General features: G+C 49.4%; 1 protein-coding gene, 1 long non-coding RNA gene and 2 pseudogenes across 4 annotated transcripts; 1 reads left to right on the top strand and 3 right to left on the bottom strand.

Annotated features, from left to right (window-relative positions):
* The first annotated feature begins 3,764 nt into the window (after positions 1-3,764).
* LOC109946079 (BTB/POZ domain and ankyrin repeat-containing protein NH5.2) lies at positions 3,765-6,882 on the top strand. The gene is made up of 2 exons (NM_001398822.1): positions 3,765-4,517; positions 5,855-6,882. Exons 1-2 carry the CDS (start codon positions 4,071-4,073, stop codon positions 6,821-6,823), a joined length of 1,416 nt encoding a protein of 471 aa, NP_001385751.1. The 5' UTR covers positions 3,765-4,070; the 3' UTR covers positions 6,824-6,882.
* Positions 6,883-48,472: 41,590 nt separating this feature from the next.
* Positions 48,473-51,368, bottom strand: LOC118476997 (uncharacterized). The gene is made up of 2 exons (XR_004857895.1): positions 51,010-51,368; positions 48,473-48,763 (listed from the first exon to the last, which is right to left on the bottom strand). It is a non-coding gene; the product is annotated as an uncharacterized lncRNA (long non-coding RNA).
* A 23,823-nt stretch (positions 51,369-75,191) lies between these two features.
* Positions 75,192-75,424, bottom strand: LOC103654331 (uncharacterized; annotated as a pseudogene). The gene is made up of 2 exons (NR_161220.1): positions 75,338-75,424; positions 75,192-75,258 (listed from the first exon to the last, which is right to left on the bottom strand). The product of NR_161220.1 is annotated as an uncharacterized protein (transcript).
* Positions 75,425-75,471: 47 nt separating this feature from the next.
* LOC103654330 (uncharacterized) lies at positions 75,472-75,861 on the bottom strand (annotated as a pseudogene). Its single transcript, NR_161219.1, has 2 exons — positions 75,630-75,861; positions 75,472-75,547 (listed from the first exon to the last, which is right to left on the bottom strand). The product of NR_161219.1 is annotated as an uncharacterized protein (transcript).
* Between the last annotated feature and the right edge of the window lie 68,318 nt (positions 75,862-144,179).

Here is a 144,179-nt window from a genome sequence, read left to right as displayed (position 1 = left end):
CGCTACCTTCGGGAAAATGGGAGGCCGCTCCGCTATAATTCACCGGACTGTCCGGTGAAGCACCGGGCAGTGTTCGATGTCACACCGGACTGTCCGGTGTGCCAGTGGAGCAACGGCTACTTCGCGCTAACGGTCGACTGCAACCGCATTAAATGCGCTACAGTGCGCGCCAGAGTCAGAGCACGTGCAGAAGGGGCACCGGACAGTCTACAGGACCTGTCCGGTGCACCACCGGACAGCCCAGAGGCCCCACCAGTCAGAGCTCCAACGGTCAGAACCCAATGGCCGACTGACGTGGCTGGCGCACCGGACAGTGTCCGGTGCGCCATGCGACAGACAGCCTCCCAACAACCACTTTTGGTGGTTGGGGCTATAAATACCCCAACCACCACACCATTCATTGCATCCAAGTTTTCCAACTTCCTACACCTTACAAGAGCTATAGCATTCAATACAAGACACACCAAAGTGATCAAATCCTCTCCCAAGTCCATAGTTCATTCCAAATCAAATAGTGACTAGTGAGAGAGTGACTTGTGTTCATTTGAGCTCTTGCACTTGGATTGCTTCTTTTTCTCATTCTTTCTTATGATCAACTCAATTGTAACCGAGGCAAGAGACACCAATTATGTGGTGGTCCTTGCGGGGACTTTGTGTCCCGTTTGATTGAGAAAAGAAGCTCACTCGGTCTAAGTGACCGTTTGAGAGAGGGAAAGGGTTGAAAGAGACCCGGTCTTTGTGACCACCTCAACGGGGAGTAGGTTTGCAAGAACCGAACCTCGGCAAAACAAATCCTTGTGTCTCACTCTTTATTTGCTTGCGATTTATTTTTCACCCTCCCTCTCGGACTTGTTTATATTTCTAACGCTAACCCGGCTTGTAGTTGTGCTTAAGTTTATAAATTTCAGATTCGCCCTATTCACCCCCCCTCTAGGCGACTTTCAGTGGCTCTCCTCCATAGTGTCATCAGGAATTAGCCGTTGGGCTACTGTTCCCTGGTGCACCAGACAGTCCTGCGATATGGCACCGGACAGTCTGGTGTGCAACCGAACAATCTGGTGCTCTCAACCGGACGGTCCGCCAGTGCCAATACTTTCTTCATGTCTTGGACTTTGCTTGATAGTTGTTGATCTTCACATATGGTATTCTTAATGTCTTCTTTTGATGTGTTGTCTTTTAATGCCTTAGTCCAAGTCACTTTAGCATCCTGTAAACTATAAATGCAAACACTAAAAAACACATTAGTCAATAGGTTATGTTGCTCATCAAACACCAAAATCATTTAGACAAATGGGCCGAGGTCCATTTTCCTTACACCCCTTTGTGTTACTATTGAAGCATATTTCTTTTGTTAAAAATACATACTAAATAAATATTCGAAATCATACATCATGCTGGAGTTTATTTATTTGTGCAGTATTCGGGAGATGTAATTTTGAAGTTGGACATTAGTTGGATTTTAATTTGGAACTTGAAATCTAGGAAGGAAACTCCGATTAAGTAAGTTATCCCTCCCATAAGTAAACAATACGAAGTAAAATAAATAATATTAAAGTAACAGTGAGAGTTACATTCATATGAGAATTTTATGGGGGCATTATAGATCTGAAATTCAAAACTAAAATTCGAATTTAGTTGAATTCTAGAAATTGGAAAAAAAGAAAAGAAAAATGAAGAGACTTAGATGGCCCTGGGCCGAATAAGCCAGGCCGACCCAACTCGCCGCGCTGTACAACGCTTCGGCGCCGACCGACCGGGCTCGCGTGCAAGTGTCATCGAGGTGCGCTCTGTCTCGTTTAATCACCACTGCCTGGGTCCCACGGGTCAGACTGACCTCCTTCTATGTTGGCAGGTGACTGTTGGCGCTGTCAGCCTTGCACCGGACGGATGTCACACCGGACAGTCTGGTGCCTCTCCTCCATAGTGTCATCAGGAACTAGCCGTTGGGCTACTATTCCCTGGTGCACCAGACAGTCCTGCGATGTGGCACCGGACAGTCTGGTGTGCAACCGAACAGTCTGGTGCTCTCAGCCGGACGGTCCGCCAGTGCCAATACTTTCTTCATGTATTGGACTTTGCTTGATAGTTGTTGATCTTCACATATGATCTTCTTAATGTCTTCTTTTGAGGTGTTGCTTCCCCAATGCCTTAGTCCGAGTCACTTTAGGATCCTGTGAACTACAAATTCAAACACTAGAAACACATTAGTCAACAGATTATGTTGCTCATCAGACACCAAAATCATTTAGACAAATGGACCGAGGTACATTTTCCTTACACCCCTTCACCGAGAACATCTTGCATAAGAGTCCCTAACTTTACTCCAAATCAACCTACCGTCCATTCCAGTTGAAGTAATACATATAGGTCCTCGGGTTTTGCAAAACAGACCTCGAATTCTAGAAAAATAGTTGCAGTCGTCCATTAAATTCAAAATATTGATAAACTTAATTAATTTGGAAACGATTTATATCTATAAAAATAATTCTAGAAACTTAGTAAAATCAAATCTAATTTATTTTAACTCCGATTTTAGTGGTTCTTGAACCTGCGGATCTTAGCGATGCGTAGAATATTATTACGTGGTTTGTTTTCATGTTTGGTGTAATGTTATTTTATGTACTCCTTGTCTATCTATATGTATTGCTATGAATAGAAGCGAGGTGACGAAAACCTGAGGCTCCAATTGGAAAATTACCTGGAGTTGCACTGAAAAGGCAAGTTGTGTACTTAATCACTTTCTTTTACCTAATAATGATTCTGTTAATCACCATGACACAGTCAAGTTAAGCTGATGGGACCTAATAGATTACCCATTTTTGTTTACACTACACCTTGCAAACAAATGAATTATTGGGTAGTATTGATATTGCTCTACTTAGTTTTGGGATTAAAGCTATATATGAAATATGATCATGCTCTATTATTATTGTCAAATGGATTCTTTATGGTTAATGATAAGATTATCGTGTTAATTGGAATATGAAGCTTAACCTGAGAAAATAGTACTACCATAAGGGTGGAATGGGACGCCCTTGGCCAAATAATTAGGCAAGCTAGGGAGAGATTACCTTATCCGAAAGGGGCGAGCGGATGATCGCATAGTAGTGGTAACCCTAGGGCTAGACGATAATAAATCGAGTGGACGATCGCATAGTAATGTAGACTAGACGATAGCAAATTGAGTGGACGATCGCACTCCAACCGACCTAATAACCCACTTTAACTTGAAGTCTCTAAGGGCGTGTCTAGGAGCACGAGGATTAGAGTGGATTGAAGAGGACGAGAAATTAGAGATACTCTCGGCCAAGCACAGTAGTGGTAACCCCAGGGCAAATGCAACGCCGGCCACAGTGGCGGTCGTACACCACCACCACGCTAACTTGTCTCATTGGCACGCAGCTGGGCCAATGGCTGCATGCCCCAGACCAGGCTCCTCCCCAACACTGATGCATCGTCGCGCGCGCAGGGTGCATTGCATACATAGATGGAACTGTAGACAAAGACTGTAGAGCGAGCGGCGTCCCCATCCCCCACCCAGACCCACACCCACCCAGGCCAAAGAGGAGTGAGCGAGGAGTAGGGACCGACGAGTGAAGGAGGAGCTAGCAGGCCGGCTAGCTATAGCTAGCAGCACGCCTCTCGTCTGCTGGCTCGATCCATCTCCGTCTCCGGCCGTCCCTTTCACAGCGCCTTGCCTTCTTCACTTCACCCTAGCTACCAGCCTGTCTGCCTTTTCCATCGTCTTCCTCTCCCCTCCACACAAACACAGACACAGTTGCGTCGTCGCCCGGCCGCTGTGCGTGCGTGCGTGCGTGCTGTGCTGCCTTTCTTTCTCGCTTTAATTTCTTTCCATCCATCCGCTTTCCCCCCCTCCCAATCCCAATCCCTCCAAAAATCCGCTCCGCGCGCGCAAGCGCGGCCGGCCTTTATCGATCCCTCCCGGCCTCTAGCGCTGCTCCGGCGGCGGAGTCCGGCCCCAGGAAACAAAGGCCGCGCGCGCCGACCGGACCGACCGGGGGGCCGTCCAGTTCCAGTTCCAGTTCCAGGCCGCACAAGCACATGAGATCATGAGCTCGGAGGACTCGCTCAAGTCGCTGTCGCTGGACTACCTGAACCTGCTCATCAACGGGCAGGCCTTCAGCGACGTGGCCTTCAGCGTGGAGGGCCGGCTGGTGCACGCGCACCGCTGCGTGCTGGCCGCGCGCAGCCTCTTCTTCCGCAAGCTCTTCTGCGGCCTGGACCCGAGCCACCAGCCGCCCCCACCCACCGCCGGCGGGCGCGCGCCGGACCTCGTCATCCCCGTCAGCTCCATCCGCTACGAGGTGCTGGTGCTGGTGCTCCAGTTCCTCTACAGCGGCCAGGCCTCCGTCGCCGCTCCCAAGAGCGGCCCGCTCCCGGGCTGCGGCGCCAGGGGCTGCTGGCACACCCGCTGCGGCGCCGCCGTCGACCTCGCCCTCGACACCCTCGCCGCTGCGCGCTCCTTCGGCGTCGAGCAGCTCGCGCTCCTCGTCCAGGTGGGGATGGGGATTCTTTCCCTTCCCTTCCCTTCCTTTCCTTGGTGCTATTAGTTACTACATATCACTCCAAATTCTTGGGATCTGCAGTGCAGACAGGCAGGCAGGCAGTGACAGCTACTACTAATAACTCATGAGCCCTGATTCAGATTGGGACGATTCGTCATGGTTGAAGCTGAAGCTCTCACCCATCGATAAAGCACGCATCTTTTGTACGCCGACCTGCGGCGCGCGGCATCATATGAATTCTCTTTTCTTCAGGAGAACGAGGGTCAGTCAGGGTTCGGTCGGGAACTAACTCCTGGCTGCTGAGCATCACCTGCTCCAGCCGCTAGCTCGAGCATGGCCATGGCCGTTGGAGGAGGACTTTCCTTCCGATTCATGCATGGTCATGGAGGAGGACTGCCAGACCAGCAGACTCCATCCCTTCAATTTTTTCTCTCCTTTTTTTTTCTCGATCCGTCTTCCTTCCCAATCGATCGAATTTTGCTCGAATTTTTAATTGCGCGGAAGAAGGAATCTGAGATGGATGGATAGGATAGATGGGGGGAGAGGGGTGTACTGACAGGCACAGGCAGGCAGGCAGGCAGGCTGCAGCAGGAGGCGGGGTCGTCGTCGTCTCTAGCCTCTCACAGTCTCCCTTGCTTTTTTGCCGCTTCGCTACTGCACCTGTCATCACTTGTCATGGATGGATCGCTTCCACCACCCAGCCTGTGGCCTGTGCGGCTGTGGCCTGTGCCTTGCTTTTCTGACTCATCTTTACTAGGAAGGGTCTTGTCACTCACGCCCTGCTTGCTAGCTCATGTCTCTCCTGTCCCTTCCTTCCATCCATCACATCACATCACATCCCATTGCACGCGCTGCATTTCATTTCACAGCAATTGCAAGTGCAGGCAGGAGTAGTATGCATATATTGCTAGGGTTTCTCGGAGATCGGTCCGGTCCAGTCCAAGGGCGCCAGGTCCAGGCCCCTTCCGAATCCCAAGTCCCAACAACAAACGCAGCCGCCGTGCATCATTTCCGAAACACCTTGTGTCTTGCTGCCTTGCTGCTGCTGCTGTACAAATACAACTGCCACCGATGGAAGTCAAGCGGCGCCATGCATGCTGCGCGCCTGCGTATCGATCGATCCAAGCAGCAGCAGAAGCAGCAGGAGCCGGTGAAAGTGGAAGAACGAAGCATGCCTGCGTGCAGTGCCCAGTGCGTGCGCCGGAGCCGCCAGGGGATTTTCGATCGATCGGCCGCCGCAGCCGCTACATTTCATGCTGCTAAAATCGCCTGCCTATAACGATTAACGACCGTGTGGTTCACTGTTCCGTCCCGTTGTTGCGTTGCAGAAGCAGCTGGAGGCCATGGTGAAGGAGGCGTCCGTGGACGACGTGATGAAGGTGCTGATGGCGTCGCGCAAGTTCGAGATGCAGGAGCTCTGGGCCGCCTGCTCCCACCTGGTGGCGCGCTCGGGCCTCTCCGCCGACCTCCTCGCCAAGCACCTCCCCATCGACGTGGTCGCCAAGATCGAGGAGATCCGCGCCAAGTCCCCCGGCGGCGCCGCCGCCGCGGGCGGCGCCGGGCCGCGCTCGCCGTTCCTCACCCACCACTACCTCCCCATCAACGCGGCGTCGTCGGCGGCCGACCGCGAGCACCGGATCCGGCGCATGCGGCGCGCGCTGGACGCCGCCGACATCGAGCTCGTCAAGCTGATGGTGATGGGCGAGGGGCTGGACCTGGACGACGCGCTGGCCGTGCACTACGCCGTCCAGCACTGCGGCCGCGACGTCGTCAAGGCGCTGCTGGAGCTGGGCGCCGCCGACGTCAACTCCCGCGCCGGGCCCGCGGGCAAGACGGCGCTGCACCTGGCGGCCGAGATGGTGTCCCCCGACATGGTCTCCGTGCTCCTGGACCACCACGCCGACCCCAACGCCCGCACGCTCGACGGCGTCACCCCGCTCGACGTGCTCCGCAGCCTCACCTCCGAGTTCCTCTTCAAGGGCGCCGTGCCGGGGCTCACGCACATCGAGCCCAACAAGCTCAGGCTCTGCCTCGAGCTCGTGCAGTCCGCGGTCATGGTGGCCACGCGCGACGACGGCGGCGCGCACGGCGACGCCGGGGGAGGTGGGAGCGACGGCGGGAGCTTCCCGAGGGGCGGCGACGCCGCCGACGACAGCTTGGTGAGCCTCACCATGAACTCCACGCTCATGTACCAGGGCCAGGAGATGGCGGCGGCGCTGGCCGGCGACGCCAGGAAAGGGAGCGGCGGCGGCCGAGGGAGTCCGTCCAGCTTGTACTTCCCCAATGGCTTCGCATGAGTATTTAATCTCCTTCATCAAGCAAGAGCAATGCATTTTCGTTTCTCTCTACATATATCCATCCAAAGATGATCCTTTTCTCTACCTCGCGCTAGCTCTTTCAACACTCTCCGTTGGATTGGATCTTTAATTTGCATTGTGATGTGAGGACGATGGTCGTGTAGCTAGCTATAGCTTGCTACTGTTCAACGAGCTAGGAGAGAGAGATGAGCTAGCAGTAGTAGCACTGCAAGGATTTCATGATATTTTATGTGGATTAATTGTTCGATGCACATCTTACAAGTAATGATTGATCGATTGGGCATCATCAACTGCTTTGCTTTATTACTTTGTTCAAATTCTCCACTGTGATCTGATCAACAACCCCATCTTGTAATGGCGCTTTATTTTGCTACACTGCATCCACTCCAGACTCCAGAGCTTGCTATAGCTAGCTCCAGTAGCAGTGTACAGCGGATGCATGAGGGATTTAGCTGCTAGCTGGTGTTTTTTTACATGTCTTTATGCAGTGCAGCTTTTGGATACTGTAGTAGCCTTTGGACGGTAGGAAAGCGAGGTGTGTGCAACCTGATAGATATGAGCCATTACACTGGGGAGCCAGCACCAGCAGTGAATCTAAGTTGGATTTGAAATGGTACAGGCAATGCACACACAGACACACACACATAGGAGTATTTCTCCTGTTACCATTTATTATCTATAATATATATCCACGAGCTTTTATTTTACTGGACATATATAATTATATATATGGATTAACCTGCGATTAATTGTGTCCATCATCCTAGGGGAGGATTGATGCACACACAAATTCATCGTTATGTGTTTTATTTAGCTGAAGTGTTCTTTTATTTGGTCAGGATTTTAATTTATTTTTAGCAAACTATTACTTCATCCATTATAAATTATAGGATATTTTGAGTTTTCTAGGTAAATCAGCTGACTAGAAGTGACTAGGTAATGCAAAAGAACAGAGAAAACATATGCGTGCATGTAGTAGTCAAATACTACATGAGAATTAGTTTGCACTTTTACTATTTCGTGCTACCTTCTCTCTTTCATTCAGTCCACTGGCTTGTTCTAAAACTCTTTGCTGCTGCTTGCTTGTGCCAAAAGACCAAGACTTCTCATTGGTACTAACTCCGTATATATATAGCACAGTTAATTGGAACTATTCAGTACTGATAAAATACTGTTCATCAATAATCCCTAAGTGCTATGTGAAACTATTTCCCCCCATTAATTACCTAGCTACTGAAATTGCCAACATATATTATCGACACACCTCATGGTTTTAGTGTTACGTTTTTGCATAGATTATCTTCATACTGCTAGAGACAAAAAAAAAAACAATGGGATGCCAATGCCATGCATGCATGCTTTATTACTTTCTATAATTTATTTTCTGGAGATATCACTTGCATGAAAAATTATGAAAACCTCGTCTTAGTAAGTCGTCCTTATCTACCATGTGCATGCATTACTTCGATTTATTGCTCCACAAACCAGATACTCATTATGGCTAACGAAAACCGCTGTCATCAGCAACAATAAATATGTATAGGGATCGTTAGGGGACAAATTAATCGAACCTGCAGCATCTTTAAAAGAAATTTGATATATAGCACATACCCATGCTTAAGTGCTAAAAGGGTACAGTAGATTAAATTAATGTTCATTGTTTGATATTGTGAGTTAGGTTTCTCCTAATAATTAAATTGCATGACCTTGCACCTTCCATTCACAAATATATGATATATATGTTTAGTGACATTGCTATCTTTAATATATGTACTTCAATCTTAATTTTTTTGTTATATATAATAGCTATATAAAAAAACATATTCCCTTTTTTATATATGTATTTCAAAATATGATTTACAATCTCCTAAATTATATTTTGAATATATATTTATTTTTTGTCATATTGTTTGTTGTGCTTATAATTAAACTTATGATAATTGGTAGTATATTTACTTAAAAATCTAAATATATCAAGTTTTTATTATAATAATTAAGATTTGCTAGTTAAATTATTGACCGAGTTTGAAAGTTTCAATCTTGATATATGCATGTGTGTGCCTTATAATAAGAGACAAGTGGAGGGAGTATTTGTGTTGTTTAGGATGTCTCAAAAAAAAACTATCAGTGTGACGATAAAATGGCGTGGATTATGAAATGCCTTTTGAACTCTATTACTTCAGCTTCATTAATAATATACAAGTTGTTCTCACATGTAAACAAGTTTAACGTCCTAGTTGTAGACACATGCTAGCTCAAAGAGACAAAGAGTATGCTATACTGGACCAACATCATATCGCCATGTGTGTGTATATATATATATGTGGAAAATAGATGTGCCACCCAAAAATACATGAGAGGTGCAAGAAGCCCAATGCATGCATGGAGTTTGTCTTAATCCAAAGAACTCTTCACAGCTAGTAATAAAACAGGAACAAGATGCAGTGAAATTCAAATAGAGTTTTATAGCATACTACCTTTTTATGCTTTCCTCAGGATATTTACTACACAACTGTAGTGGACATATATTTTTTTAAGAATATTGTAAAGAACAATAAAGTAATCAAGGTGCCTTTGTTTATGGCACCCCACAACAACAACAACAAAAATAGGCAAGTCTATCAGCAATGCTCGCATATCTCTAGTCTATCAGTTCATGAAAATATGCTTAATAAAGTGCATGCCTGGGCTTTTTCTTTTCTTTTTATTCCCAGATAACTAGTATGGAAGCTAGCACACATTCCATATCTTGAATTGTGGTTGCAACTTGTCCATGCATGCATCTCATGGTCTGTGGATGATATGAATGTGCCATGCACACGCATAGTTCTGTAGATGACTAGCATCATTCAGCACAGGTACACTCATACAATTATGTGGGCCACTCAGGAGCTGTGTTCATCATGTTTTTACACGCTCTACTGCTTGTTGTTGTTGAGAGAGAAACCCTGTAACAGTATATATAGGTCCAACTCCAAGCACCAAGCAGATACGATCGATCGATGGAGCTAGAGAGAAATACGGCACGGAACCTAGCTTTTAGCATGGCACAGTGCTCTCTACATCCTTATGTCAGCAGTACGTACCAGTACCCACCCGGCCCTTTCCCCTCCGTCTCTGCAGCTTGTCACTGCAGTAGATTCCTACGATCGAGTCGGATCCTCGGCATGACCAACACGCCCCCACGGCAACGCTTGTGCATGGCTTCCGTACACGCTACCCTCCTACACAGATGTTTTGTTGAGTGTTTCAGCCACTTAGCAAAAACTAGAAAACACTCAGTAAATTTTTTGCCGAGTGTAACTCACGACAAAAAAATCTCGGTGAATTATACATCGGCAACAACTTCTTTGTCGGATATTTTTTGTTGGATACTCAGCAAATAAAAGTCGTCGTCATGGCGCCAAGTGACGGTGACGGGACCTTTGTCGAGTGTTCTCTCCCTGGCACTCGGCAAAGGCTTCCTTTTTTCGCCGAGTGTCTGCTGGACTAGTGCTCGTAAAAGAAGGCTCCAGTGAACCCTTTTGGCATTCCCTTTGTCGAGTGCTCTAGGAGGCATTCGTCAAAGACTCACACTTTGCTGGTGCCTTTGGGCTAGCGCTCGACAAAGAAGGCCCCAATGGCCCCTTTGCCACAGTCCCTTTGTCGAGTGCAATAGGAGGAATTAGGCAAAGGGTGCTTCTTTTCTAAGCGTTAGAACCACAGCACTCGCCAAAGAAGCTTTACCGGTTCCCATATGTGCCTTCTTTGTCAAGTGATATGGTCATGGCACTCGACAAAGTACCTATTTGCCGAGTGTAATACTCGACAAAGTAACCTGAAAACCCCTTTTTATTTGTTTTTATTATTACTTCCAAACAAATAAAAGATATATATCATTGACATCACATATATCACAGAATCAACACATGTATCACCAACACCATATTTCTCACAAATATCACCACATCAAACAAGTTTCACAAACATAAGTCTCCAACACTCACAAACATAAGTCTCAAGTATCTCACAAGTATTACCAACATCAACAAGTTTAGATCAAGTTTCACAGACATAAGATCATCAGCGAGGTGGGCGGCTGGACTGGTTCAGCGATGGGCTGAACGATCCATGAGGGTTGTTTGACGCCGTCGATTGTCCCTGTATAGAGAAGAGATTGCATGTGTGAGATCAAATGAATATATATCATGCAGGACTAAAATTTTGATACTCACAAGAGTATGGAACTGAGCAGGGTAAGCCAGAGGGAACAACAGCTCTGCATATACTGGAACATCTTTGCCATGCTCTGCTGATCCACCAAGCGAGCCGCTCACTCCGCCTCATGATACGTGGACAATTCTAAACAAATACATTTATAGATATATAAAGATCTGCATATCTACACCGTACCTCTTTCGAACGGGAGACGCCTAATTAGGTTACGTGATCTACGATCATGATACGAAAATCGAGGTTATACCTAGGGTGACGGTGAAATCACTACAGCAAGGTTGTGGTGGGTTGGTGCAGTGGCGACATGGTGCAGGCAGACCTGTAGTGGCTAGAAAGACCTCTGCAAAAAAAACAAGCCTATCAACAAAAGATTTCGATAGCACCCCCTGCACGGGGAGGTTTTCAAAACCTGGAAATAAAAATAACAACACGATAGCTGACACACACATATACAAACGACACGATGAACACCAATCACATCTAATCGATATCCAAATCCACCATGCACTACCGGAATCTGAGGCTTTGCCGAGTGTCGGCCTCTTTGCCGAGTGCCTTTTGTCGGGCACTCGGCAAAGAAGGCTTTGCCGAGTGCCGCACTCGGTAAAGTTAGGCTCTCGGCAAAGATCCTCTTTACCGAGTGCTGGACACTTGGCACAGGGCGTCACTCGGCAAAGACACATTTGCCGAGTGTTAAACACTCGGCAAAGGAGGCGCTCGGCAAAGGGCCGTCAGCGGCCGTCCCAAAGCTGACGGCCGTCAGTCTTTGCCGAGTGCCGGGGTTGGCACTCGGCAAAGAAGACTCTTTATCGAGTGCCATATATATGGCACTCGGCAAAGGACCCTTTGCCGAGTGTCTTATAAAGACACTCGGCAAAGTATACTTTTATTTTTTAGATTTTGTCTCCCAAACTTTTTGTGGTATATTCCTACACTATGTATACCTACATGTATCATTTGTGGAAAATTATAACAGAGTTTTGAATCGTTAGTAGATTTAGTTCGTTTATTTGAATTTCTTCGGAAAATTCAGATTTGAACTGCAGGTCACTCGAAACTTGGGAAACCGTGCATGCAAAAATGATACCTGTCCTATTTAGCACAAGTTACGACCGATTTCAGGAGCGGACCGGAAACTTCGAGCACCATACTCACTCAACATGGCCGTGAACTTGCTATCCAGCTGTTTAAAAATTGTATAAAACACAAACAAAGTCAGAAAATCATGAAACTTGTCCACGTGTCATGATATCATATGTAGAGGCTGTGATAAAAATTTGAAAAAGTTTCGAGAAAATTGTGACGCACTATGTGTAGAAACCTAAGAGAACCACATTGAAACTTTATGATTTCATGTGTGGTTCTCTTAGGTTTCTACACATAGTGTCTCACAACTTTCTCCAAACATTCTCAATTTTTTATCACAGCCTCTACATATGATATCATAACACGTGGACAAGTTTTATGATTTTCTGACTTTGTTTGTGTTTTATAAAATTTTTAAACAGCTGGATGGCAAGTTCACGGTCATGTTGAGTGAGCATGGTGCTCGAAGTTTCCGGTACGCTCCTGAAGTCGGTCGTAACTTGTGCTAAATAGCATGTATATTATGTTTGCACGCATGGTTTTTCAAGTTTCGAGTGACTTGCAGTTCAAATGTGAATTTTCCGAAGAAATTCAAATAAACGAACTAAATCTACTAGCTATAGAAAACACTTTTTTAATTGTCCCAAAATGGTATATGTAGGTCTACATAGTGTAGGAACATACCACAAAAAGTTTGGTTGGGAAAATAAAAAAAATAAAAATGTACTTTGCCGAGTGCCCACAGAAGACACTCGACAAAGAATTCTTTGCCGAGTGTGAACTGGGTGGCACTCGGCAAAGTATAAGGAAATAATCTTTGCCGAGTGTCCCCAGGGCGACACTCGGCAAAGAGGACTTTGCCGAGTGCCGGATCGTTGGCACTCGACAAAGTATATTTTTAAATTTTAAAAAAATCTTTGCCGAGTGCGGGATCGCGGGCACTCGGCAAAGAAGCGACACTTTACCGTCCGCAGCCTCTCCTTCTCCTATTTCACTCTCACTCACCACACTCACCGCCGCCGCCTCCCCATCCGGTCTCACCCGCCGCCGGCGACACGCCTCTCCGCGCCCGTTGCCGCTGCCGCCGCGCCTCCCTGCGCCCGGCCACCGCCGCGCCCACCACCGCCCGGCCTCCCCGCGCCCGTTGCCGCAGCCGCCGCGCCTCCCCGCGCCCACCACCCACGCGCCCACCACCACCGCGCCCGCCTCCCCACGCCCCGCCTCCCCGTCCGGCCACCACCGCCTCCCTGTCGGAACTGCCACGCACACCACCGCCGGGACCACCCCGACCCGCGCGGCCCAACTGCCGCCCCCACGCGACCCACGCCCGACCCCGACGATCTCCCGACGATCTCCACTAGGTATGAATTTGTTCATGATTTAGTTTTGTATTTATTACGTGTCACTTTGTATTTATTATTGATTAGATGTAGGATGTAAATAATGTAAATCATGTAAATTTGTTGTGTTATCTCTGATAGATTGAATATATATAGATGTGATTATATTATGTGTTTATAATGAATTTCGTGTGTTTATTGAATTTAGTATGTGTGTTTATCAAATTTATAGTACATGTTTATTGAATTTAGAGAGTTTATACTATGTGTGTCAATTATATATATTTTGTGGATGTCGGCCATCGTGCTGCTAGTTTTATTTGTAGGTTTTGTAAACATCCCGTACAGGGGAGGTGCTGCCGAATTTTTTACATGTTATATTAAACTATAGTCGGTTATATATGTTATAGGATGGAGGACCGTGAGTGGATGTACACGGGTCGTAGAGGAAGGAACGATGTCACCACTGAATGGATTAGAAAGACCGATGATTTTGTGGAACGGGCATATGGCGAAGCTGCTAAAGGAGCGAGTCTAGTCCCATGCCCGTGCAGCAAATGTGACAACCGGAAAAGAAAACCAAAGAAGACCATGGTAGAACATATTTGGAAGAATGGATTTACGCCGGGCTATACTCGGTGGATATTTCATGGTGAAGCGCATCGTACGAGAGAGGAGGTGCTGAGACAACGTGTCGAGGATTATGACGCGGATGCGAGGGTAGCGGATATGTTGGACGACTATCAGGAGGCACAGTACACGGGAGGATGTATGGATGACGAGCCAGAGCCGACTGCAAAGGCGTTCTACGACATGTTCGACGCGGCACAGAAGCCCCTTCACGGCCAGACAAAGGTTTCTCAACTGGATGCCATTGGGCGTGTAATGGCGTTCAAGTCGCAGTACAGCATGAGTAGAGACGCATTCGATGGCTTGTTGACGGTTATTGGGAGTCTGCTTCCGGATGATCACATTCTGCCAAAGAGCATGTACGAGGCACAGAAACTACTTCGTGCACTCAAAATGACGTATGAGCAGATTCATGCTTGTCCGAAGGGCTGCGTGCTATTTAGGAAAGAATACGCGGAGGCAAAGTACTGTCCCAAGTGTAATTTGTCTAGGTTTATGGAGGTAGACTCTGGTGATGGACGGAAGAGGCAGCTCGACATCCCCTTGACAATCCTACGACACCTTCCGTTCATACCGAGGATCCAACGTCTTTACATGACAGAGGAATCCGCGAAACAGATGACATAGCACAAAAATGGAAAACGATACAATCCTGACAAGATGGTGCACACATCAGATGGTGAAGCATGGAAACACTTTGATGACATTCACCGTGAGAAAGCCAAAGAGGCTCGTATTGTACGTGTTGCGTTTGCCACAGATGGGTCCAATCCCTATGGAATGAGCGCTGCCCCGTTGAGAGCACCTAGAGGGGGGGTGAATAGGTGATCCTGTAAAAGTTCAAAACTTAAGCCACAAAAACTTGTTAAGGGTTAGCACAAGTATGGCCAAGTGGCTAGAGAGAACTCAAAACATGATAACCACAAGAAAGCAATCACAGAGTTGACACGGTGGTTATCCCGTGGTTCGGCCAAGTACAAAACTTGCCTACTCCACGTTGTGGCGTCCCAACGGACGAGAGTTGCACTCAACTCCTCTCAAGTGATCCAATGATCAACTTGAATACCACGGTGTTTTTCTTTCCTTTGATCTTTTCCCGTTTGCGAGGAATCTCCACAACTTGGAGTCTCTCGCCCTTACAATTGAGTTCACAAAGAATACGGAGTAAGGTGGGAATGAGCAACGCACACAAGACTCGAAAATCAGAGCAACAACACGCACACAAGTCGCAACAAGAGCTCGCAACGCAACACAAAGAGTTCACAACTCCACAAGAGCTCTATATGCTATCACAATGAAACGAATGCGTGAGATTGATGTCTTGGTGCTTAGAAGAGTTGTAGGAATGCTTGGTGTTCTCCTCCATGCGCCAAGGGGTCCCTTTTATAGCCCCAAGGCAGCTAGGAGCCGTTGGGAACAAATCTGGAAGGCCATCTTTGCCTTCTGTCTCGTGGCGCACCGGACAGTCCGGTGCACACCGGACACTGTCCGGTGCCCGATTTGTTTCCATAGAAAGCGAAGCCGACCGTTGCCGACCGTTGCAGATCTGGCGCACCGGACAGTCCGGTGCACACCGGACAGTCCGGTGCTCCCTTCCGACCGTTGGCTCGGCCACGTGTCGCGCGCCGATCGCGCGGCCGACCGTTGGCCCGGCCGACCGTTGGCTCACCGGACAGTCCGGTGCACACCGGACAGTCCGGTGAATTTTAGCCGAAGTCGCCGGAGAAAAACCCGAGAGCGGCTGGTTTGCGCTGCGCTGCACCGGACACTGTCCGGTGCACACCGGACAGTCCGGTGCCCCAGCCCGAAGCAGCCTTTGGCTGTACACAGCCACTCTCCACTTCTTTTCTTTTCTTCTTTCTCCTGTTTCTAACACTTAGACAAGATGTTAGTACACAAAACTAATGTACTAAGGCTTAGAAACATACCTTTACTTGTGATTTACACTTTGTTCATCCATGAGCATATTTTCACATTTAGGCCCTTGTGTTTGCACTCAATCACCAAAATACTTAGAAATGGCCCAAGGGCACATTTCCCTTTCAATCTCCCCCTTTTTGGTGATTTATGCCAACACAACATAAAGCAAGTGGAACAAGTGCAAAATCACTTCAAATAAAAACTCAAATTGGTTTTGATTCAATTTTGGCATATATGGATCATCCTTTGCCACCACTTGGTTTGTTTTTGCAAATCAAACTCAAATCTCTATCTATAAGTCAAACACACATATTGAAGCATAAAGAGAGTCATTTCAAAAGAATTTGACCACGGATTTCAAAAACTCCCCCTTTTTCCCATAATCAACACTTCTCCCCACAAGAAGCCAACTTTTGAAAATAGAGACAATAAGAGACAATAAAAGCTTTTGACAAAACAAAAACTCTATTCTACTATTTTCAAAATCTCTCAAGTGGTAGCTGATCCATTTATCACTTTGGCCTTTATTTTCTCCCCCTTTGGCATCAAGCACCAAAACGGGATCAATCTTGGCCTTTTAACCCCATTGCCTCACAAAAATCTTCAATTAAGATCAAATGGCAATAAGAGTTCATGAGATGGACTTGGAATTAGTTACCCTCTCATCGGAGTGCAGTGGAAGTCTTTCATGGTCCAAGTCCACCTTTTCCCTTTCAATTCTCCTTCGAGACTAAGTCAAACAAACTCAAGCATATGGTTAGTCTCAAAAGGTCAAGTTGTAACACATCTCCCCCTACAACTGTGCATCACTTTGCAACGGACTTGTGAGGTCCAGGGAGTGTTTGTACAACTTGAGCACCACAATAAACAGCAAAATGCAGAATGAACATGATCAGAGGCATAAACACATGTATGCTACAATTCAATCCAAGTTCCGCGAATCTAAGACATTTAGCTCACTACGCAGCCTGCAAAAGGTCTTCTCATCTAGAGGCTTGGTAAAGATATCGGCTAGCTGGTTCTCGGTGCTAACATGAAACACTTCGATATCTCCCTTTTGCTGGTGGTCTCTCAAAAAGTGATGCCGGATGTCTATGTGCTTTGTGCGGCTGTGCTCAACAGGATTCTCCGCCATGCGGATAGCACTCTCATTGTCACATAGGAGTGGGACTTTGCTCAGATTGTAGCCAAAGTCCCTGAGGGTTTGCCTCATCCAAAGTAGTTGCGCGCAACACTGTCCTGCGGCAACATACTCGGCCTCAGCGGTGGATAGGGCAACGGAGGTTTGTTTCTTAGAGTTCCATGACACCAGGGACCTTCCTAAGAATTGGCACGTCCCCGATGTACTCTTCCTATCGACCTTACATCCAGCATAGTCGGAGTCTGAGTATCCAACTAAGTCAAAGGTAGACCCCTTTGGATACCAGAGTCCGAAGCAAGGCGTAGCAACTAAATATCTAAGAATTCGCTTCACCGCCACTAAGTGACATTCCTTAGGATCGGATTGAAATCTAGCACACATGCATACGCTAAGCATAATATCCGGTCTACTAGCACATAAGTAAAGCAAAGAACCTATCATTGACCGGTATGCTTTTTGATCAACGGACTTACCTCCTTTGTTGAGGTCGGTGTGTCCGTCGGTCCCCATCGGAGTCTTTGCGGGCTTGGCATCCTTCATCCCAAACCGCTTTAGCAGATCTTGCGTGTACTTCGTTTGGGAGATGAAGGTGCCGTCCTTGAGTTGCTTCACTTGGAACCCAAGGAAGTAGTTCAACTCGCCCATCATCGACATCTCGAATTTCTGCGTCATCACCCTGCTAAACTCTTCACAAGACTTTTGGTTAGTAGAACCAAATATTATGTCATCGACATAAATTTGGCACACAAACAAATCACCATCACATGTCTTTGTAAAAAGAGTTGGATCGGCTTTCCCAACCTTGAAAGCATTAGCAATTAAAAAGTCTCTAAGGCATTCATACCATGCTCTTGGGGCTTGCTTAAGTCCATAGAGCGCCTTAGAGAGCTTACACACATGGTCGGGGTACCGTTCATCCTCGAAGCCAGGGGGTTGCTCCACGTACACCTCCTCCTTGATTGGCCCGTTGAGGAAAGCGCTCTTCACATCCATTTGAAACAACCTGAAAGAATGGTGAGCGGCATATGCTAGCAAGATTCGAATTGACTCTAGCCTAGCCACAGGAGCAAAGGTCTCCTCGAAATCCAAACCTGCGACTTGGGCATAACCTTTTGCCACAAGTCGAGCCTTGTTCCTCGTCACCACCCCGTGCTCGTCCTGTTTGTTGCGGAACACCCACTTGGTTCCCACAACATTTTGCTTCGGACGAGGCACCAGTGTCCAAACTTCATTGCGCTTGAAGTTGTTTAACTCCTCTTGCATGGCCAACACCCAGTCTGGATCTAGCAAGGCCTCTTCTACCCTGAAAGGCTCAATAGAAGAGACAAAGGAGTAATGCTCACAAAAATTAACTAATCGAGATCGAGTAGTTACTCCCTTGCTAATGTCACCCAGAATTTGGTCGACGGGATGATCCCTTTGAATCATCGCTCGAACTTGGGTTGGAGGTGCCGGTTGCGCTTCTTCCTCCATTACGTTATCATCTTGTGCTCCCCCTTGATCACACGCCTCCTTATGATGAACCTGTTCATCGTCTTGAGTCGGGGGATGCACCATAATTGAGGAAGAGGGTTGATCTTGCTCATCTTGTTCCTGTGGCCGCACTTCTCCAATCGCCATGGTTCGTATAGCGGCTGTCGGAACATCTTCTTCATCTACATCATCACAATCAACAACTTGCTCTCTTGAAGAGCCATTAGTCTCATCAAATACAACGTCGCTAGAGACTTCAACCAAACCCGATGATTTGTTGAAGACTCTATACGCCTTTGTATTTGAGTCATAACCTAACAAAAACCCTTCTACAGCTTTGGGAGCAAACTTAGAATTTCTACCCTTCTTCACTAGAATGTAGCATTTACTCCCAAATACACGAAAGTACGATACATTGGGTTTGTTACCGGTTAGTAGCTCATACGACGTCTTCTTGAGGAGGCGATGAAGGTAGACCCTGTTGATGGCGTGGCAAGCCGTGTTCACGGCTTCCGTCCAAAAGCACTCGGGAGTCTTGAACTCTCCTAGCATCGTCCTCGCCATGTCGATGAGCGTCCTGTTCTTCCTCTCTACCACACCATTTTGCTGTGGTGTGTAGGGAGCGGAGAACTCGTGCTTGATCCCTTCCTCTTCAAGGAACTCCTCCACTTGAAGGTTCTTGAACTCGGACCCGTTGTCGCTCCTTATCTTTTTCACTTTGAGCTCAAACTCATTTTGAGCCCTCCTGAGGAAGCGCTTGAGGGTCCCTTGGGTTTCAGACTTATCCTGCAAAAAGAACACCCAAGTGAAGCGGGAAAAGTCATCAACAATAACTAAACCATACTTACTTCCCCCTATGCTTAGATAGGCGACGGGTCCGAAGAGGTCCATATGCAGCAGCTCCAGGGGTCTTGAAGTGGTCATCACATTCTTGCTGTGATGTGCTCCTCCCACCTGTTTCCCTGCTTGACAAGCTGCACAAGGTCTATCTTTTTCGAATTGAACGTTAGTCAAACCTATCACGTGTTCTCCCTTTAGAAGCTTGTGAAGGTTCTTCATCCCCACATGTGCTAAGCGGCGATGCCACAGCCAGCCCATGCTAGTCTTAGCTATTAAGCATGCATCTAGACCGGCCTCTTCTTTTGCAAAATCAACTAAATAAAGTTTGCCGTCTAATACACCCTTAAAAGCTAGTGAACCATCACTCCTTCTAAAGACAGACACATCTACGTTTGTAAATAGACAGTTATACCCCATATGACATAATTGACTAACAGATAGCAAATTATATCCAAGACTCTCTACTAAAAATACATTAGAGATAGAATGCTCATTAGAAATCGCGATTTTACCTAACCCTTTTACCTTGCCTTGATTCCCATCACCGAATACAATTGAATCTTGGGAATCCTTATTTTTGACGTAGGAGGTGAACATCTTCTTTTCCCCCGTCATATGGTTTGTGCATCCGCTGTCGATAATCCAGCTTGAACCCCCGGATGCATAAACCTGCAAGGCAAATTTAGGCTTGGGACTTAGGTACCCAACTCTTGTTGGGTCCTACAAGGTTAGTCACAATTTCCTTAGGGACCCAAATGCAAGTTTTATCACCTTTGCATTTTGCCCCTAACTTCCTAGCAATTACTTTTCTATCCTTTCTACAAATTGCAAATGAAGCATTCAAAGCACAATAAATTGTAGAAGGTTCATTTGCTATTTTCCTAGGAGCATGAATAACATTCCTTCTAGGCACATGATGAATAGCATTTCTTTTAGGAACAACATTTCTCCTAGTAACATTTCTATCATACACATAAGAGGAACTAGGAGCAAACATGGCATGAGAATCATAAACATATGAATCATAAGCATCATGACTTACATTTCTAGTTTGTCTTCTATCATGATACAAAAATGCATGGTTCCTTTTAGCACTAGTAGCCATAGGGGCCTTCCCTTTCTCCTTGGCGGGAATGGGAGCCTTATGGCTTGTTAAGTTCTTAGCTTCTCTCTTGAAGCCAAGTCCATCCTTAATTGAGGGGTGTCTACCAATTGTGTAGGCATCCCTTGCAAATTTTAGCTTATCGAAATCATTCTTGCTAGTCTTAAGTTGAGCATTAAGACTAGCCAGTTCATCATTAAGCTTGGAAATTGAAACTAGGTGTTCACTACAAGCATTAATGTCAAAGTCTTTACACCTAGTACAAATTTCAACATGTTCTACACAAGAATTGGATTTGTTTGCTACTTCTAATTTAGCTTTTAAATCATTGTTGACACCTTTCAAAGTAGAAATGGTTTCATGACAAGTAGATAGTTCAAAAGAAAGCATTTCATTTCTCTTAACTTCTAAAGCATAGGATTTTTGTGCCTCAACAAATTTATCATGCTCTTCATACAACAAATCCTCTTGCTTTTCTAAAAGTATATTCTTTTCATTCAAGGCATCAATTAATTCATTAATTTTGTCTATCTTAGATCTATCTAAGCCCTTGAACAAACATGAATAATCTACTTCATCCTCATCACTAGATTCGTCCTCACTTGAAGAAGCATAGGTAGAGTTGCGAGTACATACCTTCTTCTCTCTTGCCATAAGGCATGTGTGACGCTCGTTGGGGAAGAGGGTTGATTTGTTGAAGGCGGTGGCGGCGAGTCCTTCATTGTCGGAGTCGGACGAGGAGCAATCCGAGTCCCACTCCTTGCCTAGATGCGCCTCGCCCTTTGCCTTCTTGTAATGCTTCTTCTTTTCCCTCTTGTTCCCCTTTTCCTGGTCACTATCATTATCAGGACAGTTAGCAATAAAATGACCAAGCTTACCGCATTTGAAGCATGATCGCTTCCCCTTGGTCTTAGTCTTGCTCGGCTGTCCATTGCGACCCTTTAGCACCGTCTTGAATCTCTTGATAATGAGGGCCATTTCTTCTTCATTAAGACCGGCCGCCTCAATTTGCGCCACCTTGCTGGGTAGCGCCTCCTTGTTCCCTGTGGCTTTGAGAGCAAAAGGTTGCGGCTCGTTGATCGGTCCATTCAAGGCGTCGTCCACATACCTTGCCTCCTTGATCATCATTCGCCCGCTGACGAATTTTCCTAGTACTTCTTCGGGCGACATTTTGGTGTACCTGGGATTCTCACGAATATTATTCACCAAATGAGGATCAAGAACGGTAAAGGACCTGAGCATTAGTCGGACGACGTCGTGGTCCGTCCATCGCGTGCTTCCGTAGCTCCTTATTTTGTTGACAAGGGTCTTGAGCCGGTTGTATGTTTGAGTTGGCTCCTCGCCCCTTATCATCGCGAACCGTCCAAGCTCGCCCTCCACCAACTCCATTTTGGTGAGCAAGGTAGCGTCATTTCCCTCATGAGAGATCTTGAGGGTATCCCAGATTTGCTTGGCGTTATCCAAGCCACTCACTTTATTATATTCATCCCTGCACAATGAGGCTAGAAGAACAGTAGTAGCTTGTGCATTCTTATGGATTTGCTCATTAATGAATATAGGACTATCCGAACTATTAAAGTGCATTCCACTATCTACAATCTCCCATATGCTAGGATGGAGAGAGAATAGGTGACTACGCATTTTGTGGCTCCAAAATCCGTAGTCCTCCCCATCAAAGTGTGGGGGCTTGCCGAGTGGAATGGAAAGCAAATGTGAATTTGAACTATGCGGAATACGAGAGTAGTCAAAAGAAAAGTTAGAATTAACCGGTTTCCTTTGTTTGTCGTAGTCGTCGTCCTTTTGGGAAGAAGAGGACTCATCGCTGTCGTAGTAGACGATCTCCTTGATGCGTCTTGTCTTCTTCTTCTTCCCATCTCTTCGCTTGTGGCCCGAGCCCGAGTCATTGGACTTGTCATCCCTTGGCTCGTTGACGAAGGACTCCTTCTCCTTGTCGTTGATCACAATTCCCTTCCCCTTAGGATCCATCTCTTCGGGCGGTTAGTCCCTTTCTTGAAGAGAATGGCTCCGATACCAATTGAGAGCACCTAGAGGAGGGGGTGAATAGGTGATCCTGTAAAAGTTCAAAACTTAAGCCACAAAAACTTGTTAAGGGTTAGCACAAGTATGGCCAAGTGGCTAGAGAGAACTCAAAACACGATAACCACAAGAAAGCAATCACAGAGTTGACACGGTGGTTATCCCGTGGTTCGGCCAAGTACAAAACTTGCCTACTCCACGTTGTGGCGTCCCAACGGACGAGAGTTGCACTCAACTCCTCTCAAGTGATCCAATGATCAACTTGAATACCACGGTGTTTTTCTTTCCTTTGATCTTTTCCCGTTTGCGAGGAATCTCCACAACTTGGAGTCTCTCGCCCTTACAATTGAGTTCACAAAGAATACGGAGTAAGGTGGGAATGAGCAACGCACACAAGACTCGAAAATCAGAGCAACAACACGCACACAAGTCGCAACAAGAGCTCGCAACGCAACACAAAGAGTTCACAACTCCACAAGAGCTCTATATGCTATCACAATGAAACGAATGCGTGAGATTGATGTCTTGGTGCTTAGAAGAGTTGTAGGAATGCTTGGTGTTCTCCTCCATGCGCCAAGGGGTCCCTTTTATAGCCCCAAGGCAGCTAGGAGCCGTTGGGAACAAATCTGGAAGGCCATCTTTGCCTTCTGTCTCGTGGCGCACCGGACAGTCCGGTGCACACCGGACACTGTCCGGTGCCCGATTTGTTTCCATAGAAAGCAAAGCCGACCGTTGCCGACCGTTGCAGATCTGGCGCACCGGACAGTCCGGTGCACACCGGACAGTCCGGTGCTCCCTTCCGACCGTTGGCTCGGCCACGTGTCGCGCGCCGATCGCGCGGCCGACCGTTGGCCCGGCCGACCGTTGGCTCACCGGACAGTCCGGTGCACACCGGACAGTCCGGTGAATTTTAGCCGAAGTCGCCGGAGAAAAACCCGAGAGCGGCTGGTTTGCGCTGCGCTGCACCGGACACTGTCCGGTGCACACCGGACAGTCCGGTGCACACCGGACAGTCCGGTGCCCCAGCCCGAAGCAGCCTTTGGCTGTACACAGCCACTCTCCACTTCTTTTCTTTTCTTCTTTCTCCTGTTTCTAACACTTAGACAAGATGTTAGTACACAAAACTAATGTACTAAGGCTTAGAAACATACCTTTACTTGTGATTTACACTTTGTTCATCCATGAGCATATTTTCACATTTAGGCCCTTGTGTTTGCACTCAATCACCAAAATACTTAGAAATGGCCCAAGGGCACATTTCCCTTTCACCCGTACACATGTTGGCCCGTGTTTGTTATCCCAATCAATCTCCCCCCTGGTGTGTGCTTTCAAAGGCAGAATATATTCGTGTCATTGATAATTCCCGGACACTCGGGGAACAAAATGGGCGTGTACATGGAGCCTTTGATCGATGAATTGGTACGTGCCTGGGAGGAAGGGGTATGGACGTATGACCGAGCTACGAAGACAAACTTTAGAATGCATGTTTGGTACCAGTACTCCATGCATGACTTACCGGCGTATGGGCTATTCTGTGCCTAGTGTGTTCACGGTAAGTTCCCATGCCCAGTTTGCAAGAAAGCTCTCAGGTTCATTTGGTTGAAAAAAGGTGGCAAATATTCATCCTTCGATAAACATCGACAATTTCTTCCTGCTGACCATCCATTTCGCCTAGACATCAAGAACTTTACGAAAGGTGTCGTAGTGACAGACCGCCCACCTGCAACGATGACTGGTGCCGAAATTCGTCAACAGATAGATGGGCTCGTGGCCAATACAGAAGGTGGTTTTGTGGGATATGGTGAGCAGCATATGTGGACACATAAGTCTGGCTTGACTCGGCTCCCCTATTATGACGACCTGCTCCTTCCACACAACATTGACGTGATGCACACTGAAAAGAATGTTGTCGAGGCACTGTGGGCAACAATTATGGACATTCCTGATAAGTCAAAGGATAATGTGAAGGCAAGAGTGGATCTGGCAGCGTTATGTGATAGACCAAAACTAGAGATGAAGCCGCCAAGTGGCGGAAAGACGTGGAGAAGGCCTAAGGCCGATTTCGTCCTAAGCAGGGCCCAGAGGAAGGAAGTACTTCAGTGGATCAAGATGTTGATGTTCCCTGATGGGTATGCATCTAACCTGAGTAGGGGGTGAACTTATCTACTATGCGAGTCTTAGGGATGAAGAGTCATGACTTCCACATATGGATTGAACGGATTCTTCCTGCGATGGTTCGAGGCTATGTCCCTGAGCATGTCTGGCTAGCGCTTTCAGAGTTGAGCTATTTCTTCCGTCAGCTTTGTGCAAAAGAGTTATCTCGGACCGTGGTTGCAGACTTGGAAAGATTGGCCCCCCGTGTTACTGTGTAAGCTTGAGAAGATATTTCCACCCAGCTTCTTCAATCCAATGCAGCATTTGATTCTTCATCTCCCCTATGAGGCACGAATGGGGGGCCCCGTGCAGGGACGTTGGTGCTATCCAATCGAGAGATGTCTAAAGACTATTCGAAAGAAATGTAGAAATAAATGCAAAATCAAGGCTTCCATTGCAGAGGCATACATTCTAGAGGAGATCTCAAACTTCACAACAACTTATTATGGTGACAAACTGCCGAGCGTGCATAATCCACCCCCTCGTTACAATGATGGCGACAATGAATCGAACCTTAGCATATTTCGAGGCCAACTCGGAAGCGCAAGTGGCTCGACCACCAAGACCCTAACACATGAAGAGTGGCGGCATATCATGCTATACGTATTGACCAACCTTGAAGAGGTGACGCCATACATGGAACAATTTCTTCATGAATTCTGGCGTCGATCAAGGGACCCCACTCCACAGGAATATGACGCTCTTCTTAGAAAGGGTGCGAGAAATGGGTTGCCCGATTTCATTTCCTGGTTCAAACGTAAGGTACGTGCTTAGTTTGTAAAAGAGATACGTCTTTGAACTCAATTTAGCGTCTTTTAACTTGCGAATACTTGCAGGGCCAAAGAGATCCGTCTATGAGTGCCGAGTTGAGACAAGTAGCCAACGGCTTTGCTTATAGGGTCAAGAAATATTCTGGGTATGACGTCAATGGATACCGTTTTCGCACAACACACTACGACAAAAGTCGGCCCAATCAGAAAACAACGTGTTCTTGAGTCTTTACGCCGGGCCTTGACAATGTCGATTATTTTGGACGAATCGAAGAAATATATGAGCTCAATTTTTATGGTCCCAAACCTCTTACTCCAGTGATATTCAAATGTCATTGGTTTGACCCTCAAGTGATGAGACAGACACATTCTAATCTTGGGATAGTCGAAATTCGACAAGATTCCACCTTAGCAGGAGACGATGTCTATATCGTGGCCCAACAGGCCACACAAGTGTATTATCTCCCATATGTGTGTCAAACAAAAGAACATCTTAAGGGTTGGGATGTTGTGTATAAGGTATCACCGCACGGGAGGTTACCTGTTCCTAACGATGAAGATTACAACTTAGACCCGGACACATATGATGGAGAGTTCTTCCAAGAAGATGGGCTAGAAGGTCGATTTGAGATAGACTTGTCGGCGTTTCGAGATCGGGAGGTCCCTCAGGCCGACGAGTGAGTGCCGCGTGCCCCAGCCCAGATGGGTCGAGCACGTGGGCGAGCGCGAAGGGGGGAAAGGAGCGAGGCGGCCGGAGACCGGCGCGAGAGAGGTGGGAATCCCGCGGCCTTCGTGTTCGTCCCGCGCCCAGGTCGGGTGCGCTTGCAGTAGGGGGTTACAAGCGTCCACGCGGGTGAGGGAAGCGAGCGGCCCCAAGAGAGCGCCTGTCCCGTCCTCGTCCCGCGCGGCCAACCCTCTCTAAGAGGGCCCTGGTCCTTCCTTTTATAGACGCAAGGAGAGGATCCAGGTGTACAATGGGGGTGTAGCAGAGTGCTACGTGTCTAGCGAGGGAGAGCTAGTGTCCTGAGTACATGCCAATGTGGCAGCCGGAGAGATCTTGGAACCCAACTAGTGTGATGTCGTGGCCGTCGGAGGAGCGGCGGAGCCTGGCGGAGGGACAGCTGTCGGAGCGGTTGTTTTCTTGCTGACGTCCTCCTGCTTCCGTAAGAGAGCTAAGAGCCGCCGTCGTCACAGGGCATGCGGGGCGCCATCATTGCCTATCTAGTGGAGACAGCCAGATGGGACACCGGTCTTGTTCTCTGCGGCCCGAGTCAGCTCGGGGTAGGGTGATGATGGCGCTTCCTGTTGACATGGCTGGCATGTGCCCTAGGTTGGGCGACGTGGAGGCTCCTCCGAAGACGAGGTCGAGTCTGTCTTCCATGGCCGAGGCCGAGTCCGAGCCCCTGGGTCGGGCGAGGCGGAGGTCGTCGGCAGAGGCCAGGGCGGTGTCCGAGCCCTGGGGTCGGGCGAAGCGGAGTTCGTCGTCTTCCGGGTCTTAGCCCGAGTCCGAGCCCTTGGTCGGGCGGAGCGGAGTTCGCCGTCTTCCGGGTCTTAGCCCGAGTCCGAGCCCTGGGTCAGGTGGAGCAGAGTTCGCCGTCTTCCGGGTCTTAGCCCGAGTCCGAGCCCTGGGGTCGGGCGAAGCGGAGTTCGTCGTCTTCCGGGTCTTAGCCCGAGTCCGAGCCCTTGGTCGGGCGGAGCGGAGTTCGCCGTCTTCCGGGTCTTAGCCCGAGTCCGAGCCCTGGGTTGGGCGGAGCGGAGTTCGCCGTCTTCCGGGTCTTAGCCCGAGTCCGAGCCCTGGGTCGGGCGGAGCGGAGTTCGCCGTCTTCCGGGTCTTAGCCCGAGTCCGAGCCCTTGGTCGGGCGGAGCGGAGTTCGCCGTCTTCCGGGTCTTAGCCCGAGTCCGAGCCCTGGGTCGGGCGGAGCGGAGTTCGCCGTCTTCCGGGTCTTAGCCCGAGTCCGAGCCCTGGGTCGGGCAGAGCGGAGTTCACCGTCTTCCGGGTCTTAGCCCGAGTCCGAGCCCTGGGTCGGGCGGAGCGGAGTTCACCGTCTTCCGGGGCTGAGCCCGAGTCCGAGCCCTAGGTCGGGCGGAGCGGAGTTCGCCGTCTTCCGGGGCTGAGCCCGAGTCCGAGCCCTGGGTCGGGCGGAGCTTCCTATGGTGTCTTTGGCAGGGACTGGCTTCCTGTCAGCATCACTCTGTCAAGTGGCGCTGCAGTCGGAGTGGCGCAGGCGGCGCTATCCTTCTGTCAGACTAGTCAGTGGAGCGGCGAAGTGACGGCGGTCACTTCGGCTCTGCCGGAGGGCGCGTGTCAGGAAAAGGTGTCAGGCCACCTTTGCGTTAAATGCTCCTGCGATTTGGTCGGTCGGTGCGGCGATTTAGTCAGGGTTGCTTCTTAGCGAAGGCAGGGCCTCGGGCGGGCCGAAGATGTGTCCGCCGTTGGAGGGGGGCCTCGGGCGAGACGGAAATCCTCCGGGGTCGGCTGCCCTTGTCCGAGGCTAGGCTCGGGCGAGGCGTGATCGAGTCGCTCGAATGGACTGATCCCTGACTTAATCGCACCCATCAGGCCTTTGCTGCTTTATGCTGATGGGGGTTACCAGCTGAGAATTAGGAGTCTTGAGGGTACCCCTAATTATGGTCCCCGACAGTAGCCCCCGAGCCTCGAAGGGAGTGTTAGCACTCGCTTGGAGGCTTTCGCCGCACTTTTTTGCAAGGGGACCAGCCTTTCTCGGTTGCATTTTGTTCCGGTGGGTGCGCGCGAGCGCACCCGCCGGGTGTAGCCCCCGAGGCCTCGAAGGAGTGGTTTCACTCCTTCGAGGTCTTAATGCCTTGCGTAATGCTTCGGCTGGTCTGGTTGTTCCCTCATGCGAGCTGGCCGTAGCCCGGGTGTACGGTCGGGGCCCAAGTTCTCGGGCTGGTATGTTGACGCTGTCAACGGTTTGGCCGGAGCCGGGTTTGCGAGAGCAGCCCCCGAGCCTCTGCACAGGGCAAGAGGGCGATCAGGGACAGACTCGGCTTTTTTACATACGCCCCTGTGTCGCCTTTCCGCAAGGAGGAGGGGGGAGAGCGCCATGTTACCCTCGATGGGCGCCGAACATGGTGTCTCCGGTGAGCTGCAAGCGGGTAATCCGAGTGGACATCCGTGCCCCGTTCGTTAGGGGTCGGCTAGGGGCCCAGAGGCACGCCCAAAAGTACCTACGGGTGATCTGCCGGACCCGGTCCCCTGGCGACGGGGTCCGAGGGCTCGATGCCTCCCTCCGATGGGATTCCGTTGCAAGATCGCTCCCGCTGGTCTCGGAAATGTCCTAGGGTACCTCGGGAGCGCAGCCCGAGCCTTGGTTATGTATCGAACGTACCCCTGGTCATCCCTCGCTCGGCGTCTGAGGCGGCTGTGAACCCTTCGGGGGCCAGCCTTCGAACCCCTGATCAGTAATGGGCACGGAGCCCGAGTAGCCTGAGGCGGCCGTAGAACCCTTCGGGGGGCCGGCCTTCGAACCTCTGACCAGTAGTGGGTGTAGGGCCCACGCGATCTGAGGCGGCTGTTGAACCCTTCGGGGGGGGCCAGCCTTCGAACCTCTGATCAGTAAGGAGGCTCGGAGCCTGGTTCCTTCACGGGGAAGGATCCCTTTCGGAGTATCCCCCTTTCCCGGTCCCTGTCGCAAGAGATAGAGAAATAGGAAAAAGGAAAAAGATACGAAACCGAACGACGCGGCGTACCTTTTTTTGGCGCGGTTGTTTCGGCGAAGGCGAAGCGTCGCCCGCTGCTCCTGCCAGAAGCGCCGCCTGTCCAGCCGCGGAGTCAATGCGACGGGGCGAGTAGTTGGTGGGGCGGCCGTTGCGCGTGCGCGAGCCGTTCGAGGAACGGATCACGGGCGCGTTGTCTTCACGCCGTGAGAGGGGGTTCTCTTGCTGCCCCCGGATGGGACGTGAGCTTGGCTGACGACGTGACCGCTGCTCCCGCGCGCCTGCCATCGTCATTACTGCTGGCCCACTTTTGGCCGCGTTGACCGCCGCGTCAGGCTGGCGCTGCTGGGTCGCGCGCTGGGTCGCCTCGAGTCGCGGTATTGGTTCCGCAATCGAGGCGGCGCGGTGGTGGCGCAAGTGGCGGTGCAGTTGCTTGCATGCAGCATCCGGCGCGCCGGTTGCGCGGCGCGTGGGCCTGGGCCTCCATGCTGGCGTGTCGAGAGTCGGAGAAGCGCGTCCACTTGGCGCGGTTGCATGCCGCCTGCATGGCTGCCCGCCTCTTCCGCCCGTTGGTCTGGGCAAAAGTGGAGGGTCACTTGTAACCGCTGGGCAGTTGCGTGCACCACACGCGGCGGTTTGGCTTCTTCTGCTCGGAGCCAATCTGCATGACATGCGGGACCCAGCCCCCGTGCCGCAGGGGAGGGCTTTGGAGCGTGTTGGAGAAGACTCAGCCCGTGACGGTTGGGGGTGCAAGCAGGGAGAGTTGCCTTTAAAAGGAGAGTGGCCCCTTTCGAAAGGCGACCATGTCTTCTCGCTCCCTTATGCACCGTGTCTTTCCAGCTTCCAAGCCCCCGGATGGGGGCTACCCGCCGTCTTTTTGCCTCGTCGTTGGAGGGACGCAACTCCGTGGGAGTTGGTACCTTTCAGCCATCGTTCGGCTTCAAGGATTTTCATCACTCAGCCCGGTTGCTCCTCTCCGCTGGTGGTCACCCAAGACGGTGACCTCCAGCTCCTGGATGGGGAGAGGCAAACCGGGCCGTGATCCCGATCCCGCCCTCAGTGTTGAGGGTGTTCGTCATCCTCGCCGGGGCGGGGAGCGAGGCGAGCCGGGGCTCCACCTCCTGCGCGGGTCGGCGGACCACCTCTTCTTCCAGCTTCTGGTGGTGGCAATCGCCCTCTAGCCCTACGGCGGAGACGTCCTCCAGCCATGCCGGGGAAGGCGAACTGTTGCCGCCCAGCTAGGATGCAACATTCCGCCCTCTCCCTTGCATTCGCGGCGAGGACGACAGCGAGGATCTGCCGGTATGCTTGGGGGCGACCCACGTTTTGCTGGTGATTCGCCCAGAGCTTGTCGCCCCACGGGCTTCCCCGGCGTGGAGGTTGTCCATACCCGCGGAGACGGAATCGGAGTTCCGTTTGTGACGGCACTTCGAATGCCGGTGTTTTTTGTTCATTTCGGCTTTCGGGGCCTGAACATGTATGTAATTACGGCACGGAGCCGTGTTTTTTCCTCATTTTTGAGCGCTAAGACTCATCTGTTGATTATCTGAACTGCTTCACCAAGCATGAGTCGCCCCGTGTCAAGGTGACGAGTGAGGTATCCGTATCCCGGAGGCGTAGGAGTCCCTCGGCTCGGTCGGCCTCGCTGCCCGAGGCTCCTCTAGCTTAGTTAAAGGGACCCCTCGGCCGCTCTTTGATGAGCCGAGGCCAGGGGTAGCGATATCAGTATGAACAGAGGCGGAGTCGGCTCGAGAATGAAACCTGGTTGGCCGGAGCCTAGCCGGGTTGTCCGTTGGCGGGACCGACGTCGGAGTTGATCAGCCGAGGCCTCAGGTCGGGCTGGCGCCCTCGGGAGATGGTCGGCCGAGGCCCCAGGGGTGACCGGCTGAGCCGCCTGCTCGGGCTGGATTCCCGGAGAAGTCCCTGGCAGCGATTGCCCGGGCGTGGTGATGACGTCGTCCTTCGGAGCGGAGATCCTCGAACCGCGTTGCCGTCCGAGGCTAGGTCGGGCCTCGCCGAAGGTGTCGTCGATGCCGAGGGTGTTGCTGCCCCCTTCCAGCGTCAAGACCCGAGCCTGCAGGGTCAAAGTGTCTTATAGCGTGTGCCTTCTGCAGCCGCCGAGGCCAGAATACACGCCCTCGCTGTGTTGTAAAGCTGTGTCTCCTTTCCTCTTGTTTCGAGTATCTGGACTTTTTTGTCGGTAACAGGGATGTTTGTGTGAGTGGGAGTTTGCTTCTCGCGGAAGGTGATGAGTGAGGTATCTGTATCCCGGAGGCGTGGGAGTCCCTTGGCTCGTTCGGCCTTGCCGCTTACGCGTACTTTCACCCGTCCATGAGGCCCTGCCACCGACTCCGTCGAGAAGGCTCGAAGGATTGCTTCGGCAGAAGAACTTCCAAACATGAAGACTTGTTCGGTCCGCGGAATCACTTTATCCGAACGCGAGTTACTTATCGCAGAAGGTGATGAGTGAGGTATCCGTATCCCGGAGGCGTAGGAGTCCCTCGGCTCGGTCAGCCTTGGCTGCTTACGTGTACTCCGTCGTTTTCAGGATCCACTTTTCGAAGTAGTCAAAAAGCACGAAAGATATTCTGGCAGAAGAGACCTTTTTTCGAGGAAAATTTCAACGCAGAGGGGGTTCCCCCCCTTTTAGCCCCCGAGGGAGGGTCGGGCTTTGCCGAGGCGAGGCCGACCCTTCCTTGATGACTAAACTTTGCGTGGGTGTGAGGTATATGAACAACTTGAAAATATCTTAAGGGTAGAAGCGACGTAGCTGTTTGATGTTCCAAGCGTTGCCGTAGACCTCGCCTTGACTGTTGGCCAGCTTGTACGTTCCGGGCTTCAGAACTTTGGCGATGATGAATGGCCCCTCCTAGGGGGGCGTGAGCTTGTGCCTCCCTCGGGCGTCTTGCCGCAGCCGAAGCACCAGGTCGCCCACTTGGAGGTCTCGGGGCCGGACCCCTCGGGCGTGGTAGCGTCGCAGGGACTGCTGGTACCGCACCGAGTGTAGTAAGGCCTTGTCCCGAGCCTCTTCCAGCTGGTCCAGCGAGTCTTCTCGGCTAGCTTGGTTGCTTTGATCGTTGTAGGCTTTCGTCCTCGGGGAGCCGTACTCTAGGTTAGTGGGCAAGACGGCCTCGGCCCCATAGACCAGGAAGAACGGCGTGAAACCCGTGGCTCGGCTCGGCGTTGTCCTCAAGCTCCAGACCACCGAGGGGAGTTCCTTCATCCATCGCTTGCCGAACTTGTTGAGGTCGTTGTAAATCCGAGGCTTGAGCCCTTGTAGAATCATGTCGTTGGCACGCTCTACTTGCCCATTCGTCATGGGATGAGCCACGGCGGCCCAGTCCACCCGGATGTGGTGATCCTCGCAGAAGTCCAAGAATTTTCTGCCGGTGAACTGGGTGCCGTTGTCGGTGATGATGGAGTTTGGGACCCCGAAGCGATGGATGATGTTGGTGAAGAACGTCACCGCCTGCTCGGACCTGATGCTGTTCAGAGGTCGGACCTCGACCCACTTGGAGAATTTGTCGATGGCGACCAACAGGTGCGTGTAGCCCCCGGGCGCCTTCTGCAAAGGGCCGACGAGGTCCAGACCCCACACAGCGAAGGGCCAGGTGATGGGTATCGTCTGCAGAGCCTGAGCGGGCAGGTGGGTCTGCTTCGCATAGAATTGACACCCTTCGCAGGTGCGGACAATTCTAGTGGCGTCAGCCACCGCCGTTGGCCAGTACAAGCCTTGCCGGAAAGCATTCCCGACGAGGGCTCGGGGCGCTGCGTGATGGCCGCAAGCCCCCAAGTGTATCTCTTGCAGGAGTTCCTGACCTTCGGCGATGGAGATGCATCGCTGGAGGATGCCCGAGGGGCTGCGGTGGTAGAGCTCCTCCTCATCGCCCAACAAGACGAACGACTTGGCACGTCGCGCTACCCGCCGAGCCTCGGCTTGGTCGAGGGGTAGCTCTCCTTGGCGGAGATATTGCAGGTACGCGGTCTGCCAATTTCGATCAGGCGTGGCCCTGTTCTGCTCCTCCTCGACGTGCAGTGCCTCGCCCTCGGGGGCCGAGGGTACCTCGGGCTGAACCGAGGACGCCTCGAGCTGAGCCGAGGGTACCTCGGGCTGGACCGAGGTTGCCTCGGGCTCGGGCGTGTCGTTGATCTTGACGGAGGGTTGATGCAGATCCTGGGAGAAGACGTCCGGGGGAACCGTCGTTCGCCCCGAGGCTATTTTTGCCAGCTCGTCCGCAGTCTCGTTGTAGCGCCGAGCGATGTGGTTAAGCTCGAGCCCGTAGAACTTGTCCTCCAGGTGCCGAACCTCATCGCAGTAGGCCTCCATCTTCGGGTCGCGGCAGTGGGAGTTCTTCATGACTTGGTCGATGACGAGCTGCGAGTCGCCGCGAGCGTCGAGGTGTCGGACCCCTAGCTCGATGGCGATTCGCAATCCGTTGATCAGAGCTTCATACTCAGCCACATTGTTGGACGCCGGGAAATGGAGGCGTAGAACATAGCGTAGGTGTTTTCCGAAGGGTGAGACGAAGAGTAGGCCCGCGCTGGCTCCCGTCTTCATCAACGACCCGTCGAAAAACATGGTCCAGAGCTCCGGTTGGATCGGAGCCGTCGGTAGCTGGGTGTCGACCCATTCGGCTACAAAGTCCGCCAAGACCTAGGACTTGATGGCCTTCCGAGGCACGAACGAGATGGTCTCGCCCATGATTTCCACCGCCCACTTCGCAATCCTGCCCGAGGCTTCTCGGCACTGGATGATCTCCCCCAGGGGGAAGGATGACACCACAGTTACCGGGTGAGACTCGAAGTAGTGTCGCAACTTCCACCTCGTCAGGATCACTGCATACAGCAGCTTCTGAACATGTGGGTAGCGGATCTTGGTTTCGGACAGTACCTCGCTGATGAAGTAAACCGGCCTCTGAACGGGCAATGCATGCCCCTCTTCTTGCCTCTCGACCACAATCGCGGCGCTAACCACCTGAGTGGTCGTGGCGACGTAGACCAAGAGGGCTTCTCCATCGGCTGGGGGCACCAAGATAGGCGCCTTGATGAGGAGCGCCTTCAGGTCCCCGAGAGCTTCCTCGGCCTCAGGGGTCCAAGTGAAGCACTCGGCCTTCCTTAAGAGGCGGTACAGAGGCAGACCTCTTTCGCCGAGGCGTGAGATGAAACGGCTCAGGGCCGCGAGACATCCCATGACCCTCTGTACACCTTTTAAGTCCTTGATGGGCCCCATGCTGGTGATGGCTGCGATCTTCTCCGGGTTGGCTTCGATGCCCCGCTCGGAGACGATGAACCCCAAGAGCATGCCTCGGGGCACCCCGAAGACACACTTCTCGGGATTGAGCTTGACGCCTTTTGCCTTGAGACACCGGAATGTCACTTCAAGGTCGGAGAGGAGGTCGGAAGCTTTCCTTGTCTTGACTACGATGTCATCGACGTAGGCCTCGACCGTGCGACCGATGTGTTCGCCGAACACATGGTTCATGCACCGCTGGTACGTCGCACCCGCGTTCCTCAAACCGAACGGCATGGTGACATAACAGTACATGCCGAAGGGCGTGATGAAAGAAGTCGCGAGCTGGTCGAACTCTTTCATCCTGATTTGATGATACCCTAAGTAGGCATCGAGGAAAGACAGGGTTTCGCACCCAGCAGTGGAATCCACGATTTGATCGATGCGAGGCAGAGGGTAGGGAACCTTCGAACATGCTTTGTTGAGACCAGTGTAGTCTACACACATCCGCCATTTCCCCCCTTTCTTTCTCACAAGCACCGGGTTGGCGAGCCATTCGGGATGGAATACCTATTTGATGAACCCGGCTGCCATTAGCTTGTGGATCTCCTCGCCTATCGCTCTGCGCTTCTCCTCGTCGAATCGGCGCAGAGGCTGCTTGACCGGTCAGGCTCCGGCCCGAATATCCAGCGAGTGCTCGGCAACATCCCTCGGTATGTCGGGCATGTCCGAGGGACTCCACGAGAAGACGTCAGCGTTCGTGCGGAGAAAGTCGACGAGCACTGCTTCCTATTTGGGCTCAAGCCCGGAACCGATCCGGATCTGCTTGGAGGCGTCGCCACTGGGGTCGAGGGGGACGGTCTTAGCCGTCTCCACTGGCTCGAAGTTGCCGGCATGGCGCTTCACGTCTGGCACCTCTTTGGAGAGGCTCTCCAGGTCGGCGATGAGGGCCTCGGACTCGGCGAGGGCCTCGGCGTACTCCACGCACTCCACGTCGCATTCGAACGCGTGTTTGTACGTGGGGCCAACGGTGATGACCCCGTTGGGGCCCGGCATCTTGAGCTTCAGGTAGGTGTAGTTGGGGACGGCCATGAACTTCACGTAGCATGGCCTCCCCAGCACCGCGTGGTAGGTTCCTCGGAACCCGACCACCTCGAACGTCAGAGTCTCCCTTTGGAAGTTGGAGGGTGTTCCGAAACAGACAGGGAGGTCGAGTCGTCCGAGGGGCTAGACGCGCTTCCCGGGAATGATCCCGTGGAAGGGCGCAGCGCGTGCTCGGACGGAGCACAGATCGACGCGCAGGAGCCCGAGGGTCTCGGCGTAGATGATGTTGAGGCTGCTGCCCCCGTCCATAAGGACCTTGGTGAGCCTGACGTCACCGATGACAGGGTCGACGACGAGCGGGTATTTCCCCGGGCTCGGCACGTGGTCGGGGTGATCAGCTTGGTCGAAGGTGATGGGCTTGTCGGACCAGTCTAGGTAGGCTGGCGCCGCCACCTTCACCGAGCAGACCTCCCGGCGCTCTTGCTTGCGATGCCGAGCCGAGGCATTCGCCGCGTGCCCGCCGTAGATCATGAAGCAGTCGCGGACCTCGGGGAACTCTCCTGCTTGGTGATCTTCCTTCTTGTCGTCGTTGCGGGCCCTGCCACCCTCCGCGGGTGGCCCGGCCCTGTGGAAGTGGCGCCGAAGCATGACGCACTCCTCAAGGGTGTGCTTGACGGGCCCCTGATGATAGGGACACGGCTCCTTGAGCATCTTGTCAAAGAGGTTGGCACCTCCGGGGGGCTTCCGAGGGTTCTTGTACTCGGCGGTGGCGACAAGGTCCGCGTCGGCGGCGTCGCGTTTCGCTTGCGACTTCTTCTTGCCTTTCTTCTTGGCGCCGCACAGAGTAGACGCCTCGGGAGCATCTTCCGACGGGCGGCCCTGGGGCTGCTTGTCCTTTCGGAAGATAGCCTCGACCGCCTCCTGGCCAGAGGCAAACTTGGTGGCGATGTCCATCAGCTCGCTCGCCCTGGTGGGGGTCTTGCGACCCAACTTGCTCACCAGGTCGCGGCAGGTGGTGCCGGCAAGGAACGCGCCGATGACATCTGAGTCGGTGATGTTGGGCAGCTCGGTGCGCTGCTTCGAGAATCGCCGGATGTAGTCCCGAAGAGACTCTCCCGGCTGCTGTCGGCAGCTTCGGAGGTCCCAGGAATTCCCAGGGCACACATACGTGCCCTGGAAATTTCCGGCGAAGGCTTGGACCAGGTCATCCCAGTTGGAGATCTGCCCCGGAGGCAGGTGCTCCAACCAGGCGCGAGCGGTGTCGGAGAGGAACAGGGGGAGGTTGCGGATGATGAGGTTGTCGTCGTCCGTTCCACCCAGTTGGCAGGCCAGGCAGTAGTCCGCGAGCCACAATTCCGGCCTCGTTTCCCCCGAGTACTTTGTGATAGTAGTCAGGGGTCGGAAACGGGTCGGGAACGGTGCCCGCCGGATGGCCCGGCTGAAGGCCTGCGGACCGGGTGGTTCGGGCGAGGGACTCCGATCCTCCCCGCTGTCGTAGTGTCCCCCACGCCTGGGGTGATAGCCTCGGCGCACCCTCTTGTCGAGGCGGGCTCGACGGTCGCGGTGATGGCGCTCGTTGCCGAGGTGGCCCGGGGCCGCAGGCGCGGTGTTGCGCGTGCGCCCGGTGTAGACCGAGGCTTCCCGCATGAATCGGGAGGTCGCGACATGAGGTTCTGAGGGGTATCCTTGCCTTCGGGAGGCAGTGCTCTCGGCCCGTCGGACCGCGGCGCCTTCCAGGAGATTTTTGAGTTCTCCCTGGATTCGCCGACCCTCGGTGGTGGATGGCTCCGGCATCGCGCGGAGGAGCATCGCTGCTGTGGCCAGGTTCTGACCGACCCCACTGGATGTAGGTGGTGGCCTGACCCTGACGACATCGGCGACGCGGTGCTGGAGACCCTGGGGCAGGTGACGTATTTCTCCGGCCGGGGGTTGTCCCGCCCATGCCTGCCCGACGTCCCGGCGGATCGGCTCAAGCGCTCCTGCTCCCTCGTCGATCCTGGCCTGCGTCCCGCGGACTTGCTCGAGCTGTGGGTCGTAACCCCCCGCCGGAACGGGGACCACAGCTAGCTCCCGCGGGATGTCAGCGCGAGGCACCGGCCCAGGGGGAGCACCATCCTCCGGCATGCCGAGATGGTTGCCTCCGGAGGGACCCCCTAGATCGACGTGGAAACATTCGCGGCTTGGCCCGCAGTCCTCGTCGTCGAGGCTGCGGCTACCGTCGGAACAGTCGGAGAGGCAGTAGTCACATGCGGTCATGAAGTTCCGCATGGCACTGGGGTTGCCAAATCCGGAGAAATCCCAACAGATGTTGGGGTCGTCATCTTCCTCGGACCCAGAAGGCCCGTAGGTCGAGACGTCCGTCAGCCGGTCCCAAGGCGACCGCAAGCGAAACCCCAGAGGGTTTGTACTCGCCTCTACAAGGGCGCCCGCCAAAGCGAGATTGCTAGGCGGGTTGAGGCTGAGTATAAACGACGTAGGATGGGAATCGGTTGGTACCTTTTGGTCGTCGAGCGGCGATGAAGTCACGTCGAGGACTGACTGCATCGTCGCCTCCAGTACGAGGGCGATGTCCTGCAAGCTTTTCGCAAGCGCGCTGGCGTCGTCCACTTGCTCGGGATCGGCGTGTCGCGGAAAGACGGCGCTCGCCTTCGTCTCAAACGCGAGGTCGACGCCCAACGCGCTCCCCGTTAGGGTGCTAGGGACGTCGACTCGCTCGACAGCCGACGAGGCGCGACCTCCTGCTTGGCCTTGGTTGCCCCGCCTCCTCCTCCGTTGGCGGGGGAGAGGACGGGGCGAGCTCGAATGTTGTTCTTCCGCCACGCGGGGAAGACGTCGTCGATTCCGCCGCCGGCGGGCGGGCTGTCGGCCGCCATTGTCGTTGTCGCGCGGCGGTGGAAGGAGTATCATGTCGTAGCTGCTGTCGAGGGACATGAACTCAAGACTCCCAAAACTGTAACACCCTGATTTTTGGGGGTATAAAATTTCTTTTCCGATATCCACCAAATTCAGGTGTTACCCTCTTTCTTTCCTTCTTTTTTCCCTTTTTTCTAAATAGTGGAGTGTTATTTTGTTTTATATATGTAAGCCTAGTAAAATAGAACCCTAAAAGAGTCCTTAATTATTGCATAGCATGCCGAGACATTTTATTGTACGTTGAATTGTTGTGGTTGTGCATCTATTCAAACTCATGTAGTACATTTGAATTTTAGATTCAAAAGCTATATCTAAATTCGAATAGAAATAGATAAAAAAGAGGAGAAGAAAATAAAAAAGGAAAACAAAAAAGGTCCAGCCCTCCCCGCAGTGCAGCTTCTGGACGGCCCACCTAGCCCCCCCTCCCGTGCTTCCCCCTTGTGGCCCAGCGTTCCGCGGCCCAGCAGTCGCGTGCACAGCCCTCCCCGCAGCCCAGCAGCGCGCCAAAGCCGTGCCTCGCGTGCCCTAGCGCCCACGCCGCCTCGTCCCCCAGCCACGCGCGCCGCCGGGCCCACCTGTCAATCACACGAGCGTCGCCCACGGTTCATCTTCCCGAATTGCTCCCTCCGCAGTCAGCGCGCACGTCCACGGATCCGTGCCTAAAGTTCCAAAGCCAGAACCACCCGCGGCCCCATCTTTCGCCTGCGCAGTTCGTCGCCCCCAGACCCCTCTCCTCCTCGTGCACTGCCCCTCGCCATGGCTGCTCCATGTCTAGAAAATGCACGCTGCTTCGACGAGCCGTCGAGTCTCATCAGCATCCGTGGTCGGTACACCCTGCGATGCCAAGGTAGGCCCGTGCCCTGTAGTTTTCCCCGTTCCTCCTTCTCGCATCGCGTCGCGCCGCTTCAGGACTGCCCTTGCGCACCGACGCCGTCGTTTCTCGCTTCCGGTGTTCCTCGACCGGTGCTCCTTCTCTTCGCCGTGGACAAGTACGTCCGTGCCACAGCCTAGCCTTGCTGCGCGCCTAGCACACCCAGCCCACACCATCGGCGAGCCGGCGCAGCAAGCCCCTACCGCGTGGCCATGGCAATTGCTACTCTGGTGCGAGGCGTGCTACCGGCCAGCGAGCTCCACTCGGTTCCCCGCCGTGCTGGCCGCTGCCGTCAAAACCTCCCACCTCCCACACGCAAGGTGAGGCCAGCCACATCCGTATTCGTTCATGCATGCGGTTGAGAAGTTCCACCTCACGATTTCTTGTTGTGCGTTTGAAGAAACATTCTGACCCCATGTGTATGCAACCTCACGATTCTCACTTTGCAGCCAACCAATAGAAAATAGAAAAGAGAGCTGCCCCACACCATATGTGGATCTTCTGTGCCCACAATCCTGTGGCCCTCTACATGGCTAGCCACTCGACCAATCATATTTTGCCACGTAGCCCAGTCCACAGCCACCTCCCCAATTTTGCGTAGAAGCCCATGACTTTTTATGTAATTAATATACTATTTGGTGAGTCATGCGAAAATTATTTGCTAGCCCCCAAAGTATATAGTTAATTATGAATAGACTTCTAGTTTGTTAAATATTCATATCTTTTGCGTCAAAAATCTGTTTTGACCCGTTTAAATTATGTTAGCATTGCTATGATGTCGCCTACATGTTAATAATGTTATTTTATCGTGTCACAAGTTTTAATTAATTAATTAGTTATCTGATGGTTATTACAGTAGCTTTCTAGTTAAAACTGATGTATAGTTTCTAGCATGCTATTTCACGTAGTGTTGTGCGTCGTCACGTGTGCCATTTTCGCGTGTGTCGCGCACGTTGTCGTGCGTCGTCCGCACGCTGTTTTTGCGCATTGTCGCGTATCGCGCGTTGTTGCGTGCGCCGTTCTCCGCGCGCCTTGTTTAGTGGGTCATGCGCCGTGTCGTACGACAATAAACTATTTCGCCTAGAATCACTCACGTTAATTAATTTACGTAATTAAACAGCGAGTAAACGAGTAGCAAACCCATCAAAGCTAAGCGTCGATTTTATCTTTGCATGTGATAGTTGCCTGTTAGTATGACTAGGTCGAGTTAAAATATTGTAATTCATATCCGCCTAGCATGCATGTGATATCTCTCGACCATTGCGTCGATCGTCTCGGTTCCTCTGCCGCGTGTGTCGTCTCTTGCTGCTCACGTGTCTCGCGCGCTATCCGCGCATTATTTAATTGTTTCCATTATGGTTGCTCGCGCTATTTAGTCAATTCTGGTTTAGTTGTCGGTTATCTAAAATAACGATTTAATTAGAATGAGACTTTAGCTTTAATTCGTGCCTTTATCAATACAATTGTTAATTAACTTGATTAATATCAACCTAAATAATTTTATTTAATTATTTGTTGTTGTTGTTCGCGCGCGGTATCGTTTGCGCGTCAGCAAGCCATTCACGTGTGTAGTCGCGTTGGCTCGTACGTGTTGTTTTGCGTGTGTCGCACGACGTCTGCGTGTGATAATAAATAGTTTGCCACTTATGAATATTCATGTTAGTGACATTAATTCGTCAAGTCATACATCTTAGAAATTAACTTAAGGTTTGCTCGACTGATATTTATTAGACTAACATTTCAATTAGATTAAATGTGTAGTGTTTATCTCGCGCTTTTATAATAAACATTAACCGGGCTAATATTAGCTTAACTCATTTTTTTTATTTAACTAACACTTGTTTAATATAAACTCGTCACTGATTTAGCTTTTCTCGTATATCGCGCGTGCTGTTCAGCATACGGTTGTGCTGCTTCGCGCGTCGTTCACGTGCTGTCTGCGCGTTGTTCGTGCGTGATGGGCTCATGGTCGCGTGTTGGTTCGTGCGCATTCGCGCTCGTCGCACGCGCTATTTTCGTGTGTCGTTAGCGTGCTATGTCGCGCGTGTCTGCGCGTCGTCTGCACACTGCTGTATTGTTTCGCGCATCATAAATTCGTCTCGCTTAGAATCCCTCGCTTTAATTAAATAGTAGTTATAATTTATAATTGATAACACCTAATTAAATGTCCTACTTCGTATTCGTTTAGCGTAAACACGATAACTTGTCGACCACATCTCCGACCGACACGTTTCTTTCCCTCGTGGCGGTAGAAGCGAGCTCTATTTTATTCTGCACAATTTTATAATGTTTTATCTTGTATGGTGTAATGTTCTTATGCATATATATGTTTCTTTGCTTGTACTAGTTCGTCTTCGCTTCGCGTTGCGGTTAGATTGCGATTTGTTTTCGTGCTTCGAGGAATCGAAGATCAAGCGTTGGCGACCAAGTGATCAGGCTCTTCGAGTTCTACAAGTTTGAAGACCCTGAGCATCTGTTTGGTGAAGGCAAGTGTCCTCTGACCCATTATGTCTCATTTACTTTATAATACACTGTCCCGCATACTATGAACAACCTAAGGATTTACTAGCTTTCTATTTACCTTGTCCTTGATTTACCTTTTGGGTTACTATGGTTAGCTACATGCTAGCGCTTTACTTTAATCAATGAACATGATGAGATACAATGATGATACTATGATTTTATTTTGGATATGATGATATACTGGTGGCATTTAGGGGACTCGGGCTGTTTCCCGAGTACCTCTCCGTAAGGACCTGTTCGTTGAGAGACCACCCGGGATAACAGTGCAACCATGAGGGTGGAATGGGACGCCCTTAGCCAATTAATTAGAGGAACTAGAGGTGTAGTTGCTTCGCCGTCGTGCCGTCAATGGGGTCCAGGCACAGTGCTTGCTCTGCCGAGGCTGGGTGCCGAGGTTCTTTCGTTTTGCTTTTGTTAGTCACCCTCCTGCGGGGAGGAGTGTTGTGTTTATCAAACTGGAGAAACCTAACGGGCGGCTATGACCTCTAGGGAATCTTTGTAAAAGCTACGTAGTGATACCCTGCCGGACCACCTAGGAAGTGATCAATGGGGAGTCATGATCCCCGGGCAAAACGGGAATCACGGCTCATGGGTAAAGTGTGCGACCTCTGCAGAGGGTTAGAAACTGATATATCAGCCGTGCTCACGGTTATGAGCGGCCTTGAGATCCTCTTTGATTAGAGATACTTGATCAGAGATGGTTGGTTCACAGGTGGTGACAAGGATGATGGTTTGACTATGGTAATGGTAAGTGGTATTCTTTCCGTTTGGAAAGGGTACTTTGGGTTAATAACTTGGGTTAATGTTAAAACCTGGCTCTCAATTAGTAATAATAACTTGACCAACTAAAATCAACTGCTTGACCTTAACCCCAAATAAAGCTAGTCCACTACAGCCAAACGGGACATTTGCTGAGTACGTTGATGTGTACTCACCCTTGCTTTCACAAAACACCAGGTTGCCTTTGGTGCAATCTATGCTCAGGTAAAGAACAAGGCGTCGAGGCGGATCTCCAGGAGTTCCAGGACGTTGATGAGTTCGAGGATTAGGCTAGCGACCTCCCCCAGTCAGCTGCCTGTGGTGGGTTGTTTACGTTGGCTACGTTTCGATTCTGTGTACTTTGATTTATATTATGTAAATGGCTCTAGTCTGTAATATTATTACTTACTCTTTATTGTAATTCGAAGCATTGTGCTATGATGAGTCATTTATGTAATCGCTGTGTACGTGAATTTCTGATCCTGGCACGTACATGGTTCGCATCCGGTTTACCTTCTGAAACCGGGTGTGACAAAAACGGAGCACCGTCCCGGGTTGGAGAGGTCGTTGGAGACTGCCCATCTGGAGCTTGACGGGAAGCTTTTCGTCAACACGCAGCAGGCCCCTACCTGGCGCGCCAACTGTCGGCGTTTTGAGACCGGGGGGTCCCTCAGGCCGACGAGTGAGTGCCGCGTGCCCCAGCCCAGATGGGTCGAGCGCGTGGGCGAGCGCGAAGGGGGGAAAGGAGCGAGGCGGCCGGAGACCGGCGCGAGAGAGGTGGGAATCCCGCGGCCTTCGTGTTCGTCCCGCGCCCAGGTCGGGTGCGCTTGCAGTAGGGGGTTACAAGCGTCCACGCGGGTGAGGGAAGCGAGCGGCCCCAAGAGAGCGCCTGTCCCGTCCTCGTCCCGCGCGGCCAACCCTCTCTAAGAGGGCCCTGGTCCTTCCTTTTATAGACGCAAGGAGAGGATCCAGGTGTACAATGGGGGTGTAGCAGAGTGCTACGTGTCTAGCGAGGGAGAGCTAGTGCCCTGAGTACATGCCAATGTGGCAGCCGGAGAGATCTTGGAACCCAACTAGTGTGATGTCGTGGCCGTCGGTGGAGCAGCGGAGCCTGGCGGAGGGACAGCTGTCGGAGCGGTTGTGTCCTTGCTGACGTCCTCCTGCTTCCGTAAGAGAGCTGAGAGCCGCCATCGTCACAGGGCATGCGGGGCGCCATCATTGCCTATCTGGTGGAGACAGCCAGATGGGACACCGGTCTTGTTCTCTGCGGCCCGAGTCAGCTCGGGGTAGGGTGATGATGGCGCTTCCTGTTGATGTGGCTGGCCTGTGCCCTAGGTTGGGCGACGTGGAGGCTCCTCCAAAGCCGAGGTCGAGTCTGTCTTCCATAGCCGAGGACGAGTCCGAGCCCCTGGGTCGGGCGAGGCGGAGGTCGTCGGCAGAGGCCAGGGCGGTGTCCGAGCCCTGGGGTCGGGCGAAGCGGAGTTCGTCGTCTTCTGGGTCTTAGCCCGAGTCCGAGCCCTTGGTCAGGCGGAGCGGAGTTCACCGTCTTCTGGGTCTTAGCTCGAGTCCGAGCCCTGGGTCGGGCGGAGCGGAGTTCGCCGTCTTCCGGGTCTTAGCCCGAGTCCGAGCCCTGGGGTCGGGCGAAGCGGAGTTCGTCGTCTTCCGGGTCTTAGCCCGAGTCCGAGCCCTTGGTCGGGCGGAGCGGAGTTCGCCGTCTTCCGGGTCTTAGCCCGAGTCCGAGCCCTGGGTCGGGCGGAGCGGAGTTCGCCGTCTTACGGGTCTTAGCCCGAGTCCGAGCCCTGGGTCGGGCGGAGCGGAGTTCGCCGTCTTCCGGGTCTTAGCCCGAGTCCGAGCCCTGGGTCGGGCGGAGCGGAGTTCGCCGTCTTCCGGGTCTTAGCCCGAGTCCGAGCCCTGGGTCGGGCGGAGCGGAGTTCGCCGTCTTCCGGGTCTTAGCCCGAGTTCGAGCCCTGGGTCGGGCGGAGCGGAGTTCGCCGTCTTCCGGGGCTGAGCCCGAGTCCGAGCCCTAGGTCGGGCGGAGCGGAGTTCGCCGTCTTCCGGGGCTGAGTCCGAGTCCGAGCCCTGGGTCGGGCGGAGCTTCCTATGGTGCCTTTGGCAGGGACTGGCTTCCTGTTAGCATCACTCTGTCAAGTGGCGCTGCAGTCGGAGTGGCGCAGGCGGCGCTGTCCTTCTGTCAGACCAGTTAGTGGAGCGGCGAAGTGACGGCAGTCACTTCGGCTCTGCCGGAGGGCGCGTGTCAGGAAAAAGGTGTCAGGCCACCTTTGCGTTAAATGCTCCTGCGATTTGGTCGGTCGGTGCGGTGATTTAGTCAGGGTTGCTTCTTAGCGAAGGCAGGGCCTCGGGCGAGCCGAAGATGTGTCCGCCGTTGGAGGGGGGCCTCGGGCGAGACGGAAATCCTCCGGGTCGGCTGCCCTTGTCCGAGGCTAGGCTCGGGCGAGGCGTGATCAAGTCGCTCGAATGGACTGATCCCTGGCTTAATCACACCCATCAGGCCTTTGCAGCTTTATGCTGATGGGGGTTACCAGCTGAGAATTAGGAGTCTTGAGGGTACCCCTAATTATGGTCCCCGACAAGACTTAACTGAAGCTATCAGAATGGACGTAGATATTGAAATGGTTGTTGATGAGGAGGATGATGAGGTGCAAAATGATAATGACTTAGTAATCCTTGAAGGCAATGACATTAATGACGAGGTTGCGTCTTTCGATGGTGTTGAGATTGAAATGCTTGATAGTGATGATGAGAGTTATGATCCGGCTAACCCCGACACATATGAAGATTATTTTTAATCGATGTAATGCTATATGACTTTTTATTTCGCACCTGTTTTTAAATACATCTTTTTATATGTGCTTATTTGTTTACTCTTAATTGCAGGTTGTTGGACAAATATGGTGGGCGGTTTCCTAAGGAGGAGGAGGGGGAGGAGGAGTAGGACGGCAGACGATGAAGAGCAGGCAGCGCAGCAGGACGAGGCAGAGCAGGCAGCGCAGCAGCAGGCGGCGCCTCAAGACGACGACGACCAGCAGCAGGACGCCTCAGGTTCAGGCGGCTCTAGTTCGAGGAGCATCTACCTGCGAGGCCCCGCGAGTCTCCCGCCGCGTCCCATACTTCGGGACAGACGGTCGCTGATTCGGCCGGAAGGGGAGAGGTATGTAACTTTATGTTCTTCATTCTTGTTCATATTATGTGTTCAAAATCATAATATAAACTAATACTTTTTATTTATCACTTGGACAGGTCTTGGACGGTTTTGGATTATGCTGGGGGTCATCGTCGCCCCCCCAATAACATCCTCGACCTGCTGTGCAGGGAACACTTCTCTGGACTTGTGGAGTACGCCGGAGTGACGGGCCCAGCCTTCACCTTCGACCACTACGCCGTCGCCCCCGTTGCAGTAGACCGGGACGGCAGGGAATTCAATAACAAGGCGGAGCGGGTGAAGCAAGAGCTGTGGGTAAGTCTTAGTATATTGTAAAATATGTCGCATTCGTTGCAAATTCTTGAAATAATGTATGGATACATCGTTTTTGTATGCAGGATTTCTTCAGATGCGATGCTGGATACGAGGCTAGGGCGGATGTGGTGGCCACCACGAGCTGTAAGAAGCTCATCGTGGACATGCACTATGAGGCCCGCATCCAGGCCATCATCACCTACCACGGCTCCGTCCTTGGGGAGAAGGTGACCAAACCTCAAGCCCGAACCATGTCGTTGACCAGGGAGCAGTACCTGCAGGTAAAGTCATGCATGTTTGGTACCAGTACTCCATGCATGAATTTTATTTTATCTTCTGATATGCACTTTACGTGTTTACTTTGTAGATGATTCCACATTGGTGCGCCGCACATCCTCTGTGCTGGGAGCAGATGGTGGATAGGTGGTGTTCGGCTGAGTGGGACGAGGCACACACAGCTAGCCGGGAACGACGTTTGATGATGCAAGGCCCCTCCTACCACCAAGGCAGCCGGAGCCTGGGCCAATATGCCGAAGCATGGGTACGCCACCTTTTTTATTTAGATATATAGCACTAAGTTAGATATTATTTCTAACTATCTCGTTGGTTTTCGTTGCAGTCGGCGTCACATGGTGGCAGACCTTGCTCCACCTTCTCGGCCTATGCTACGGCCCATAAGGGTAAGGCGACGTCCGACGTCACCTACAACCCGGATGACGGGCCCGAGGCCTACACCAACCCCACCGTCTACAGCCGCCTCCATGACTACATCGCCATGGCGCAGGAGGTCCATGGCCCAGACTATGATCCGAGCACCGAGCCGATCGACCCCGATGTGCTCATGAGGGTCGGAGGAGGCAAGAGACATGGGCGGTACTGGATTGCCGACGGGGCAATTGACTCGTCCTCCACTCCCACTCTGTCTCAGGTGAGAGCAAGGAGCATGGGCTCGAGTCCAGCCATACGACCTCGGCACGACAGTTCACAGCATCGCATACAACAACTCGAGGTTAGTGCTTCTGTAACTCGTCCTTCCTTGAGTTATATACCTACTCTTTGAGTTACTATAACGTTGGCTTGTAATATTACAGACCCAACTAGAAGAAGAGAGGAGGGAACGTCACGAGATGGAGGCGAGGATGATGGCGGAGCGGGAGGCGGAGCGCCGGGCAGATCATCAGAGGATGGCGGAGATGTTCCACTACATGCAGAGCCTTGGCGCCGCACAGGGCATCGCTCCACCACCTCCATTGTTCCCTCCAGTTGACCCTGCTCTCTTTCACACTCCTGTGAGTATCAAAATTGTAGTTAGATGTTTGTAATGCATATGGTATAACACATGCAATCTCTTCTCTGTGCAGGGCCAATCTGGAGCGGCATCCAACAACCCTCCGGAAGGGTTCAGCCCAACGCAGCCCCGGTCAAACCGCCCACCTCCATGAGTGTTGTGTTTTCATTGTTTTAGACTTCAGAACTTATGTATAATACTTATGTCTGTGTTTGATACTTATGTGAGACCTTGCGACGTTTGAGACTTATGTTTGTGTTTGATACTTGTGTTGAACACTTATGTTTGTGATGGATATTTATGTTTGTGGTGACGGTTTTATGTTTGTGTTGGCTATTTATGTCTGTGATGATATCTGTGATGTATATATGTGATATCTTCTGTTTGTGTGGATGGAATACAAAAAACAAATAAAAAAGGTATATACTGGTCGCTTTGCCGAGTGTAACACTCGGCAAAGAGGCGCTTTGCCGAGTGTCAGGGTCATAACACTCGGTAAAGAACACAGACCTGGGCATCGGCTTAGGTTCTTTGCCGAGTGTTATGTCGCTGGCACTCGGCAAAGAGGTCGGCTTTGCCGAGTGCCGCACAGAACACTCGGCAAAGAGCCTGACATGGGGACCCTCTCTGGCGGGCTCTTTGCCGAGTGTCCCAAGTGGCACTCGGCAAAGATAGATTCTTTGCCGAGTGCTGCCTGGAAGACACTCGACAAAGATAACTTCTTTGCCGAGGTCACCAGGGACACTCGGCAAAGCCGTCGTCTCCGTCACCCGGCGCCGTAACGGCCGCTTTTCTTTGCCGAGTGCTCTCTGGCACTCGACAAAGAGGTTTGCCAAGTGCCCGAGAAAAAGCACTCGGCAAAGAAGGCTTTGCCGATGCACTGTTTGCCGAGCCTTCTTTGCCGAGTGTCACACTCGGCAAAGCCTTTGCCGAGTGTTTTTAAGGCTTCGCCGAGTGCTTCAGGCACTCGGCAAAGCGATTGATTCCGGTAGTGATGGCATTATATAGAAACTATTTTACTAAACATATCAGATTCACTAGAATGCCTTAAAACTACCGCTCAAGTAAGTATCACTATAATATTTTATTCACAGTAATGGTAATCGTTGCAAGCCAAATAACTTAGAAATGTATGCCCATAAAGTAAACTTGAGGCCTAGGCTTTTGTCACACCCAGATTTAAGGGACAAAGCCGAGTACATCTCATACATGCGCCAAAGATAACAACATATATAATAATAGAGTGTATAGAGATAAATGTCACAATATAATCAGAGTACTTATTACATAGCGGAAGTCTTACAAAATAAATTATAAATGTAAATGGATCTAAAATCCATCCTTGGCGTCAGAAAGTCAACTGGGAGACGCCACCTAGATCGAATCGAACTCCTCGTTGTGTGGCTCCTCTTGAACCACCTGTTCTTCTCCTGTGGGGGGTGTGAGACAGCAAGGGTGAGCTCACACATGTTCATCGCTCAACAAGTTGTGGGTAATAATGTGCATGAACTCACCAAAGGTGGGAGTTCATGTGATGTGTAAGGCTGATCAACAATAGAGGTTAATGCTGAGCAGTGTTTTTAATAAGTTGGTCAAATTTTATTAGAAGTTACTAAATGTAAGTAAATACCAAACCTTAATAAAAGTAATAGAACAAAATTAATACATAATCACATGCAATGCAAATGACAAATAGAATTTAAGTTCCATAAATTAATCATGCGAGAGTCCTGAGCTGCTCATGACCGTGAGCTCGGCTAGTATACCAGTTTTACACTCTGCAGAGGTTGTACACTGTACCCACAAGTCGTGTGTCCTATGTCGCCAGGGTTTGCCAGGCCCTTAGACACAACCAAGGTGAATGGCTAAGGATCCACTACGAGGCCTTTACAAAGTTCCACTAGCTTTCAAAAACCCACTACAGTTTATGGGAAGAGCACTTGCAAGAATCCCCTGTCTGACCGTCATCGCATAAAAATGCCAAAATCAACCCGAGAACCTCCTTGCATGCAACTCCCCTACTGCCCTTGCCCCTTTCGGGGTAAGGTAGTCTTTCACTAGCTTTCCTAATTATTTAGCCAAGGGCGTCCCATTCCACCCTTGTGGTGGCACGTGTTTATCAAGTTAAGCTCCATATTCTAATTAAAGATAATAATGATCTTGACATGAACATAAATAAAATAACAGAATAATTGGAACATGGACATAATGAAATATTAACCCAAAACCATATAAAGCAATAGCAAAAACTACCCAAATGATTCAGGGGTAAACAAGGTAAAATGGATAAACAGACTAGGGTGACCTATTGGGTCCCATAAAAATTAATCATATGCATTGCATAGTGATAATAAAAAATATTATTGGGTAACAAAAGTGGATCAAGGGCACAAATTGCCTGGCACTTGAGATTCCAATTACTAGGGTAATTCTTCAGATCTTTGTGACCACACTGCTAGTCGTAGTAATACAAATAAACATGGTATAAACAAAATTAACATCACACCAAACATAAGAACATACTGCATAATCATGATCTACGCGTGGCTATGAGATCGTGGGACGAGAACCACTAAAATCGGAGTTACGATTAAGGAGTTATGATTTTATAGAGGATTTATGCAATTAAAATGTTAAACTAATTCATAGATTGGTTAATATAAATCATACAAGAGGTTATTCTATAAATAGTTATCTCAACTTTAATCTAAGTTATAAATTAACCATAAATCATATTCCAATAGTTTATAAGCACTTTAACCAAACTAACCAACATCAGTTAAATACAGATATAATTATAAAATATTGAGACATGGTATAATAAATGTTGTTATTGCATAGTAAATATTTATACGAGACTAACGCAACTGGAACGGGTCAAATCGGAATTAAAACGAAGAAGATATGAATTTATAAAGTTTTAAGTGTTGGATAAAAAGGTGAATTATGATATTAATTTTAATGTTGCTTTCATGTCAAAATAGTGGTACTAAATGATAAACAATAATATTACAAAATTATAGCAATTGGAATGGACTAATTTGGACATCATATGAATTTTCTATGAATTAAACACATTCTAGCATTTATTTTCACATTAAAAATCATTTTCTAATCACTTTTACTGTATTTTATAAATCTGTGGACTAGGCATCAAATTCTGTAAAAGACAGGGGCAACGACGCAAAGGTTTCTAAGACTCTGGGAACAGTCCCTGTGGGCCGCGGGTTCATTCTGAACTAACCGAGGGGCTCTTATGCTAAACTGCCCTAGCGAAGTGGTATCACCCAATCTGGGCCGTTAGATTCTGAATCAATAGATCAGATTAGATCTGAATCCGCAAGCGCTGCTAGCCCATGGATCTAAGATCTACGGCCTGGATTTAAAGTGTCAAAGGGGCATTAATAGATCTAATCCTAGTCATTCACAGAGAGATCAACAGTTAGGATTCAATTACGAGCGAAGGGTTACACATGATATGATCTCGGCCTCCCATTAAGATCTAACGGCCGAACGGTCTTGCCCCTACCCCCGACCGACCGACGGCCTCACCGCCAATCCCCACGGCGGAGGCCATGGCCGGCGACCACGATCCTGCGCGCCAGCGCCCCAACCTGCCATCAATCGGTCGATTTGCGTAGAGGGCGAATAAGCGAACTCGAGGGAAGCTCCTTACCCGGCTTTGCAGCGTAGAGCACCACGACCATGGCGAAGCGTGCCACCGTGGCGAGAAATCCCGCGTCCGATTCTCTTTCTCCGGCGAGGTGGTCAGGAAGGAGGCGCCCAGGGCACGAGCATCGATGCCTGCTCAACGGTGGCGTCAAGGAAGGCGGGGATGGAGGAGAGCACCACCCACGGTCGGGACTGGAACTCGACCTCCTCTGCTGCTATGTACTCCGGTGGTGGCTACTCATACTTGCGGCTGTACAGAGACCTAAAGAAACCTCGGCTCCCTACGTCCACGACCCTTCATCGCTCGACTGGATGAACGAGGGGAGGGAGGGCTTATATCTGTGCGGGCACGCGCCCCCGCAGGAAGCCGCAGGCCGGGAACTCGCCGCATATTCCGACGTGTCTGTTACGGTGAGCAGTCGAGTCCAAGTCCATCGTGAGATCCACGTGGAAGAAGGATTTCTGGATGCCGGGACCCACGGTCAGTGACTTGGTGACCAGAGCGTGTGCGCACAGGGGCTGGGTAGTGGGCCCGTGCCGATCGGGTCGCTGCAGGATTCCTCGCGCCGACCGTGGTGGTGTTTGTTGCGGTGCAAGATTGGGACGAAGCCTGCCAGCATGGACCCACCCGCCAGTGGCACGGGAAATAGATGCGGCGCGCGCGCGTAGGATAGAGCTGGGCTGGCGCGGGGAGAAAAGAAGTTTGGGTCGGCGGAGGAGGCATTCAGCTCACATGGCCGCGCAGGGGGGAGAATAGACGAGTGGGCCGAGAGCTAGAGAGACCCTTCTTTTATTTTTTTCTATCTTTATATTTTGAATTTCTAAATTCAAATTACACTCAATTCTGAATGTATGTTTCAACTTCAAAATAAATACCCAATCAAAACCCGAGTCATGAGATGCAAAGATTCTATTATATTTGTATTAATACTTTAATTAAACACTTGTGTTTAAGTATGAAATGCAAAAACACCCAAAATAAGCATTTTCATAAAGGATAAATATAGGGTATATAATGCTTTATTTAAGATGGTTTAACTTAAATTCTTAGGGAGAATTTATAATTATATGGTTTTAACAGAGGAATAACTTAGTTCACATAGGGATCCTTTTCATTTGATATTTTATTAGAATATATATATATATATATATATACACATATTAGGAGGTGTAACTTCAAAGTTAAGAGAAACATGATTAAATGGAACTCTGATTCATAGCCTATAGAGAGTTTTACTATATTCTAAAAATAGGACTTTGAGGTGTTACAGCTTTGCATGAAACATTCTTACCACTACATTTTTCTATAGTAATTTGTGAGCAAGTGAATATTTTTGTATTTATTTCAGTGGAACTTGTAATGAATATTTAATACCCTGAATTACAAATACAAACCTTGAATATGGGGGAGAGTCAATGGCGGCCGCGGACGGGGATGGTGGACGACGACGAGGAAGGGGCCGGTGGGTGACAGCTAGGGAGGGGGCGATGGTCGTGGAAGGGGGGTGGAGCCGAGGACGATCGGCAGCGAGGGGCGGGGGCCGAGCACGCCTGGCCGGAGATGGCGGTGACGGGGGCCTGTACCGGCGGCAGGGCGGATGGTGGTTACCGGCGACGGCGAGTAACGATGAAGGCAAAGTGAAAAGAGACGATGGCACGATTAGTAATATGGTCGCGATAGCGTTGTCGAGTGCCCACGATCTAGCACTCGGCAAAGATTTTTTAATTTAAAATTATACTTTGCCGAGTGTCCTAGATCTGACACTCGGCAAAGACTATTTAATTTTTTTTTAAAAAAATACTTTGCCGAGTGCGCACTAACAAGCACTCGACAAAGATTGGGCACTCGACAAACTACTTCTTTGTCGAGTGCCTTTTTAACACTCTACAAAGCTAGTCTTCGCCGAGTGTCTTCATGTGACACATGGCAAAGCATATTTTTATTTTCTTTTCCCCCAAACCTTTTCTACTGTGTTTCTACGGTATATATACCTACATGTTCAATTTTGGCATAATTATCAACATGTTTTATATAACTATTAGATTTAGTTCATTTAATTGAATTTTTTCAGATAATTCAGATTTAAACTGCAAGCCACTCGAAAAATAAAAAACAGTGAATGCAAAAATGATGTTCATGTTATTTAGCACAAGTTACGACCTATTTCAGGAATGGACTGGAATTTTCGAGCATCATGCTCAGGAAACATGACCGCATACTTGCGATCCAGTTATTTTAAAATTGTATAAAACACAAACAAAGTCAGAAAATAATTAAACTTGCCGACGTGACATGATATCATATGTAGAGACTCTGATAAAAATTTGAGACTGTTTTAAGAAAATCATGAGATTGTTTTAGGAAAATTTCACACGTAGAGATCAATGAATTCTCTAAAAAATACTTCATATTTCTTTTGTTCGGAAGATCCCTAAACTCACAATATATATATATATATATATATATATATATATATATATATATATATATATATATATATATATATATATATATATATATATATATATATATATATATATATATATAGATAGATAGATATAGTATTTAGAGCCCTGGGCTCTTTTTAACTACAGGAAGCCCCAACCACCCGCTCGGTTGACCAGGCGACCATCCGGTCCACCCACTATAATGTTTACGCTTAGTTATACACAAATTTACGCTCATGTACCATTGTATAAAACCAACCGCTCTACCTGGCCTTCCGCGCGATGGCTGAGACTAGGGTTTCAGTGGAGGCTGTTGCGCGACACGAGCGAGCACGGCGGACAAGCATCCCATAGACGAGATCCATGGCGATCGCCTCCCTGTCATCGTTCCAGAGGTGCCTCCTAGCCCAGATCTGTTCGCCCCTCGCCCTCTCCAGACTCGGTGATTCGCAGACTCGGCCAGCTGCCTAGGCACCGGCCACCGGCGTCCGGATCTCCTGCTCTGCTGCTCGCCACCACGGGGGCTCTCCGGCGTTGGCTCGACGCGGCAGTGCCCCCCGGTTACTCTGCCTCCTCGTCCGACCCCAGCGCCAGCCCCAATATCTCCTCCGCGATGCCATCTCCGACACCCTCTCCTGTTCCCGCGCCATCACCGACCAAGAATCCAGCTCCGGGCATCCCTGCGTCACCGCCTGCACCGAGCTCCATTGGCCAGATGCCGACCGCCGCCTGCACCGAGGTCCATTGGCAATTCTCTATGATTCCTCTTTCTTGTCTCTCTAGTGACGGGTGTGGATTTTGTGGAATCTACGATTGATGGGGTTACGATTTGGGGGTTTTCTGCGCTTAAGGCAGCTGGCGGGGTTCGGGAGCTTCGGATCTGGTTTGTGGATTTCCATCCGCAAGGGCTGTTTGGGGTTCCGAGGTTGTGGGTTTCTGCTGGAATATATTTTCTAACCATAGAATTTGTTTAGAGGAGTTCAGATCCGTTCGTATTTGAGTCTGGATGTTTAACATCCGATACCGCATCCATATCAGAACAAATAAATCTGTATATGATGTCGATATCCATTTGTATCCTATCCCGCATAGCTAGTTGATACTATCCATATTCAAATCCGAATAGAAATCTGGAAACAAATGTAATATTAGTGATATACGATTGTGTCCGATCCATGTGCACCCTTAGCTTTATGATTTCACTGGGTTATTTGTGGGTATAGTTTCACTTATTTTTTTGCCTGGCTCCAGTTTTCTTCATTTAAGAGCAGTGCACGTATTCAGAAGCTGACTATGTAATTTCTTATATGTTGCTTTGAGGCAAATTGAACAAGGATTTGTTTGGCTTCCAAATGGTTTGTTGGTCCTAAAATAGTCAGAATAACATGACATTTGTGCTATAGGTAATATGATCTTCTAACTCAAGTTTGCATTCAGTTTAGACTTTAGGTTATGTTAGTCATAACAAGCTTGAAAAGACATATTAACAAGGAAAGATCATATTAACAGTTCATGTTACGTTTGCAGATATGGACCTCAGTGGTTTTCTCCACATTAGGAAAGCTGGAAGAGCCTTTTGAACTCAGTTTTTTGCTAACAGTGGTGTTATGGTGAAACCGAGTTTTGTGTGTATGTACCAACAGCTAAAATGTAAACACGACATTATCATAGCTGAGTACAGGAATAATTATCTTTTATATCTTATTGTAAAATCTGAAACAGTTCTCCTGTAGATGGTTAGCTTGCATTTTACGCTACAATTACCTCAGATCACTTCTTGTTGTATCTTACACCAATTTACGAAATTTCTTGATGCATTTTATGACAATCTCATGCGCTGAGAGATACATTCGATCTACATTCGTTATTATGAAACAGATGGACGATTTACGCTAAAATTCATACTCATTTACGTTGTTTTGGTTCACGATTTACGCTTAAATCCGTCCGAGCCGTAAATTTGGGCTCCATTCGCCATTACGAAACAGATATACGATTTATGGTAAAATTTGTGCTAATTTACAATGTTTTGGTTCACGTTTTACGCTGAAATCCATTCGAGCCAGAACCCGCGCTCAATCGGCCGCACACGATTTTCACGCCGTAATTCAGGCCTCATTTGCTGTTACGAAACATGTATACGATTTACGCTAAATTGTGTACTCATTTACACTGTTTTAGCTCACGTTTTACGCTAAAATCTATTTGAGCCAAAACCCGCGCACGATCGGACGCACGCGATTATTACGCCGTAATTTTCGGGACCCATTTACGGTTTCGAAACAGATATACGATTTACGCTAAATTTCGTACTCGTTTACGCTGTTTTGGTTCATGTTTTACGCTAAAATCTTTCTGAGTCAGAACCCGATCACGATGGGACGCGCGAGATTTTTACGCCGTAATTTTCGGGCCGCATTCGCAGTTTCAAAACAGATCTACGATTTACGCTAAAATTCGTAATCATTTACGCTGTTTTTGTTTACGTTTTACGCTAAAATCTGTCCGATTCAGAACCCGTGTCCGATGGGACGCCCGCTGGTACGGGACGTGGCTATACCTGGCTGGGGCTTCCTGGTACTAATGGAAGCCCAGGGCTTCCATTACCTCGTCCTTATATATATATATATATATATATATATATATATATATATATATATATATATATATATATATATATATATATATATATATATATATATATATATATATATATACACACTGCACCGTGTCCGTTCCATTATTGCTGTATCTTTTGTGCGGGGACAATCAGTTTGGGATAAACCAGGACTATTGGAAACGAAACCAGGTTCGGCCGGACTAGAGCCCGGTCGATGGCGCTGTGCCCCTGCATGCGCTGCCGCTGTGGGCTGTGGGCTGTGGCCTGCGGCACGGCCGGCGTGACCGTGGCGCGTACTGCACTGCATCTGCATGCACTACAGCACGGCTGAGCTGAGAGCAGGCCGGCCACCACCACACCACCGCCGTAACTGTAACGACTGTGACTGTACATGGCGCGAGCCCCCACGGCCGGCACTGTGCGCGAGACTGCTGCTGAAAACAATCAAGGCGCGGTCTCCCTCGCCGGCCGGGGGACCTGCTGATAAGCTGCGATTGGAGACCGCACTGTTCGGCCGCCCGCCCGGCAAACAGCTCAATCCATCGTACGTCGTCCGTTCCGTTCCGTCCGTCTCCATTATCACCGGCGGCCATCAACAACAAGCAGTAAGCGCTAGTACATGTGTGATACGCTTTTCTCCGCTTGCGTGCTGCAACGCCGGCGCCGCTCGCCCATTCTCTCGTGATGCAGAATACTGACCACTACTATGGAATAAGCAATATCGGTTGAGAACTGGCTAGTGTATCGGATTTTTATTCGGCCTACAACTTTAGGACGATGAGATGACTTCCATTCTTGCAGACCGTGTGAAACAGACTTTATGAAGGCTCATCAAGCATTTTTTTTTCGTGATTTTAGATCCTACTCCAGAAGTGAGCCATGCATGAAGATAGAACAGGTGTGACAATATATGTCAGAGGAATATTTCAAGGGTAGGGGAGTTCTTTAATTTCTATAGTTCTTGAAGATATATAACACATTGGCCACTCTTAATTTGAATCTTGATGGTGCGAGAGGCGAAATCTGGGATTTTTGGGCGGTCAATGTCAATTGTATAATTTTCGATAGTGTTTTGTAGGCCGCTGACATCAAGTAATTTTTTGTGGCTATTGGTGGGCCGTGAAATAAGCAAGTAACTTTCGAACAGACTGGCTTGTGGCCGCCAAAATTAATTCGGTTATTTTCGGCAGCCCACCAATAACCGTCGAAAATTGTGTTAAATAGGGATATCGACTTCTTCCTCGCTATGATGTTCATCCATCTTCCTTTTCAGTCATGCCTTGCCGCTCCCATCCCGCGCCCTGCACCACCTTTAATTGTGTTAAATAGGGATATCGACTGTGACTATGGGGGTGTTTGTTTGGGATTATAATCCACCTAGATTATATAGGCCCTGTTTGTTTTCACTTATAGATTATATAATCTAAATTATACTCTAGATTGTATAATCTGGATTATTTGCTCTGGATTAAATAAGCTAGGTGCTGCTGTTTGTTAGCTCAGATTATTTGGACTTGACTTATTATTCATATGCATACAAATACAACAATACCCTCGGCTGTTTTATTTGTCTGGTGGGTGAGAACGTCTATAGACAGGTGGATGGCAATTGGAAGTAATTTTAATCAACTTGTCATGGGTAGTGTGTCTTTCATAAAAAATAAGCTGAAATAAGCACCTTTTGATGAGCTTATAGATTATCATAATCTCAATTGCTAGATTATATAATCTTATCAGATAAGCTGTTTGTTTGTTTCCTCACTAGCTTATTTACATTGGATTATATAATCTACCTAGATTATAATTCCAAACAAACAGGGCCATAATCCAACAATTTTTGAACTAACTCTTAGGGGGTGTTTGTTTGAGATTATAATCTATCCAGATTATATAATCTAACAACTTTTGAACTAAGAGTTAGTTCAAAAATTGTTGGATTATATAATCTAGGTGGATTATAATCCCAAACAAACACCCCCTTAGTTCAAAAGTTGTTAGATTATATAATCTGGTTAGATTATAATCTCAAACAAACACCCCCTATGTGTCATCCATTTCAGATTGACACTTCTCATTTGAGTAACGCACGTGAGATTTGCTGGTCTGAAATTGTCTCTTATTTGGACAACCTAGTAGTGATCGATATAGCATGGTATTTATGACCGAAAAGGAAATAGGCTTACACCTTTTCCTAATTGATTTTGGTGGTTGAATTGCCCAACACAAATGATTGGACTAACTAGTTTGCTCTAGATTATGAGTTCTACAGGTGCCAAAGGTTCACAACAAACCAATAAAAAGACCAAGAAAGAGTTCAAATAAAAGGAGCAAAAGACTACCGAAGTGTGCCCTGGTCTGGCGCACCGGACTGTCCGGTGTGCCACCGGACAGTGTCCGGTGCACCAGGGGACCAAACTCTGAACTTGTCACCTTCAGGAATTCTGGGAGCCGCTCCGCTATAATTCACCGGACTGTCTGGTGCACCAGCGGAGTAACGGCTATACAGCGTCAACGGTCGTCTGCAACAGTACAGTGTAAAAGTGAACAGTGCGCGCCTGCGTGCGCAGAAGTCAGAGAAGCGCCAGAAGGCGCACCGGACAGTGAATAGTGACTGTCCGGTGCACCACCGGACTGTCCGGTGGCCCAGAAGTCAGAAGCTCCAACGGTCGAACCCTAACGGTCGGGTGACGTGACTGGCGCACCAGACAGTGTCCGGTGGCGCACCGGACTGTCCGGTGCGCCATACGACAGCAGCCTCCACCAACGGTTCTTTTGGTGGTTGGGGCTATAAATACCCCCCAACCACCACACTTCAATGCATCCAAGTTTTCAGCCTTCAAACCTCATACAAGAGCTATAACATTCAATAAAAGACACAAACAAAGAGATCAAATCCTCTCCCAAGTCCGGAATCACTCCAACCAAATTAATGACTAGAGAGAGACATTTATGTTCATTTGAGCTATTGCGCTTAGATTGCTTTTCTTCTTCCTTCTTTCTTGTGTTCAACTCACATGTAATCAAAACAAGAGACACCAAGTTGTGGTGATCCTTGTAGTGGACTTAGTGTCCCATTTGATTGAGGAGAAAGGCTCACTCGGTCTACGTGACCGTTTGAGAGAGGGAAAGGGTTGAAAGAGACCCGGTCTTTGTGACCACCTCAACGGGGAGTAGGTTTGCAAGAACCGAACCTCGGTAAAACAAATCACCGTGTCATCCGCTCTTATTCGCTTATGCTTTGTTTTCGCCCTCTCTTTTGGACTCACATTTAATTCTAACGCTAACCCGGCTTGTAGTGTGTGCTTAAGTTTATAAATTTCAGATTTGCCTATTCACCCCCCTCTAGGCGACTTTCAATTGGTATCAAAGCCCGATACTTCATTAGAGCCTAACCGCTCGAAGTCATGTCGGGAGATCACGCCAAGAAGGAGATGGTGACCGACGAGAAGCCCGCCACAAGCCATGGGAAGGCTCCATCCAGGGAGTCCGGCAACAAGGTGAAGGGATCTCCTTCACACGACAAGTCGCGTCGGAGCGGCGAGAAGAAAAAGAAGATGAAGAAAGTGGTCTACTACGAGACCGACTCTTCCTCGCCATCCACCTCCGGCTCCGACACGCCGTCCGTAACTTCTAAGCGCCATGAGCGCAAGAAGTTTAGTAAGATTCCCCTATGCTATCCTCGCATTTCCAAACGTACTCCTTTACTTTCCGTCCCATTAGGCAAACCACCCATGTTTGATGGTGAAGATTATAATATGTGGAGTGACAAAATGAGGCACCATCTAACCTCACTCCACACTAGTATTTGGGATGTTGTTGAGATTGGAGTACAGGTACCATCACCAGGGGATGAAGACTATGACTCGGACGAGGTAGCCCAAATCCGGCACTTCAACTCCCAAGCCACTACTATACTCCTCGCCTCTCTAAGTCGAGAGGAGTATAATAAGGTGCAAGGGTTGAAGAGTGCCAAAGAGATTTGGGACGTTCTAAAGACCGCGCACGAAGGAGACGAGGTGACCAAGATCATCAAGAGGGAAACGATCGAGGGGGAGCTCGGTCGCTTCATGCTTCATCAAGGGGAGGAGCCACAAGCAATGTACAACCGGCTCAAGACCTTAGTGAACCAAGTGCGCAACCTCGGGAGCACCAAATGGGATGACCATGAGATGGTCAAGGTTATTCTTAGATCACTCGTATTTCTTAACCCTACTCAAGTTCAATTAATTCGTGGTGATCCAAGATATAAACTAATGTCTCCCGAGGAAGTAATAGGAAAATTTGTGAGCTTTGAATTGATGATCAAAGGGTCCAAGAAAATCATCGAGCAAGGCGCCACCTCAACATCCGAGGTTTAACCCGTCGCATTCAAGGCGACGGAAGAAGAAAAGAAGGATTCTACACCAAGTAGGATCCCCATCGACGCCTCCAAGCTCGACAATGAGGAGATGACGCTCATCATCAAGAGCTTCCGCCAAATCCTCAAGCAAAGGAGGGGGAAAGACTACAAGTCCCGCTCCAAGAAGGTTTGCTACAAATGTGGTAAGCCCGGTCATTTTATCGCTAAATGTCCTTTGTCTAGTGATAGTGACAGGGATAACGACAAGAGGGGGAAGATGAAGGAGAAGAACAGATATTACAAGAAGAAGGGCGGCGATGCCCATGTTTGCCGGGAGTAGGACTCCGACAAGAGCTGCACCGACTCCTCCTCCGACGAGGACGCCGCCAACATCGCCGTCAACAAAGGACTCCTCTTCCCCAACGTCGGCCACAAGTGCCTCATGGCAAAGGACGACAAGAAGAAGAAGGTAAAATCAAGATCCTCCACTAAGTATGCAACCTCTAGTGATGAGGAAAATTCTAGTGATGATGAGGATAACTTGCTTACTCTTTTTGCCAATCTTAACATGCAACAAAAAGAGAAATTGACTAAATTGATTAGTGCTATTCATGAGAAGGATGAACTCTTGGATAGCCAAGAGGACTTCCTTATTAAAGAAAACAAAAAACATGTTAAGACTAAAAATGCTTATGCTCTAGAGGTAGAAAAATGTGAAAAATTACCTAGTGAGCTAAGCACTTGCCATGACACTATTTCTAGTCTTAGAAATGAAAATGCCAAATTAATTGCTAAGGTTGAGAAATCAAATATTTGTGATGATTCAATTGTTAGTCTTAGAAATGATAATGCTAGTTTGATTACTAAGATTGACAATTTGAATGCATCGCTCTCTAGCCTTAAAATTGAGAATGAAAAATTAATTGCTAAGGCTAAAGACTTAGATGTTTGCAATGTTTCTATTTCCAATCTTAGAAATGAGAATGACATTTTACATGCAAAGGTTGTTGAACTAAATTCTTGCAAACCCTCTACATCTACCATTGAGCATGTTACTATTTGCACTAGATGTAGAGATGTTAACATTGATGCTATTCATGATCACATTGCTATGATTAAACAACGAAATGATCATATAGCAAAATTAGATGCTAAAATTGCCGAGCATGAGTTAGAAAATGAAAATTTTAAATTTGCTCGTAGTATGCTCTATAATGGGAGACGCCCTAGCATTAAGGATGGCATTGGCTTCCAATAGGGAGACAATGTCAAGCTTAATGCTCCTCCTAAAAGATTGTCTAATTTTGTTAAGGGCAAAGCTCCCATGCCTCAGGATAACGAGGGTTACATTTTATACCCTGCCGGTTATCCCGAGCACAAAATTAGGAGAATTCACTCTAGGAAGTCTCACTCTGGCTCTCATCATGCTTTTATGTATAAGAGTGAGGCATCTAGTCTAGGCAATCCACTCATGCTAAATTGCCTAAGAAGAAAACTCCTATTGCATCAAATGGACCTAACATTTCATTTAAGACTTTTGATGCTTCCTATGTGCTAACTAACAAATCAGGCAAAGTAGTTGCCAAATATGTTGGGGGCAAACACGAGGGGTCAAAGACTTGTGTTTGGGTACCCAAGGTGCTTGTTTCTAATGTCAAAGGACCCAAGACCGTTTGGGTACCTAAGAACAAGGCCTAAATTTGTTTTGTAGGTTTATGCATTCGGGGGCTCAAGTTGGATCATCGACAGTGTAAGGAAAATGGACCCCGGGCCTTTTGGCTAATTGAGTTTTGGTGTTTGATGAACAACACAATCCGTGAACTAATAAGGTTTCTAGTGTTTGTGTTTGTAGTTCACAGGATGCGAAGAGGATTGGACCAAGGCAATGAGGATGCAACACCTCAAATGAAGACATAAAAAGATGCATAGAAGTCCAAGACTCAAGAACAAAAGAAGCCCATAGAAATCAGCAAAGAAACCTGAGAAGAGGGCTGTCAGCCAGCGCCTGGTGGCGCACCGGACAGTGCACAGTACCTGTCCGGTGTGCACCGGACTGTCCGGTGGGACAACCGGACGGTCTGCGCAGAGAGGCCGCAGGCAGGCGCTCTCGGGCTGTAGCACCGGACTGTCCGGTGTGCACCGGACTGTCCGGTGTGCCAACGGGCAGACGGCAACGGTCGAATCCAACGGTCGGATCCAACGGTCGACTGCTACAGACGCCAACGGTCGGCTGACATAGGCGCACCGGACATCTACTGTTCAGTGTCCGGTGGTGCACCGGACTGTCCGGTGCACCCGACGACAGAAAGCTGCTGCTTTCTGTCCAACGGCTAGTTGAGGGTGTGGAGGCTATAAATAACACCCCAACCGGCCATTCTCATGTGTGAGAGCCCAAGCAACATTCCAATACACATAGTGCATATTTCCAAGTGCTCAAACACCCAAGTGCTTAATAGAATCACTCGGTGATTAGCGTAGGTGCTTTGCGAAGTGCTTAGGTTAGTTAGACCGCTTTAGCGCTTGCTCTAGGTGAATCCTAGTTAGTTGAGTGAGTTTAGATAAACCTCACAACCCCTCGGCTCTTGCGCGAGCCGTTGTAATTGTACCGAGTGGGGCGAGAGTCTTGCGAGACCGTGACAACCGTGTTTGTGTCACGGCCGCCACCGTGTACCGGAGGGAACGAGGCCCGCGGCGTTTCGGCCGGAAGCTCGATAGTGGAGACGGCGGGGAGCGTCCGAGAGGAGCCGGAAGCGGAGCACCACTTGCGCGTGGAGAAGGCCCGCGGCTCTCTACGGAGTTACTCGACCGAGGTGCTTGGCCCTCGCGTGGGCTTCCCTTTGCGTAGGGGCACCAACGAGGATTAGTCGGGACCTTGCGCGGTTCCGGATACCTCGGTAAAAATACCGGCGTCATCCACGAGAGTTTGCTTCTCTACTTAGCTCTTTACATTCCGCATTTATATTAAGCATTTAAGTTTCAATCTTGTTGTCATACTTATTTAGTGTAGATTGAAACTTAGCCTTTGCGGTAGAGATAGCAACACTTAGACAAAACCAAGTTTGCACATTCTAGTTTTGATTCTTGCATAGATTTTGCTCTAGGGATTTAATTGTGGCCAAGTTTAGTAAAAGTTTTAGAAGTCCTAATTCACCCCCCCTCTTAGGCGTCACCCGTTTCCTTCAATTGGTATCAGAGCCTGGTTTGGCTCATTTGAAACATTTTAGCTTCACCGCTAAAAGAGCCGACACTTTTTAGAGGAAGGGATGGATACCCATAGGCCACCTCACTTCGACGGCACTAACTTCCCATATTATAGTGCTAGAATGGCTTGTTACCTAGAGGCAGTTGATCTAGGTGTTTGGAGAGTCACTCGTGACGGGATGAAACCCCTCAAGAATCCCGAGAAACCCACCACGAGTGAGGAAAAAGAAATTCATTTAAATGCTAGAGCCAAAAATTGCTTGTATGAATCTCTTAGCATGGATATTTTTAATCAAGTATTTACCTTGAAAACTGCTAATGAGATTTGGCTAAAATTGCATGAGCTCCATGACGGCACATCCAATGTCCGTGAGCAAAAACATTGCCTAGTCTTAAATGAGTACAATTCTTTTGCTATGAAAGATGATGAGCTTGTTAGAGACATGTATTCTCGTTTGAATCTAATAATCAATGAGCTCAACTCTATTGGCATTAATAAGCTAGGAGATGCGGACATTGTGAGGAAGATTATCTCCCTGCTACCACAACAAAGATATGGGAGCATCATCACCATCCTTCACAACATGGAGGACTTGAGCAACATGACCCCGACCATTGTGATTGGGAAAATCGCGGCCTTTGAGATGTCGCGAAAAATGAGTCGGGGAGAGGAGCCAACTTCCTCAAAGCCATATGCTTTTGCATGTGATGAAAGGAAGGGCAAAAAGAAGGCTCCCACTCCAAGTTCCTCAAGCGAAGAAGAGGAAGAAGAAGAAGAAAGTGATGATGATGAAGATAATCAACCATGCACATCATCCTCCGAGGACGAAGAAACAATCCGACGCGTCGGAAAGGTAATGAGGATGATCCGCAAGATTAATCTAATGGGTGTGCCCCTGCAGGTCGAGGATCTTCTCTTTAACATTGACAGGAAAAAGCAAAGGAAGAGAGGATGCTTCGCATGTGGGGAGAAGGGCCACTTCAGGGACAACTGTCCAAATATGGCCAAACCCAAAAAGGAGAGGAGCAAAGGCAAGGCGCTCACAAGTGTTAGAACTTGGGATGACTCTTCAAGTGAAGATGAATCTCCAAGGACGCGCAGCCACCGGTCCTCGTCACGATCATCATGGACATCACACAAATGCCTTATGGCAAGAGGTAACAAAAGCATTCCATCCTCTAGTGATGAAAGTAGTAGTGATGATGAAGGTGAGGGAAAGGCCTCTCTAGATGAGCTTGCAGAAGCCGTAGAATTTTTTCAGGATGTTTGCACTAAGCAAAAAGCTCAACTTAAAAATTTGAAAAATAAGTTGGTTAGCTCTCAAAATGATTACAAAGGTTTGCTAGAAAAATTTGAAACTTTTGCAAACTTAAATAGTGAGCTATCAACTAAAATTGAGCTGTTAGAATCTAGTGCTCCATCCACTGCTACCGATGATAGCCTTATTAAAAAGAATGAAAAACTTAAGGCTAAGTTAGCTAGCTCCCAAGAAGCTATTGAAAATTTGCTAGAGAAAATGGAAATTCTTAGCATACACAATAATGAGCTAACTACTAAGCTAGAAAACATTGGTAGCACCCCTGCAGCATCTTTAGTTGAAATACCTGAAATAATTAAGAAAGATGCTTCTACTTCCTGCTTTGATTTAATTGATGATTCTAACCCCTGCAACCAAGTCGTTGTTGAGAATATTGTTGTAGAGACATGTACGGATAAGGTTGCAAAGGAAAATGAACAATTAAAGCAAGAAGTGGCTCGCCTTGGCAAGGCTTTGTATGACAAGAAAGGCAAAGCCAAACAAATCCAACCTCCACGGGATAACACCACTGCGGGAGTGAACAAGCCTATGGAGGGAGAAACTGTGATTTGTAGGCTATGCCACAAGGAAGGCCACAAGTCTTTCCAATGCAAGGTGATGACCGGGGATAAACAAAGGCAAAAGCTCAAGCAAAAGCCATCAAGCAAAATCTCCAACACCTACATCAAAAAGGTGAACAAAAAGGATGCTACACCATATTTGATCAAGAAGAAAAAGAACGGAAAGGTGATAGCAATCAAGACCAACAAGCAAGCCAACAAAGGAAAGAGGGCCAAACGCATCTGGGTGCCAAAGGAGATAATTTCAACCATGAAAAGCACCAAGAAGGTTTGGATCCCGAAAGGGAAGTGAGTGGACCGAAGGTATTCGGGAAATTTGGAGACTTGGCTAAATTGGGATGTATATCATGGGATACATCATATTGGATCAAGTTTATTGCCAAGTGGGTTAGTGAAAATTTTGGACCCAAATTTCCCACCCATGACTAAGGTAACTAGTTTTATTGTATTCTTCGTTTTTAGATATGCGTATCTATTTACCTTTTATCTAGTTTACCTTTCTTGCCTAGTATTACATTTGTTATGTACTCTTGTCTAAAATCATGCATACTAGGTAAATCATATGGTAGGATTGCTTGTTCTTAATTCATACTCTTAAGCAAACCTACATGGCTCAAAATGTTTAGTTAAGAATGGCACATTGCTTTTATATCACTCCATAGTAAATGATGCATAAATTGAAAATTTTTGATTTCTACAAGTGTATCATTTAACTTATATGTGCCAAAGTTAGGATTATGGATAATTTGCCCCTCTTGATATCAAATCAGAGTGCATGTCTCCTACAAGTATTCAAAACTTGTATGCACACCTTTAGGGGGAGGTTACTCTATAATCTAACACTTTGAGACTAACACCTTTTCAAGTCTATTTCATGTGATAGTCTCATTGTAAGGAAAATGAAGTCCCCTGAGAAAGACAACAATCTTCCACTGCAAAATCTCCAAGAACTCTCATGTCTCTCAAGCTCGCCATTGATCTTCAATTGGTATCTTTTGAGACTACTTTCAGTATCATTTACATGTCTTCTCCAATATTTGATTAGACTATATTTCATATCATATGCTTCCATGTTGCTAAAAATGCATAAGTAGTTAACTCATATTCTGTTACCTATGCATAAGGGAAGTCAGTCTTTTCAAATCATGTCTTGCACCTCTAATTCTCACATGCTTTTTCCTAAGTAGAGGATCTCTGTCAGGGGGAGTATTTCTTCATCTCTAAAGGGGGAGAAAAACTCTTTCCAAAGGAGAATACTCATTTAGGAGAAATAATCTTTTGAGGAACTCCTACTCATGGTATCTTTCATGATCTACAAGTGGTATCCTTCATGGCTTAATTTAATATACTTCTAGTGATATCATTTGTTGAGGGCAAGCTTTTATTTACTTCCTACATGCCTTTAATGTCTTCCTTTTCGGTGGTTGATGCCAAAGGGGGAGAAGTTTAGGGGCCAAAGCAATGAAAACTATATCAAACACCAAACACCACCAATTTAAAATTTTATATCTACAAATGACTTTTCAAGTGGTTTTGGTTATTTGGTCCAAAAATAGGAAGTAAGTGAATTATGGAGTTAGGGGGAGGCTTAAGTCCATAATGTCACATTGTGGGGACAATCATGCATTCTAGCAAGTAGATTGCACTTTTTAATTCAAATACTTGTATTATTTGCTTGCTTTGGTTGTGTTGTCATCAATCACCAAAAAGGGGGAGATTGTAAGGAAAATGGACCCCGGGCCTTTTGGCTAATTGAGTTTTGGTGTTTGATGAACAACACAATCCGTGAACTAATAAGGTTTCTAGTGTTTGTGTTTGTAGTTCACAGGATGCGAAGAGGATTGGACCAAGGCAATGAGGATGCAACACCTCAAATGAAGACATAAAAAGATGCATAGAAGTCCAAGACTCAAGAACAAAAGAAGCCCATAGAAATCAGCAAAGAAACCTGAGAAGAGGGCTGTCAGCCAGCGCCTGGTGGCGCACCGGACAGTGCACAGTACCTGTCCGGTGTGCACCGGACTGTCCGGTGGGACAACCGGACGGTCTGCGCAGAGAGGCCGCAGGCAGGCGCTCTCGGGCTGTAGCACCGGACTGTCCGGTGTGCACCGGACTGTCCGGTGTGCCAACGGGCAGACGGCAACGGTCGAATCCAACGGTCGGATCCAACGGTCGACTGCTACAGACGCCAACGGTCGGCTGACATAGGCGCACCGGACATCTACTATTCAGTGTCCGGTGGTGCACCGGACTGTCCGGTGCACCCGACGACAGAAAGCTGCTGCTTTCTGTCCAACGGCTAGTTGAGGGTGTGGAGGCTATAAATAACACCCCAACCGGCCATTCTCATGTGTGAGAGCCCAAGCAACATTCCAATACACATAGTGCATATTTCCAAGTGCTCAAACACCCAAGTGCTTAATAGAATCACTCGGTGATTAGCGTAGGTGCTTTGCGAAGTGCTTAGGTTAGTTAGACCGCTTTAGCGCTTGCTCTAGGTGAATCCTAGTTAGTTGAGTGAGTTTAGATAAACCTCACAACCCCTCGGCTCTTGCGCGAGCCGTTGTAATTGTACCGAGTGGGGCGAGAGTCTTGCGAGACCGTGACAACCGTGTTTGTGTCACGGCCGCCACCGTGTACCGGAGGGAACGAGGCCCGCGGCGTTTCGGCCGGAAGCTCGATAGTGGAGACGGCGGGGAGCGTCCGAGAGGAGCCGGAAGCGGAGCACCACTTGCGCGTGGAGAAGGCCCGCGGCTCTCTACGGAGTTACTCGACCGAGGTGCTTGGCCCTCGCGTGGGCTTCCCTTTGCGTAGGGGCACCAACGAGGATTAGTCGGGACCTTGCGCGGTTCCGGATACCTCGGTAAAAATACCGGCGTCATCCACGAGAGTTTGCTTCTCTACTTAGCTCTTTACATTCCGCATTTATATTAAGCATTTAAGTTTCAATCTTGTTGTCATACTTATTTAGTGTAGATTGAAACTTAGCCTTTGCGGTAGAGATAGCAACACTTAGACAAAACCAAGTTTGCACATTCTAGTTTTGATTCTTGCATAGATTTTGCTCTAGGGATTTAATTGTGGCCAAGTTTAGTAAAAGTTTTAGAAGTCCTAATTCACCCCCCCCCTCTTAGGCGTCACCCGTTTCCTTCAGACAGCGGGTGCACAAACCACATGACAGGGGAGAAAAGGATGTTCTCCTATGAGAAAAACCATGATCCCCAAAGAGCCATCATATTCGGGGATGGAAATCAAGGTTTGGTCAAAGGACTTGGTAAAATTGCAATATCTCCTGACCATTCTATTTCCAATGTTTTTCTTGTAGATTCTTTAGATTACAATTTGCTTTCTATTTCTCAATTATGCAAAATGGGCTACACCTGTCTTTTTACGGATACAGGTGTTACTGTCTTTAGAAGAAGTGATGATTCAGTAGCATTTAAGGGAGTGTTAGAGGGTCAGCTATACTTAGTAGATTTTGATAGAGCTGAACTTGACACTTGCTTAATCGCTAAGACTAACATGGGTTGGTTATGGCAACGCCGACTAGCACATGTTGGGATGAAGAATCTTCATAAGCTTCTAAAGGGAGAACACATTTTGGGACTAACCAATGTTCATTTTGAGAAAGACAGGATTTGTAGCGCATGTCAAGCAGGAAAGCAAGTTAGTGTTCACCATCCACACAAGAACATCATGACGAGTGATAGGCCGCTTGAGCTACTCCACATGGACCTATTCGGCCCGATAGCTTACATAAGCATCGGCGGGAGTAAGTATTGTCTAGTTATTGTGGATGATTATTTTTGCTTCACTTGGGTATTCTTTTTATAGGAAAAATCTCAAACCCAAGAGACTTTAAAGGGATTCTTGAGACGGGCTCAAAATGAGTTCGGCTTAAGGATCAAGAAGATTAGAAGCGACAACGGGACGGAGTTCAAGAACTCTCAAATTGAAGGCTTCATTGAGGAGGAGGGCATCAAGCATGAGTTCTCTTCTCCCTACACGCCACAACAAAATGGTGTAGTGGAGAGGAAGAATAGAACTCTATTGGACATGGCAAGGACCATACTTGATGAGTACAAGACTTCGGACCGGTTTTGGGCGGAAGCAGTCAACACCGCTTGCTACGCCATCAACCTGTTATATCTTCACCGAATCCTCAAGAAGACATCATATGAACTCCTCACCGGTAAAAAGCCCAATGTTTCATATTTTAGAGTCTTTGGTAGCAAATGCTTTATTCTTGTCAAAAGAGGTAGAAAATCTAAATTTGCTCTTAAGGTTGTAGAAGGTTTTTTACTTGGTTATGATTCAAACACAAGGGCATATAGAGTCTTTAACAAGTCCACTGGACTAGTTGAAGTTTCTTGTGACATTGTGTTTGATGAGACTAACGGCTCTCAAGTAGAGCAAGTTGATCTTGATGAGCTAGATGATGAAGAGGCTCCATGCATCGCGCTAAGGAACATGTCCATTGGGGATGTGTGTCCTAAGGAATCCGAAGAGCCTCCACATGCACAAGATCAACCATCTTCCTCAATGCAAGCATCTCCACCAACTCAAGATGAGGATCAAGCTCAAGATGATGATGATGAAGATCAAGAGGAGCCACCTCAAGAGGAGGACAATGATCAAGGGGGAGATGCTAATGATCAAGACAAGGAAGATGATGAGGGTCCAAAACCGCCACACCTAAGAGTCCACCAAGCAATCCAACGAGATCACCCCGTGAACACCATCCTCGACGATATACATAAGGGGGTAACTACTCGATCTCGTGTTGCTCATTTTTGTGAACATTACTCCTTTGTATCTTCTATTGAGCCATACAGGGTAGAAGATGCATTAAGGGATTCGGATTGGGTGTTGGCAATGCAAGAGGAACTCAACAACTTCACGAGGAATGAGGTATGGCATTTAGTTCCACGTCCTAACCAAAATATTGTAGGAACCAAGTGGGTCTTCCGCAACAAACAAGATGAGCATGGTGTGGTGACAAGGAACAAAGCCCGACTTGTGGCCAAGGGTTATTCACAAGTCGAAGGTTTGGATTTCGGTGAAACCTATGCACCCGTAGCTAGGCTTGAGTCAATTCGTATATTACTTGCCTATGCTACTTACCAAGGCTTTAAGCTCTATCAAATGGACGTGAAAAGTGCGTTCCTCAATGGACCAATCAAGGAGGAGGTCTATGTTGAGCAACCTCCTGGCTTTGAAGATAGTGAGTACCCTAACCATGTCTATAAACTCTCTAAGGCGCTTTATGGGCTCAAGCAAGCCCCAAGAGCATGGTATGAATGCCTAAGAGATTTTCTTATCGCTAATGGCTTCAAAGTCGGAAAAGCTGATCCTAGTCTATTCACTAAAACTATTGCAAAAGATTTGTTTGTATGCCAAATTTACGTTGATGATATCATATTTGGGTCTACTAACAAATCCACTTGTGAAGAATTTAGTAGGATCATGATTCAAAAATTCGAGATGTCTATGATGGGGGAGTTGAAGTATTTTCTAGGATTTCAAGTCAAGCAACTCCAAGAGGGCACCTTCATTAGCCAAACGAAGTACATTCAAGACATTCTTGCAAAGTTTGGGATGAAGGATGCCAAGCCCATCAAGACATTCATGGGAACTAATGGACATCTCGACCTCGACACGGGAGGTAAATCCGTAGATCAAAAGGTATACCGGTCGATGATAGGTTCTTTACTCTATTTATGTGCTTCACGACTGGATATTATGCTTTCTGTATGCATGTGTGCAAGATTCCAAGCCGATCCTAAGGAAGTTCACCTTAGGGCCGTAAAACGAATCTTGAGATATTTAGTTTATACTCCTAAGTTTGGTCTTTGGTACCCCAGGGGATCCACTTTTGATTTAATTGGTTATTCAGATGCTGATTGGGCAGGGTGTAAAATTGATAGAAAGAGCACATTAGGGACTTGCCAGTTCTTGGGAAGATCTCTGGTGTCTTGGGCTTCAAAGAAGCAAAATTCTGTAGCTCTTTCTACCGCCGAAGTCGAGTACATTGCCGCAGGCCATTGTTGCGCGCAATTGCTTTGGATGAGGCAAACCCTTAGGGACTATGGTTACAAATTGACCAAAGTTCCTCTTCTATGTGATAATGAGAGTGCAATCCGCATGGCGGATAATCCCGTTGAGCATAGCCGCACTAAACACATAGCCATTCGGTATCACTTTTTGAGGGATCACCAACAACGGGGGATATCGAGATTGCATATATTAACACCAAAGAACAATTAGCCGATATCTTTACCAAGCCACTAGATGAGAAAACATTTACCAAACTTAGGGGGTGTTTGTTTGAGATTATAATCTATCCAGATTATATAATCTAACAACTTTTGAACTAAGAGTTAATTCAAAAATTGTTGGATTATATAATCTAGATGGATTATAATCCCAAACAAACACCCCTTTAGGCATGAGCTAAATATTCTTGATTCTAGGAATTTTGATTGATGTTTTGCACATAGCTCATTTCTATACTTTTGATCATCTCTCTTTCATATGCTATGCCTAATGTCGTTTTCAAGCGCATTTCATGCTAAGTCATAGATTGAAAGGGAATTAGAGTCTTCGGCGAAGACAAAGGCTTCCACTCCACTCCATCGAATTAATCATCCTTCGCCGTCACTCCGCACCGCTCTCCAATTTGGTATAATCTTCACTCATATATTATTTGCCAAAGGGAGAGAAAGTGTAAGGGCTTATATTTCACTCACAAGTATCCGTTTTTGGCGATTCATGCCAAAGGGGGAGAAAGTATTAGCCCAAAGCAAAAGGACCGCACCACCATCACCACCAATTTAAAAAATGTAGTCTTTCAAATTTGGATTAAGAAAAGATTTTTCAATTGGTATCTTACTTTTGATATAATTTCAAATTGGTATACCCTCTTCAAAATTAATATCTAAAACCCTCTTGAACACTAAGAGGAGGATTTCATTAAGGGGGAGTTTTGTTTAGTCAAAGGAAAAGCATTCGAAACAGGGGGAGAAAATTTAAATCTTGAAAATGCTTCTCAAAATCTTATTCATATACCTTTGACTATTTGCAAAATATTTTGAAAAAGAATTTCCAAAACATTGCAAAAACAAAACAAGTGGTGCAAGCGTGGTCCAAAATTTTAAATAAGAAGAAAGCCATCCATGCATATCTAGTAGAAATAATGATTGGTTTCATTCCAAGCAACCTTTGCACTTACCTTATGCAAACTAGTTCAATTCTGCACTTTTATATTTGCTTTGGTTTGTGTTGGCATCAATCACCAAAAAGGGGGAGATTGAAAGGGAAATAGGCTTACACCTTTTCCTAATTGATTTTGGTGGTTGAATTGCTCAACACAAATGATTGGACTAACTAGTTTGCTCTAGATTATGAGTTCTACAGGTGCCAAAGGTTCACAACAAACCAATAAAAAGACCAAGAAAGGGTTCAAATAAAAAGAGCAAAAGACTACCGAAGTGTGCCCTGGTCTGGCGCACCGGACTGTCCGGTGTGCCACCGGACAGTGTCCGGTGCACCAGGGGACCAAACTCTGAACTTGTCACCTTCAGGAATTCTGGGAGCCGCTCCGCTATAATTCACTGGACTGTCCGGTGTAGCACTAGACTGTCCGGTGCGCCAGCGGAGTAACGGCTATACAGCATCAACGGTCGTCTGCAACGGTACAGTAAAAGTGAACAGTGCGCGCCTGCACGTGCAGAAGTCAAAGCAGCGCCAGAAGGCGTACCAGACAGTGAATAGTGACTATCCGGTGCACCACCGGACTGTCCGGTGGCCTAGAAGTCAGAAGCTCCAACGGTCGAACCCTAACGGTCGGGTGACGTGGCTGGCGCACCGGACTGTCCGGTGCGCCATACGATAGCAGCCTCCACCAACGGTTCTTTTGGTGGTTGGGGCTATAAATACCCCCAACCACCACACTTCAATGCATCCAAGTTTTCAGCCTTCAAACCTCATACAAGAGCTATAGCATTCAATACAAGACACAAACAAAGAGATCAAATCCTCTCCCAAGTTCGAAATCACTCCAACCAAATTAGTGACTAGAGAGAGAGACATTTGTGTTCATTTGAGCTCTTGCGCTTAGATTGTTTTTCTTCTTCCTTCTTTCTTGTGTTCAACTCACTTGTAATCAAAACAAGAGACACCAAGTTGTGGTTATCCTTGTAGTGGACTTAGTGTCCCATTTGATTGAGGAGAAAGGCTCACTCGGTCTAAGTGGCCGTTTGAGAGAGGGAAAGGGTTGAAAGAGACCCGGTCTTTGTGACCACCTCAACGGGGAGTAGGTTTGCAAGAACCGAACCTCGGTAAAACAAATCACCGTGTCATCCGCTCTTATTCGCTTGTGATTTGTTTTTGCCCTCTCATTTGGACTCACATTTAATTCTAACGCTAACCCGGCTTGTAGTGTGTGCTTAAGTTTATAAATTTCAGATTGGCTATTCACCCCCCCCCTCTAGGCAACTTTCAATGACGAACTATGTGGTTCAAACGAAATTTCGGTGGCATAACATTTGTTGTTATCCACTACACCATATTCAGGTTTGCTGGTGGAGAATAACGGGGTTACGCTGTCGAAATTTTGTTCGAACCATGTAGCCTCGCCATAAATACCATGCTATGTCGATCACTCTTGGGTGGGTTTAGGATATATCCTTACCTATAGACTATGTAATACACTCAGAATTGTATAACTTGATTTATTTTATATATAGCCGAAAACATGTCGGAGAATCATCAGTGAATGCATGATGGCTGAAGTAAAAGTCAGGCTCACTCAGCCGAATGGAGAGTTAAGACCGGCAGTTTCATCAATTGTGCATTTTCTCTATCGCCTATTGCTAAGATCTGGTCTTTAAATGTGAACACAAAGAATAAAGTACACAATTATAAATACGCTTTTGGTCTTTAATTGTGGACTTTATTCTTTATTGTAGGATGATCCGGCTACCAACTTCAACAACAATATATTCGATTCTGATGGTAGAGAACACAACTTCAACAATCCTCAGTGGTCGAAGTTTGTTCCGTCAGTAGTACTTTGTGGATTTGTTCTTTAATTGAGACTCTATATTAGTTTGTTTTCCATCGTATGCTATTGTTGATGGATGTATGGACTTAAATGAAAGAACTTGTTGAATTGAGTTACTTTATCAAAGTGGTGTTGGTTGTGGTGATATATGTGCTTGAAGCCTTGAAGTTGTATGTGATATGATATTATGTGTATGGAACTACATGTATGTGGTTGTGGTGATATGTATGTGATATATCGTGTATATGTGAAATTAATGTAAAACTAGGTGAGTGCCCGTGCATTGTGACGGTAAACCAATTAGGAGAGGCCACGATAGGGGAGTGGAAGTGAGGGATACTTGACAGGTTATGTAAACACCTAGAATATGTTTCTCCACATACATTTCTTTCCATAGAATGCTATATAACTACATTTCATAAATTGCTAGGAATCCAAGAGCAAATGACTGAACTTGGACATGGTAAAAGACAGGAAAGATGGATACTCAGGATGGTATATACTTGAGAGCACAAGCATGTCTGTTTCACCAACACAAACAAATGTTGCTCGCTTAACACCATGCACCCGAGTGAAAATTGGCGTTTCGTCCTTACGTTTCTTTGCATCCCACATGAAAACATCACCAGTTAATGTAGCCACAGCGGTCCAGTACTTTCCAGCCGAGATGTTCACAATATTCCTTCCACACATTGAAAATATCTGTACAGAGATGATGTTATGCAAACATGAACAAATTACTGCTATACCAATTAAGACCTTAGCAGGTAAGAAACCAAACCTGCTGGCATTTTAGATCAGGATCTGATGAAACCCAGTAGAAAAGAGCACCATCAGCTATTAAAGCAGTACTGTGCGTTGTTCCAGCCACTGAAATCACTTGAAGTCGTTCCATACGATGAAACTTCAGATTTGTATTTCCACCCTTCTTAAGGCATCGAGCTACTACGACACGCCGTGGGGTGACAAGGCGATGGCCCCAAGTGAACACCTTAAAAAAGGATTAAATCAATAGATGTGTTCAATTCTCATAATGCAATAAAAATGTGTAAAAATCAAGATTCAAAGAATACCTCTCCATCAGCTCCTAACACTATTGTATGATACTTTGCTGCAGAAACACCTCTAAGTACTTTTCCTTTCAAGTACTCCACCATTCTTGGGATACATTTTGATGCTGAGTTTGAAGTGCCATATCCTAGTTGGCCCTCCTTATTGCAACCCCAGGTGAATACTTCGCCAGTATCAGCAACTACAGCGGAGTGCTTGTTTGCAGCAGCTATTGAAATTATCCTTTGCTTGAGCGAACCAACACGCCTTGGTGTTGGTTGGGTATCAACAGAAGGGTAACCAAGCTGACTCTCTGCATCATTCAGAGGACTTTGTTATAGACCATAAAAGTGCAGACCCAGTGCCAGAGCTCCCACATGAGTGGGGTCTGGGGAAGGAATAAACCGAGGCAAGCATCCCCCCACAAATGTGGAGAGGCTACTTCTAAGGAGAAAATAATATTAGTAAGGACAAAAAAGAACATGAAATATGTGTCCAAGGTTCATGTTGCCTAAAAATACATTTAAAATGCATCACACGTACCTCTATTTGATCCCCAGGTAAACAATTCCCCCAGCTCTGTAGCAATCACAGTATGATGTTTGGCTGCAGCCACAGCATTAACTCGTTTACGGCCTAATCCTACTGTCACCTGGCGAGGGGTAATCACAACAGTTGTCTGTCCACTGTAACAGAATAATAGGTTTCATAAACTTACTCAACAATGAAGAAAATTTTACAGGAAAATAGACATTACTGCTCAATTACTTTGGCTTACAATTAAGCCAATTTAGTTTTCATTAGTAGTCATCACATATGCCCGTGCATTGCAATGGGGGACACTTGTATATGCATTGGTTATTGTTTAGTAATGCTATCAAGATTCAACTAAACAATCATAACAAATATCAAAGTCTGCCATTTCGAACAACCAAATTTTGGCCCAATGTCACTGTTAATCAAAATAAGCAAATCCTAAGTTGGTATTACAGGATATGATGATGTACCATGGTCTACATAGAACAATATTGTATTGCAAGGTGAAAAATTATAAAAAGGAGATCCTAAGCCTATCGAAAGGAGATGATGAGTTGTGACTATCAAAATTATTTTAGCTCACAAATATGACCCTCTTATCTTTTATGTTGTGGAGAATTGTGTTGTGGCAACATTACTTGCATATGGATAAGTATTATGATAATATTCAACCCATCTAAAGACGAATCCTCTAAAAACAGACATAGCAACTAAAGTTGTGCGCATTCAGGATCAAGGTTTCATCCACATTAACAATTGTTATTTCAAATATGGGAGGCTGATAAACCTTCTTGAAGCACTCATTGTTAATGTGCTCCGCAATAGCTATTATCTACACAGGCCACAGAACGATGGTACACAGTTATTAACCCTGCAGATGTTGAACAAAATGAGTTAAAATGATGGCTACGGACAAAAGAACTTATAGTGTTAGCATTAGGATCAAGTATCTTTTTGAAGAGCTTCTTTGCACTTGTGGAGAGCCAGGACGGGCAACTGAAATCCGCTTTAAAGATCTGCATTAAAAACAGGTTGTGTCAAGCAACCATTAAGAAAAAAGGAAGGGAAACTATGTGCTTCTTGAGTTGTTGTCATGCCAGAGACTGACAAACCTTCTTGTAAAGCGACATTAGGTTTGAATCTTCAAATGGGAGGTACCCCGCCATGAGGACAAAGAAAATCACTCCACATGACCACATATCACCCTTAACACCATCATAGCATTTATTGTTTATAACCAGTAGACGCAAGAGCACTGTACATGAGAACAAAATACTTTATTGAGTGAAAATAAGAACATAACTTAAAGCATAGTCATGGTCAGCACCTCAAGAGCAACATAATTGGGAGTTCCACAGGTTCTATGCAGCAGGCCATCCTCCTGCAAGTCCACAAAAGGGTATTGAAAAAAGTCTTATGAACGTACTAAATTCTTCTGAGTAAAATGTATCATGTGATTTCATATAAATTAGTAAGTAGCTTTTAAATATATGATCCTACAGAGTCCAGACAAGGAACTGCTTCAGAAAAATATTAGAAGGCGCATATTTTGATCAGCGTAGATATACAGATTGACTGTCTACTTCTATCATGTTCACAACAGGAAATCACTATCTAACATAAGCTTGAGTGGTGGAACTCTAAGCCACAACACACAATTGTGGTGGACAATTGCAGTGGAACTCTAAGCTAGGGCACATAATAAAGGCTATTATGTTCATATGTTCAGTGAAATCTACAGTTTGTCATTGTGTAACTGGTAGTTTTCATATGTGAAGCTTGCCATATTTCACGCAAGAAGTATAGTTTCAGTTAGTGAGACATGCCTTTTCTAGCAGTTTTTTAGGCTCCTTGGTCATCGAGGAGCGAGCAAGCAACGCTTCATTGCCGGCCTGAATTATAGTTTCTGTAAACACGGTGCACTCGACCATGTAAACTCAAAAAATGGGAGGTACAAGTCTGCAAAGGTGCTAACTGACCAACATGCTGAAAGGCACAAGTGACCTGCTGAAGACTCCCGCAACAGTAACCTACAAAAGAATGTAGCAGACATTACAACAAGCAACTGGTAATAGTTTGTGATGAGCTCATGTATAAAAAAGAGAATAAAAAAGACAGTTTCAGAATCGCTGGTGTTGTTTAGTGGCACACACGCTTCATTCCGTCATTTGTTAACACACACTTGATCCATTCACCAAAAATATTCAGCACCAAAATCTTGAAAAGAATCTCCACTATTCCTAAGCTATCCACATAATAAGTGTTCAGTTTCTTTAAATCATTATACTTACACTTGTACCTATATCTGAATGAGAAATCATCATGGTCGAGTAAAGTCTATTTGATTATAAACTATCACAAAAATCAGATTTACATTCCTCGTGGCTGATTTGATTTACCTCCCTCGTGGAGGATGTGGTGCCACTCTGACGCCTGATATAGTGCCACTTCAGCTAAAACTGTTTATGAAATAAATGGGTCACCGCCGAAAGTTTAGGAAATCCAATTTCCAGCTGAAGGAGACAAATTGAAATTACACAATAGTTAAAAAAAATTAAAGAACCAAGCTGAACATGTGTGCAGCCCTAGATGCAGGCATTTGGCTGCAAGGAAAGCCCACCTCCACGACAACCACAAACATAGCTATTACACTGTTATTTTCAAGTAGAAATTCGACTACAATTGTCACAGATTTATTCAGAATAGGCAGTAGCATCCTACAATAGTTAATCGCTTGTGCCACTCATCTAGATTATTTATCGTTGTAATCATTATTGTATGGTTAGATTGTTTACTCCACTACAAAGATGTCGGAAAAGTTGCAAGTACTCTAGCATATATTGCTAGCTACTACTTTTTTGTGCGGTGGCTAAACTTCGACATTTAAATTCGGTGAAACAACTTAAAGTTGTCTCAGAATAAAAATTAGTGAATGCTCACAACCTTCCATACACCAATGTAGTAACAAGAACCCAATCATATATGGACCTAGAATCAACACAATTAAGCATCTACACCACTACCAGATCAGATCATACAAAGAAATGGCTCAGAATCCCCATTCCTGCCACTACAAAAACAAATAATTAGCTGCCTAGGCTTGTACTATAAATCCATATCAAACAACATCAATAGATAGCTGCCATTCTATATTAAAACATCCCAATTCCTAGAATGGAACAAACAAAAGATGTGGTCGTGCAGTAAATGTAAGTAAAAGGGATACCTGCTTGTTTATCTCGACGCCGATGGCACATTTGGTGTTCCTGACGCGACTGGTGCGACCATGGTAGAACTTGTGTGGCATCCCCTTGTGGACGGTGTTGTTCACCTTGACGTCGACGTAATCGATGATCTTGTAGGTTCGAGAGGAGGCCGGCGAATTATTCCATTTATTTTAAGGAGGTTCTTCATCTTAAAAATTGATTGAGAACATTCATAAAAGAATACAATTAAAATATATATAGCATTTAATATATACTGAAATCTGCATGTATAGTGGTAGCAAAATGTTGTTCTGCATTCCACAGGATGGTTAAGATTCCAAATGAACAGATGACTGCATAAGCTGATGGATGAGTGGTGAACAATTGCCCATCAGTGTCAAAACCAGAAACCAGCTGGGAATTACATGACCCCCTGCCTCACGTCCCTGATCAATGATCCCATCTACATCGGCTTCTTTAGCTTTAGCTGCCTCCTCAAGGCTGCCGACCTATTCAGGTATCAACCGATGGGCATCAGAAGTTTAGATAAACATCAGAAGTTTAGGTAAAATGAAAGATATTGCACAGGGGAGGGAGGGGGAAACATCCCCATGACCAACCTGCGTGGATAGGAGAGGAATGGGGAATATATCCCATGGCCAACCCACGCGGCAACGTCCATCATATTGGATTATACTTTATACTTCAGAACAGATGGATGTACAAAAAACACCACCACGACGACACTCGAAACTGATCTACAGACTACATGTCGGCTTACGGCTAGGTAAACACGATGCTTCAGTTTAAAAGATTAACAAAAAAAATGGCAACAGATAGGTCATACTTGCGAGCCTGATCTCATCTAGACTTGTGTTGTCTATGAGGTAGTGTCATGAGTGGAAAGAAGGTACTACCTGGCGGCAGCGCCTTCAATACTTCATCCGTATACTCCACCGCGCTCGCTGTTGTGGTCACGGACGACTTCAAGTTGGGCATGATGATGTCCCTCCCCCTTGCCCCGCTCTTGGCCGTGCAATCCCAGGAACCATCCATCGCCCGCTCCCGAGCTCATGCCCATGCTCTCTGTCGTGGGATCCCATGAACTATCCATCGCCGCCCCGCCATCATCGGCCCGCGTATATAGCAAACCATGAGAACTATATGAACTATAAGACCTATATCATCTAAAGCGTATCAGATTTTCATCTCTGGAGGCATTCTAACATCTAAGCTAGGACCAAAAGGCCCACAGTCTCGGTTCTAATATATTATAGTAATAAAAAATGAACAATACCTACTGTCCAGAATTTGTGAAGAAAAAAAGCCTGAAAAGAATAACAATTTTAGTACAAGATCAACAACACCATTTGCACACGGGAAATGGGCTAAAACCTGAAGCAGTTTAAGATCTTTGGCCTAAATGTGTGTTGCAGTCAGGATTTGTTAGCGGGAGATATTTACACTGATACACAAAGCAAGAGATATTTACACTATTACTATGACAGCAACACTGCCAGGAACCAAAAATAAAAGGGTTGAAATAGACAGTGGAATAGGAATGTGATACGATTCAGCATGTTCAAACCCAACAGAAACCATGAATCAAGTAGTTTTTCATGTGCTCCTATTTAAAAATAAGTCTTCGGTTACATTTCATCCTTTCAGGTTACATTTCATCCTTTCAAGTCTCTTTCTGTTACTATCGCCATAGTTGTTAAATAGCTCTATTGGAAGGTCTACAAAATTTCTTTTTAGGCATCAGATACGCTTGCAGTTTCTATTCAAGCTTATATAATGTAAAAATAAGAACTTGTCGTCTTCTAATTAATATGTGGTAAAGAAAAAACAAAGCTAACACGGTACCAGCAGAAAACAAGGGAAAATAAAGATTTTTTTAGCCAGTGTCAAGCTTAATGCAGTCTGTCTATGTGGTCATGGTCGTTCATGGCTGATCTTTCAGCAAAGTTGAGAAAAAGATAAGCAAGCAAATAATAATCAAAAGGGCACACCTTTCAAATAGTTTGAATCTTCCATCAACAATTGCAGGTACCTGTCCCATTGGGTTTATTTCTGAAAGAAGAGAGAAAAGCATATGAGCGTACATGCAGAAACACTGCAATACTAATGAAATGAGTTTCAATATTTACCCACAGTCACTCATGCAAGCAAGACCATATAGCAACAGAAAGCACATAAAAAATTACGAAATATTACACAACTGTCGCTGAATTTGAGGAAGGTGGAAGAACTCTCCCTCTCTCAAATGACCTGGTTCTTGGAGATCACGTGTTTCGACTCGAAATGTTGGAAAGAAGCCCTCAGTTAGGAATATTTCCCTATTTCTTGTGTATCCACGACTCTCTGCTCCGTGGAATATGACATGCTGAAAAGCTCATGCGCATGTTTGCCATCACTCTTACCTTTGTCACTACTGTAGGAGAGGAGTAACAGGCAATCCAAATGGGCATCACCACTCAGAGAATCGAAACAAAACAAAAGGGCAAGCTAGGCTTTAGTGATTAGTCAATCATCATGATCACCTCACTCTTACCTTTGTCTCACCAGCTGTTCTCTCGCCTCGTGGAGTTGTTTCCTCATGACAGCCTCATCATCAAGTACTGAAAAAGCAGAAAAAAATCAAATCAAAATTAGCACGATCTACCCCAATGTCATTACAACCACTTAATCCCTGAAGCATAGTAAGAACCGGATGCAAAATTAAATAGCAAAAGGATTTTAGCTCATCGAATATCGAATTACTTTCGATGTTCTTGTTCCCAAACAAGCTCTAAGATAAATCTATTAAACCTAATTATTACGTAATTCACTTTGCTCTTCCTTCCTTCCTTCCAAAGTCTTCTCGTCTTATCGGCTTGCCGGATCCACTGCCACCACCATCTCCGCACGACCGCACCCACATCTGTGCCCCCAGGTGTGGTTTAGTTTGAGAAACGGTACCAGCCTGCCGACGGCCGACGGGCAGAAGTCTCCGCGTCACTGAGCACCACAGCAACCGTCACCTTCACCACTTCGCTCTTTCCGTAATTAAATCCCACCTCTCCCATTTCTGTTTCCCCACTTCCCCTCTCTCGACTCGATCCGCAGCAAGCTAAGTGCAACCGACCAGCTACGCAACCATGGCTTTCGCTTCCTCGAATGCCAAGTAGAGCCTCTACCCGGATGTGGACCAGTCCCACCCTGATCTCAACACCACTTTCTTCTCCGCACCCACCACCTCCATCGGCGCTACCACAGGCAACTCCCTCTACCCCACCATCGACCCCAATGAGCTCGCACAGAACCTCTTCCCCGAGACGGTCGAAGAGGACGCGACACCGCCACCGCCCACCACAGAGGAGACCATCATCGCTGTCCCCGGGGCGCAGCTCCACCTCATCTACCCCGACCGCAGCGTCGACCTCAGCACTGGCACGCTCTCCATCATGTGCCTCCGCTAGGGGGACCACTCTGTCGCCGTCCTCACGTGCCTGATCCACGAGAAGCCCCACCACCGTCGCGGCCTCTTCCGCTTGTTCAGCAGCGATGGGTCTGACGCTGGCGCCGAGCAGGAGCCCGTCCAGTGGCCGCTGGCCCGCGATGTCGCAGCGGTCAAGCTCAACCCCGTGCACTACTTCTTCTCGCTCCATGTCCCACACACGGACCACCCGGAACAGGAACAGAGAGAGGGAGCCATGCCAGATATGGATCTCACAGGAGCGAGTGGGACGGTGGCGGCGGCGCTGGAGAGAAGCGGTGAAGGCATGCGGGGGAGGGGGAAGAGGGGAGGTGAAGCACCCCAGATCCTCTGGGACTCAAATGTGATACAATTACTAGTCCTAGGAGGCTAGTAAACACATTTATACATCAGATGATATCAGATCTGCTTAAACGAGACAAACCTATAAAGGTGGCGATCAACTTTAAGAGTTGGTCCACAACTCGGGACATATCATCAGAGTGGGGCTGAAGCAGCCCGATATACGCAGCGAAGCAAATCAGCGGTCCAACAGCCACAAGCAAGGTTGGGAACTGTGATGGAACCTCCCAAGTAATTAGGCCCACCTACAGTTGTCCTTGTCCAACGGACCTCGGAAAACCCTGTAGGTGCCCCTGAATCACTTGACAAGTTCGGTATCTGCTTTTCTTACCTTTCCCAAGAGCGTTTCACCCGTCACGCAGACATTACAAGCATCGGAGTTACGAGAATGCGGAAGCAATTACATGAACTTACCTTTATTTAAAAGTAAGATAAAGTTATATATTACAGACCAGGATATATCCTAGGAGTGTAGAGTAATATTATTACATACCAAGGGAGGCAAAAACTCCTCCCATAAAGTATCAAACAAAAGTTCTTATGGAGGATCCTTTCCTCCCGCACTTCATTCCTGGTGTTCTTCCTTCGGTACCACCTTAGAACAGAAGCAACAAAAGTTTGTCGCTTCCCCACCTAAAAACAACGGGGAATAAAACCCTGAGTATGGAATTACTCAGCAAGTCTTACCCGACTAAAGAAAAGACTCTCAAGGGTATGCTGGTTATAAGGGAGTCAAGGTAAGGCTTCTCAATAATCAAAGACTCTGTTTTGCAGAAATGCTTACTAAAAGTGGATCCTTAAAATCCAATTTTATTTGTCAAGTTAAGTAAAATTACCTGCAACTAGAGTTCTTTCTACCCTAGTTCAATCACTTGACCTGCACTAGCCAATTTCTTAACAAACCATCATCTTTACTGGAGTTCTACGTATAGCGCAGTGACCAAGTCTTCATAACCGCGAAGGTACGACGATCCGAATCGATTATACTCAGCTGAGGATCTCCAATCACATGACATATGTAGCACTTAACCCTTGCATATGTCAACCCACCACCGGGGTTCTTAAGACCAGATCAGGTTCACGTCAACCGAGAGCACAGCTACACCATCGTCCAACCTCTTGCCACAGAGGGTACACGCTACTCTTGCCACCGCTCCACGCCCATTGCGTGTTATCTTATTCTGGCCTTAGTCTGCCCGAGGCAAAGCTTACCCATGACGAGGCATGTGACCAGTTAAAGGGTCCTCGGTCATCAAGCCTACATCGAGACGGTCCTTAATCGACTCAGACGGAGACACTACACCGAGACTCCTTTCTCGTGCAAGTAACTCGCTCGGTCTCAGCTTAATCATTTCAAACCCAAAGTTTGGTACCTGGCAGAGGTACATCTTTTCCGATGTTGAACCCATCACGGTCATGATGGATCCACCATCAAGTTTTATTTTCGAAAACATCCCACCCACTTTTGCCACATCATCTTTTGTAAAACAAGACCTTTTGTTTTTCTAAAGCAAGGCTAAGCATCAAAAATCTTTTGTAAAACGGTGATCAAGGAAGGTAATCAAATTCAAGGAAGGTAATGCAGGAATTGTTTTAGCAATCAACTCCTATCACCTAATGCATCAAGCAAGTGAGAAAGATTTTAAAAGCATCAAGGAGGTGGCAAATGCACCGGGGCTTACCTTCGTTTATAGGTGAGTCAGGCTTGGATCCGCAGATGTCAAAGTAAAAACAATTCCCTGCCTGATGTTCCACAGGTGGTGGTGGTGCAGTCTTCTCTTCTTCTACCTCAACCTCTTCCTCGTTTTCTAAATATAACCATATAGGTATATATATAAGAATGAATGCCATGTAATGCTCATGAGAGTGCAAAGATAATAATAGTTTATTATCCAAAGTCTTGAATACAACTTTCCTTCACGGAACTCCGAGAACTTAGGGTTTCCGGAGTCATTAGTGAAGTTCAAAGAGCAGGGGGTAGGGTTTTGGCTTCTAGTATCAAACAAGGTCCAAATCAAACCAAATTCTACCCAAGGCTTCTAAATAATGCTTAGGGTTCAAATAAAAAGTTGGGGCATTTTTGGAATTATTATCTATTTTCTAGAAATCAAGAAGCAATGCTTTAGGCTATTTTAAATAACCCAAAATTCCCTAATTGCCCTAAAAATCATAAAACTATTTTTATTAAATTCTTTGGAAAATAAGGAATCTAACAAAATTAGTCTTATATTTTTAGGATTTTTCTACAATTTCCTAGAATTTATTTGGCTCTGGAAGAAAAAGAAAAAGGAAAACTTGCAACAGTTATTGGACCGAATCTAGCCCAGAAGGGCCCAACTACAGCAGAAGCGCACGCGCGCCCGCGGTGGAGGCTTTGCAGAAAGGCCCTCGGTGTTTTGGCTAACTCAAGGTGGGTTTGGCTACTATTTTCTTGAGTCACTGACGGTTTGCAGAAAAGTCCCTGTAGTTCTAATTCTTTACACCTTGAAGCCCTCGACGGCGGACGGCGATGCGCAGGGCTCCGACGAGCTCGTGAACCGGCTATTTCGCTCAGCGAACTGTGTCCTACTTTGGACGAAGCCAAATTCAAGTCCTAAGGACCATTTCCCCTAAACCAATTTCATAAACGGTGAGCTATCCTGTTCTGTCCACGGCGACAGTGGTTATCGCGAACACCTGACCGTGTTCCCGGTGATTAACGAGGTTCTAGCTTAATTGGACGGGTCGACGATCATCCAGAGCAAGTAAGAATGCCGAAACAGGAACGCAGATGGCGAGAATGGACCTGATTTGGGCTGGCCACGGCGAGCTTGATTTCACGGCGGCGGAAACCGAATTGGGGAAAACCCAAAATTCGGGCACACTGGTGATCGACTGGGGCAATGCTGGGTGGCTGGGTGCGTGGTGATGTTGCGGAGCTGACGGAGGGCTCAATTTATAGGAAGCAAGAGCGGCGGCCGGGAATTTGGATGATGACGCGCGGCGGTCGGAGGAAGGGGAAGCTCACTGGCGTAGTGAATTCGTGTCAACCGTCGTGGTGACTTCACCGGCGACGATTAGACGGCTATAGAGAGTCACGACGACGCGGTGGAAAGGTAGAGCCACGCGGCACAAGACTAGGAGACGGCTGTCGCCGGCGAGCTTATCTGCCCAAGCCGCAAAGCACAGGGGTACGACGGTGAGTCACCGGAGTTATCTCCAGGCGCATAGCTTTTACCTGGCGGCCTTATCGGGTCATCGGCGACGTGAATCGCAACGGCGGTGGCGCGAATCGCGGCGAAGATCGGTCGTCGGCGGTGAGAGCTCTGCGCTGGCAATCTGATCCGTTCAGTTACTGTACCATGGCGAGCTCCATTTCGGTTAACCTGACAGAGCGACTTCAGGGCAATTTTTTCTCTCAGATTTCTATAGCAACGTGACCAACACTCTACAGCAAAATTATAGCTTAATAGACCAGCTCCAACTTTGATACATCGTGCATCCACAAGCAGTCACAGGATCATGCTCAGAATTGAGCTTGAAGTTCATGCAATTCCACTGTTAGTCTGATTTCAGACTTTAAGTAGTCTGACAGTCCAACTTTGGGCTTACTTATCTCCAAATTCTTCTCAACAACTATGGTTACACTCTTAAGAAAAGTTGTTCTCCTTTGATAGGTCTATACATTTGATGTGGTGACCTAGGGTAAATTCTCAATAATTTGAAAGATACAAGGGCTCAAAGTTGAGTCAACCACACTGAAATTCAGACTTAACCAAAAGGGTCAAGTGTGGCTCTTTTGCACTTAAGTCCAAATCTCAAGTTTGGATTGCAAACCCTCATGATTGGGAACCATATGACTTAGGATACTTATTTAACATGGTTTTTACACTTTAGTCCACAAGTGCACTATTTGTCGGGTACCATAATTAGGGGTGCCCCAACACTCCTAAACTCGGCTGGTAATCACCATCAGCGCAAACTGCAGAGGCTGATGGGCGCAATTCAGGTCAAGGCTTCGTCTACTCAAGGGACGCGATCTCGCCTCGCCCGAGCCCAGCCTCGGGCGGGAACAGTAGTCCCAAACGGATTCACGCCTCGCCCGAGGGCCTCCTCAGGCAACGGGCACTCCCTCGACTCGCCCGAAGCCCAGCTCGGGCAGGCTTCGTTGTGAAGCAACCTTGGCCAAATCGCCTCACCAACCGACCGTATCGCAGGCGTATTCAATGCAAGGATCGCCTGGCACCTTATCCTGACACGCGTGCCTCAGTTGGCAAAGTCGAAGTGACCGCAGTCACTTTGCCCTCCCACTGACTGACCTGACAGGAAAACAGCGTCGCTCGCCACTCTCCGACTGTTGTGCCACCCGCAGGGGTGAAACTGACAGCAGCTGAGTCTAGCCTCAGGCGCCACAGGAAGCTCCGCCTCGCCCGACCTTGGGCCTCAGCCTCAGGAGAAGTCTCCGCCTCGCCCGACCCCAGGGCTCGGCCCCCGCCTCGGCCTCGGAAGATGGACTCCGCCTCGCCCGACCCCAGGGCTCGGCCTCGACCTCGACCTTGGAAGGTGGTCTCCGCCTCGCCCGACCCCAGGGCTCGGCCTCGACCTCGAAAGGTGGTCTCCGCCTCGCCCGACCCTAGGGCCTGGCCTCAACCTCGACCTCGGAAGGAATCGCGTCCTCGCCCGACCCCAGCCTCGGCCTCAGGAGGAGTCTCCGCCTCGCCCAACCTCGGGCTCGGACCGACCGTGCCACAGGGGGTACATCATTACCCTACCTGAAAGGGAATTAGGCTTACACCTAGTTCCTAAATAATTTTGGTGGTTGGATTGCCCAACACAAATAATTGGACTAACTAGTTTGCTCTAGTGTACAAGTTATACAGGTACCAAAGGTTCACACTTAGCCAATAAAAAGACCAAGTATTGGGTTCAACAAAAGAGCAAAGGGACAACCGAAGGCACCTCTGGTCTGGCGCACCGGACTGTCCGGTGCACCACCGGACATGTCCGGTGCACCAGAGGACTCCAACTCAAACTCGTCGTCTTCGGGAAATCCCAGAGGCAACTCCGCTATAATTCACCAGACTGTCCGGTGTACACCGGACAGTGTCCGGTGCTCCAAGGAAGAGCGGCCTCAGGAACTCGCCAGCTTCGGGAATCTGCTTCAGCTGCTCTGCTATAATTCACCGGACTGTCCGGTGTATCTGCGGGGCAACGGCTATTTCGGCGCCAACGGCTACCTGCAGCGCATTTATTGCGCGCCAGCGTGCGCAGAGGTCAGGCACGCCCATACTGGCGCACCGGACATTCTACAGTACATGTCCGGTGCGCCACCGGACATCCAGGCGGGCCCAGAAGTCAGAGCTCCAACGGTCAGAACCCAATGGCTTTGGTGACGTGGTTGTCACACCGGACATGTCCGGTGTGCACCGGACTGTCCGGTGCGCCATTCGACAGACAGCCCCACCAAACGGCTAGTTTGGTGGTTGGGGCTATAAATAACCCCAACCACCCACCATTCATGGTATCCAAGTTTTTACACTTCCAACCACTTACAAGAGCTAGGCATTCAATTCTAGACACACTCAAGAGATCAAATCCTCTCCCAAATTCCACACAAAGCTTTAGTGACTAGTGAGAGAGATTTGCTTGTGTTCTTTCGAGCTCTTGCGCTTGGATTGCTTTCTTCTTTCTTGATTCTTTCTTGCGATCAAACTCACTTGTAATTGAGGCAAGAGACACCAATCTTGTGGTGGTCCTTGTAGGAACTTTGTGTTCCAAGTGATTGAGAAGAGAAAGCTCACTCGGTCCGAGGGACCGTTTAAGAGAGGGAAGGGGTTGAAAAAGACCCGGCCTTTGTGGCCTCCTCAACGGGGAGTAGGTTTGAGAGAACCGAACCTCGGTAAAACAAATCTGCGTGTCTCACTTCACTATTCGCTTGCGATTTGTTTTGCACCCTCTCTCGCGGACTCTATTATATTTCTAACGCTAACCCGACTTGTAGTTGTGTTTATATTTGTAAATTTCAGTTTCGCCCTATTCACCCCCCCTCTAGGCGACTTTCAATTGGTATCAGAGCCTGGTACTTCATTAGAGCCTAACCGCTCGAAGTGATGTCGGGAGATCACACCAAGAGGGAGATGGAGACCGGCGACAAGCCCACTACGAGTCACGGGAGCACTTCATCGGAAGAGTCCCGCACCAAGAGGAAGGAGAAGAAGAAGGACTCCTCCAAAGGGAAGAAGTCTTCTTCACACTCCAAAGGGAAGGAGAAGAAATCCTCTTCTCACCACAAAGAGAAGAAGGAGAAATCTTCTTCCCACAAGCCGCATCGGAGTGGGGACAAGAAGAAGAGGATGAGGAAGGTGGTCTACTACGAGACCGATTCTTCATCAACATCCACCTCCGGCTCCGACGCGACATCCGTCACTTCTAAGCGCCAAGAGCGCAAGAAGTATAGTAAGATTCCCCTATGCTACCCTCGCATTTCTAAACATACACCTTTACTTTCCGTCCCATTAGGCAAACCACCAACTTTTGATGGTGAAGATTACGCGAGGTGGAGTGATTTAATGCGATTTCATCTAACCTCGCTCCACAAAAGTATATGGGATGTTATTGAGTTTGGTGCACAGGTACCATCCGTAGGGGATGAAAATTATGATGAGGATGAGGTGGCCCAAATCGAGCACTTCAACTCCCAAGCCACAACCATACTCCTCGCCTCTCTAAGTAAGGAGGAATACAACAAGGTGCAAGGGTTGAAGAATGCAAAGGAGATTTGGGACTTACTCAAGACCGCGCACGAGGGTGATGAACTCACAAAGATCACCAAGCGGGAAACGATCGAGGGGGAGCTCGGTCGCTTCCGTCTTCGCCAAGGGGAGGAGCCACAAGATATGTACAACCGGCTCAAAACCTTGGTGAACCAAGTGCGCAACCTCGGGAGCAAGAAGTGGGACGACCATGAGGTGGTTAAGGTTATTTTAAGATCACTTATTTTCCTTAACCCCACTCAAGTTCAATTAATTCGTGGTAATCCTAGATATACACTAATGACTCCCGAGGAAGTAATCGGGAATTTTGTGAGCTTTGAATGTATGATTAAAGGCTCAAAGAAGATCAACGAGCTTGACGAACCCTCCACGTCCGAAGCACAACCGGTGGCATTTAAGGCAACGGAGGAAAAGAAGGAGGAGTCTACACCAAGTAGACAACCAATTGACGCCTCCAAGCTTGACAATGAGGAGATGGCTTTAATCATCAAAAGCTTTCGTCAAATCCTCAAGCAACGGAAGGGGAAGGATTACAAATCCCGTTCCAAGAAGGTTTGCTACAAGTGTGGTAAGCCCGGTCACTTTATTGCTAAATGTCCTTTATCAAGTGACAGTGACAGGGATATCGACAAGAAGGGCAAGAGGAGAGAAAAGAAGAGGTACCACAAGAGGAAGGGCGGCGATGCCCACGTATGCCGCGAGTGGGACTCCGACGAGAGCTCCACCGAGTCCTCCTCCGACGAGGACGCCGCCAACATCGCCGTCACCAAGGGACTCCTCTTCCCCAACGTCGGCCACAAGTGCCTCATGGCAAAGGACGGCAAAAAGAAGAAGGTTAAATCTAAATCCTCCACTAGATATGAGTCTTCTAGTGATGAAAATGCTAGGATGAGGAGGATAACTTGCGTACCCTTTTTGCCAATCTTAACATGGAACAAAAGGAAAAATTAAATGAATTGATTAGTGCTATTCATGAGAAGGATGATCTCTTGGACTCTCAAGAGGATTTCCTTATTAAGGAAAACAAAAAGCATGTTAAGGTTAAAAATGCTTATGCTCTACAAGTTGAAAAATGTGAAAAATTGTCTAGTGAGCTAAGCACTTGCCATGAGACCATTGACAACCTTAGAAATGAAAATGCTAAATTAATTGCTAAGGTTGATTCCCATGTTTGTATTGATTCAATTTCCAATCCTAGAGATGATAATGTTGATTTGATTGCTAAGATTGATGAATTGAATATTTCTCTTGATAGCCTTAGGATTGAAAATGAAAAGTTAATTGCTAAGGCTAAAGATTTTGATGTTTGCAATACTACTATTTCCGACCTTAGAACTAAGAATGATATGTTGCATGCTAAGGTTGTAGAATTAAAATCTTGCAAACCCTCTACATCTACCGTTGAGCACACTTCTATTTGTACTAGATGTAGAGATGTTGATATCAATGCTATTCATGATCACATGGCTTTAATTAAACAACAAAATGATCATATAGAAATATTAGATGCTAAAATTGCCGAGCATAACTTAGAAAATGAAAAGTTTAAATTTGCTAGAAGTATGCTCTATAATGGGAGACGCCCTGGCATCAAGGATGGCATTGGCTTCCAAAGGGGAGACAATGTCAAACTTAATGCCCCTCCTAGAAATTTGTCTAACTTTGTTAAGGGCAAGGCTCCCATGCCTCAGGATAACGAGGGTTACATTTTGTACCCTGCAGGTTACCCCGAGAGTAAAATTAGGAGAATTCATTCTAGGAAGTCTCACTCTGGTCCTAACCATGCTTTTATGTATAAGGGTGAGACATCTAGTTCTAGGCAACCAACCCGTGCTAAGTTGCCTAAAAAGAAAACTCCTAATGCATCAAATGATCATGACATTTCATTCAAAACTTTTGATGCATCATATGTGCTTACTAACAAATCCGGCAAGGTAGTTGCCAAGTTTGTTGGGGGCAAACACAAGGGGTCAAAAACTTGTGTTTGGGTACCCAAAGTTCTTGTTTCTAATGCCAAAGGACCCAAAACTGTTTGGGTACCTAAAGTCAAGAACTAAAATTGTTTTGTAGGTTTATGCATCCGGGGGCTCAAGTTGGATACTCGATAGCGGGTGCACAAACCACATGACAGGGGAGAAGAAGATGTTCTCCTCATATGAGAAAAACCTAGATCCCCAATGAGCTATCACATTCGGGGATGGAAATCAAGGTTTGGTTAAAGGATTGGGTAAAATTGATATATCACCTGACCATACTATTTCCAATGTTTTTCTTGTAGATTCTTTAGATTACAATTTGCTTTCTGTATCTCAATTATGTCAAATGGGCTACAACTGTCTCTTTACTGATGTAGGTGTCACTGTCTTTAGAAGAAGTGATGATTCAATAGCATTTAAGGGTGTGTTAGAGGGTCAGCTATACTTGGTAGATTTTTATAGAGCTGAACTCGACACATGCTTAATTGCTAAGACTAACATGGGTTGGCTCTGGCATCGCCGACTAGCCCACGTTGGGATGAAGAATCTTCATAAGCTTCTAAAGGGAGAGCACATTCTAGGATTAACCAATGTTCATTTTGAGAAAGACAGGGTTTGTAGCGCATGCCAAGCAGGAAAGCAAGTTGGCACTCATCATCCACACAAGAACATCATGACAAGTGACAGACCACTGGAGCTCCTACACATGGATCTATTCCGCCCGATCGCTTACATAAGCATCGGCGGGAGTAAGTACTGTCTAGTTATTGTGGATGATTATTCTCGCTTCACTTGGGTGTTCTTTTTGCAGGAAAAATCTCATACCCAAGAGACCTTAAAGGGATTCTTGAGACGGGCTCAAAACGAGTTCGGCTTAAGGATCAAGAAAATTAGAAGCGACAACGGGACAGAGTTCAAGAACTCACAAATAGAAGGCTTCCTTGAGGAGGAGGGCATCAGGCATGAGTTCTCTTCTCCCTACACCCCACAACAAAATGGTTAGTGGAGAGGAAGAATCGAACTCTATTGGACATGGCAAGAACCATGCTTGATGAGTACAAGACACCGGATCGGTTTTGGGCCGAGGCGGTCAACACCGCCTGCTACGCCATCAACCGGTTATATCTACACCGAATCCTCAAGAAGACATCCTATGAACTCCTAACCGGTAAAAAGCCCAATATTTCATATTTTAGAGTCTTTGGTAGCAAATGCTTTATTCTTGTTAAAAGAGGTAGAAAATCTAAATTTGCTCCTAAGACTGTAGAAGGCTTTTTATTAGGATATGATTCAAACACAAGGGCATATAGAGTCTTTAACAAGTCCCCAGGACTAGTTGAAGTTTCTTGTGACGTTGTGTTTGATGAGACTAACGGCTCTCAAGTAGAGCAAGTTGATCTTGATGAGATAGGTGAAGAACATGCTCCGTGCATCGCGCTAAGGAACATGTCCATTGGGGATGTGTGCCCTAAGGAACCCGAAGAGCCTCCACAAGCACAAGATCAACTATCCTCCTCCACTCAAGCATCTCCACCAACCCAAAATGAGGACGAGGCTCAAGATGATAAAGAGAAAGAACAAAATGATGAGCCACCTCAAGATGACGGCAATGATCAAGGGGGACATGCAAATGATAAAGACAAGGAGGATAAAGAACCAAGACCGCCACACCCAAGAGTCCACCAAGCAATACAACGAGATCACCCCGTCGACACCATCCTCGGCGACATTCATAAGGGGGTAACCACTCGATCTCGTGTTGCACATTTTTGTGAGCATTACTCTTTTGTTTCCTCTATTGAGCCACACAGGGTAGAGGAAGCACTTCAAGATTCGGATTGGGTAATGGCGATGCAAGAGGAGCTCAACAACTTCACTAGGAACGAGGTATGGCATTTAGTTCCACGTCCTAATCAAAATGTTGTAGGAACCAAGTGGGTATTCCGCAACAAGCAAGACGAGCATGGTGTGGTGACAAGGAACAAAGCTCGACTCGTGGCCAAGGGGTATTCACAAGTCGAAAGTTTGGATTTTGGTGAAACCTATGCACCCATAGCTAGGCTTGAGTCAATTCGCATATTATTAGCCTATGCTACTTACCATGGCTTCAAGCTTTACCAAATGGACGTGAAGAGTGCCTTCCTCAATGGACCAATCAAGGAAGAGGTCTATGTTGAGCAACCTTCTGGCTTTGAAGATAGTGAGTACCCTAACCATGTTTATAGGCTCTCTAAGGCGCTTTATGGGCTCAAGCAAGCCCCAAGATCATGGTATGAATGCCTTAGAGATTTCCTTATTGCTAATGGCTTCAAAGTCGGCAAGGCCGATCCTACTTTATTCACTAAAACTCTTGACAATGATTTGTTTGTATGCCAAATTTATGTTGATGATATTATATTTAGGTCTACTAACGAATCTACTTGTGAAGAATTTAGTAGGATCATGACACTGAAATTCGAGATGTCTATGATGGGGGAGTTGAAGTATTTTCTAGGATTTCAAGTCAAACAACTCCAAGAGGGCACCTTCATTTGTCAAACAAAGTATACTCAAGACATTCTAACCAAGTTTGGAATGAAGGATGCCAAGCCCATCAAGACACCCATGGGAACAAATGGGCATCTCGACCTCGACACGGGAGGTAAGTCCGTGGATCAAAAGGTATACCGGTCGATGATTGGTTCATTGCTTTATTTATGTGCATCTCGACCGGACATTATGCTTTCTGTATGCATGTGTGCAAGATTCCAAGCCGACCCTAAGGAATCACACCTTACGGCCGTAAAACGAATCTTGAGATATTTGGCTTATACACCTAAGTTTGGGCTTTGGTACCCTCGGGGATCCATATTTGATTTGATTGGTTATTCGGATGCCGATTGGGCAGGGTGTAAGATTAATAGAAAGAGCACATCGGGGACTTGCCAGTTCTTGGGAAGATCCTTGGTGTCTTGGGCTTCAAAGAAGCAAAATTCGGTCGCTCTGTCTACCGCCGAAGCCGAGTATATTGCCACAGGCCATTGTTGCGCGCAATTGCTTTGGATGAGGCAAAACCCTGCGGGACTATGGTTACAAATTAACCAAAGTTCCTCTTCTATGTGATAATGAGAGTGCAATCCGCATGGCGGATAATCCCGTTGAGCATAGCCGCACTAAACACATAGCCATTCGGTATCATTTTCTTAGGGATCACCAACAAAAGGGGGATATTGAGATTGCATACATTAACACTAAAGATCAATTAGCCGATATCATTACCAAGCCTCTTGATCAACAAACTTTTACCAAACTTAGGCACGAGCTCAATATTCTTGATTCTAGGAACTTCTTTTGCTAAACTTGCACACATAGCTCATAAGTATACCTTTGATCATGTCTTTTATATATGCTATGACTAATGTGTTTTCAAGTCTATTTCAAACCAAGTCATAGGTATATTGAAAGGGAATTGGAGTCTTCGGCAAAGACAAAGGCTTCCACTCCACTCCACAACTCATCCTTAGCCGTCACTCCGAGCATCTCTCCAACTTTGGTATAATCTTCACTCATTTATTTTATGACCAAAGGAGGAGAAAGTACTTCGATGGGCTCTAATGATTCCGTTTTTGGCGATTCATGCCAAAGGGGGGGAAAATATGAGCCCAAAGCAAAAGGACCGCACCACCACCTAATTTTAAAATTGGAGATTTTCAATTGGTCAATTTCAAATTGGTATCTTATTATGTTCAAAAGGGGGAGGAAGTAGTATTTCGAAAATGATATATCAAAACCCTCTTGAACACTAAGAGGAGGATCTCATTTAAGGGGAGTTTTGTTTTAATCAAAGGAAAAGCATTTGAAACTAGGGAAGAAAATTTCAAACTTGAAAATGCTTCGCAAAATTCTTATTCATTTACCTTCGACTATTTGCAAAAGACTTTGAAAAAGATTTACAAAAAGAATTTGCAAAAACAAAACATGTGGTGCAAACGTGGTCCAAAATGTTAAAAATAAAGAAACAATCCATGCATATCTAGTAAGTGATATTTATTGGCTCAATTCCGAGCAACCTTTGCACTTACATTATGCAAACTAGTTCAATTATGCACTTCTATATTTGCTTTGGTTTGTGTTGGCATCAATCACCAAAAAGGGGGAGATTGAAAGGGAATTAGGCTTACACCTAGTTCCTAAATAATTTTGGTGGTTGGATTGCCCAACACAAATAATTGGACTAACTAGTTTGCTCTAGTGTACAAGTTATACAGGTACCAAAGGTTCACACTTAGCCAATAAAAAGACCAAGTATTGGGTTCAACAAAAGAGCAAAGGGACAACCGAAGGCACCTCTGGTCTGGCGCACCGGACTGTCCGGTGCACCACCGGACATGTCCGGTGCACCAGAGGACTCCAACTCAAACTCGTCGTCTTCGGGAAATCCCAGAGGCAACTCCGCTATAATTCACCGGACTGTCCGGTGTACACCGGACAGTGTCCGGTGTTCCAAGGAAGAGCGGCCTCAGGAACTCGCCAGCTTCGGGAATCTGCTTCAGCTGCTCCGCTATAATTCACCGGACTGTCCGGTGTATCTGCGGGGCAACGGCTATTTCGGCGCCAACGGCTACCTGCAGCGCATTTATTGCGCGCCAGCGTGCGCAGAGGTCAGGCACGCCCATACTGGCGCACCAGACATTCTACCGTACATGTCCGATGCGCCACCGGACATCCAGGCGGGCCCAGAAGTCAGAGCTCCAACGGTCAGAACCCAACGGCTTTGGTGACGTGGCTGTCACACCGGACATGTCCGGTGTGCACCGGACTGTCCGGTGCACCATTCGACAGACAGCCCCACCAAACGGCTAGTTTGGTGGTTGGGGCTATAAATAACCCCAACCACCCACCATTCATGGTATCCAAGTTTTTACACTTCCAACCACTTACAAGAGCTAGGCATTCAATTCTAGACACACTCAAGAGATCAAATCCTCTCCCAAATTCCACACAAAGCTTTAGTGACTAGTGAGAGAGATTTGCTTGCGTTCTTTCGAGCTCTTGCGCTTGGATTGCTTTCTTCTTTCTTGATTCTTTCTTGCGATCAAACTCACTTGTAATTGAGGCAAGAGACACCAATCTTGTGGTGGTCCTTGTAGGAACTTTGTGTTCCAAGTGATTGAGAAGAGAAAACTCACTCGGTCCGAGGGACCGTTTGAGAGAGGGAAGGGGTTGAAAAAGACCCGGCCTTTGTGGCCTCCTCAAAGGGGAGTAGGTTTGAGAGAACCGAACCTCGGTAAAACAAATCCGCGTGTCTCACTTCACTATTCGCTTGCGATTTGTTTTGCACCCTCTCTCGCGGACTCTATTATATTTCTAACGCTAACCCGGCTTGTAGTTGTGTTTATATTTGTAAATTTCAGTTTCGCCCTATTCACCCCTCCTCTAGGCGACTTTCACTACCCCTAGCTAGCTCAGGCTACGGGGAAACAAGACCGGCGTCCCATCTAGGCTTGCCCCGGTAACAAGTAATGATGGCTCCCCGCGTGCGTCCATGACGACGGCGGCTCTCAGCCCCTTACGGAAGCAAGGAGACGTCAGCAAGGTCACGACAACCCCGACAGCTATGCTTCTACAGGGCTCAAACGCTCCTCCGACGGCCACAACACCATGTACACAGGGCCCTAGCACCTCTCCGACAGCCATGTTGGCATGTACATAGGGCTCCGGCTCCTCTCTGCCGGACACGTTAACATATTGCTACACCCCCATTGTACACCTGGACCCTCTCCTGGCATCTATAAAAGGAAGGGCCAGGGCCCTCATACGGGAGGGTGGTCGCGCGGGACTCTCTCCCTCTCCCTCGCGGACGCTTGTAACCCCTACTGCAAGTGCACCCACTCTGGCGCAGGATAACACGGAGCCGCGGTTTTCCCCCTTCGTGTTCCGTCTCGTGCCAACCCATCTGGGCTGGGGCACGCAGCGACAATTTACTCGTCGGTCCAGGGTCCCCCCGGGGTCGAAACGCCGACAGTTGGCGCGCCAGGTAGGGGCCTGCTGCGTGTTGACGAACAACTTCCCGTCAAGTTCTAGATGGGTAGTCTGCAGCAACCTCTTCAGCCCGGGACGCTGCTCCATTTCGGGAGTCTTGAGTTCATGTCCCTCGACGGCAGCTACAACATGGTACTCCTTCCCCCGCAGCGCGACAGCGACAACGACGATCGTCAGCCCGCCCGGCGGTGGCGGACTCGACGACGTCTTCCCCCCATGACGGAAGAGCAACATCCGGGTTTGTCCCGTCGCCTTCCTCGCCGCAGGAGGAGGAGGCGGCGCAACCGTGGCCAAGCAGGTGGCGACACCTCGTTGGCTGTCGAGCGAGTCGACGACGCTGGCGCCCCAGCGGGGGACACGTCGGGCGTTGACCTCGCGCCTGAGACGACGACGAGCGTTGTTTCCCCGCAACACGCCAACCCCAAGCGAACAGATGATGCCAGCACGCTCGCGAAGGGCCTGCTGGGCGTCAGCCTCGTACCTAACATAACGGTGCAGTCCGTCCCCGACGCGACTTCATCACCGTCCATCGATCGAGAGGTACCATCCGTTTTCCACCCTGTGCCTTTTAGATTCAGCTTCGATCCACCAAGCGATCCCGCTTCGGTGAGTGCTTTCAGAAAGGCATATCCTAACCTTCCGGGGTACCATATGTGGTCGACCTAGGACCGACTGACGGCCGTCTCGACCTACGGGCCCCCAGGCTCCGAGGAAGACGACGAGCCCGACTCTGGTTGGGATTTCTCCGGGCTCGGTAATCCTAGCGCCATGCGAGACTTCATGACCGCATGCGACTACTGCCTCTCCGATTGCTCCGATGATGGCCACAGCCTTGACGACGAAGGTTGTGGCCCAAGTCGCGAATGTTTCCACGTCGATCTAGGGGGTCACGACGAAGGCAACCACCTTGGTATGCCGGAGGATAATGATCCCCCTGGGCCTGCGCCTCATGTTGACATCCTGCGGGAGCTAGCTGTGGTCCCAGTCCCTGCGAGGGGTCAGGACACACAGCTCGAGCAAATCCGTGAGATGCAGGCCAAGCTCGACGAGGAAGTAGGACAACTTGTGCATCTCCTGCAAAACATCGAGCAGGAGTGGGCAGGCCGAGCACTAGCCGGAGAAGCGCGTCATCAGGCCCAGGGCGTCCAGCGCCGTATCACTGATGATGCCAGGACAAGGCTGCCCCGGCTTCCAGTGGGGTCGGCCAGAACCTGGCTGTAGCGGCAATACTACTTCGAGCGATACCGGAGCCATCCACCACCGAGGGGCGGCGTATCCAGGAAGAGCTCAAGAATCTCCTAGAGGATGCCGCGGTCCGACGGGCCGAGAGCTCTGCCTCCCGAAGGCAAGGGTACCCCCCGGAGCATCGCGCCGCGACTTCCCGATTCATGCGGGAAGCCTCGGTCCACACCGGGCGCACGCGGGACGTGACGCCTACGGCCCCGCGTCACCTCGCCAACGAGCACCGCCGCCACAACCATCGAGCCTGCCTCGACGAAAAGGTGCACCGAGGCTATCACCCCAGGCGTGGGGGACGCTACGACAGTAGGGAGGATCGGAGCCCCTCGCCCGAACCACCTGGTCCGCAAGCCTTCAGCTGGGCCATACGACGGGCGTCGTTCCCGACCCGGTTCCGAGCCCCGACTACCATCACCAAGTACTCGGGGGAAACAAGGCCGAAACTGTGGCTTGCGGACTATCGGCTGGCCTGCTAGCTAGGTGGAACAGATGATGACAACCTCATCATCCGCAACCTCCCCCTGTTCCTCTCCGACGCTGCCCGAGCCTGGCTGGAGCATCTGCCTCCTGCGCAGATTTCCAACTGGGACGATCTGGTCAAAGCCTTCGCTGGAAACTTCTAGGGCACATACGCGTGCCCTGGGAACTCTTGGGATCTCCGAAGCTGCTGCCAGCAGCCAGGGGAATCCTTGCGGGACTACATCCGGCGGTTTTCGAAGCAGCGCACTGAGCTGCCCAACATCACCGACTCAGATGTCATCGGCGCGTTCCTCGCCGGCACCACTTGCCGTGACCTGGTGAGCAAGCTGGGTCGCAAGACTCCCACCAGGGCAAGCGAGTTGATGGATATCGCCACCAAGTTCGCCTCTGGTTAGGAGGCGGTCGAGGCCATCTTCCGGAAGGACAAGCAGCCTCAGGGACGCCAGCAGGAAGACGTCCCCGAGGCGTCCGCCCAGCGCGGCCCAAAGAAGAAGGCCAAGAAGAAGTCGCAAGCGAAACGCGATGCCACCGACGTAGATCTTGTCGCTGCCGCCGAGCACAGGAACCTTCGGAAGCCTCCCGGAGGGGCCAACCTGTTCGACAAGATGCTCAAGGAATCGTGCCCCTATCATCAGGGTCCCGTCAAGCACACCCTTGAGGAATGCATCATGCTTTGGCGCTACTTCCATAAGGCTGGGCCCCCGGCGGAAGGTGGTAGAGGCCATGACAACGACAAGAAGGAGGGCAACAAGGCAGAGGAGTTCCCCGAGGTCCACGACTGTTTCATGATCTACGGTGGGCAAGTGGCGAATGCCTCGGCTCGACACCGCAAGCAGGAGCGCCGGGAGGTCTGCTCGGTGAAGGTGGCGGCGCCAGTCCACCTAGACTGGTCCGACAAGCCCATCACCTTCGACCAAGGCGACCACCCCGACCGCGTGCCGAGCCCAGGAAAGTACCCGCTCATTGTCGACCCCATCATCGGCAACATCAGGCTCACCAAGGTCCTTATGGACGGAGGCAGCAGCCTCAACATCATCTACGCCGAGACCCTCGGGCTCTTGCAGATCGATCTGTCCACGATTCGGGCCGGTGCGGAGCCCTTTCACGGGATCATCCTTGGGAAGCGCGTCCAGCCCCTTGGACAACTCGATCTGCCCATCTTCTTCAGGACCCCTCCAACTTCCGAAAGGAAACCCTCACGTTCAAAGTGGTCGGGTTCCGAGGAACCTACCACGCGGTGCTGGGGAGACCGTGCTACGCCAAGTTCATGGTCGTCCCCAACTACACCTACCTCAAGCTCAAGATGTCGGGCCCCAACGGGGTCATCACCGTCGGATCCACATACCGACACGCGTACGAATGCAACGTGGAGTGTGTGGAGTACGCTGAGGCCCTCGCCGAGTCCGAGGCCCTCATCGCCGACCTGGAGTGCCTCTCCAGGGAGGTGCCAGATGCGAAGCGCCACGCCGGCAACTTCGAGCCAGCAGAGGCGGTTAAGTCCGTCCCTCTCGACCCCAGCAACGACGCCTCCAAGCAAGTCCAGATCGGCTCCAAGCTCGACCCCAAATAGGAAGCAGTGCTCGTCGACTTTCTCTGCGTGAACGCCGAGGTTTTTGCGTGGAGTCCCTCGAACATGCCTAGCATACCGAGGGATGTCGCCGAGCACTCGCTGGATATCTGAGCTGGAGCCCGACCCGTGAAGCAGCCTCTGCGCCGTTTCGACGAAGAAAAGCGCAGAGCCATAGGCGAGGAGATCCACAAGCTGATGGCTGCGGGATTCATTAAAGAGGTATTCCATCCCAAATGGTTAGCCAACCCTATGCTTATGAAAAAGAAAGGTGGGAAATGGAGGATGTGTGTAGACTACACTGGTCTAAACAAAGCATGTTTGAAGGTTCCCTACCCTCTGCCTCGCATCGATCAAATCGTGGATTCCACTGCTAGGTGCGAAACCCTGTCATTCCTCGATGCCTACTCAGGGTATCACCAAATCAAGATGAAAGAGTCCAACCAGCTCGCGACTTCTTTCATCACACCTTTTTGCATGTACTGCTATATTACTATGCCATTTGGTTTGAGGAATGCAGGCGCGACATACCAAAGGTGCATGAACCACGTGTTCGGAGAGCACATCGGCCGAACGGTCGAGGCCTACGTCGATGACATCGTGGTCAAGACGAGAAATGCCTCTGACCTGCTCTCTGACCTTGAAACGACATTCAAGTGTCTGAGGGCGAAGGGCGTGAAACTTAACCCCGAGAAATGTGTCTTCAGAGTCCCCCGAGGCATGCTTCTGGGGTTCATCGTCTCCGAGCGGGGCATCGAGGCCAACCCGGAGAAAATCGCGGCCATCACCAACATGGGGCCTATCAAAGACTTGAAAGGAGTACAAAGGGTCATGGGATGCCTTGCAGCTCTGAGCCGCTTCATCTCGCGCCTCGGCGAAAGAGGCCTACCCTTGTATCGCCAATTAAGGAAGACCGAGCGCTTCTCTTAGACCCCCGAGGCTGAGGAAGCCCTCCGAAACTTAAAGGCACTCCTTACAAGTGCGCCCATCTTGGTGCCCCCCGCTGCAAGAGAAGCCCTCTTGATCTACGTAGCCGCAACCACTCAGGTGGTCAGCGCCACGATCGTAGTCGAGAGACGAGAAGAAGGGCATGCACTGCTCGTTCAGAGGCCGGTCTACTTCATCAGCGAAGTGCTATCCGAGACCAAGATCCGCTACCCGCAAATTCAGAAGCTACTATACGCAGTAATTCTGACGCGGCGAAAGTTGCGACACTACTTCGAGTCTCATCCGGTGACTGTGGTGTCATCCTTCCCCCTGGGGGAGATCATCCAGTGCCGAGAGGCCTCGGGTACGATAGCAAAGTGGGCGGTGAAAATCATGGGCGAGACAATCTCATTCGCTCCTCGGAAGGCCATCAAGTCCCAAGTCTTGGCAGACTTCATGGCTGAACGGGTCGACACCCAGCTACCAACAGCTCCGATCCAACCGGAACTCTGGACCATGTACTTCGATGGGTCGCTGATGAAAACAGGAGCAGGTGCGGGCCTGCTCTTCATCTCACCCCTCGGGAAGCACCTCCGCTACGTGTTGCGCCTCCATTTCCCGGCGTCAAACAACGTGGCCGAGTACGAGGCTTTGGTTAACGGGTTGCGCATCGCCATCGAGCTAGGGGTTCGGCGCCTCGATGCTCGTGGTGACTCGCAGCTTTTCATCGACCAAGTCATGAAGGACTCCCACTGCCGCGACCGGAAGATGGAGGCCTACTGCGACGAGGTTCGGCGCCTGGAAGACAAGTTCTACGGACTTGAGCTCAACCACGTCGCCCGATGGTACAACGAGACTGCGGACGAGCTGGCTAAGATAGCCTCGGGGCGGACAACGGTTCCCTCGGATGTCTTCTCCAAAGACATACATCAACCCTCCATTAAGACCGACGACACGCCCGAGCCCGGGGAAGCCCCGACCCAGCCCGAGGAGGCCTCGGCCCAGCCCGAAGCACCCTCGGCCGCCGAGGGTGAGGCACTGCGTGTCGATTGAGAGTGGGATGGGGTCATGCCTAATCGAAATTGGCTGACCCCGTACCTGCAATATCTCCACCGAGGAGAGCTCCCCCTCGACAAAGCCGAAGCTCAGCAACTGGCGCGGCGTGCCAAGTCATTCGTCTTACTGGGCGATGAAAGGGAGCTCTACCACCGCAGCCCCTCAGGCATTCTCCAACGATGCATATCCATCGCTGAAGGACAGGAGCTATTGCAAGAGATACACTCGGGGGCTTGCGGTCACCACGCAGCACCTCGAGCCCTCGTTGGGAACGCCTTCCGACAAGGTTTCTACTGGCCGACCGCGGTGGCCGACGCCACTAGGATTGTGTGCTCCTGCCAGGGGTGTCAATTCTACGCAAAACAGACGCACCTGCCCGCTCAGGCCCTGCAGACGATACCCATCACTTGGTCGTTTGTTGTGTGGGGTCTGGACCTCGTCGGTCCCTTGCAGAAGGCACCCGGGGGCCACTTGCACCTACTGGTCGCCATCGACAAATTCTCCAAGTGGATCGAGGTCCGACCCCTAACCAGCATCAGGTCCGAGCAGGCGGTGGCATTCTTCACCAACATCATCCATCGCTTCGGGGTCCCAAACTCCATCATCACCGACAATGGCACCCAGTTCACTGGCAAGAAGTTCCTGGACTTCTGCGAGGACCACCACATCCAGGTGGACTGGGCTGCCGTGGCTCATCCCATGACAAATGGGCAGGTGGAGCATGCCAACGGCATGATTCTGCAGGGACTTAAGCCAAGGATCTACAACGACCTCAACAAGTTCGGCAGGCGGTGGATGAAGGAACTACCCTCAGTGGTCTGGAGTCTGAGGACGACGCCAAGCCGAGCCACGGGTTTCTCACCATTATTTCTAGTCTATGGGGCCGAGGCTGTCTTGCCCATAGACTTAGAATACGGTTCCCCGAGGACAAGGGCGTACGACGACCAAAGCAACCAGACCAGCCGAGAAGACTCGCTAGACCAGCTGGAAGAAGCTCGAGGCATGGCCTTGCTACACTCGACGCGATATCAGCAGTCTCTGCGACGGTACCACGCCCAAGGGGTTCGGCCCCGAGACCTCCAAGTGGGAGACTTGGTGCTTCGGCTGCGGCAAGGTGCCCGAGGGCGCCACAAGCTTACTCCTCCCTGGGAGGGGCCATTCATCATCGCCAAGATTTTGAAGCCCGGAACATACAAGCTGGCCAACAATCAAGGCGAGGTCTACAACAACGCTTGGAACATCCGACAGCTACGTCGCTTTTACCCTTAAGATGTTTTCAAGTCGTTCATATACCTCGTTTTCTATACATACACAAATAAAGTCTAACTATCAAGGAAGGGTCAGCCTTGCCTCGGCAAAGCCCGACCCTCCCTCGGGGGCTAGAAGGGGGGAACCCCCTCTGCATCAAATTTTTCCTCGGAAAGGTTTTCTACCAAAACGACTTTCGTGCTTTCCGACTATATCAATAGCAGAACGGGCAAGAGCGCACGTAAGCGGCAAGGCCGACTGAGCCAAGGGACTCCTACGCCTCCGGGATACAGATACCTCACTCGTCACCTTCCGCGAAAAGTAACTCTTACTCGGATAAACGATTTTGCTACTGACGAACAAGTCTGGATACTCGAAACGAGAGGAAAAAGAAACGCAGCTTTATAACACGACAACAAAGTGTTTAGGCCTCGACAGCCACGAAAGACACATGCATGCTATAAACAGACTGCTCCGGCAGAATCAGGCATCACCCGGGGGAGGAGTGGCACCCTCGGCTTGATCTCCACCCTCGGCGTCGTCTCCACCCTCGGCGAAATCTGGCCCGACCTCGGACGGCGACACGGGCGGAAGGATGTCCACCTCGAAGGAGGACGCCAGCACGCGCTTGGGCCCGCGACGGCCGCGTCAAGCCTCTGGACCTCGGCTAAGGCAGCCTCATCTTCATCGGGTAGACAGTACCCCTCGCTGACCCGCTCCAGATCCACGTCGTAGTGGGAAGCGAGCACGGCGAAGGCCCGCCTAACGCCGTGATGCAGCGCCTCGCGGAGTCTACCGCGCACATGGCCGCCCAAGGCCTGCAGGCGGCTCTAGGGGGAGCTACCCGAGGGGATGTCATTGAGGCCAAAGACCTGGCAGAAGGCCGAGATAGCTTCAGACATGGCCACGCGGTCAGCCTCCTTCTGCTCAGCCGCCTGGGCGAGAGCCTTGACGGACTCGCTGAGAGCTGTCTCGAACTCTGCAAACAGCCAAACAGAATTCTTCAGACACGAGTTGAACAATGAAGATGAATCGAAGTCACAGAGCGGCCGAAACATACCTTCAACCCAGGCACTCTGCTCCGAGGCTACGGCTTGGGTAGACTGGGCAGACCCGACCGCCACGGCCAGGTCCTCCGCAAGGGCTCCGGCCCGAGCAGACACCTCGGCTAGCTGGCCCCCAAGGACCTCGGCCCGGCTTACAGCCTCGGTAGCCTGGTTCCGAGATTGGTCCCGCTCGCCAATGACCTGGCCAAGCACCAGCTGCTGCTGTTGCGCCTCCGCCCGTGCTGACGCCGCCTCTGCCCGCGTCGCCGCTGCCTCCACCTCCAGCTCATCACAGAGCAACCGGAGGTCCGCCGCCTCGGTGCTCCATTGGGCAAGGCGTTCGGTAGCCTCGGTAAGTGCGGCCCTCTGGAACCGCAACGAACCCCAGACACTGGTCTCGTGGCGGATGAACAGCGACTTGGCGGTGCTCAAATTCGTCAGATCCTAGAGAAGGGAAGCAGGGTGTCACAAAGAATGCCCTGGTCACACGAAAGGTATGCCTGAAATCCTTACCTGGAGGACCCTGGGAACGTCCCTGGAAAGGATCTCCATGGTCGACCGAAGCGACCCCATCGCTGCCTCGGCATACTCACGGAGCTCATCCCGAGACTGCTCCTCCCGCTCGTCGTCAAGGACGAAGAGGGGTTTCGAGGCGCCACGGGTCCAGAACCGGAGCGCCTTCCCACGCCACTCGTTGGGATTGCGGCGCGCGGGGATGAGGTCGCCGCTCCCTAAGACGGGTCGCGGTTGTGCGCACCCCTCCTCCAAGGCGTCGGGACCCCCTGCAGTCGACGCATCGGGTACCACCTCGGCTAAGGAGGTGGGCTTCCGATCACCGACCTCGGCAACGGCGGCCACCCCCTCCTTATGGCCGAGACTAGGAAGGTCGGGGACGACCTCGAGCAGCGGCACCTCAGCCATCCCAGCATCAGCGGCGACGGGTGGCTCCACGGGCAAAACAGCAACGACCTCGGCAGAAGCTAGGGCCAGCGCCGGCAATGCGTCAAGTGGGCTCAGGGCCGCGGCCACGCCAGCAGCCTCCCTCGGCATGATGGCCGCCCCGACGGAGGGGTCGGCCTAGGGGGCTTGCCCCATGGCAATTCGTGCCACCTGGGCCCCCCGCTTGAGGGCATCTTGTGCGGAGGCCAGCCAACCGGTGTGGCGCGGTGCGGCACTGGCTGCAGAAGCCGGCACCGTCTTAAGGGCCTTCCTGGGAGCCAGACCGACCGAACCGTGCCTCCGTTTGCTGTGAGGAAAAGGTGAAGGAGGATCAGGACACACAAAGAAGGAGCCAGAACAGAGGTATCCTCAGATACTTACCCGCTCCGGACCAAGGCCAATCGTGCCTGCGGGGAGGCCCCTCGGGCCTCGGTCCCCGCAGGCGCTGCCGAGGTTCGCCCCGCTGCCGACTTTGGCGCCATTCCCACTTCAGGCGCCCGGGGCGCCGGAGGGACGGCCTGCCCATGCGCCGTCACAACGGCCCGAGGATCAACCTCCTGTACAGCTGGCACGAGCGACCGCTCTTGGGAGACAGGCAGGTCGGCCCGACTCCCTGGAGTCACCTCAACTACCTCGGCCAAGGGGTCAAGTACCCCCTCAGCCTTCCCCTACTCTTCGGACCGGGACCCTGATGTCCCGGCCCCAGATACCGACGGCGCCAGCCCACTCGGGGACTGGCTCGATGACCCCTGGCCCAGCCTCAGATCCAGGCTGAGGCCAAGGCGGGCCGCCATGTCGTCGTCTTCGTCATCATCGTCGTCATCAGGCGTCTCCGGCGACAGCTCCCTCGGGAGCCCGTCCCTCTCCTGCCTCCGACGGCGCCTCTCCAAGGTGTCCCGAGCCCACATCCGCTCGCGAGCCCGAGCCTTTCCCGCGTCCTTCTTCTCCTTCTTCTTCTCTGCAACGATCCTCCGCGCGTCTCGGTCCACCGTGTCCTCCGGGACCGGTGGCAGGGAAGGCTTGTAAAACCGCAACTCCTGGAGACGAACGGAAATCCCGACTGTGAGAATCAAAGGCAACCTGACACAAGATAGGAGAAGGAGCGGACACTCACCAGGGACACGCACCCACGCTCGGGACGCATCAAGGGCAGGGTAAGGGCGCCGACGTCTAGCCTCCCTACCGTGCCCGCTACCCGCCTGCGGAGGTCATCGACGGAGAGGGAGACCGAGGACATCTGCGAACCCTCCAAGTCGACCCCCGGCATCATCTCCGAAAGCGGCAACCGCCGCTCTACCAAGGGAAGCACCCTCCGGCGATGGATGGCGGCAACCACCCCCGCAGCGGTAAGCCCCTCGTCTCGTAGCTCTTGCAAGGCCTCCAGAAGGGGCTGGAGTTTCTCCTGTTTCTCGCGCGCGGCCCCATAGCGCCAGTTGCTGCCGGCGGCAGTCACCACTCGTTGAGAAAACGACGGGAGCCTCCCATCGTCATTCCGGAGGTAAAACCACCGGCGCTGCCACCCCATGTTCGAAGACACAAGGATGGCGGGGATGTACTGTTGCACGCGCGCCTGCCTCAACTGGAGGATGCAGCCACCGGCCCGCACCACCATGGGGACCTTCTTTTCCCCCGTCATCAAGGCAAAAAGCTCCGCGGAGAAGAGATGGGTCCACAGATCCCAGTGGGGGTCAATCCCCAAAAAGCCTTCGCAAACCACCGCGAAGATGGCCGCTTGCGCAATGGAGTTAGGGTTGAGGTTGTGCAGCTCCACCCCGTAGTAATGCAGGAGCGCCCGCATGAAATGGCTTGCTGGCACTCCGAACCCCCGCTCATGGAAGGAGACGAAACTCAGCACATACCCCGACGGCGGGGTCGGGTCGGCCCCGCTCGGAGGGACCATCCACTCTGGCTGCGGGTAACCGGAGAGGGGACGGAGCAAACCATCGGCGACAAGGGCCTCCAGATCGTCCACCGTGATGGTGGAGAAAGGCCATGGGTCGCGCGGCGGAACGACGGTTACCCGGTCGGCCATCGCCAAACGAAGGGGGTGGCAGCGGAGTGGACAAGGTGCACGGTTTCCTTTCTCTGGCTATTCCCTTAGGTTGCGGAAACCAAAGCAGGAGGCGAGCAGCAGAGTAAAAAACCACCACCGGTCCCTCTTCCGGGTATATAAAGACCCGTTCAACACTTCGCCCGAACCCGCCGCGAAATTCAAACTCGAAGGAGAAACGCCTGTTCCTCGAATGACTCGCGCACGCGCAACGGCTGCCCCACGAACCACCCGTCCCGTCGCATTAACTTCGCGGCAGGGCAGGCGACACCTTTGGCAGGCGAAGCGGGCGACGTTTTACCTCCGCCATGATGACCGCGTCAAAAAAGGTGTGCCACATCATTTAAATTCGTATCCTTTTCTTCTTCCCCTTTCTCTCTCTTGCTACAGAGACCGAGAAAGGGGATATTTCGAAAGGGATCCTTCTCCGCGAAGGAAGCGGGCCCCGAGCCCTCCTACTGATCAGGGGTTTGAAGGCTGGCCCCTCGAAAGGGTTCGACAGCCGCCCAGAGCACTCGGGCTTCAGGCTCATTACTGATCAGAGGTTCGAAGGCTGGCCCCTCGGAAGGGTTCGACAGTCGCCTCAGAGCACTCGGGCTCCGCGCCCACTACTGATCAGGGGTTTGAAGGCTGGCCCCTCGAAGGGTTCGACAGCCGCCCCAAAGCACGCAGAGCGAGGGATGACTCTGGGTACGTCCGATACATGGCCGAGGTTCGGGCTACGCTACCGAGGTACCCTAGGACATTTCCGAGACCAGCAGGAGCGATTTTGTAACGGAATCCCATCAGAGGGAGGCATCGAGCCCTCAGACCCTATCAAACGGGATCGGGTCCGGCAAATCACCTGCAGGTACTTTTGGAGCGCGCCTCTGGGCCACTAGCCGACCCTTATCGAACGGGGCACGGGCATCCACTCGGATCACCCGTTAGCAACTCACTGGAGACACCATGTTCAGCGCCCTCCGAGGGCAACATGGCGCTTTTCCTCCTCCTCCTTACGGAAAGGCGACGAAGGGGCGTATGATAAAAGCCGAGTCAATCCTTGATCATCCTCTTGCTCTGTGCAGAGGCTCGGGGGCTGCTCTCACAAACCCGGCTCCGGCCAAACCGTTGACAGCGTCAACAAACCAGCCCGAAAACTCGGAACCTGACCATGCACCCGGACTATGATCAGATCGCATGAGGGAACAACCAGACCGGCCAAGGCATCACGAAAGGCATTAAGACCATGGAGGAGTCAAACCACTCCTCCGAGGCCTCGGGGGCTACACCCGGCGGGTGCACTCGCGCGCACCCACCGGAACAAAATATAACCGAGAAAGGCCGGTCCCCTTGCTAAAAAGTGCGACAAAGCCTCCAAGCGAGTACCAACACTCCCTTTGAGGCTCGGGGGCTACTGTCGGGTACCATAATTAGGGGTACCCCCAACACTCCTAAACTCGGCTGGTAATCACCATCAGCGCAAACTGCAGAGGCTGATGGGCGCAATTCAGGTCAAGGCTTCGTCTACTCAAGGGACGCGATTTCGCCTCGCCCGAGCTCAGCCTCGGGCGGGAACAGTAGTCCCAGACGGATTCACGCCTCGCCTGAGGGCCTCCTCAGGCAACGGGCACTCCTTCGACTCGCCCGAAGCCCAGCTCGGGCAAGCTTCGTAGTGAAGCAACCTTGGCCAAATCGCCTCACCAACCGACCGTATCACAGGCGCATTCAATGAAAGGATCGCCTGGCGCCTTATCCTGACACGCGTGCCTCAGTCGGCAAAGTCGAAGTGACCGCAGTCACTTCGCCCTCCCACTGACTGACCTGACAGGAAAACAGCGCCGCTCGCCCCTCTCCGACTGCTGTGCCACCCGCAGGGGTGAAACTGACAGCAGCTGAGTCCAGCCTCAGGCGCCACAGGAAGCTCTGCCTCGCCCGACCTTGGGCCTCGGCCTCAGGAGAAGTCTCCGCCTCGCCCGACCCTAGGGCTCGGCCCCCGCCTCGGCCTCAGAAGATGGACTCCGCCTCGCCCGACCTCAGGGCTCGGCCTCGACCTCGACCTCAGAAGGTGGTCTCTGCCTCGCCCGACCCTAGGGCTCGGCCTCGACCTCGACCTCGGAAGGTGGTCTCCGCCTCGCCCGACCCCAGGGCCCGGCCTCAACCTCGACCTCAGAAGGAATCGCGTCCTCGCCCGACCCCGGCCTCGGCCTCAGGAGGAGTATCCGCCTCGCCCGACCTCGGGCTCGGATCGACCGCGCCGTAGGGGGTACATCATTACCCTACCCCTAGCTAGCTCAGGCTATGGGGGAACAAGACCGGCGTCCCATCCAGGCTCGCCCCGGTAACAAGTAATGATGGCTGGGAGCGTGCGTCCATGACGACGGCGGCTCTCAGCCCCTTACGGAAACAATGAGACGTCAGCAAGGTCCCGACAGCTGTGCTTCTACATGGCTCAAACGCTCCTCCGCCGGCCACGACACCATGTACACAGGGCCCTAGCACCTCTCCGACAGCCATGTTGGCATGTACATAGGGCTCCGGCTCCTCTCTGCTGGACACGTTAGCATATTGCTACACCCCATTGTACACCTGGACCCTCTCCTTGCATCTATAAAACGAAGGGTCAGGGCCCTCATACGGAAGGGTGGTCGCGCGGGACTCTCTTTCTCTCCCTCGCGAACGCTTGTAACCCCTACTGCAAGCGCACCCACTCTGGCGCAGGATAACACGGAGCCGTGGTTTTCCCCCTTCGTGTTCCGTCTCGCGCCAACCCATCTAGGCTGGGGCACGCAGCGACAATTTACTCGTCGGTCCAGGGACCCCCCGGGGTCGAAACGCCGACACTATTTTTGCACATAGGCCCCTAGGGTTTGGATTTTGGGTTTTCCATGGTCTCAATTAGGGTTTCTGGTATCTCAAGGGTGTAAATGTAACTTAAACCCATCCTTAGTAATATTTTAAGACTATTTCACTTAATCTTTAGGGTTTTCCCTATTTAGTCCCTGTTTTACCCTTCTAATCCCCAGTTAGGGTTAAGTACCCTATACTAGTGTCTTATTTGCAAAATGCTATAACAATACAACTTGTTTGAAATTTTTACCTAGTGAATGTATCCTAGGTGTATCAAACATATGAAATGCTGATGCTCATGATGTTATGCTCAAGTTTTTAGTAACAGTAACACCAGGGGTGTTACAGGAACAGTCGTAACTCTTACCCGATCTCCTTTTTCTGAAAAACAACAAATAAGCAAGGGTGAGTACAAACGTACTCAGCAACCCACCTTCACCCACGGAATGGGGAAATCAGATATAATGCATGGAATATGTGGAGCTCAGGATATTTTGCAGAAACAGCAATATTTTATGCAGGGTTGTTTTGAAAAACATTTTGTATTTTGCAAAGCGCATCCTCTCCCAAAGGAGCAGGAAGTTTTTCAATATTAGAACAAAATCCCCTGGACTAAACCATCCAGGTATCTTAGCAGTTTCCCACTAGTTTTCTTTTTCAAAAACAGCTACTGGACTTCCCGTCCACCATAGCTCACGGCTCAACCGCCGGACCTTTTTAAAACCACTTTTCTCAAACACACCCATTTTTTGAAAACAAAACACTAATTGCCATACCACACCAGACTCGTCCATTCCTGTGGACACAGACTATTCGAATAGGTTTGAACTCTGCGCAGAGGGGTACACTTTACCCACTAGTCCGGCTCTGCGATCTCATGGCCAATGAGATCCGAATCCGAATCTCTTTCTTTCCTCGCACGTCCTAACCTTAACGGTTATACCGGAAGGAGTCAGGCCACCGCCATGTCCAAACCGAACAAAACATTCCCCCTCCTTATCCTTCCGGTGCTCCCCAGCCTTCATAACCCTGGGGTTGGACCGTACGAGTTCTGATTGAGTGACTGCCCATACAGTCTCGAGTGGTTGTACTTATCATGAGTACAGGTAGTGAAGGATGACAAACCGGTCCTTATATGAGGGGACAATCCTTCTGCTCACACCTAAACCAGGTGAGCCATCACCTTAGGCCCTCCCCTAAACCAGGGAGTCCCTGATCATCCCTACTCAAAGGTGATAAGGGTGAAAACCCTTCATCATACACATTTTGAAAAGCATTTTCTTTTGAAAAACTCACACCTTTTCTCAAATCATTTGTAACAAATATATTAAGGATTGATTGCAGCAAGCGGCTTGGGTGGCCATAATAACTTGTCTCAAAATCATATCATGCATAAAATAACAGGCTGAGGGTTGTGGTTGAAAAATTATAGGTAATTTATGCACCAAAGGGATCCAGTGAGCTTGTCGTGCTTATCCGGCGAAGGGGGCAGGGGAGCTCGCGGAACTGGCTTCTTGCTCCACTACCTGGCGTAGACTTGCAGATCTGGCCTCCACGAGACGGCACGAACGCTCCGATAACTATGCAACATGAACAAGCAAACATACAAACCAGCAAGTATACCAACAAATATTTAGAGCGATATATGGATGGGTAGAGTCTTGAGTAGAATCTGTGTCATGTGGTGTTGTGATATTACTGGTGGTGGAGCAGAGGTGCTTACCAGGAGGTGGACTGGAGGCGAAACGACACTATGCGTGTAGCCGACAGAGCGGAGTAACTGAGTGGGTGGGGTGTTTGCCTTGGCTGAGGGTGTTGAGTGTGTGTGGAGAGGGAGAGGGTAGCTGGGTGTATTTATAGCTGAGTGTATGTGGTGTAGCACAGTGAAGTTCACTGTTGGTGAGAATAGTGACGAATGAATCGTCTGACTTAATATGAACAGGAGAGTTATAGGCAGAATATGGGACAAGCGTATTTTGGGAGTTTTTTGGAATATGAACCATGTTTAAGGGATGACATGGTTGGATAGGGAATAATTCGATAAGAATTTAGAAACAAGAATTATTGGAATCGGAGTTTGGAAGCCTGGTTCAAAGGAATCTCAAAGTTAAGCATGCTCAACTTGGAGAAACCTAGGATGGGTGACCAGATGGGAGGTTCCCTACTGGAAGGAAAATCACAGTCACCAGAGTTCGTATGACTGGAATATGGTCTTAGGTGGACTGGACAGCATGATGGATGAGTAGTTGAAAGTTGGGGTGATCGGATGATCGATGAATAGTAACGATGAATAGTAATGATGAATAGCGATGACAAAAAAGCAATTATAGACATCATTGATGAATAGTAATGATGATGAATAGTGATGGTGAATAGTGATGGTGAATAGTCGTATGAACGAACGATGAACGATGAATAGTGACGATGAACGAACGATGAACGATGAATAAGAACTATGAACGAACGGACGAACGATCGAATGATCGGACGAACGAACGATCAGAATTTCGGCAGCATAACAGCATGACAAAGATTATCTGGAAGAACGATGAATAGGGACTATGAACGAACGATGAACGATGAATAGGAACTATGAACGAACGAACGAACGAACGATCGGAATTTCGACAGCATAACGGCAGGAAAAAGATTATTTGGACGAACGAATGATCGAATGGCTGGACGAACGAACGATCGAAATTTCGGCAGCATAACGGCAGGACAAAGATTATCTGGAAGAACGATAAATAGGGACTATGAACGATGAATAGGAACTATGAACGAACGATGAACGATCGGAATTTCGGCAGCATAACGGCAGGAACAAGATTATTTGGACGAACGAACGGACGAACGATCGAACGGACGGACGATCGAACGGACGAACGATCGAACGATCGGACGAACGAACGAACAAACTAAGAACACGTGGACGAACGATCGAAGAACGACCGAACGATCCTTGTGCTAGTGTGTGCTTGTGTGGAACATGGAGTGGGTGTGTGGGGGGGGAAGAGAGTTGCCATGAAATGGCTTGGGGTGGGATGAAAGGAGGCCCTTGCCCCTCTATTTATAACCATGGTGGGGTGATTACGGGGAGGGATGAGAGGATTAGTGGGAGGATGAGAGGATTAGTGGGAGATTAGCATGGATTTGTCTTGTATGAGTGTAATTAGCTTGTAGAGCTCACCATATGACGCCGGAGGCATACGTATACGTATGAACATAAGGAAAGTTATGAAGAAAATATTTGTAGGGACTTGAAAAATGATTCTGAAGGTATTTCTCAGGAGGAAAATACTTGGAGATATATCGGTGGAATATCTGGGCAATATTTCTGGAAAGAACTTGAAGGGGATCACTAGGGAAATATCTGGGCAGTATTTCTGGAAATAATTTGAGGGGGATCACTGGGAATAATTTGTAGGATATTTGAGGAGGATTTTGGAGAGAATATAGACCATTATATTCTATTTGCTGATATCAACTCGCAAACAAACATTTTGAAATGAAATTTGAAATTCATTTTGAATTTAGAGGGAGTTTGAGAAATTTTCAAGATTTGAATTTTTGGGATGCTACAGTTCTACCCCACTTAAAATGAATCTCGTCCTCGAGATTCAACTCAGAAGGGTTATGGGTATAGCTTTACTTCAGCTACATATCTTCACTTTGCAGAATCTTCGAGGAGATGGAACTTCAACAAAATCCGGACTTTGAGGAGCATCTGGTTGCCGATTGCAAATGCTAATTCTGACTACTCAAAGATCATCTTCAGGCTTCAGCTTTCGCTTGACAGCTAGCTTATTGAGGAAGCATCGATGCCAACACACAAACCTTTCTCTTGTGAACTCCCTCATGGATTCCTTCCTTGATTGGTCTTCTGGTGCTTCATCAACGTAACTTGGGTGACCACCTCTCATCCAGAAACTTATATGCTTCGATGATCTGGTCCTCCACAAGCTTGCTACAGTCCTTCTTCTTTTTCTCCATAGCAGGAACTTTACTGGAACACTACCCCACTTAAAAAGAATGAGGGCAGGACTTTTGAATCTTGGGGATTGGAAATCCTTGAAGTACCTCATAACAAGGGTGTTACGGGGCCTTCTTCTGCTGTTGCTGCTTGAGCAGGCTGCGGAGAGATGACTGACACAGGGTTGATTCTGGGAGAACCTTCTTCTTATCTTTTCTTCACTATCTTCTTTTCACTTTTCTCACTGACCCTTTCTTTCTCTTTGCTCTTCCCACTGGAGGATTCTATCAAAGAGTATTACCATCATACAGAGGAGAAAACCAAAGACTATGAACCATGTGCAACAATCTTCAACCCAAGAATCACCAAGCATTGTGATCTTAGGGGCGAGGGAGTGGAAAATGGAGTTGCTTGCGATTTGGCAGAGGGGATTTTATCTGGCATGTTTTGCTTGGGATGGGAACTGAGGGAGCTGGTGCGGAAGTTTTATAGGCGAGCAGTATGCGAGGTGGTGCTCGGGTGCAGAGTGGTGGTGATGGAGCAGGTGCCACGCGGCAGCAAACACGACAATGGGAGGGGGGATGGTGTTGCTGGCGGTAATGGTGGTGGGTGCGCTGCAAAGGGGGTGTGGGGCGGTGGTGGTGCACATGGAGGCGGGCACACGTGCGGGGGCACGGGTGAGTGGTGGGGTCGATGACCCTGATGTTTGTGGTCTCTGGTTCCAAGAATCTTTGCCTCTCTGTATGGTAATAACTCCTTTTGTCCTCTTTTCCTATTTACTTTGACTCAGGGGCAGTGCTTTGATTCTCACGGTCAGACCTTTTGACTGAGCGGCTGGACTGGTTTCTTCTGTAGCTTATTCCAGGCTTCAAGGGTAAGCTTCCCGGTATCTTCTTGGGCAAGGTGCTTTTCTCTTGAGATGGGTTAAGTGAGAGAACCTAGAGGGGGGGGGGTGAATAGGTGATCCTGTAAAACTTAAACTTATAGCCACAAAAACTTGTTAAGTGTTAGCACAGTTCTTGCCAAGTGGCTAGAGAGGAGTCAAAACACAATAACCACAAGAAAGCAATCACAGAGATGACACGGTGGTTATCCCGTGGTTCGGCCAAGTACAAAACTTGCCTACTCCACGTTGTGGCGTCCCAACGGACGAGAGTTGCACTCAACTCCTCTCAAGTGATCCAATGATCAACTTGAATACCACGGTGTTCTTCTTTTCTTTGCTCTTTTCCCGTTTGTGAGGAATCTCCACAACTTGGAGTCTCTCGCCCTTACAATAGAGTTTCACTAAGAGGCACGGAGTAAGGGAGGGAAGCAACACACACAAATCCACAGCAAAATGCGCACACACACGGCCAAGAATCGAGCTCAAAAGACTATCTCAAAGTTCTCACTAGAACGGAGCTCGAATCACTTAGAATGACAAACAAATGCGCAAAGACTGAGTGTGGATGATCAAGATTGCTCTAAGGTTGCTTGGTGTTCTCCTCCATGCGCCTAGGGGTCCCTTTTATAGCCCCAAGGCAGCTAGGAGCCGTTGAGAACAAATCTGGCAGGCCATCCTTGCCTTCTGTCGTCGGGCGCACCGGACAGTCCGGTGCACACCGGACACTATCCGGTGCCCGATTTCTTTCCTTAACAGGCGCAGCCGACCGTTGCCAACCGTTGCAGATCTGGCGCACCGGACAGTCCGGTGCACACCGGACAGTCCGGTGCCTCCTTCCGACCGTTGGCCAGGCCACGTGTCCCGCGCAGATCGCGCGGCCGACCGTTGGCTCAGCCGACCGTTGGCTCACCGGACAGTCCGGTGCACACCGGACAGTCCGGTGAATTATAGCCGTACACCGTCGGCAAATTCCCGAGAGTGGCTTCTTCGCCCGAGGCAGCCTGGCGCACCGGACACTGTCCGGTGCACCACCGGACAGTCCGGTGCCCCAGACCGAAGCAGACTTTTGGCTGTACACAGCCAACTCTTCTTCTTTCTTCTTCTTTCTGTTTCTATCACTTAGACAAGTATATTAGTACATAACACCAATGTACTAAGGCTTAGAAACATACCTTTACTTGTGATTTGCACCTTGTTCATCCATGGGCATAGATTCACAATTAAGCACTTGTGTTTGCACTCAATCACCAAAATACTTAGAAATGGCCCAAGGGCACATTTCCCTTTCAATCTCCCCCTTTTTGGTGATTTATGCCAACAAAACACAAAGCAACTAGAACAAGTGCAAAATCACTTCAAATAAACCTCAAATTTATTTTGATTCATTTTTGACATATATGGATCACCCTTTGCCACCACTTGGTTTGTTTTTGTAAATCGAACTCAAATCTCTATCTCTAAGTCAAACACACATGTTGAAGCATAAAGAGAGTCATTCCAAAAGAGATTGATCAAGGATTTCAAAAACTCCCCCTTTTTCCCATAATTACTACTTCTCCCCACAAGAAGCCAACTTTTCACAAAAGAGACAATAAGAGACTTTTCACAAAAGAGACAATAAGAGTTTTGACACAACAAAAGCTCTACCCTACTATTTTCAAATCTCTCAAGTGGTAGCCGATCCATTTATTGCTTTGGCCTTTATTTTCTCCCCCTTTGGCATCAAGCACCAAAACGGGATCAATCTTGGCCCTTTAACCCCATTGCCTCACCAAAATCTTCAATTAAGAGTACAAAGGCAATAAGATCATAGAGATGAACTTGGAATAAGTTACCCTCTCATCGGAGTGCAGTGGAAGTCTTGCATGGTCCAAGTCCACCTTTCCCTTTCAATTCTCCTTCGAGACTAAATCAAGCAAACTCAAACAAATGGTTAGTCTCAAAGGGTCAAGTTGTAGCACATCTCCCCCTAAATGTGTGCATCACTTGCAAAAGGACTTGTGAGGTCCGGGGAGTGCTTGTACAACTTGAGCACCATCAATAAGCAACAAAATGCATAAGGAACATGATCAATGGCATAAACACATGTATGCTATAAGTCAATCCAAGTTCCGCGAATCTAAGACATTTAGCTCACTACGCAGCCTGCAAAAGGTCTTCTCATCTAGAGGCTTGGTAAAGATATCGGCTAGCTGGTTCTCGGTGCTAACATGAAACACTTCGATATCTCCCTTTTGCTGGTGGTCTCTCAAAAAGTGATGCCGGATGTCTATGTGCTTTGTGCGGCTGTGTTCAACAGGATTTTCCGCCATGCGGATAGCACTCTCATTATCACATAGGAGTGGGACTTTGCTCAGATTGTAGCCAAAGTCCCGGAGGGTTTGCCTCATCCAAAGTAGTTGCGCGCAACACTGTCCTGCGGCAACATACTCGGCCTCAGCGGTGGATAGGGCAACGGAAGTTTGTTTCTTAGAATTCCATGACACCAGGGACCTTCCTAAGAATTGGCACGTCCCCGATGTACTCTTCCTATCGACCTTACATCCAGCATAGTCAGAGTCTGAGTATCCAACTAAGTCAAAGGTAGACCCCTTTGGATACCAGAGCCCGAAGCAAGGCGTAGCAACTAAATATCTAAGAATTCGCTTCACCGCCACTAAGTGACATTCCTTAGGATCGGATTGAAATCTAGCACACATGCATACGCTAAGCATAATATCCGGTCTACTAGCACATAAGTAAAGTAATGACCCTATCATTGACCGGTATGCTTTTTGATCAACGGACTTACCTCCTTTGTTGAGGTCGGTGTGTCCGTCGGTTCCCATCGGTGTCTTTGCGGGCTTGGCGTCCTTCATCCCAAACCGCTTGAGCAAATCTTGCGTGTACTTCGTTTGGGAGATGAAGGTGCCGTCCTTGAGTTGCTTCACTTGGAACCCAAGGAAGTAGTTCAACTCGCCCATCATCGACATCTCGAATTTGTGCGTCATCACCCTGCTAAACTCTTCACAAGACTTTTGATTAGTAGAACCAAATATTATGTCATCGACATAAATTTGGCACACAAACAAATCACCATCACATGTCTTTGTAAAAAGAGTTGGATCGGCTTTCCCAACCTTGAAAGCATTAGCAATTAGAAAGTCTCTAAGGCATTCATACCATGCTCTTGGGGCTTGCTTAAGTCCATAGAGCGCCTTAGAGAGCTTACACACGTGGTCGGGGTACCGTTCATCCTCGAAGCCAGGGGGTTGCTCCACGTACACCTCCTCCTTGATTGGCCCATTGAGGAAAGCGCTCTTCACATCCATTTGGTACAACCTGAAAGAATGGTGAGCGGCATATGCTAGCAAGATACGAATGGACTCTAGCCTAGCCACAGGAGCGAAAGTCTCCTCAAAGTCCAAACCTGTGACTTGGGCATAACCTTTTGCCACAAGTCGAGCCTTGTTCCTCGTCACCACCCCGTGCTCGTCCTGTTTGTTGCGGAACACCCACTTGGTTCCCACAACATTTTGCTTCGGACGAGGCACCAGTGTCCAAACTTCATTGCGCTTGAAGTTGTTGAGTTCCTCTTGCATGGCCAACACCCAGTCCGGATCTAGCAAGGCCTCCTCTACCCTGAAAGGCTCAATAGAAGAGACAAAGGAGTAATGCTCACAAAAATTAACTAATCGAGACCGAGTAGTTACTCCCTTGCTAATGTCACCCAGAATTTGGTCGACTGGATGATCCCTTTGAATCATCGCTCGAACTTGGGTTGGAGGTGCCGGTTGCGCTTCTTCCTCCATCACATGATCAACTTGTGCTCCCCCTTGATCACACGCCTCCTGTTGATGAACCTGTTCATCGTCTTGAGTTGGGGGATGCACCTTAGTTGAGGAAGAAGGTTGATCTCGTTCATATTGTTCCTGTGGCCGAACGTCTCCAATCGCCATGGTTCGTACAGCGGTCGTCGGAACATCTTCTTCATCTACATCATCACAATCAATAACTTGCTCTCTTGGAGAGCCATTAGTCTCATCAAATACAACGTCGCTAGAGACTTCAACCAAACCCGATGATTTGTTGAAGACTCTATACGCCTTTGTATTTGAGTCATAACCTAACAAAAACCCTTCTACAGCTTTGGGAGCAAACTTAGAATTTCTACCTTTCTTCACTAGAATGTAGCACTTGCTCCCAAATACACGAAAGTAAGATACATTGGGTTTGTTACCGGTTAGTAGCTCATATGACGTCTTCTTGAGGAGGCGATGAAGGTAGACCCTGTTGATGGCGTGGCAAGCCGTATTCACGGCTTCCGTCCAAAAGTACTCGGGGGTCTTGAACTCTCCTAGCATCGTCCTTGCCATGTCAATGAGCGTCCTGTTCTTCCTCTCTACCACACCATTTTGCTGTGTTGTGTAGGGAGCGGAGAACTCGTGCTTGATCCCTTCCTCTTCAAGGAACTCCTCCACTTGAAGGTTCTTGAACTCGGACCCGTTGTCGCTCCTTATCTTCTTCACCTTGAGCTCAAACTCATTTTGAGCTCTCCTGAGGAAGCGCTTGAGGGTCCCTTGGGTTTCAGACTTATCCTGCAAAAAGAACACCCAAGTGAAGCGGGAAAAGTCATCAACAATAACTAGACCATACTTACTTCCTCCTATACTTAGATAGGCGACGAGTCCGAAGAGGTCCATATGCAGCAGCTCCAGGGGTCTTGAAGTTGTCATCACATTCTTGCTGTGATGCGCTCCTCCCACTTGTTTACCTGCTTGACAAGCTGCACAAGGTCTATCTTTTTCGAATTGAATGTTAGTCAAACCTATCACGTGTTCTCCCTTTAGAAGTTTGTGAAGGTTCTTCATCCCCACATGTGCTAAGCGGCGATGCCACAGCCAGCCCATGCTAGTCTTAGCTATTAAGCATGCATCTAGACCGGCTTCTTCTTTTGCAAAATCAACTAAGTACAGTTTGCCGTCTAATACACCCTTAAAAGCTAGTGAACCATCACTTCTTCTAAAGACAGACACATCTACATTAGTAAATAGACAGTTATATCCCATATTGCATAATTGACTAACAGATAGTAAATTATATCCTAGAGACTCTACTAAAAATACATTAGAAATTGAGTGCTCATTTGATATTGCAATTTTACCTAACCCTTTTACCTTGCCTTGATTCCCATCACCGAAAATAATTGAATCTTGGGAATCCTTATTCTTGACGTAGGAGGTGAACATCTTCTTCTCCCCCGTCATATGGTTTGTGCATCCGCTGTCAATAATCCAGCTTGAACCCCCGGATGCATAAACCTGCAAGGCAAATTTAGGCTTGGGTTTTAGGTACCCAACTCATGTTGGGTCCTACAAGGTTAGCACAAATATTCTTAGGGACCCAAATGCAAGTTTTGTCTCCCTTGCATCTTGCCCCTAACTTTCTAGCAATTACCTTTCTATCCTTTCTACAAATTGCAAAGGAAGCATTCAAAGCATGATATATTGTAGAAGGCTCATTAACTTTCCTAGGAAGATTAACAACATTTCTCCTAGGCATATTATGAACAACATCCCTTCTACCAACATTTCTATCATGCACATATGAAGAACTAGAAGCAAACATAGCATGAGAAAAATCATCGTACTCATTATAACTCCTATAAGCATTTCTAGTTTGTCTCCTATCATGATACAAAAAGGCATGGTTCTTTTTAGCACTAGTAGCCATAGGGGCCTTCCCTTTCTCCTTAGTGGGAATGGGAGCCTTATGGCTTGTTAAGTTCTTGGCTTCCCTCTTGAAGCCAAGCCCATCCTTAATTGAGGGGTGTCTACCAACCGTGTAGGCATCCCTAGCAAATTTTAGTTTATCAAAATTACTCTTGCTAGTCTTAAGTTGAGCATTAAGACTAGCTAATTCATCATTCAATTTTGAAATAGAAACTAAGTGTTCGCTACAAGCATTAATATCAATATCCTTACACCTAGTGCAAATTTCAACATATTCAACACAAGAGTTGGATTTATTTGCTTCTACTAGTTTAGCATTTAAATCATCGTTTATGCTCTTTAAGTTAGAAATAGAATCATGGCATGTTGACACTTCACAAGCAAGCATTTCATTCCTCTTAATTTCTAATGCAAGGGATTTTTGAGCCTCTACAAACTTATCATGTTCTTCATACAACAAATCCTCTTGCTTTTCTAAAAGTATATTCTTTTCATTCAAGGCATCAATTAATTCATTAATTTTGTCTATCTTAGATCTATCTAAGCCCTTGAACAAACATGAATAATCTACTTCATCCTCATCACTAGATTCGTCCTCACTTGAAGAAGCATAGGTAGAGTTGCGAGTACATACCTTCTTCTCCTTTGCCATAAGGCATGTGTGACGCTCGTTGGGGAAGAGGGTTGATTTGTTGAAGGCGGTGGCGGCGAGTCCTTCATTGTCGGAGTCGGAAGACGAGCAATCCGAGTCCCACTCCTTTCCGATGTGTGCCTCGCCCTTGGCCTTCTTGTAATTCTTCTTCTTTTCCCTCTTGTTCCCCTGTTCCTGGTCACTATCGTTATCGGGGCAGCTAGCGATAAAATGACCAATCTTACCGCATTTGAAGCATGAGCGCTTCCCCTTTGTCTTGGTCTTGCTTGGCTGCCCCTTGTGACCTTTTAGCACCGTCTTGAAGCGTTTGATGATGAGAGCCATCTCTTCATCATTAAGTCCGGCCGCCTCAATTTGTGCCACCTTGCTAGGTAGCGCCTCCTTGCTTCTTGTTGCCTTGAGAGCAAGGGGTTGATGCTCGTTGATCGGTCCATTCAAGGCGTCGTCCACGTATCTTGCCTCCTTGATCATCATCCGCCCGCTTACGAATTTTCCAAGTACCTCCTCGGGCGTCATCTTCGTGTACCTGGGATTCTCACGAATATTGTTCACGAGATGAGGATCAAGAACGGTAAATGACCTTAGCATTAGGCGGACGACGTCGTGATCCGTCCATCGCGTGCTTCCGTAGCTCCTTATTTTGTTGATAAGGGTCTTGAGCCGGTTGTATGTTTGGGTTGGCTCCTCGCCCCTTATCATTGCAAACCTTCCAAGCTCGCCCTCCACCAACTCCATTTTGGTGAGCATGGTGATGTCGTTCCCCTCGTGAGAAATCTTGAGGGTGTCCCATATCTGCTTGGCATTGTCCAAGCCGCTCACCTTATTGTACTCGTCCCTGCACAAAGAGGCTAGCAACACAGTAGTAGCTTGTGCATTTTTATGAATTTGTTCATTAATAAACATAGGGCTATCCGAGCTATCAAATTTCATTCCATTCTCTACGATCTCCCATATGCTTGGATGGAGAGAGAATAAATGACTACGCATTTTGTGACTCCAAAATCCGTAGTCCTCCCCATCAAAGTGTGGAGGTTTGCCGAGAGGAATGGAAAGCAAATGCGAATTCGAACTATGTGGAATACGAGAATAGTCAAATGAAAAGTTCGAATTGACCGTCTTCCTGTAGTCGTTGTCGTCGTCCTTTTGGGAAGAAGAGGATTCGTCACTGTCGTAGTAGACGATCTCCTTGATGCGCCTTGTCTTCTTCTTCTTCCCATCTTTACGTCTGTGGCCCGAGCCAGAGTCGTTGGATTTATCATCTTTTGGCTCGTTGACGAAGGACTCCTTTTCCTTGTCGTTGATCACGATTCCCTTCCCCTTAGGATCCATCTCTTCGGGCGGTTAGTCCCTTCCTTGAAGAGAACGGCTCCGATACCAATTGAGAGAACCTAGAGGGGGGGGTGAATAGGTGATCCTGTAAAACTTAAACTTATAGCCACAAAAACTTGTTAAGTGTTAGCACAGTTCTTGCCAAGTGGCTAGAGAGGAGTCAAAACACAATAACCACAAGAAAGCAATCACAGAGATGACACGGTGGTTATCCCGTGGTTCGGCCAAGTACAAAACTTGCCTACTCCACGTTGTGGCGTCCCAACGGACGAGAGTTGCACTCAACTCCTCTCAAGTGATCCAATGATCAACTTGAATACCACGGTGTTCTTCTTTTCTTTGCTCTTTTCCCGTTTGCGAGGAATCTCCACAACTTGGAGTCTCTCGCCCTTACAATAGAGTTTCACTAAGAGGCACAGAGTAAGGGAGGGAAGCAACACACACAAATCCACAGCAAAATGCGCACACACACGGCCAAGAATCGAGCTCAAAAGACTATCTCAAAGTTCTCACTAGAACGGAGCTCGAATCACTTAGAATGACAAACAAATGCGCAAAGACTGAGTGTGGATGATCAAGATTGCTCTAAGGTTGCTTGGTGTTCTCCTCCATGCGCCTAGGGGTCCCTTTTATAGCCCCAAGGCAGCTAGGAGCCGTTGAGAACAAATCTGGCAGGCCATCCTTGCCTTCTGTCGTCGGGCGCACCGGACAGTCCGGTGCACACCGGACACTGTCCGGTGCCCGATTTCTTTCCTTAACAGGCGCAGCCGACCGTTGCCAACCGTTGCAGATCTGGCGCACCGGACAGTCCGGTGCACACCGGACAGTCCGGTGCCTCCTTCCGACCGTTGGCCAGGCCACGTGTCCCGCGCAGATCGCGCGGCCGACCGTTGGCTCAGCCGACCGTTGGCTCACCGGACAGTCCGGTGCACACCGGACAGTCCGGTGAATTATAGACGTACGCCGTCGGCAAATTCCCGAGAGCGGCTTCTTCGCCCGAGGCAGCCTGGCGCACCGGACACTGTCCGGTGCACCACCGGACACTGTCCGGTGCACCACCGGACAGTCCGGTGCCCCAGACCGAAGCAGACTTTTGGCTGTACACAGCCAACTCTTCTTCTTTCTTCTTCTTTCTGTTTCTATCACTTAGACAAGTATATTAGTACATAACACCAATGTACTAAGGCTTAGAAACATACCTTTACTTGTGATTTGCACCTTGTTCATCCATGGGCATAGATTCACAATTAAGCACTTGTGTTTGCACTCAATCACCAAAATACTTAGAAATGGCCCAAGGGCACATTTCCCTTTCATTAAGATGAGAATGGAAGAATAAGGTGAGGATTGGATCTAATTTGTGATCTATGTTTTTAGAGAAAATCTTTCTTAAAAGAAAGAAAACACACAAGCTCAGCAATGATAAGCACAAACAAATCAAATGTTTTGAATAAGGGAAGAATAGAGTTTTTTCCAAATCATGAACTACTCGGATTCGGGGGCTAAGCATAACTACTATTGCTTGGCTCCTGAATTGAGAACTATGCTAAATGCAACTTATGAGCACTAACGTTAAAGCATCACATATGCACTCAAAAGGGGAGAAAACATCAAGCGAAATTCATTTCGAAATGCCCTAGGGGGCCACACAATTAGAGTTTTGCAAAACACGAGTCTACACGATTACCACTCATACATGCAGGGCTCTAGCCAAAGTGAAGAAAAACTTCACTACCCAATGCATGCAGAGGACTGGGCATAACTAACTCAGATCTGGCAGCTTCTCTTCTAGCGAGCCTGACACACAACTTCAATCTGAGACATCTCCTGGATGGGTCAAGAGGGAGCTGATGTTGATGACTTCTTTTGGTGGAGACTGAGATGGCAACACGGGGTCGAACTCTTCTTCAAGCGGGACTAGCTCTTGTAGCTCCTCAGAGGGCGGCGGTGCTAGCGGGGTGCTTGCAGCTTCTTCCTTGACTTCAAGGGATGGTGCTGGAATCTTCTTCATGGTGAGGGGCTCAAATAACTCCGGCGGGGGATCTTGGGAGGATTCAGGTTGCTCTTGCTTATGCATAGCCTGAGGGAAGACTGGAATTCCTTCCAAGACCATGGCTCCTTCCAGGAGTTCCCAAGCCTTCTTCTCTCCTCTGTTAGAGATCGGGTGACCTTTAAGAATCTGGGGATCTTCAACTCTCATGGGTTGAACTGGGTTGGATGAAACGGGCTCTTGGATCCGTAGGGCTCTACGTTGGTTATGGGTTACCAAGTAGGCCTCCATCAACTTCTGGACGTGCTCATCCTTGGCTTGCTTCAAGGCTTCAACAACAATGACTTCACGACTTTCCAATGCAATTGCACGGGCTTGAGCTGTGGTGAGATCCACATGGAGCTGACGGTTGCGCTTCTCTGCATCTTCTGCTCAGGAAATCATCTGACGGTGGTGCCGAGCCAAGAAATCATATTGTGCATCCAGGGTGAGCAGGTATGCAGTGAGGTACACAACTATGGGGTCATCCTCAAGCAGTTGCTGCCCTTCCAATACACGCATCCTGGCCATCCAAACTATACGGTTTATCAGAAAGGGCGGTATGAATCTGAGCGGGGTGTCGGCCACTTCTTCTTCATAAATTTGACACAGGGCCCTCAATGCCTTGTGAGCGACGACTTGACAGGTATCTTTGAATCTGTGCCCAGCAGCAGTGACACTCCATTCCACATGGTGCGGACTGGATCCAATGTATACATTCACAACACACTTCTCTGTGCCATGCTCGACGAATTCACGACCATCATACTCTGGCTGGCTCCTGATTCCGAGGCGAACTGTGCATGCTCTCAGCAACTTGGGGAAACCATATTCATTCTGGCAAAAGCTGGTTTGGCAACGAACGTCCATCTGACTTCTGAGATAAGGAAAGGGGCAAAGCATTTTTGAAATGGAGGGATGAGAGCAAGAATTTTTTTTAAGAAAATAGCTTTGACTCAAAAACTTTTGGATCAGGCTAAGGGTTACGTCCTGCGGCCAACCTAACAGCTCTGATACCACCTGAAGCGCCCTAGATCCTCTAGGACTCAAATGTGATACAATTACTAGTCCCAGGAGGCTAGTAAACACATTTATACATCAGATGATTTCAGATCTGCTTAAACGAGACAAACCTATAAAGGTGGCGATCAACTTTAAGAGTTGGTCCACAACTCGGGACATATCATCAGAGTGGGGCTGAAGCAGCCCGATATACACAGCGAAGCAAATCAGCGGTCCAACAGCCACAAGCAAGGTTGGGAACAATCGTAACTCTTACCCGATCTCCTTTTTCTGAAAAACAACAAATAAGCAAGGGTGAGTACAAACGTACTCAGTAGCCCACCTTCACCCGCGGAATGGGGAAATCAGATATAATGCATGGAATATGTGGAGCTCAGGATATTTTGCAGAAACAACAATATTTTATGCAGGGTTGTTTTGAAAAACATTTTGTATTTTGCAAAGCGCATCCTCTCCCAAAGGAGCAGGAAGTTTTTCAATATTAGAACAAAATCCCCTGGACTAAACCATCCAGGTATCTTAGCAGTTTCCCACTGGTTTTCTTTTTCAAAAACAGCTACTGGACTTCCCGTCCACCATAGCTCACGGCTCAACCGCCGGACCTTTTAAAAACCACTTTTCTCAAACGCACCCGTTTTTTGAAAACAAAACACTAATTGCCATACCACACTAGACTCGTCCATTCCTGTGGACACAGACTATTCGAATAGGTTTGAACTATGCGTAGAGGGGTACACTTTACCCACTAGTCCGGCTCTGCGATCTCATGGCCAATGAGATCTGAATCCGAATCTCTTTATTTCCTCGCACGTCCTAACCTTAACGGTTATACCGGAAGGAGTCAGGCCACCGCCATGTCCAAACCGGAAAAAACATTCCCCCTCCTTATCCTCCCGGTGCTCCCCAGCCTTCATAACCCTGGGGTTGGACCGTACGAGTTCAGATTGAGTGACTGCACATACAGTCTCGAGTGGTTGTACTTATCATGAGTACAGATAGTGAAGGATGACAAACCGGTCCTTATATGAGGGGACAATCCTTCTGCTCACACCTAAACCAGTTGAGCCATCACCTTAGGCCCTCCCCTAAACTAGGGAGTCCCTGATCATCCCTACTTAAAGGTGATAAGGGTGAAAACCCTTCATCATACACATTTTGAAAAGCATTTTCTTTTGAAAAACTCACACCTTTTCTCAAATCATTTGTAATAAATATATTAAGGATTGATTGCGGCAAGCGGCTTGGGTGGCCATAATAACTTGTCTCAAAATCATATCATGCATAAAATAATAGGATGAGGGTTGTGGTTGAAAAATCATAGGTAATTTATGCATCAAAGGGATCCAGTGAGCTTGTCGTGCTTATCCGGTGAAGGGGGAAGGGGAGCTCGCGGAACTGGCTTCTGGCTCCACTGCCTGGCGTAGACTTGCAGATCTGGCCTCCACGAGACGGCACGAACGCTCCGATAACTATGCAACATGAACAAGCAAACATACAAACCAGCAAGTATACCAACAAATATTTAGAGCGATATATGGATGGGTAGAGTCTTGAGTAGAATCTGTGTTATGTGGTGTTGTGATATTACTGGTGGTGGAGCGGAGGTGCTTACCAGGAGGGTGGACTGGAGGCGAAGCGACACTATGCGTGTAGCCGACAGAGCGGAGTAACTAAGTGGGTGGGGTGTTTGCCTTGGTTCAGGGTGTTGAGTGTGTGTGGAGAGGGAGATGGTAGCTAGGTGTATTTATAGCTGAGTGTATGTGGTGTAGCACAGTGAAGTTCACTGTTGGTGAGAATAGTGATGAATGAATCGTCTGACTTAGTATGAACATGAGAGTTATAGGCAGAATATGGGACAAGCGTATTTTGGGAGTTTTCTAGAATATGAACCAAGCTTAAGGGATGACATGGTTGGATAGGGAAACTGGACAGCATGATGGATGAGTAGTTGAAAGTTGGGGTGATCGGATGATCGATGAATAGTATCGATGAATAGTAATGATGAATAGCGACAACGAAAAAGTAATTATAGATATCATCGATGAATAGTAACAATGATGAATAGTGTCGGTGAATAGTAATGGTGAATAGTCGTATGAACGAACGATGAACGATGAATAGTAACGATGAACGATTAATAGGAACTATGAACGAACGGACGAACGATCGAAATTTCGGCAGCATAATGGCAGGACAAAGATTATCTGGAAGAACGATGAATAGGGACTATGAACGAACGATGAATAGGAACTATGAACGATCGAATGATCGAACGAACGATCGGAATTTCGGCAGCATAACGACAGGAAAAAGATTATTTGGACGAACGAACGATCGAATGACCGGACGAACGAACGATCGGAATTTCGGCAGCATAACGGCAGAACAAAGATTATCTGGAAGAACGATAAATATGGACTATGAACGAACGATGAACGATGAATAGGAACTATGAACGAACGATGAACGATCGAATGATCGAACGAACGAACGATCGGAATTTCGGCAGCATAACGGCAGGAAAAAGATTGTTTGGACGAACGAACGGACGAACGATCGAACGGACGAACGATCGAATAGACGAACGGACGAACAGACGAACGAACCATGAACTATCGGACGAACGATCGAATGATCGGATGAACGAACGAACAAACTAAGAACAGGTGGACGAACGATCGAAGAACGACCGAACGATCCTTGTGCTAGTGTGTGCTTGTGTGGAACATGGAGTGGGTGTGGGGGGGAAGAGAGTTGCCATAAAATGGCTTGGGGTGGGATGAGAGGAGGCCCTTGCCCCTCTATTTATAACCATGGTGGGGTGATTAGGGGGAGGGATGAGAGGATTAGTGGGAGGATGAGAGGATTAGTGGGAGATTAGCATGGATTTGTCTTGTATGAGTGTAATTGGCTTGTAGAGCTCACCGTATGATACCGGAGGCATACGTATATGTATGAACATGAGGAAAGTTATGAAGAAAATATTTGTAGGGACTTGAAAAATGATTATGAAGGTATTTCTCAGGAGGAAAATACTTGGAGATATATCGGTGGAATATCTGGGCAATGTTTCTGGAAAGAACTTGAAGGGGATCACTAGGGAAATATCTGGGCAGTATTTCTGGAAATAATTTGAGGCGGATCACTGGGAAATATTTGTAGGATATTTGAGTAGGATTTTGGAGAGAATATAGACCACTATATTCTATTTGCTGATATCAACTCGCAAACAAACATTTTGAAATGAAATTTGAAATTCATTTTGAATTTAGAGGGAGTTTCAGAAATTTTCAAGATTTGAATTTTTGGGATGCTACAGGAGGCGTGGGCGAGCTGGGCAGGCGTGGTTCCCCACGATGTTTCGCGATGGGAGGAGTGATGGAAAGGCAGAAGGAGGAGGCGAGGATGGTCGGACCGGCGGAGGAGGCGAGCGAGGCGAGTGGCGTCGTCAAAGGGAGTAGCACGATATGGAGGGATGGATGGAGCGCGGGAGGGCGGCGGGCTACGGGCGGGATGCGGGGTTGCCGGCGGGATGCGGGGCGGGGTGCGGCCGCGGGGCGGATGTGGGGCGGAGTGCGCGCGACAGAACGTGGGGCTGTGGACGTCTACACTAGTGACATAATTAGTAGTAGAGATTAGACAAAATTTTAGTATCCTGCATAGAATAATTTCGGTGGCCCACTTAATTTCGGCGACCTAGAAAAAGCAACAAAAAATACCGCGTTAGAGAAATTTTTGGCGGCTAAGAAATCATTGAAAATAAATTGGTAAATTTTTTGTGGACATGACAGGGCCCGCCGAAAATAATAGGCCACCAAAATTTGTAGCTTTATTTTCGACGATTTCATCAGGCCACCAAAAATAACAGCCAACAAATTTATTTTCAGCGGTTGGGCCTAGGCCACTAAAACTAACTAATTTTCGACGGTGGCCACACAGAATAAGCTTTATCCACTACAAAATACGATTATCATGGCAAAGCTGCAAAAATAATCTATTTCGGTGAAAAATATACCTTGTTTTCGACTGCTTTGGCCACCAAAAAGTACATGTTTTATTGTAGTGACAATACTACGATAAGAGGTCAAATATGATGGGGAAACACTAAGATGTCTAGAAGCACTTACTTGAAACTAATTCAAACTCAATGTATATGTCGTGTGCATGTCTTTGTGTGAATCTAACTTTACGTGATGTGGGAAAACCTTATGGTGCAATAATTATTTATTTTATATTGTATAAGTCAGATAATACAATGATTTGGGAAATGTTTAAATCTTACCATTTATGATATCTCAAATCTTGCAGGGAAACTATTCCTTTTTTTGGTGTTATCCGACTTATATACACATTATTAGTTTGCAAGCAAGCTATATATTCCATGATTTTTTTGGAAGATTTTGCTCGATGGTGTTTCATGGTCTAATACATCGGGGAAGCTGAGTAAAAAGTGTTCAAACTATTAGATACCAAACTCATCAAGTAAGATTACCTTCAATAACACTACCAAAGACAATAACTAATGGCCTAATGTCAGTTAGTGAATCGCAATCTCTGGTGAGTGCACTCAAGGGTTTTGAATTTTTAGATGGTTTGTTCATTTGGCATGACATTTTGATCTTTATAAATAAGGTGAGAAAGAAACGGTAATATAAACATATGAGTTTATATGCTACTCTCAAACACATTGAAGGTAGTACATCATATTTTAAGAGGTATAAAGATAAAGGTTTCACTTAGAGTATGTATTATATGAAAAACATATATAGCATCTGAAATTGATATAGAGCTGAAATCTTGTACAAAACATCAAATGAAGTAGAAAGAAATACTTTGATGAATAAGATGACCAAGATGAGGGAATACAATGAATTGCTATGGAATCCTCTAACGAATTGCCTAAGATTCTGGAGTTTGCTATGGCGGCTGTAGATTGCCAACCAAATGTTTCAATCACATATCAAATCCTCTTAATTGACATCCACATGTTTAAGACGCATATTGAATCCTCTTAACTGTATTGGTGATTGTAGCTACATCCGAAAGAAGACCTATTTGAGATCAGCTATGCCACAAGAAAAGATTAATTGATTTTGCTATGTGCATCATCGAGAAGGATGTCTTTTTACACTATTGATCTCAATACCGTCCTCGATGATTTTTACATCAGAAAAGTGTCCATAGAGCTACTCCCTCTGTTTCAATTTATAAGTTATTTGATTTTTTACACCAAGTTTGACATGCTCATATTATTCAAAACATAATTATTATTAATTTTTACTGTGATCTCGTTTAGCATATAATGTATATACTATGAGTATAGCTTTGCTTTTTTTATTTTTTCACAAAAATGAATAAGATGAGTCGATCGAACTTGGTACAAAAAAAAGTCAAATAAATTATAACGGACCGAGGGAGTACCTTTTTATGAGAAAGAATATATATGATGGAGTTCTATTCTTCCTCAAGGTATTCATACTAGTTACAAATATATTGTTTTCTGTAGTCTCTAGTGTTCCTCGATAATCAGTAGACATGTTAGATTGAAAATATTCTATTGGAATTGTTTTAGGCTTAGCAGCCGGCAATCAGGGATCAGATATATTGAGTTGATGGATCGAGTGATTGTTGGGTCTTCTTCTTCTTCCTTAGCCTCTTGTCTGTCGCATTGCCGTTGTCCCTGGCCGCTTGAAGTGGAGAAGCAGCGGTACGTAGTAGTAGTATATACTATAAATACTGTAGTAGTTACGTATGTAGCCAGACGCTGTCGTGGCGTGGGTCGTCGTCTTCGTCTCGATCGCTGGCCATGCATGCACGCCGAGAATCTTTACAGTGATCCAACGTCCCATCAGTTCAATTCCGGCCGCGCTGGCGGCCCCTGTCTCATGGAAAGCAACAAGGCGAGGCCGGGTGTAGTGCTACAGTGTCAGTATTTCTCTGAACTGTTTCATCATATTCAATTCCACGGCCGTCGTCGTCTCTGCCTGCTGCAGTGTGCTGTGTGCTGTGCCGTCTCCATGTGCACAGTGCACGCGGTGTGTGCTTTGTTTGAGTGGCTGGTTGCCATTGCCAAGCATGCAATGCAAGGGAGTGAGAGGGACCCAAGGAGGAGGAGGAGGCAAGGAGATCATGGACGATGGGCAGCAACTAGCTAGCAGCAGGCAGATAGGCACGCACAGGGACGGAGTGGGCGTGTACAGTGAGTGCTAGTAGTAGTAGTGTCCCATCCCGGCCAGTCCCAAGTCCCAACAACCTAGCTACTTGTTCACAAACAACAGGCCAGGGCGCATATGCATGCATGCCCTGAAGCTCGAACGATGGGAATGGATGGACTTGGGACTTTTTGTTCGAGAATACAGTCTCGTCACGGATATACCACCATGTTTCGTTCCGCAGGACTGAAAATTGAAGTGCTTTTGTCGCCATGCATGTCTAGGCAACGGATCGGAGCTAGGAGACCCACACCCATCCCAGATCACCGCTTCAATAATGTGGCAGCAGCAGGCGACGACACATGTTAGCCCAATTCTATATTAAAAAACTAAACCCTATCTATTCCAATCTAGAGATGGCAATGGGTACCCGAAACCCGTATACTCGATGGGTTTTACCTGACATAAAGGAGGGTATGGGTTAAATTTGTTACCCGCGTGTACGTTAATTGACACAATATTGTACCCATCGAGTAGACGGGTATGGTACACCCATGGGTAATTATACCCGCCTCAACCATATATATAATCTACTCAACTAAGTACATATAAATATTTACTAGTCAGTTACCCGTGCTTTTGCTACGGTTTTTATATATCATATAAATAGATATTGAGATATTTATTTAAATATAATTATTGTTTATTTTTAAACACTAAGGTTCGTGTAGTCTGGTGGTTAGCCCCGAATTTCTAGAGTAGGAGGTGTGTGTTAAAATGCTCGCTTTGCACTATTTTTTTTTATACAATTATAGTTTATTTCTAAACACTAAGTTACGTGTGGTCTAATGGTGGCTGCGCGGGCGAGGGGGCGCGTGGGGCGGGCCCACAGCCGTGGTAGCACCAAGTGCCCACCTTCCATTCTTAATAGTACTAGGGATTAACTAAAATATGACCAGCTTGCATGTTTTACATTATTTATTATTTTCATTCCTTTGTCTACACACATTTGATGATTTATAATTTTAAATACGCTATCAATTTATTAGATTTATGTTATTTAATAGGTGTTTAGCGGGTATCTAATCGGGTGCGGGTTACCCGACGTCCGGTTGCTTGGTGTTTCACCCTTTTCGTCGACAAAGTTAGTTTCAACGCGCATCATTTATTATATCCAAACATTTCTGTGATGCTTAGAGTTTTCGCATTTTGGTTATGCCTAAAATATGGTTTTAATAGAAAATAATTTCAAATAATTTCAAATAATTTCAATAATGTCAGATGTTAGTGTTAAATTTAATTACTAGATGTCGAGCCACTATATGTGTTCCTGAGATGCTATTGGTGAGGTGCTTATGCAATACACTAACATAATGCATGCCTACCAAAGTAAGTTTGCCATGACCGATATAACATCCACCTTAGCAAGAGGAACACAAGGGTTGGTCCATCTGAAAGGAAAGGAAAAAATGGTCAAATTCACTGATGAAATAGAAGAGGAAGAAGAGGTTGGTAGTGACAATAGCACGACTAACCCTAGTTGTCGGGGACCATAATTAGGGGTACCCTCAAGGCTCCTAATTCTCAGTTGGTAACCCTATCAGCATAAAGCTGCAAAGGCCTGATGGGTGCGATTAAGTCAGGGATCGGTCCATACGAGGGACTCGATCACGCCTCGCCCGAGCCTAGCCTCGGACAAGGGCAGCCGACCCCGGAGGATCTCCGTCTCGCTCGAGGCCCCCCTCCAGCGGCGAATGTGTTCCCGGCTCGCCCGAGGCCCTGTCTTCGCTAAGAAGCAACCCTGACCAAATCGCCGCACCGACCGACCAAGTCGCAGGAGCATTTAATGCAAAGGTGGCCTGACACCTTTATCCTGACGCGCGCCCCCCAGAGCCGAAGTGACCGCCGTCACTTCGCCGCTCCACTGACCGGCCTGACAGAAAGACAGCGCCGCCTGCGCCGCTCCGACTGCGGTGCCACTCGACAGAGTGAGACTGACAGGCAGTCAGGCCCGGCCAAAGGCACCATCGGAAGCTCCGCTCTGCCCGACCCAGGGCTCGGACTCGGGCTAAGCCCCGGAAGACGGCGAACTCCGCTCCGCCCGACCCAGGGCTCGGACTCGGGCTAAGTCCCGGAAGACGGCAAACTCCGCTCCGCCCGACCCAGGGCTCGGACTCGGGCTAAGTTCCGGAAGACGACGAACTCTGCCCGACCCAGGGCTCGGACTCGGGCTAAGTCTCGGAAGACGACGAACTCCGCCCGACCCAGGGCTCGGACTCGGGCTAAGTCCCGGAAGACGGCGAACTCCGCTCTGCCCGACCCAGGGCTCGGACTTGGGCTTAGCCCCAGAAGACGACGAACTCCGCACCGCCCGACCCAGGGCTCGGACTTGGGCTCAGCCCCAGAAGACGACGAACTCCGCTTTGCCCGACCCCAGGGCTCGGACTACGCCCTGACCTCAGCCGACGGTCTCCGCCTCGCCCGACCCGGGGGCTCGGACTCGACCTCGGCTTCGGAGGAGCCTCCACATCGACCAACCTAGGGCGCAGACCAGCCACGTCAACAGGAGGCGCCATCATCACCTTACCCCGAGCTGACTCGGGCCACAGGGAACAAGACTGGCGTCCCATCTGGCTCGCTCCGCCAGATAGGCAATGATGGCGCCCCGCATACTCTGTGACGACGGCGGCTCTCAGCCCCCTTACGGAAGCAAGAGGACGTCAGCAAGGACTCAACCGCTCCGACAGCTGTCCCTCCGTCAGGCTCCAGCACTCCTCCGACGGCCACGACATCACACCAGCAGGGTGCCAAAATCTCTCTGGCTGCCACGACGGCATGTACTTAGGGCGCTAGCTCTCCTCCGCTAGACACGTAGCACTCTGCTATACCCCCCGTTGTACACCTGGATCCTCTCCTTACGCCTATAAAAGGAAGGACCAGGGCCCTCTTAGAGAGGGTTGGCCGCGAGGGGACGAGGATGAGATACGCGCTCGCTTGGAGCCGCTCGCTCCCTCTCCCGCGTGGACGCTTGTAACCCCCTACTGCAAGCGCACCCGACCTGGGCGCGGGACGAACACGAAGGTCGCGGGATTCCCACCTCTCTCACGCCGGTCTCCGGCCGCCTCGCTCTCCCCCCTTCGCGCTCGGCCTCGCGCTCCACCCATCTGGGCTGGGGCACGCGTCGACATTCACTCGTCGGCCTAGGGACCCCCCGGTAGGTAGGGGCCTGCTGCGTGTTGACGAACAGCTTCCCGTCAAGCTCCAGATGGGCAGTCTCCAGCAACCTCTCCAACCCAGGACGGTGCTCCGTTTCGGGAGCCTTGAGTTCATGTCCCTCGACGGCAGCTACGACATGATACTCCTTCCACCGCCGTGCGACAACGACAATGGCGGCCGACAGCCCGCCCGCCGGCGGCGGAATCGACGACGTCTTCCCCGCGTGGTGGAAGAACAACATTCGAGCTCACCCCGTCCTCTCCCCCGCCGACAGAGGAGGAGGCGGGGCAACCAAGGCCAAGCAGGAGGCAGCGCCTCGTCGGCTGTCGAGCGAGTCGACGGCCCCAGCGCCCCAACGGGGGGCGCGTCGGGCATCGACCTCGCGTTTGAGGCGAAGGCGAGTGCTGTCTCCCCGCGACACGCCAATCTCGAGCAAGCAGACGACGCCAGCACGCTTGCGAAAAGCTTGCTGGACGTCACCCTCGTACCTGAGACGACGGTGCAGTCAGTCCCCGATGTGACCTCATCGCCGCCAGTCGACCAAAAGGTACCGACCGATTCCCATCCTACATCTTTCGGATTCAGCCTCGACCCGCCTAGCGGCTTCGCTTTGGTGGGTGCTCTCGTAGAGGCGAGTCCAAACCCTCTAGGGTTTTGTATGCGGTCACCTTGGGACCGGCTGACGGACGTCTCGACCTACGGGCCCTCTGGGTCTGAGGAAGACGACGAGCCCAACATCTGTTGGGATTTCTCTGGACTTGGCAACCCCAGTGCCATGCGGGACTTCATGACCGCATGCGACTACTGCCTTTCCGACTGTTCCGACGATAGCCGTAGCCTCGGCGACGAGGACTGCGGCCCAAGTCGCGAATGCTTCCACGTCGATCTAGGGGGTCCCTCCGAAGGCAACCATCTCGGCATGCCGGAGGATGGTGATCTCACTAGGATGGTGCCCCGCGTTGACATCCCACTGGAGCTAGCTGTGGTCCCCGTTCAGGCGGGGGGCCATGACCCACAGCTCGAGCAAATCCGTGGGGTACAGGCCAGGCTCGACGAGGGAGCAGGAGCGCTTGAGCCAATCCGTCGGGACGTCGGGCAGGCATGGGCGGGCCAACCTCCGGCCGGAGAAATCCGTCATCTACCCCAGGGCTTCCAGCACCGCATCGCCGACGACGTCAGGGTCAGGCCACCACCCGCATCTAGTGGGGTCGGCCAGAACCTGGCTGCAGCAGCGATGCTTCTCCGCGCGATACCGGAGCCATCGACCACCGAGGGGTGGCGAATCCAGGGGGAGCTCAAGAATCTCCTGGAAGGCGCCGTGGTCCGACGGGCCGAGAGCTCTGCCTCCCGAAGGCAGGGGTACCCCTCGGAACCTCATGTCGTGACTTCCCGATTCATGCGGGAAGCCTCGGTCTACACCGGACGCATGCGCAACACCGCGCCTACGGCCCCGGGTCGCCTCGGCAACGAGCACCATCACCGCGACCGTCGGGCCCACCTCGACGAGAGGGTGCGCCGAGGCTACCACCCTAGGTGTGGGGGCGCTACAACAGCGGGGAGGATCGGAGTCCCTCGCCCGAGCCACCCGGTCCGCAGGCCTTCAGCCGAGCCATACGACGGGCGCCGTTCCCGACCCGGTTCCGACCCCCGACTACTATCACGAAGTACTCGGGGGAGACGAGACCGGAACTGTGGCTCACGGACTACCGTCTGGCCTGCCAACTGGGTGGAACGGACGATGACAACCTCATCATCCGCAACCTCCCCCTGTTTCTCTCCGACACCGCTCGCGTCTGGTTAGAGCACCTGCCTCCGGGGCAGATCTCCAACTGGGACGACCTAGTCCAAGCTTTCGCTGGCAATTTCCAGGGCACGTACGTGCGCCCCGGAAATTCCTGGGACCTCCGAAGCTGCCGACAGCAGCCGGGAGAGTCTCTCCGGGACTACATCCGGCGATTCTCGAAGCACCGCACCGAGCTGCCCAACATCACCGACTCGGATGTCATCGGCGCGTTCCTTGCCGGCACCACCTGCCGCGACCTGGTGAGCAAGCTAGGTCGCAAGACCCCCACCAGGGCGAGCGAGCTGATGGACATCGCCACCAAGTTCGTCTCCGGCCAAGAGGCGGTCGAGGCTATCTTCCGGAAGGACAAGCAGCCCCAGGGCCGCCTTTCGGAAGATGCCCCCGAGGCGTCAACTCAGCGCGGCACCAAGAAGAAGGGCAAGAAGAAGTCGCAAGCGAAACGCGACGCCGCCGACGCGGACCTTGTCGCCGCCGCCGAGTACAAGAACCCTCGGAAGCCCCCCGGAGGTGCCAACCTCTTCGACAAGATGCTCAACCAGTCGTGCCCCTATCACCAGGGGCCCGTCAAGCACACCCTTGAGGAGTGCGTCATGCTTCGGCGCCACTTCCACAGGGCTAGGCCACCCGCGGAGGGTGGCAAGGCCCGCGACGACGACAAGAAGGAAGATCACCAGGCAGGAGAGTTCCCCGAGGTCCGCGACTGCTTCATGATCTATGGTGGGCAAGCGGCGAACGCCTCGGCTCGGCACTGCAAGCAAGAGCGCCGGGAGGTCTGTTCGGTGAAGGTGGCGGCGCCAGTCTACCTAGACTGGTCCGACAAGCCCATCACCTTCGACCAAGCCGACCACCCCGACCATGTGCCGAGCCCGGGGAAATACCCGCTCGTCGTCGACCCCATCATCGGCGACGTCAGGCTCACCAAGGTCCTCATGGACGGAGGCAGCAGCGTCAACATCATCTACGCCGAGACCCTCGGGCTCCTGCGTGTCGATCTATCCTCCATCCGGGCAGGCGCTGCGCCCTTCCATGGGATCATTCCCTGGAAGCGCGTCCAGCCCCTCGGACAGCTCGACCTTCCCGTCTGCTTCGGAACACCCTCCAACTTCTGAAGGGAGACCCTGACGTTCGAGGTGGTTGGGTTCCGAGGAACCTACCACGCGGTACTAGGGAGGCCATGCTACGCGAAGTTCATGGTCGTCCCCAACTACACCTACCTGAAGCTCAAGATGCCGGGCCCCAATGGGGTCATCGTTGTCGGCCCCACGTACAAACACGCGTTCGAATGCGACGTGGAGTGCGTGGAGTACGCCGAGGCCCTCGCCGAGTCCGAGGCCCTCATCGCCGACTTGGAGAGTCTCTCGAAGGAGGTGCCAGACGTGAAGCGTCATGCCGGCAACTTTGAGCCAGCGGAGACGGTTAAGTCCGTCCCCCTCGACCCCAGCAGTGACGCCTCCAAGCAAGTCCGGATTGGCTCCGAGCTCGGTCCCAAATAGGAAGCAGTGCTCGTCGACTTTCTCCGCGCGAACGCCGACGTCTTCGCGTGGAGTCCCTCGGACATGCCCGGCATACCGAGGGATGTCGCCGAGCACTCGCTGGACATCCGAGCCGGAGCCCGACCCGTCAAGCAGCCTCTGCGCCGATTCGACGAGGAGAAGCGCAGAGCCATAGGCGAGGAGATCCACAAGCTAATGGTGGCAGGGTTCATCAAGGAGGTATTCCATCCCGAATGGCTTGCCAACCCTGTGTTTGTGAGAAAGAAAGGGGGGAAATGGTGGATGTGTGTAGACTACACTGGTCTCAACAAAGCATGTCCGAAGGTTCCCTACCCTCTGCCTCGCATCGACCAAATCGTGGATTCCACTGCTGGGTGCGAAACCCTGTCTTTCCTCGATGCCTACTCGGGGTATCACCAAATCAGGATGAAAGAGTCCGACCAGCTCGCGACTTCTTTCATCACAACCTTTGGCATGTACTGCTATGTCACCATGCCGTTCGGCTTGAGGAATGCGGGCGCGACGTACCAGCGGTGCATGAAACATGTGTTCGGCAAACACATCGGCCGCACGGTCGAGGCCTACGTCGATGACATCGTAGTCAAGACGAGGAAAGCCTCCGACCTCCTTTCCGACCTTGAAGTGACATTCCGATGTCTCAAGGCGAAGGGCGTCAAGCTCAATCCCGAAAAGTGTGTTTTCGGGGTGCCCCGAGGCATGCTCTTGGGGTTCATCGTCTCCGAGCGGGGCATCGAAGCCAACCCGGAGAAGATCGCAGCCATCACCAGCATGGGGCCCATCAAGGACTTGAAAGGCGTACAGAGGGTCATGGGATGCCTCGCGGCTCTGAGCCGCTTCATCTCACGCCTCGGCGAAAGAGGTCTACCTCTGTACCGCCTCTTAAGGAAGGCCGAGTGCTTCACTTGGACCCCTGAGGCTGAGGAAGCCCTCGGGAACCTGAAGGCGCTCCTCACGAAGGCGCCTATCTTGGTACCCCCAGCTGCCGGAGAAGCCCTCTTGGTCTACGTCGCCGCGACCACTCAGGTGGTTAGCGCCACGATTGTGGTCGAGAGGCAAGAAGAGGGGCATGCATTGCCCGTTCAGAGGCCAGTTTACTTCGTCAGCGAGGTACTGTCCGAAACCAAGATCCGCTACCCACAAGTTCAGAAGCTGCTGTACACGGTGATCCTAACGCGGCGGAAGCTGCGACACTACTTCGAGTCTCATCAGGTAACCGTGGTGTCATCCTTCCCCCTGGGGGAGATCATCCAGTGCCGAGAGGCCTCGGGTAGGATTGCAAAGTGGGCAGTGGAAATCATGGGCGAGACAATCTCGTTCGCTCCTCGGAAGGCCATCAAGTCGCAGGTCTTGGCGGACTTCGTAGCTGAATGGATCGACACTCAGCTCCCAACAGCTCCGATCCAGCCGAAGCTCTGGACCATGTTCTTCGACGGGTCGCTGATGAAGACAGGAGCCGGCGCAGGCCTACTCTTCATCTCGCCCCTCGGGAAGCACCTACGCTATGTGCTACGCCTCCATTTCCCGGCATCCAACAATGTGGCCGAGTATGAAGCTCTGGTCAACGGGTTGCGGATCGCCATCGAGCTAGGGGTCCGACGCCTCGACGCTCACGGTGACTCGCAGCTCGTCATCGACCAAGTCATGAAGAACTCCCACTGCCGCGACCCGAAGATGGAGGCCTACTGCGATGAGGTTCGGCGCCTGGAAGACAAGTTCTACGGGCTCGAGCTCAACCACATCGCTCGGCGCTACAACGAGACTGCGGACGAGCTGGCTAAAATAGCCTCGGGGCGAACGACGGTTCCCCCGGACGTCTTCTCCCGGGATCTGCATCAACCCTTCGTCAAGATCGACGACACGCCCGAGCCCGAGGCACCCTCAGCCCAGCCCGAGGCACCCTCGGCCCAGCCCGAGGTACCCTCGGCTCAGTCCGAGGCACCCTCGGCTCGGCCCGAGGCATCCTCGGTTCAGCCCGAGGTACCCTCGGCCCCCGAGGGCAAGACGCTGCACATTGGGGGAGCGAAGTGGGGTCACGCCTGATCAAAACTGGCAGACCCCGTACCTGCAATATCTCCACCGAGGAGAGCTACCCCTCGACCGAGCCGAGGCTCGGCGGGTGGCGCGGCGCGCCAAGTCGTTCGTCTTGCTGGGTGATGAGAGGGAGCTCTACCACCATAGCCCCTCCGACATCCTCCAGCGATGCATCTCCATCGCCGAAGGTCAGGAACTCCTGCGAGAGATACACTCGGGGGCTTGCGGCCATCACGCAGCGCCTCGAGCCCTTGTTGGGAATGCTTTCTGACAAGGCTTCTACTGGCCGACGGCGGTGGCCGACGCCACTAGAATTGTCCGCACCTGCGAAGGGTGTCAGTTCTACGCAAGGCAGACCCACCTGCCCGCTCAGGCTCTGCAGACAATACCCATCACCTGGCCTTTCGCTGTGTGGGGTCTGGATCTCGTCGGCCCCTTGCAGAAGGCACTCGGGGGCTACACGCACCTGCTGGTCGCCATCGACAAATTCTCCAAGTGGATCGAGGTCCGACCCCTGAACAGCATCAGGTCCGAGCAGGCGGTGGCGTTCTTCATCAACATCATCCATCGCTCCGGGGTCCCGAACTCCATCATCACCGACAACGGCACCCAGTTCACTGGCAGAAAGTTTCTGGACTTCTGCGAGGATCATCACATCCGGGTGGACTGGGCCGCCGTGGCTCATCCCATGTCAAATGGGCAAGTAGAGCGTGCCAACGGCATGATTCTACAAGGGCTCAAGCCTCGGATCTACAACGACCTCAACAAGTTCGACAAGCGATGGATGAAGGAACTCCCCTCGGTGGTCTGGAGTCTGAGGACAACGCCAAGCCGAGCCACGGGCTTCATGCTGTTCTTCCTAGTCTACGGGGCCGAGGCCGTCTTGCCCACAGACCTGGAATACGGCTCCCCGAGGACGAGGGCCTACACCGACCAAAGCAACCAAGCTAGCCGAGAAGACTCGCTGGACCAGCTGGAGGAGGCTCGGGATAAGGCCTTACTGCACTCGGCGTGGTACCAGCAGTCCATGCGACGCTACCATGCCCGAGGGGTCCGGTCCCGAGACCTCTAGGTGGGCGACCTGGTGCTTCGGCTACGACAAGACGCCCGAGGGCGGCACAAGCTCACGCCTCCCTGGGAGGGGCCGTTCGTCATCGCCAAAGTTCTGAAGCCCGGAACGTACAAGCTGGCCAACAGTCAAGGCGAGGTCTACAGCAACGCTTGGAACATCCAACAGCTACGTCGCTTCTACCCTTAAGATGTTTTCAAGTTGTTCATAAACCTCGCTCCCACGCAAAGTTTAGTCATCAAGGAAGGGTCAGCCTTGCCTCGGCAAAGCCCGACCCTCCCTCGGGGGCTAAAAGGGGGGGGACCCCCTCTGCGTCGAAATTTTCCTCGAAAAAAGATCTTTTCTGCCAGAATGTCTTTCGTGCTTTTTGACTACTTCGAAAGTGGATCCTGAAAACGACGGAGTACACATAAGCAACCAAGGTTGACCGAGCCGAGGGACTCCTACGCCTCCGGGATACGGATACCTCACTCATCACCTTCTGCGATAAGTAACTCGCGTTCGGATAAGTGATTCCACGGACCGAACAAGTCTTCACGTTTGGAAGCTCTTCTGCCGAAGCGATCCTTCGAGCCTTCTCGACTGCGTCGGTGACAGAGCCCCATGGACGGGTGAGAGTGCGCGTAATCGGCAAGGCTGACCGAGCCGAGGGACTCCTACGCCTCCGGGATACGGATACCTCACTCATCACCTTCCGCGAGAAGCAACTCTCGCTCGCACAAACATTTCCTGTTACCAACAAAAAAGTCCAGATACTCGAAGCAAGAGGAAAAGAGACGCAGCTTTACAACACGGCGAGGGTGTGTTTAGGCCTCGGCGGCCGCAGAAAACACACGCTACAAGACAATCCGATCCTGCAGGCTCGGATCTTGACGGCTGAAGGGAGCAGCAGCACCCTCGGCATCGACGACACCTTCGGCGAGGCCCGACCTAGCCTCGGACGGCGACGCGGTCCGAGGATCTCCACTCTAAAGGACGACGTCATCGCCACGCCCGGGCAATCGCTGCCAGGGTCTTCTCCGAGAATCCGACCCGAGCAGGCGGCTCGGCCGGTCACCCTGGGGCCTCGGCCAGCCGTCCTCCAAGGACGTCAGCCCGACCCGAGGCCTCGGCTGGTCAACTCCGGTGACGGTCCCGCTAACGGACGACCCGGCTAGGCTCCGGCCAACCAGGTTTTCTTTTCAAGCCAACCACTCGCCCCGTCACATTAACTCCGCGGCGGGACAGACAGCGCCTCTGGCAGGAGAAGCGGGCGACGCTTCGCCTCCGCCATAATGACCGCGTCAAAAAAGGTACACCGCGTCGTTCGATTTCGTATCCTTTTCCTTTTTTCCTCTTTCTCTCTCTTGCAACAGGGACCGAGAAAGGGGGATACCCCGAAAAGGATCCTTCCCCGTGAAGGAACCAGGCTCCGAGCCTCCCTACTGATCAGAGGTTCGAAGGCTGGCCCCTCGGAAGGGTTCGACATCCGCCTCAGATCGTGTGGGCCCT

This window comes from Zea mays, chromosome 4 (assembly GCF_902167145.1).
Source record: "Zea mays cultivar B73 chromosome 4, Zm-B73-REFERENCE-NAM-5.0, whole genome shotgun sequence".
Taxonomy (NCBI): Eukaryota; Viridiplantae; Streptophyta; class Magnoliopsida; order Poales; family Poaceae; genus Zea; species Zea mays.
This window is presented reverse-complemented; position numbering and strand designations above follow the sequence as displayed.

Bases quoted from the DNA above. Each gene is read 5' to 3' on its own strand.
- LOC109946079 (NM_001398822.1), top strand. From the start codon at position 4,071: ATGAGCTCGGAGGACTCGCTCAAGTCGCTGTCGCTGGACTACCTGAAC. The intron at 4,518-5,854 runs GTGGGGATGGGG...GTTGCGTTGCAG, and splicing joins AGCTCGCGCTCCTCGTCCAG to AAGCAGCTGGAGGCCATGGT.